Source organism: Oncorhynchus keta, chromosome 27, assembly GCF_023373465.1.
Source record: "Oncorhynchus keta strain PuntledgeMale-10-30-2019 chromosome 27, Oket_V2, whole genome shotgun sequence".
NCBI lineage: Eukaryota > Metazoa > Chordata > Actinopteri > Salmoniformes > Salmonidae > Oncorhynchus > Oncorhynchus keta.
The window spans coordinates 30,760,607-30,888,569 of NC_068447.1; the positions used below are offsets into that span (position 1 = coordinate 30,760,607).

At 42.4% G+C, this 127,963-nt stretch overlaps 3 protein-coding genes and 1 long non-coding RNA gene across 8 annotated transcripts; 3 read left to right on the forward strand and 1 right to left on the reverse strand.

Annotated features, from left to right (window-relative positions):
• Positions 1-14,990: 14,990 nt before the first annotated feature.
• Positions 14,991-19,075, forward strand: LOC118359795 (uncharacterized). Its single transcript, XR_004820751.2, has 2 exons — positions 14,991-15,282; positions 16,697-19,075. It is a non-coding gene; the product is annotated as an uncharacterized LOC118359795 (long non-coding RNA).
• Positions 19,076-22,779: 3,704 nt separating this feature from the next.
• On the forward strand, positions 22,780-106,457 carry LOC118359796 (E3 ubiquitin-protein ligase MIB2-like). 5 transcript variants are annotated; one of them, XM_035738540.2, is made up of 19 exons: positions 22,780-22,913; positions 44,871-45,260; positions 53,100-53,271; positions 64,356-64,462; positions 66,489-66,683; positions 72,354-72,496; positions 72,858-72,965; positions 73,660-73,764; positions 74,978-75,140; positions 76,104-76,237; positions 76,317-76,465; positions 77,204-77,360; positions 81,785-81,939; positions 93,848-93,974; positions 96,930-97,205; positions 98,407-98,585; positions 98,810-99,003; positions 101,829-101,894; positions 102,079-106,457. In XM_035738540.2, the coding sequence occupies exons 2-19, from the start codon at positions 45,038-45,040 to the stop codon at positions 102,318-102,320; spliced, it is 2,895 nt and encodes a 964-aa protein (XP_035594433.1). In that variant the 5' UTR covers positions 22,780-22,913; positions 44,871-45,037; the 3' UTR covers positions 102,321-106,457. The 5 variants fall into 5 exon arrangements, with proteins under 5 accessions (XP_035594433.1, XP_035594434.1, XP_035594430.1 ...); XM_035738541.2 differs by lacking the exon at positions 22,780-22,913 and adding an exon at positions 28,167-28,883; XM_035738537.2 differs by lacking the exon at positions 22,780-22,913 and adding an exon at positions 29,675-29,833.
• A 6,817-nt stretch (positions 106,458-113,274) lies between these two features.
• LOC118359797 (ubiA prenyltransferase domain-containing protein 1-like) lies at positions 113,275-115,835 on the reverse strand. The gene is made up of 3 exons (XM_035738542.2): positions 115,615-115,835; positions 114,513-115,113; positions 113,275-114,397 (listed from the first exon to the last, which is right to left on the reverse strand). Exons 2-3 carry the CDS (start codon positions 115,069-115,071, stop codon positions 113,910-113,912), a joined length of 1,047 nt encoding a protein of 348 aa, XP_035594435.1. The 5' UTR covers positions 115,072-115,113; positions 115,615-115,835; the 3' UTR covers positions 113,275-113,909.
• An 898-nt stretch (positions 115,836-116,733) lies between these two features.
• On the forward strand, positions 116,734-126,309 carry LOC118359799 (matrix metalloproteinase-23-like). Its single transcript, XM_035738559.2, has 9 exons — positions 116,734-116,800; positions 116,950-117,110; positions 122,399-122,538; positions 122,746-122,885; positions 123,337-123,504; positions 123,966-124,130; positions 124,506-124,616; positions 125,595-125,721; positions 125,811-126,309. Exons 1-9 carry the CDS (start codon positions 116,782-116,784, stop codon positions 125,983-125,985), a joined length of 1,206 nt encoding a protein of 401 aa, XP_035594452.1. The 5' UTR covers positions 116,734-116,781; the 3' UTR covers positions 125,986-126,309.
• Positions 126,310-127,963: the final 1,654 nt, after the last annotated feature.

Genomic DNA, 127,963 nt, shown 5'->3' on the forward strand with positions numbered 1-127,963 from the left:
AAAAGTGTTTGAGTAGGTTGCATAGATTTCATGACTAAAAGCTCAACAGACGAAAACGTTGTTTTTTTGGAAATTGAAATTTGCTATCGTAAATGTTAGCAACACCTCCGCCTTTGCGGGATGAGAAGGGGATATGGTCACTAGTGTAACCAGGAGGTGAGGCTTCATTTAACACAGTAAATTCATCAGGCTTAAGCCATGTTTCAGTGAGGTCAATTACATCAAGATTATGATTAGTGATTAGTTCATTGACTATAACTGCCTTGGAAGTGAGGGATCTAACATTAAGTAGCCCTATTTTGAGATGTGAGGTATCACAATCTCTTTCAATAATGACAGGAATGGGGGAGGTCTTTATTCCAGTGAGATTGCTAAGGCGAGCACCACCATGTTTAGTTTTGCCCAACCTAGGTCGAGGCACAGACACGTTCTCAATGGTGATAGCTGAGCTGACTACACTTACTGTGCTAGTGGCAGACCCCACTAAGCTGGCAGCCTTGCTAACAGCCTGCTGCCTGGCCTGCACCCTCTCTCATTGCGGAGCTATGGAAGGGAGCTAATACTCCCTTCACAGAACAGCACAAACTGGCTCTAACAAGAATAGAAAGAGGAGTGGGAGGCTCCAGTGGCCAACTGAGCAAGATGACAAGTACATTAGAGTGTCTAGTTTGAGAAACAGATGCCTCATAAGTCCTCAACTGGCAACTTTATTAAATAGTACCCACAAAACACCAGTCTCAACGTCAACAGTGAAGAGGCGACTCCGGGATGCTGTCCTTCTAGGCTACAGATACTCACCTAGTCTAAAGAAGGCCAGTTGTATTGCTTCCTTAATCAGCACATCAGTTTTCAGCTGTGCTAATGTAACGGATGTGAAACGGCTAGCTTAGTTAGTGGTGTGCGCTAAATAGCGTTTCAATCGGTTACGTCACTTGCTCTGAGACCTTGAAGTAGTAGTTCCCCTTGCTCTGCAAGGGCCGCGGCCTTTGTGGAGCGATGGGTAACGATGCTTCGGGGGTGACTGTTGTCGTTGTGTGCAGAAGGTCCCTGGTTTGCGCCCAGGTATGGGTGAGGGGACGGTTTAAAATTATACTGTTACACTAACATAATTGCAAAAGGGTTTTCTAATGATCAATTAGACTTTTAAAATGATCAACTTGAATTAGCTATTGCCATTGGAACACAGGAGTGAGGGTTGCTGATAATGGGCCTCTACACCTAAGTAGATATTCCATTAAAAAAATATTTAAAAAATATGCCGTTTTTAGCAACAAAAGTAATTTATAACATTAACAAAGTCTACACTGTATTTCTGATCAATTTGATGTTATTTTAATGGAAAAAAATGTTTGCTTTTCTTTCAAAAACAAAGACATTTAAGTGACCCCAAACTTTTGAACAGTAGTATATATACTATGAAATATAGCAATCTCTCTCTTGCTTCTACATAATTTTGGAAGAAATTAATTTGTTCAAAACTACTGTCTTTCTCTCTCTTTGAGGCAACTCCTCCCCACATTTCATGCGCAGCACTGCAGTGCTAGCTAGCTGTAGCTGATGCGTTCAGTACTAGATTAATTCTCTGATCCTTTGATTGGGTGGACAACATGCCAGTTCATGCTGCAAGAGCTCTGATAGGTTGGAGGACATCCTCCGAAAGTTGTCATAATTAAGGCTGTTGCGGTGACTGTAGCCTGTTACAGGTTTAGATTTTTCCATTTATGTTTTGAGGTTGGACTTTAGCATGTATAGCTCATTAGTGAGTAGGGCTCACCGATTGGTGTCACGTCATTAGTCAGTATGTGTTACACCTGTGCTGGTTGCTGTCTTGTTAGTGGGAAGGTGTTTTACCTGTGCTGGCTCAGGTGTATTTAAGAGTGGCTTTCCCAGTGCTCAAGTTGTCTTGAGAGATGTGGAGGGTCAACACCTTTATATGAGTTCTATAAAAAAATCCTTTATTTGATTTTGCTCTACCTTTTTGGTTTGCTTCCTGTCTTTTAGTTTGGTGTGGGTGTTTCTTTTGTTTTCCTCTTTGGCAAATTTAGTGGCTACTCATGATTGCTGTATTTAGGATCCAGTTGTTGTTGCTCGTCAACTTTCAGTGGACACCCCCATGAGTGTATTTCAGAACCCCACCTGTTTTGTTTTGGTTGTTGGTCAGTGACTCTTTGTTAGTTCCCCCTTCTATTTGAGAGACATTTGGAGGGGGGGTGCTGGAGAATGGTACACTGAGTCATGACCGCAGTAAATTCTACATGACAGTTGAGTCATGGTAATCTCCTTTTACGCACTCTGGTAATGCATTATAAGTAGCCTGCCCAACTCTAACGATCATCGGGTCGCTAATGGCCTGGGACTCCGTGCTCTATTTTCCTCTAACATCAATGCAAAGCATTCGAAAATCACAAACACTTACCAAAACAGTATGTGCTTTTAAAACTTATCTCATTGTGATTGATCAATTTGAAGAAAGAAGTTCAACAATATAGGTTGAAACTGAATGGAAAATATGGTTGTTGTGGATGTTGTTTCAATGCCTAACACAACAGAATATCTCACCATCGTGAGTTTCCATATCCATCCCTCTCTCCTTCATTCCTTTCTCCAGCGCGCAGAGTGGCTGTCAACTGTTTAATTAAATAGGCTATGTTTCGTTGTGAAAACATGTTAATATCGATGTTCCCGAACAGATTTAAATTGGTTTCCCAAATTAAGCACTTGGGTAGCTATAAGGAACAGAGTTGGAGTGCCCATTGCATACAGATTTTGGGCGGAATATCACCTGTGGCACAGCGAAATTACCGCGTTACTACAGACCTTGGTTCGATCCCGGGCTGTATCACAACCAGCCGTGATCGGGAGTCCCATAGGGCAGCGCACAATTGGCCTAGTGTCGTTCGGGTTAGGGCAGGGTTTGACCGGGGTAGGCTTTGTAAGAACTTGTTCTTAACTGACTAAATAAAGGTTAAAAAAAAAAAAAAAAATACGAGCGGAAAAGTGAGCTCCATTCGCTATTCCAGCGCAAAGGGATGACATGTCTTTTTGTCTTTCACCTGTTCTTGCCCATTTGATGATGGGCCATTCTTAATCGAAACTTATTTCACATATTAGTAAAAACAAGATTAAATTGAGAATAGTCTGACCGGTGGAAATATGATCACTTGATGAGAGAACTCATTGTTCAGCCTGAGGCAAGGAAAAGAGCGCAATTTTGTGTTGTTGGGATTTTCTCAAATCAAGAACCTGTTGTCGCATCATGCAGCCCATATATCTTGTGATTTCTAAGACATTCTAAGGTTTGTATCATTCACAAGTAAAATGGCCAAATAACTCTAAATCTAGCATATATGACCTGTTTCAACGTAGCCACTTCACATGCGCGCACCCTCGCTCGGGAATGGGAAAAATATCCATTATAATTTATTAAGCTAAATTAAAATATATTATTCTTATGATAACGTCATAAAATAATGACACGGGACCTATAAGCATATCTTGTGTACAAGTCTACAGCCTATAATTATTATTATTATTTTTTTAAAGTCTACAGCCTATGGCATGATGCATAGCCAGATAACATACAGTAGGCCAAGTCATATTCTGTTAATCTGAAATACATTTTAATTTTCTTCTTAATAATGTTCCTTTAGACAAGTGATGGCATATATTCAATTGATTTATTATAGTTCTTTAAATGTAGATGTTCCAAAGGCGTGCATCAGAGGCGTGTATGCTGCTTGTATGAGTGGAGCCTGTAGATGCTAAACATGTTTATGTTAATTAGTCTTAGTCATAGTTACTGTGAAAGTTTATTGAAGGGGGTGAGAAGCATGAGCTTCCTAGGTTTTGTATTGAAGTCGATGTACCCAAAAGAGAACAGAAAATAGCTGTCCTCCAACTACACCATGGTGCTACGCTACAGAATGCTGCTGAGGCACCTTCATTGCAAAAGTGTTTTAATCAATTATTTGGTGACTTGTGAATATATTTAGTATAGTTTTATCTATACTGAACACAAATAAATGCAACTTGCAACAATTGAAAAGATTTTACTGAGTTACGGTTCATATATTAAACAGTCAACTGAAATAAATAAATTAAGCCCTAATCTATAGATCTACAGATACCTTTAAAAAAAGAGGATCAGAAAACCAGTCAGTATCTGGAGGGAACACTATTTCCTTCATGCAGTGCGACACATCTCTTTCGCATAGAGTTGATGAGGCTGTTGATTGTGGCCTGTGGAATGTTTTCCCATCTTCGATGGCTGTGCGAAGTTGCTGGATATTGGCGGGAACTAGAACAGATCCTTGCGGCATGGGGCCGTGCATTATCATGCTGAAACATGATGTGATGGCGGTGGATAAATGGCACAACAACGGGCCTCAGGATCTCGTCAAGGTATCTCTGCGCATTCAAATTGACATCGATAAAATGTAATTGTGTTCGTTGTCTGTAGTTTATGCATGCCCATACCATAACCCCACGTACACCACCGGGCACTCTGTTCACAATGTTGGCATCAGCAAACAGCTCGCACACACAACGCCATACAAGTGGTCTGCGGTTGTGAGGCGGTTGTACGTACTGCCACGTCTGGTTGGATGTACTGCACATTTTAGAGTGGCCTTTTATTGTCCCCTTGCCTGTGTAATGATCATGCTTTTTAATCAGCTTCTTGATATGCCACACCTATCAGGTGGATGGATTATCTTGGCAAAGGATAAATGTTCACTAACATTTGTGGAATATTTCATTTCAGCTCATGAAAAATGGGACCAACACTTTACATGTTGCATTTATATTTTTGTTCAGTATAAAAGGATAACTTTAATGTTTCACTTTTTTCCTTCTGAAATTCACTGAGGAGGATAGTCTTCCCCTTCCTCCTTTGGGGAGCCCAGCAGAAATCCTGACTGATACTTTCAAACACTTATTTTTTGGCATTTGGAAAGTATTCAGACCCCTTCACTTTTTCATCAGACAAGATAATCTTGTTTCTCATGGTCTGAGTCCTTTAGGTGTGTTTTGGCAAACTGCAAGCGGGCTGTCATGTGCCTTTTACTGAGGAGTGGCCACTGTTCCATTAAGGCCTGGTTGGTGGAGTGCTGCAGAGATGGTTGTCCTTTTGGAAGATTCTGTCAGAGTGACCATAGGGTTCTTGGTCACCTCCCTAACCAAGGCCCTTCTCCCCGATTACTCCGTTTGTCCAGGCAGCCAAACTTTTTCCGTTTAAGAATGATGGAGGCCACTGTGTTCTTGGGGACCTTCAATGCTGGAAACATTTTTGATACCCTTCCCCAGATCTGTGCCTCGACTAAATCCTGTCTTGGAGCTCTACAGCCAATTCCTTCAACCTCATTGATTGGTTTTGACAGTGCTCTGACATGCAATGTCAACTGTGGGACCTTAATGTATATGGACAGGTGTGTGCCTCTCCAAATCATGTCCAATCAATTTAATTTACCGCAGGTGGACTCCAATCAAGTTGTAGAAACATCTCAAGGATGATCAATGGAAACAGGATGCACCTGAGCTCAATTTCAAGTCTCATAGCAAAGAGTCTGAATACTTATATAAATAAGGTATTTCATTTTTTTATTTCAATAAATTAGCAACATTTTCCTAAACTGTTTTTGCTTTATCATTATGGGGTATTGTGTGTAGATTGATGAACATTTTTTTATTTAATCCATTTCAGAATAAGGCTGTAACATAAAATGTGGAAAAATTAATGAGGTCTGAATACTTTCCGAATGCACTGTATCATGATCCGGCTCATAGCCTGTAACAAAAAGGGAGACAATATAGAGGTCAAGGAATAACAAAAATAAATGTATTAACTAAAGTAAATTATAAACAAGTAACAATGGGGGGGGGGGCGGTAATCAGTAGTGTAAGTGAGTGGTTGCGTGTATAGATGTTATGAGGGGTGTTGAGAGGTGCCAAACAAAACAGCCCACAACCAAAATCCAACCCTTTGTCTGCGTGGAGAGTCTTTCCAATGAATGGGGGAAAGGTGTATTTATCACCAGGACACCACCGAGTCCAGATGTGTCGCATTTAGCTGATGACCCTCCGGGCTCCGCCCAATGACATCCTATTATGGAAAACAAGAACAAAGAGATTGAATTCGGGAGACAGGGTATGTCACAACTGTATATATAGATTTTACACAAACCTGTTTTCTATTTCTTTGCCATCAAATCTTCATATCTAGCTTCATGCAACATTATTTAGGTATGCTCTTGCCTTGGATGGTGTGTGATAGCAAGTAACACCAGCAACATTAATTATTTGTGGTCAACTGCATATTGAAAATGGAGTTTACAGGATTCAGTGTAGTAGTAACTTTGAGCCCAGGGACATATACCTTTTTTTGCAATCAAATGTACAGATGAAAGGTGGCCTGTAGATTTAAGGCTTTTTGTCTTTGGTCATTCAAAGGAAGCAGCTGCCGACTGCACAGAGCCTGGGCCTATTCATGTGGTGGTGGGGCGCAGGCACTTTAAAGGAAGAGAGGGGTGTGTGTGTGTGTGTGTGTGTGTGTGTGTGTGTATACTTGCGTGTATATACGTGGTTGCGTGTGTGTGCGGCAGATTCAGGAGTTTCAAAATCAGACAATTCTAAGGATTGGAAGGAATGTAATTTAATGTATCATACACCACAGCCAGAATATTGAGTCTCGTGCTGTGGCTAAAATAACCACGTATTTTACAATGACATCATACATCCCCTCATGGTTCAAGAATAGTTTGAATCCAAATGTTTGAAAAACAACCAAGGATAGGCCCATAGAATATGAAAAGCCCTTTCCATTGTTGAGATGAAAATGTGTCCCAGTCTTCTGCGTGTCCCAGTCTTCTGTATCGTGCTGCCTGCAGCTTGAACCTTCATGCCAAGCACAACAGTTGACATTTGCATCCGAGGCAAATCTGTCTCTGTCCACAGAGAAAGTCTGGTATGCTTCCTGTGCAATTATGGGTGTGGAACTGTGGATAGTGTATAGGGCTTCACATATAGGCCGACAGAGGAAGGACTAAAACAGACATACAATTATCTGAAAACATGATACAATGAGCATAATGTATATTTAATCTTTTGAGTAGTAATTAATGTTGACTGTAAATGAGGTTGGACAGTACTATAATAAAATGGTTTGGAGGGTGTATAACCCACAATCTATGATATACTTATCAATAAATACATCGATCAGATGATGATTTCGTGCACAGATACATTTTCAACTCTTTCTTGTAGAATAGGTTAGTATTAGTCTCGCAAGCCAAGAGATCCATGTTTGGTTAGTACTAAATAGTTATGTTTACTTCAATGTCGAATAGATCCAAAAGTAATATATGCCTAGCTAACTTTCCAGCCTTCAAAGACTACACTTACATTTTCCTATGCAAATAGCTTTGCATTAGTTCAGCAGATGCTGTGCTGGGTTAGGAGACAAGGGTGCTCTGTACCACCCTGTCCCTGCCCCAGTAAAACCAAACCAAGATGCAAAGCAACCTTCCACATGGCCCTTAGTCAACACTCACCCCCCATTAGGGCTCAAACATAGGATATCAACAGATAACGACAAACTCTAGGTCAGTTTCTGTGCCATGGGTCTTGCACTAACTAAGCACATGGGTCTTGCACTGACACCAGGGTTGGGAAATGATTACAGGAATTTCACCCTGGCTCTGCCACGGCATATAGTCGTTACTATATTCACAACATTACATTTTTATCATAAAAATCACAATGATCCAAACCACAAGCTAGAACTCTCACATTTTCATTTCACTGGTAGAATCTGGAAGTTTCGACTCCCTGTGTATTCGTCTGCACAGTGAACCACAAGGTCCGGCATTCATAGCGAATGCTGATACTGCCCACTCGGTAGAGGGGACGTGTAACGGCTTTCCTCTTCCTCTTCTGAGGAGGAGTAGCAAGGATTGGACCAATACGCAGCGTGGTAAGTGTTCATCTTGTTTTTTTTTAAAGAACACTGAACAAAACATTAAACGACAACGTGACAAAACAAAACCGAAACAGTTCCGTGTGGAAACAAACATTGACACGGAAAATAAACACCCACGAAACACAAGTGGGAAAAGGCTACCTAAGTATGATTCTCAATCAGAGACAACTAACGACACCTGCCTCTGATTGAGAACCATACCAGGCCAAACGCAAAAACACAATGTGACAGGATGTGCTCACAAACTTGAATGATGGCATTGTTTACTTCAAACGACCACCACATAGGTGCGCATACCTGCCAATGCCTCGCGCAGAGGTGAAATGTGTGATAAAGAATGGAAAATAGTGAAATTAAAGAATGGAAAAAAATGAGCAAAAGTTGTGGTAGATTCGGGTGAAGGAGGTCGAGGTGTCAAGAATCAGGGCTGCGCAGCGGATCTCCTATGTAGAGGCGGTGAAGAAAGTCGAAGGGGCATGAGGCAACAGTGTTGAAAATAATGGCAGTGGATGCATTGCAACCAGTTGCTAGTGTTTTAAGTCAATGAGTGATCTGGATGCTGTAACGCTTGTCGTCTGGGGAAGGAGAGGAGGACCAAGGTGCAGCATGGTAAGTGTTCATATTATTTCATGAAATATGCAACACTAGACAAAACAACAAACACGACAAACAAACAGTCCTGAAATGTGAAACAAAAACACTAAACAGGAAACAACCACCCACAAAACACAATGGAAAACAGGCTACCTAAATATGGTTCTCAATCAGGGACAACGATTGACAGCTGCCTCTGATTGAGAACCATACCAGGCCAAACACAGAAATAGAAGATCATAGACAAACTAACATAGACAACCCACCCAACTCATGCCTTGACCATACTAAAATAAAAGACAATACAAAGGAACTAAGGTCAGAACGTGACACATGCACTCATTGTGAAGGTGGATTTTGTGGCATTTATTGCCGTTTATTGCCACAGTGATTAATTGTCTTGTCCCATGTTAGTTAGTCTGTAAATAGTGTGTTTTTTGTTTTTTTCATATATATTTTAATCTCACTTTCCATCTACAAACCAAACATACTTTCCTGCAACCCGCCTCACCCAATGTGGTACAGATCTGCTATTTTTTCATACCTTATAACTGGAACCTCCATCAGAAGCTAGCCAGCAAACTAGATATTAGCTACTAGTCATTGTTTGCCCCTGCTAGCGGTCTTCACCTTTTAGCTTACCAATTGGCCTGGACCCTTTATTGTCGACACGGAACTCCGCCGATCCATCCCGACTGGTCTGCCAACGTAATCATCCGATGTGGTTTCAACAGGCTTTCCATTGCGATGTCGCCAAAGAACCATCTGCTAGCCCCGGCCCGCTAGCTTTCTGAACGCTGTGTCTCCCATTCGCCTAGCGTAGTAGCGACTACCGAACGGCTCCCTGACTCACCTATTGCTGCTCATTGGACCCTATGATCACTCGGTTACACAGCTGATGCCTGCTGGTCTGTTCATTAACACTGTACCACATTTTGTTTATCTGTCGATCCCAGCCTCGAACTCAGGTCCTGTGTGTACCTAACTGACCCTCTATGCCCATTCATCGCCATTTACACGTTGTTGTCTTAGCTCTCCTGACCAACACCCATGATTGCTTTATGCCTATCTCTAATGTCAAGATGCCTTGTCTACTGCTGTTTCGGTTAGTTATTATTGTTTTATTTCATTGTAGAGCCCCCAGTCCCGATCAACATTCCTTAGATAGCTCTTTTGTCCCACCCCCCATGCATGCGGAGAACTCACTCACTCACTTAACTGGTGCCTCCAGAGACGCAACCTCTTTCATCGTCACTCAATGCATAGGTTTACCTCCACTGTACCCACATCCAACCCTTGTCTGTACATTATGCCCTGAATCTATTCTACCACGCCCAGAAATCTGCTCCTTTTATTATCTGTTCCCAACGCACTCGAAGACCAGTTCTTATAGCCTTTAGCCGTACCCTTCCTACTCCTCTTCTGTTCCTCTGGTGATGTAGATGTTAACCCCGGCCCTATAGCCCCCAGTCCTACACCTATTCCCCAGGCGCTCTCATTTGTTGACTTCTGTAACCGTAAAAGCCTTGGTTTCATGCATGTTAACATCAGAAGCCTCCTCCCTAAGTTTGTTTTATTCACTGCTTTAGCACACTCCGCCAACCTTGATGTCCTAGCCTTGTCTGAATCCTGGCTTAGGAAGGCCGCCAAAAATTCAGAAATGTCCATCCCCAACTACATAATTTTCCATCAAGATAGAACTGCCAAAGGGGGCGGAGTTAGCCTGCAGAGTTCTGTCTTACAATCCAGGTCTTACTACCTCAAACAGTTTGAGGTTCTACTTTTAAAAATCCACCTTTCCAAAAATAAATCTCACTGTCAAACGCTCCTTAAAATACTTCAGCGGGCATACCTGGCCCGGTATCCTGGAAGGATATTGACCTCATCCCGTCAGTAGAGGATGCCTGGTTGTTCTTTAAAAGTATTTTCCTCACCATCTTAAATAAGCATGACCCATTCAAAAAATGTAGAACTAAGAACATATATAGCCTCTGGTTCACTGCCCTTGACCAGCACAAAACATCCTGTAGCATACTGCATTAGCATCGAATAGCCCCGAGATATGCAACTTTTCAGGGAAGTCAGGAACCAATATTTATTTTTTTTATTTTAATTTTATTTATTTTTTTATTTATTTTTTTTCCTTTATTTAACCAGGCAAGTCAGTTAAGAACATATTCTTATTTTCAATGACGGCCTGGGAACAGTGGGTTAACTGCCTGTTCAGGGGCAGAACGACCTTGTCAGCTCGGGGGTTTGAACTCGCAACCTTCCGGTTACTAGTCCAACGCTCTAACCACTAGGCTACGCTGCCGCCCCAATATACACAGTCAGTTAGGAAAGTAAAGACTAGCTTTTTCAAACAGAAATTTGCATCCTGTAGCACTAATTCCAAAACGTTTTGGGACACTAAAGTCCATGGAGAATAAGATCACCTCCTCCCAGCAGCCCACTGCACTGAGGCTAGGAAACACTGTCACCACCGATAAATCTACGATAATCGAGAATTTCATTAAGAATTTTTCCACGGCCGGCCATGCTATCCACCTGGCTACCCCTACCCCTACCAACAGCTCTGCAACCCCCGCGGCAACCTGCCCAAGCCCCCCCCGCTTCTCCTTCACCCAAATGCAGAAAGCTGATGTTCTGAAAGAGCTGCAAAATCTGGACCCCTGCAAATCAGTTGGGCTAGACAATGTGGATCCCCTTTCTAAAATTATTCGCTGCAATTGTTGCAACCCCTATTACTAGCTTGTTCAACCTTTCTTTCGTATCGTTTGAGATCCCTAAAGATTAGAAAGCTGCCACGGTCATCCCCCACTTCAAAGGGGGAGACACTCTACACCCAAACTGTTACAGACCTATATCCATCCTTCCCTGCCTTTCTAAAGTCTTCGAAAGCCAAGTTAACAAACAGATCACCGACCATTTCGAATCCCACCGTACCATCTCTGCTATGCAATCTGGTTTCCGAGCTGGTCCTGGGTGCACCTCAGCCACGCTCAAGGTCCTAAACGATATCATAACCGCCATCGATAAAAGACTGTGCTGCCGTCTTCTTTGACCTGGCCAAGGCTTTCGACTCTGTCAATCACCTCATTCTTATCGGCAGACTCCATAGCCTTGGTTTCTCAAATGACTGCCTCGCCTGGTTCACCAACTACTTCTCAGATAGAGTTCAGAGTGTCAAATCGGAGGGCCTGTTGTCCGGACCTCTGGCAGTCTCTATGGGGGTGCCACAGGGTTCAATTCTCGACTCAATTCTCTACTCTTTTCTCTGTATAAATTTACATTTTTACATTTAAGTCATTTAGCAGACGCTCTTATCCAGAGCGACTTACAAATTGGTGCATTCACCTTATGACATCCAGTGGAACAGCCACTTTACAATAGTGCATCTAAATCTTTTAAGGGGGGGTGAGAAGGATTACTTTATCCTATCCTAGATATTCCTTAAAGAGGTGGGGTTTCAGGTGTCTCCGGAAGGTGGTGATTGACTCCGCTGTCCTGGCGTCGTGAGGGAGTGTGTTCCACCATTGGGGAGCCAGAGCAGCGAACAGTTTTGACTGGGCTGAGCGGGAACTGTACTTCCTCAGTGGTAGGGAGGCGAGCAGGCCAGAGGTGGATGAACGCAGTGCCCTTGTTTGGGTGTAGGGCCTGATCAGAGCCTGGAGGTACTGAGGTGCCGTTCCCCTCACAGCTCCGTAGGCAAGCACCATGGTCTTGTAGCGGATGCGAGCTTCAACTGGAAGCCAGTGGAGAGAGCGGAGGAGCGGGGTGACGTGAGAGAACTTGGGAAGGTTGAACACCAGACGGGCTGCGGCGTTCTGGATGAGTTGTAGGGGTTTAATGGCACAGGCAGGGAGCCCAGCCAACAGCGAGTTGCAGTAATCCAGACGGGAGATGACAAGTGCCTGGATTAGGACCTGCGCCGCTTCCTGTGTGAGGCAGGGTCGTACTCTGCGGATGTTGTAGAGCATGAACCTACAGGAACGGGCCACCGCCTTGATGTTAGTTGAGAACGACAGGGTGTTGTCCAGGATCACGCCAAGGTTCTTAGCGCTCTGGGAGGAGGACACAATGGAGTTGTCAACCGTGATGGCGAGATCATGGAACGGGCAGTCCTTCCCCGGGAGGAAGAGCAGCTCCGTCTTGCCGAGGTTCAGCTTGAGGTGGTGATCCGTCATCCACACTGATATGTCTGCCAGACATGCAGAGATGCGATTCGCCACCTGGTCATCAGAAGGGGGAAAGGAGAAGATTAATTGTGTGTCGTCTGCATAGCAATGATAGGAGAGACCATGTGAGGTTATGACAGAGCCAAGTGACTTGGTGTATAGCGAGAATAGGAGAGGGCCTAGAACAGAGCCCTGGGGGACACCAGTGGTGAGAGCGCGTGGTGAGGAGACAGATTCTCGCCACGCCACCTGGTAGGAGCGACCTGTCAGGTAGGACGCAATCCAAGCGTGGGCCGCGCCGGAGATGCCCAACTCGGAGAGGGTGGAGAGGAGGATCTGATGGTTCACAGTATCGAAGGCAGCCGATAGGTCTAGAAGGATGAGAGCAGAGGAGAGAGAGTTAAATCAATGATGTCGCTCTTGCTGCTGGTGATTCTCTGATCCACCTCTACGCAGATGACACCATTCTGTATAGATCTGGCCCTTCTTTGGACACTGTGTTAACAAACCTCCAACCGAGCTTCAATGCCATACCGAGCTTCAATGCCATGCTCTTAAATGCTTGTAAAACTAAACGCATGCTCTTCAACCGATCGCTGCCTGCACCCGCACGCCCGACTAGCATCACTACTCTGGAGGGTTCCGACTTAGAATATGTGGAAAACTACAAATACCTTGGTGTCTGGTTAGACTGTAAACTCTCCTTCCAGACTCACATTAAGTATCTCCAATCCAAAATTAAATCTAGAATCGGCTTCCTATATCGCAAGCCTCCTTCACTCATGCTGCCAAACATACCCTCGTAAAACTGACTATCCTACCGATCCTTGACTTAGGCAGTTATTTACAAAATAGTCTCCAACACTCTACTCAGCAAATTGGATGTAGTCTATCACAGTGCCATCCGTTTTGTCACTAAAGCTCCATATACTATACCCACCACTGCAACCTGTATGCTCTTGTTGGCTGGCCCTTGCTCCATATCCATCGCCAAACCCACTGGCTCCAGGTCATCTATACGTATTTTCTAGGTAAAGCCCCGCCTTATCTCAGCTCACTGGTCACCATAGCAACACCACCCGTAGCACGCTCTCCAGCAGGTATATATCACTGGTCATCCCCAAAGCCAAAGCCAAAAAAATAAATAAATAAATAAAAAATTTTAAAAAAAAATTTTTAAAAAAAAAAAAAAAAAAAAAAAAAAATAAATAAAAAAAATCGCTGAAGATGGAGACCCATATCTCCCTCTAAATTGAAGCATTGGCTGTCAGAGCAGCTTAGCGATCACTGTACCTGTACACAGCCAATCTTTAAAATAGCACACCCAACTACCTCATTCCCATATTGTTATTTATCTTCTTGCTCTTTTGCACCCCAGTATCTCTACTTGCACATTATCATCTGCACATCTATCACTCCAGTGTTAATTGCTAAATTGTAATTATTTCGCCACTATGACCTATTTATTGCCTTTCCTCCCTAATCTTCTACATTTTCACACACTGTAGATATATTTTTCTATTGTGTTATTGACTGTACGTTTGTTTATCCCATGTGTAACTCTGTTGTTGTTTTTGTCACAATGCTTTGCTTTATCTTGGCCTTGTCGCAGTTGTAAATGAGAACTTGTTCTCAACTAGCCTACCTGGTTAAATAAAGGTGAACTAATAATAATAATTTGTTTTACACTTTTTTGGTTACTGCAAGATTCTTCTACTTTGAAGAATCTCATATCAAATATATTTTTATTTGTTTAACACATTTTTGGTTACTACATGATTCCATATGTGTTATTTCATAGTTTTGATGTCTTTTATTGTATTATTATACAATATGTAAAAATAAAAACATATCACATATCCTGTATGGTTGAATAGACAGTGATAACCTCATTGTCCCAAAACAGAACAAATAAAAATAAAATAAAAGCTGCGGCCAATACGTTTTGGGGCTCCAAGACAGAAACACTACAATGACCTTTGTCGCTAGGAAATGTCCCACCCTCACAGGAGGATACTGAGCCGGGGTTGGGACCTGATTAGAATGAGGGTTTTACAGAAAAGCAGATTGATTTTGTTTGGTTCATTTATTTTTTGGGTAGTTAGTATGATATTTTATTTTTACCCAAATGGTACATTTTCTGGTTATCATTATCCACCCGCATTGTAGGTGGCAGAATGCACATTTAATTGTTGCGAACGCCATTATACCATAGAAGAAGATTAACCACACAGTAATCTCAATTTCTCTAAACAAAATATATATATATTTTTAAATGTTTGTTTTTCATCATGTCCATGTGGTGTTATGTGGCTGGCTGTGCTAATTAGATTCTGCAAGTAGTTACTGTTATCAATAATGATGTGACCAACGATTATCAGATGGGTTTTCAGGCTGAACTGATTGATGGGTGATGTATTTCGACGACAGTTGAGAAGTGATGCGATTACCATCGATATACTTTCCTTCACAACAAAATGGAAGATTCTCAATTAGAAGTAACCTAACGTTAGCTAGCCTAGTTGGACTAGCTGGGTAAGTTAGCTAGCTAACGTTACAGTCCTATTGAACTCTGGAAGTCATCAGCTAACGTTAAATCATATCGCTAAGTTATATTTTGGTATACACTGTCAATCAATTACGCGTATGGCTGACATGGTAATCACTGCTAGACTGGTAGCTAGCTAAATTACCTTCAGCAGGGTGAACATGTTTGTTCGTTCTGATGCTAGCTGATGTTACTCTTATTTGGTATTGTTATTTGGTAGCGACCCATTCACCCTTGTGCGGTAAACACTATGTTATTAAAAATAGAATTGTCGATATAGCTAACTCACGCTTTGTTTGCGTGTTGGTATTAATGATGTGTTTAAACCGTCTAGTTGGCTAACAATCGTGGTGCCAATTTAGTGTCGCCAATATAGTTAGCTAACAGCAAACGGACAATATTGAAATGTCCATGTTAGGTATGCTTAGCCTGAGGACCATAGAGTACCTTCCAGACCATAGTCTACCCCTCCTTTCCTTTGACCTTTATTATTTTGGTAAAACTGTTATCTGGAGTCATTCCACAGTGTCCTGCTGTTAAAATACCCCAAAGCAGGGGCATTTTGGGTACACAAGCACGAGGGAGTGACACAACAGTAATGACACAACCACTTCTTCTCTCTGCAGAAAATACAATACAAAGACATGTCTACAAAGGGCTACTATTGACAATAATGATTTGTCAAAGTCAATGGGGCTGGGGGATGTTTACAGACAGTACTTTGAGATGAGGAAGGGGTTTTTGGTTGTGCTTACAATACTACCTGAGAAAGTGTTTTAGATATACTTAAGTATCAAAAGTTAAAGTATAAATCATTTCAAATTCCTTATATTAAGCAAACCAGACGGCACAATTTTTATTTATGGTTAGCCAGGGGCATGCTCCAACACTCAGACAATGTTTACAAATGAAGCATGTGTTTGAGTCTGCCAGTTCAGAGGCAGTAGGGATGACCAGGGATGTTCTCTTGATGTGTGTGAATTGGACCATTTTCCAGTTCTGCTAAGCATTTGAAATGTAACATACTTTTGGGTGTGAGGGAAATTTTGGAGTAAAAAGTACATTACTTTCTTTAGAAATGTAGTGGAGTAAAAGCCGTCAAATCTAAATAGTAAAGTACAGATACCCCCCCAAAGCAAGAGCGATTGGGGTACCATTTCTCCTCAATCTCCCATACACAACAATTCATACTGTGTTGAATACTGCCTTTCAAAGACTTTTCACACTTCCTTGAGCCTGCCCCAGCACATTCACTTTCCTCTCAAAAGCAGCTCCCAATGTTCCCTAAACAATATGCTAGCCGGTCCCATTCGGTTGATACCTTTACCACCAAAGGCCGTGTTGCCCTACATCCCTTCCACAGAGTGTGAAATGCTAACACCACAACCATGTCTTTTCCAGGAGATGTGCAGTACCAGGAAATATTCTTCAAGAGGACCAAACAGTTGGTGGTTAAGAAGCCCTACACCACTTTCGGCAGAGCCTTATCCAGCTGGCCATTCACCGCAGACAGGACAAGCCCATCGCCATAGCACAAAGAGTCTCCGCTTCCCCAGTGCACCATGCCAAACACAATTGCCAGTGTACCGAAGCCAGATAAAGGACTATGGCTGCATTTACACAGGCAGCCCAATTCTGATATTTTTTCACTAATGGGTCTTTTGGTCAATCAGATCAGCTCTGAAAAAGATCTGTTGTGAAAAAAATAGCAGAATTGGGCTGTGTGTGTAAACGCAGACAGTGTGATTCAGCATAAGATCATGTAGAACACACAGGAGGATACTGAGGGGAGGATGGCTCATAATAATGGCCAGGACGGAGCAAAGGGAATAGTATCAAACACATTGAAACTGTTTGATGTATTTGATATCGTTCCACTCTAGCCATCACCACGAGCCCGTCATCCTCAATTTGGTGTCTCCAACCCTGTTTCTGGAGAACTACCCTCCTGTAGGTTTATGCTCCTACCCTAGTTGTAACTAACCTAGTTCCTTTTTTTAAAAACAGCTAATTATTAGACTCAGGTGTGCTAGGTTAGGGTTGGAGTGAACCTACAGGATGGTAGCTCTCCAGGAACAGGGTTGGAGAGCCCTAATTTAGAACCACCATCAAATAAATAGATATTTTCTATTAGTCTTTCAAATTTGTCTGCCCTTATGAATTCACAGACATTTATATTAATACTGTACAGGGCTCTGTAGCATCAAACAGATGCTAGACATTCAGATATCCTCTGTAGACTACAGATGGGACTTATTCACCATAGTAACCTCCTTAACCAAGCGTCAGGGACTGACTGGGCCAACCCAACAGCAGGTCCCTCACAATGAGGGGTGGGCTTCAGCTTGGCACACAATTCCAAAACCACATGAGTGGGCTTGGGTTATATGGAGATTAGCATAAGTACATAAATGTACTGGTTGTGCATCCCACCTAAACTTATCTGTAATTACTGTATTGGGCTGTAGTTCTGCTCTTGTTGTTAGTGTATTTTTTTAAAAATAATATGCATTTTTGGTGTCCTGTTGTGCATATAAAATATGCTATAAATTAATGATGCCAAAGCTGTGCAAATATTTGGAACTCATTGTACAAGATGAGATGTTATATTTTACATAATTTATTTTTTTTAAATTAAAAAATGCATAATATGTGCAGTAGAGTGGGAAAGCATGGATGAGAATAAAGACTCAGTTGTGGCACCCTTTGGGTGGGTCATAGTGCAAAAACATTTTAGGGACCATGGCCACAAGCAACACATACTCCCTCTGTTGGACTCCTATGATAAAGCACTTGCATCACTCAGTTACTGTTGCTGAAAAAACATTGTTTGAACATCATTGCATTGTTCGTAAAAACATTAAACGACTAATTCACTGTTGCTGAAAAAACATTGTTTGAACATCATTGCATTGTTCGTAATAACATTGAAAACGACTAATTCTCTCTCAGTTGTAACTGAGTACCTGTATATTAACTATAGACAGACCAAATCAACAAAGTGGTAATGAATAGTATAGTGATCTGGATGCACCTTTTTTAAATAAACAGATTTGGTGTAACATGACAAGGGAATGGAATGGACTACAACTTCTATCGAGTCATTTGTTGACAAAAAAACGAATGCTTTTTAAATATCCAGTACACATGGTCTGTTTTTCCACATGGTCCGCCATTTCCACTTTAACCTCAACTAGCCTGGACAGCCGCTCTTCGCAACTTGATGTTTTATTTTGTTTAGTTGTGAGGACGACGCTTCAATGGCACTTTTGTTTTGAAGAGAAAGGTCAAGCGAAAGGTTGATGCAGCGTTTAGCTAGCTACCTACCGAGGTTGACCAGCTAGGTGGCTTGCTTAGTTGCTGCCTCAATCTTCTGTTAATCACACCGACAGGGTCATTGAGTTTTGTTTGGTACACCAGAAGTATACTGAACAAAAATAAAAACGCAACAATTTCAAAGATTTTACTGAGTTACAGATTATAAAGAAAGCAGTCAATTTAAATAAATAAATTGGGCCTTAATCTATGGCTTTCACATGACTCGGCAGGGGTGCAGCCATGAATGGTCCTTGGAGGGCACACATCCAGTAAAATGTTGGATTACATAATGAATAGTGCTGAACAATTGGTGCTTTTTGTGGTAGTTTATGTTCAATTATTAAAATAATCACCGTTTTCAATTTCGATAATTTTGTAGACAGTAAATGCACTATGCATTATGTGGGTTGAATGCTATAACAAAATAAAACAAAAGTAGTGACTGCCCATTACTGCTTATCACTTATGAATCATAATTTATTCACATTATTTGTTTTATTTGATACATTTATTTTTTCATGTCTGACAAATTCACTATTTGAGTAGTTCTTCAAAGTAAAAAAAAAAAAACATGCTTTTTATATGACTGATGAATGCCAAAGTATCAAACACTTAGATCATGTATTTTCAGGTAGTGATACCAGTGGTGTAAAGTACTTAAGTAAAAAGTAGTTTTGGGGGGGGGGTATTTGTGCTTTACTTTACTATTTATATTTTTGACAGCATTTACTCCACTACATTCCCACAGTGCCTTGCAAAGGTATTCACCCCTTTGGCGTTGTTCCTATTTTGTTGCATTACAACCTGTAATTTAAATGTATTTTTATTTGGATTTTGTGTAATGGACATACACAAAATATACCAAACTGGTGAAATTAAATAAAACAAATGTCTTATTTCAAAAAATTAGAAAAAGAGAAGTGGTGCGTGCATATTTATTCACCCCCTGTGCTATGAAGCCCCTAAATAAGATCTGGTGCGACCAATTACCTTCAGAAGTCACATAATTAGTTAAATAAAGTCCACCTGTGTGCAATCTAAGAGTCACATGATCTGTCACATGATCTCAGTATACCTGTTCTGAAAGGCCCCAGAGTCTGCAACACCACTAAGCAAGGAGGACCACCAAGCAAGGAGGACCACCAAGCAAGCAGCACCATGAAGACCAAGGAGCTCTCAAAACAGGTCAGGGACAAAGTTGTGGAGAGGTACAGATCAGGGTTGAGTTATAAAAACATATCTGAAATGTTGAACATCCCACTGAGCACCATTAAATCCATTATTAACGAATGGAAAGGATATGGCACCACAACAAACCTGCCAAGAGAGGGCCGCCCAGCAAAACTCACGGACCAGGCAAGGAGGGCATTAATCAGAGAGGCAACAAAGAGACCAAAGATAACCCTGAAGGAGCTGCAAAGCTCCATAGCTGAGATTGGAGTATCTGTCCATAGGACCACTTTAAGCTGTACACTTTACAGAAGAGTGGCCAGAAAAAAAGCCATTGCTTAAAGAAAAAAACAAGCAAAAACATTTAGTGTTCTCCAAAAGGCATGTGGGAGACTCCCCAAACATATGAAAGAAGGTACTTTGGTCAAATGAGACTAAAATTTAGTTTTTTGGCCATCAGGGATAACACTGTCTGGGGGAAATCCAACACCTCTCATCACCCCGAGACTACCATCCCTGTGGGGATGTTTTTCATCGGCAGGGACTGGGAAACTGGTTAGAATTGAAGGAATGATGGATGGCGCTAAATATAGTGAGATTCTTGAGGGAAAGCTATTTACATCTTCCAGAGATTTGAGACTGGGACGGAGGTTCACCTTCCAGCAGGACAATGACCCTAAGCATAATGCTAAAGCAACACGTGAGTGGTTTAAGGGGAAACGTTTTAAAAGTTTTGGAATGGCCTCGTCAAAGTCCAGACCTCAATAAAATTTAAAATCTGTGGTATGATTGCTGAACACAAGTGGAACCCATCCAACTTGAAGGAGCTGGAGCAGTTTTGCCTTGAAGAATGGGCAAAAATCCAAGTGGCTAGATGTGCCCAGCTTATAGAGCCATACCCCAAGAGACTTGCAGCTGTAATTGCTGCAGAAGGTGCCTCTAAAATGTATTGACTTTGGGGGGGTGTATATAGTTATGCACGCTCAAGTTCTGTTTTTTTGTCATATCTTGTTTGTTCCACAATGAAAAATATTTAGCATCTTCAAAGTGGTAGGCATGTTGTTTAAATAAACAAATCCCCTCAAAAATCTATTTTAATTCCAGGTTGTAAGGCAACAAAATAGGAAAAATACCAAGGGGGTTAATACTTTTGCAAGCCACTGTAAATAAAATGTACTTTTTACTCCATACATTTTCCCTGACACCCAAAAGTACTCGTTACATTTCGAATGCTTAGCAGGACAGGAAAATGGTCCAATTCACACGTTGAGAACATCCCTGGTCATCCCTACTGCCTCTTATCTGGCAGACTCACTAAACACAAATGCTTCATTTGTAAATTATGTCTGAGTGTTTGAGTGCCCCTGGCTATCCGTAAATAACTATAAACTAGAAAATTGTGTCGTCTGGTTTGCTTAATATAAGGAATGTAAAATTATACTTTTACTTTTGATACTTAAGTATATTTTAGCAATTACATTTACTTTAGATACTTAAGTATTTAAAATCGAATACTTTGACTTTTACTAAAGTAGTATTTTATTGAGTGACTCACTTTTACTTGAGTAATTTTCTACCTAGGTATTTTTACTTTTACTCAAGTATGACAATGATGTACTTTTTCCACCACTGAGTGATACCATGCAAAGCAACTTTTCTGTCTCTCAAACTTTCTCTTTTCTCTGTTTGCTCCACACAGACCCGACAGTAAGTGAGCACGCAAAGGATTACGGTCATTGTAGTGGATTAACACATTCTGTGCTAAACTATGTAGAATATTGGTTTGTTTGAAACTTCAACTCCCTACTACATCGCACGGTTTGGGATTGATCTGATGTATCTTTACAGAAACTGAGCATCAAGCTCACAGAAGAAAAAAAAAACCTACGAAATGGAATTCAAATCATTTCACCAATGTAGGTCAATTAGTTATTAAAAAAAAAAAAACTTTTCGGTTAATCATTCAGCACTAATGTTGAAAAAATTTGACTGCAGAATGTATTACCCAGCCTTGAATCAATGATGCTGTCGGTCTGATCAAACAGTCAATCTGCTAGTTAAGTTACGTTACTGGATAGGTGACAAACTATGTCCTCTGAGCAGGCTATTGTTATTTAATGTTTACAGGAAACATAAATAAATTCAACACATGAATATAGATACATTTTATGCGAGGGGTTAGCCACCCAGCTATTTCTGTGCATGAGAAAACAAGAAGTGACGCACTGTATTTCCTCCACAATTCATTGTATGGGCACAGATAGAACAATGAGCCAGATGTTTCACCGGATGTGTAAATCTGAAGCATCCTGTTGGCTTTTTCACCCACCACCAAATATGGTGATGAGAGGAAGCCCAGTGGCTGGCGGTGGGAGAAGATGGAGAACAAATATAGAAAACCCGTTGTCAAATGACAATTTAAAATATGTTGTTTTCCACTGAGACAGCTTTTAAACAAATTAAAACAGAACTGAAAAGGAGAAGAACAATCTAAACGGAACGTGTCCATATTTAGTCCTTTGAATATTTAAATACATATATTTTAAAAGAAAAAACAATCATAAATGCAACAAAACAAGAGAATGCAAACACATTTATGTATCTCTTCAAAGCGAAAAATATGATTTTGGCCGATGTTCTGCTTATTTTCCCATCTATTAAACATTTGATCTCAGTACAGTTTTCTGTTCCCCAAACTAGACTCTGTTACGGAGAGTGGACTAAGTTTAGTAGACTTTACCCTTTGTCAAAGTTTTTAAAGTTGCTTGTTTAGAAGGAGTTCAAGGGCAAATTGAGTTAATGCACACGCCCACTTCAGAGTTCCCTAACCGAAATATGCAAATAGATGCTAGAACATGCCAATGGGATCACGCTAGCTAGTGCCTGGCTCGGCCCACCTCCTTGCTTGTTCTACCCATTATGGTTAATTTGCCCCCATTGGAAACGACAGGCTGTGGTCTATCTTGGGTTAGTTATAAGAAATCTTTGGTATGGGCGTGTGGCTGACTGGCTAGGTTGCAACTTGCTAGTTAGCCAATCAACTTCCGTCCTGAGCACAGCAGACGTTAACCATGACCATAGACACCCATATGGAGTTACACGTTAACACCGATTAAATATTTGAAGTCGGGTAAGGAAAGCACGACAAAACATTTTTTTTGAACTAGTAGCTTAGCTAAAATGTTAGCTAAACGTTTTTAGAGTTAGCTAGCTAAATGTGTGCTAGCTAGCTAACGTTAGTTTATCAGGACTACCAGCTGTACCAATGAATGTAGCTAACGTAATGCATATCAGGGGTGTAAATGATCCGTTAAGGCGATTCTGTTGCAAAACGTTTCGTCTGTTCGTAAACGCTTTGCAACAGAAACCGTTTACTCCAAACGGAAAACGTTTCTATTGGATAAATGCAGGTATGTCCCTCCCCGTTTCGTTCAGGTTGGTTCTGTTTGGATCTTAAACGGTAAACGTTTTCACGACGTAATCAATAAACCTCAGTCCATGCATGGCAGCTGTTGTCGCCTCATGTCATTATGGCCATTGAAAAGGATAGAATTCCGGACATTTTAAGCAGCTTTGTGGATTGCACTTTAATGTATATCCACTTACTTTCACACATTTAAAACCCACGTGGGTCTAACGTTAAACCTATACCTCCTGAAATTCAGGAGTAGCCAAAGTGTTTACATTGTGTGTCAGTGAAGTAGTTTATGTTCATTTGGTGACACATTAATTACATTTTTGTAGGCTGATTGGCTAAACTAGCAACATTAGACCTGCCGCCAAAGAATAGCCTCACAGCCTCAATATGGTTGTATTGCATAAATGAAGTCAGCTACATAATAAGTAGGCCTATGCCTTTAGTTAGCCCAAAGCTTTGGACAAGTAACCAAAAGGTTGCAAGATCGAATCCCCAAGCTGACAAGGTAAAAATCTGTCGTTCTTCCCTGAACAAGGCAGTTAACCCACTGTTCCTAGGCCGCCATTGAAAATAAGAATTTGTTCTTAACTGACTTGCCTAGTTAAATAAAGTTTTTTTTAAAATTAGCTTGGCTAATGTTTTGGGACAATGAGGTTATCAGTCTATCCTACCATACAGGATATGTGATAATTTGCTCTGTATTACTAAAAAAATAATCATATTTGCCCCTACGCTTGAGCTATGCCTCATGGGTTTGTTTGAGTGTTCCTTCTAGCCTAGTATACATTTAAACTGTTTTTTCATTTATTGACATTGATCAGACATCTCTGATTGTTGAAAAATCACAGGCATTATGCCTATCCAGTTTATGTGTATTGCCAAGATGCTGCTGCTGAAAGTTGTCTGAAACTTGGAAGTGCAGAATATGACTTGTGTGTGGGTCTTTCTATAAACTAGGGTACCAGTGAGGATTTCCTACACTGGACAACTTGTTACAGCTGCTGATAAGTCATTTATAATAAGATTTTTTTTCTCATGTCATTACATTACATTAAGATTTCAGGGGGAAACATAGCTATATTCAATCAAATTCACCAGTTGATTTAAAACCTGTTTAACCCTTTCTCATGGTTGGTGTCTTGACGGATTTGTCCAAAATCGTGTGACATAAAACATTACTTTTCTGTCCTAGCATTTATGACAGTGTAAGTTGTCGTTATAGCATATATTAAGCATTAATCAGTTAAATTAGACACTGAACTTTAACACTGTAAGAATCCTGGCTCTAGAGGTTGGACAGTTTTTTTGTATAGAGATCTCAGAAATCTCAGAAATTAAGTGTAACTACATTTCGTGTCTCCTTATGTGATGGGGTGAAAACAGTTTACGGGCACGCAAATCCCCCAAATTTTACATTACCAGTTAAAGGTTTGGACACACCTACTCATTTAATGGTTTCTTTATTTTGACTATTTTCTACATTGTATAATAGTAGTGAAGACATCAAAACTATGAAATAACACATGGAATCATGTACAGTTGAAGTTGGAAGTTTACACACAGCTTAGCCAAATGCATTTAAACTCAGTTTTTCACAATTCCTGAGGGAAGTTAAAATAAAGTGGTGATCCTAAGAAAGTTAAATGTTAAATGTCAGAATAATAGATTTCAGTTTTATTTCTTTCATCACATTCCCAGTGGGTCAGAAGTTTACATACACTCAATTAGTATTTGGTAGCATTGCCTTTCAATTGTTTAACTTGGGTCAAATGTTTCGGGTAGCTTTTCACAAGCTCCCACAATAGGTTGGGTGAATTTTGGACCATTCCTCCTGACAGAGCTGGTGTAACTGAGTCAGGTTTGTAGGCCTCCTTGCTCTCACACGCTTTTTCACTTCTGCCCACAAATTTTCTATAGAATTGAGGTCGGCTGCCATCACCATGGTTCACGGTTGGAATGGTGTTTTTCAGCTTGCAAGCCTCCCCCTTTTTCCTCCAAATATAACATTGGTCATTATGGCCAAACAGTTATATTTTTGTTTCATCAGACCAGAGAACATTTCTCCAAAAACTACGATCTTTGGCAAACCGTAGTCTGTTTTTTTTTTATGACGGTTTTGGAGCAGCGGCTTCTTCCTTGCTGAGCGGCCTTTCAGGTTATGTAAATATAGGACTCGTTTTACTGTGGATATAGACACTTTTGTACCCGTTACCTCCAGCATCTTCACAAGGTCTTTTTCTGTTGTTCTGGAATTGATTTGCACTTTTCGCACCAAAGTACGTTCATCTCTAGGAGACAGAACGCGTCTCCTTCCTGAGTGGTATGACGGCTGCCTGTTCCCATGGGGTTTGTACTTGCGTACTATTGTTCGTACAAGCGTTTGGAAATTGCTCCCAAGGATGAACCAGAATTGTGGAGGTCTGCAATTGTTTTTCTGAGGTCTTGGCTGATTTCTTTTGATTTTCCCATGATGTTAAGCAAAGAGGCACTGAGTTTGAAGGTAGGCCTTGAAATACATCCATAGGTACACCTCCAATTGACTCAAATGATATCAATTAGCCTATCAGAAGCTTCTAAAGCCATGACAATATTTTCTGGAATTTTCCAAGCTGTTTAAAGGCACAGTCAACTTAGTGCATGTAAACTTCTTACCCACTGGAATTGTTATACAGTGAATTATAAGTGAAATAATACATCTGTAAGCAATTATTGGAAAAATGACTTGTCATGTACAAAGTAGATGTCCTAACCGACTTGCCGAAACTATAGTTTGTTGACAGGAAATTTGTGGAGTGGTTGAAAACCAAGTTAATGACTCCAACCTAAGTGTATGTAAACTTACGACTTCACACACACGCATACATACAGTGGGGAGAACAAGTATTTGATAAAGTTGACCAAATATTAAGTTCTGCTTTTCTGATGTATCAAATACTTATGTCATGCAATAAAATGCAAATTAATTACTTAAAAATCATACAAATGTGATATTCTGGATTTTTGTTTTTAGATTCTATGATAAAAATTACAGACCTCTACATGCTTTGTAAGTAGGAAAACCTGCAAAATCAGCAGTGTATCAAATACTTGTTCTCCCCACTGTACATACATACATACATACAGTGCCTTCAGAAACTATTCATACCCCTTTGACTTATTCCACATTTTGATGTTACAGCCTGAATTCAAAATGGATGAAAACATTCTCTCACCAATCTCCACACAATACCCCATAATGACAAAGTGAAAACAGGTTTTTAGAAATGTTTGCAAAATGTATTCCAAATGAAATATATCTCGTTTACATAAGTATTAACACCATTGAGTCAATACTTTGTAGAATCACCTTTGGCAGCTATTGCAGCTGTGAGTCTTTCTGGGTAAGTCTAAGAGTTTTACACATCTGGATTGGGCAACATTTTGCCCATTATTCTTGAAAAAATTATTCAATTCTGTCCAAATGATCCCTTATTGATGTCACTTGTTAAATCCACTTCAATCAGTGTAGATTAAGGGGAGGGAACCGGTTAAAGAAGGATTTTTAAGCCTGGCAACAATTTAGACATGGATTGTGTATATGTGCCATTCAGAGGGTGACTGGGCAAGACAAAAGATCTCAGTGCCTTTGATTGGGGTATGGTAGTAGGTGGCAGGCGCACTGTTTGAGTGTGCCAAGAACTGTAACATTGCTGGGTTTTTCACACTCAGTAGTTTCCCGTGTGTATCAAGAATAGTCCACCACCAAAAGGACATCCAGCCAACTTGAAAAAATCTGCGGGAAGCATTGGCGTCAACATGGGCCAGCATCCCTGTTAAACACTTTCAACACCTTATAGAGTTGAGGCTGTTCTGAGGGAAAAGGTATGTTTTGATCTTTTTTTTTCTGTGTGAAAAACACAACTCTGCATTAACGAGACCCCTGGGGTGTGTCCGTTTGAAGGGACCAGTATTGAGAGCTTTCCGGCTAGTAACAGTGACTAAGGTTCAGGGCACTGGGCGGAGGCCGGCTAGTGGTGACTATTTAACACTCTGATGGCCGGGAGATAAACAGCTTCAATCAGTCTCTCGGTCCCAGCTTTGAAGCACCTTTATTGTCTCCTTCTTCTAGATGGTAGCGGGGTGACAGGGGTCCTTGATTATTTTCTTTGCCTTCATGTGACACAGGGGACTGTTTAAGTTCTGGAGGGCAGGCAGTGTGCCCTTATGCATTCGGCTGACCGCACCACCCTCTTTAGAGCCCTGCGATTTGCGGAAGGTGCAATCGCCATACCAAGCGGTGATACAGCCAGACAGGATACTCTCAATGGTGCATCTGTAGAAGTTTGTGATGGTCTTAGGGGCCAAGCCAAATTTCTACAGTCTCCTGAATTTGAAGAGGCACTGTTGCGCCTTCTTCACCACACTGTCTGTGTGAAGGGACCATTTCAGGTCGTCAGTGATGTGCACGCTGAGGAACTTGAAGCTTTTGACCCTCTCCACTCTGGCCCCGTCGATCTCAATCTGCTGTGTGGCGCACCACAACCCCCTGCTCCTCCTTTTCATTGGCTAGTTGGCAGTAGGAATGTCAGCTGCATATTAGGTAGCTTGTTCATGAGCTAGTGACTGTTAGTAGAATGGCTGGCTGCAAAATGCACTGCTCTGTCCGGTCCATGCCCTCCACAGCTGTGCCCATTACTGTATTACTGTGCTGTTCAAGGCTGTGAGAACACACACTACCCCCATTTCTCTTCCACTTCCCTTGCTATACCTCAACACACGCACACACACAAACAGACTCAGGTCTACTCACAGTCCGTGATTGGAAATTGGAACCAATGCCAGGTGCTCATTCTTCAAGTCCCCATCCATCCTGCCCCTTTCCTAACACAGAAAAGCACAGCCTTTCTCCAAACACTCTGCCCCTCCCTTCCCCCAGCTCTCGCTGCCCCTCCCCCTCATCTCGGTTCTCCGGCTGTCTGTTCACTGGCAGCAGAAAGAGAGAGAGAGGTGTCCCTGGGTATGGAAAGGAAGCTGTGCAGTGCAGTGTGTAAAATACGCACACAGGCATAGTGTGTTGGTGAGGGAGACGACGCATACCCGTGTGTGTCACCGGTGTTCGACAGTAACAACGGATTTAGCAGCTGAAGAGAATCCCGTCCGCCTGTGTGAGAGTGGGTGTGTACGTGTGCATGCATGCACGCCAACCCGAATGGCCTGCCTGGGCAGCCAATTTCCTCACTGCCCTCCTCCTCTGATAATCTCTGCTGACACTGCACACAAAGGACTAAACGCTGGCCGCATCCTCCAGAAAGACCCTCTTCACTCTGCTTATCTGTCTGTCTCGTTCCGATTACCCACAACCAGGCTGGCTACAGGGAGGATGCTGCTGCCGTAACGCTGTATGCCTGCTTCTACATCACCTCTTGTTACTGGGCTGCTACCTCCTTCCTTCACCTTCTCCTCTGCTGGTCCATTCTGCTGGTCCAGTCCCCCTCCACCACAGCACAGCGCTCTAGACCCAGGATCCTCCCCCCTCTCAATCTCTCACTGGAGGTGTTCCTAGGTTGCTGGTAGAACCGCTGCATGCTCTCTTTCTCCTCACCATCTTGCGCTGATCTGAGGAGGCTGTCGCCGCTGCCTCCTCTCCTCCTCCCCTGTTTTTTTGTCTCTCGCTGACTGTGCCGCACGCGTCTATTCCAACAGGTAAACCTGCGAACCGAGCCACAAATGTGTAGCCGTGACACAATATTTCACAAAATTGGCGCTAGTTTCAATGAGAATGATATTTGGAAATTCAGACAGTAATGTTGTGCCTTATCACACTTCTGGTAATGCAGTGCATGTGTTGCTTTTAATGTTGCTATAGCTATTTAATTGTTTCGGTTTGAAGGATCACTAAAATTAGCAGTGTCTTTTGAAAACATGGCTGTATCCTGGAAACGTTTGTATTTTTTTAAAACTTTGAAATGGAGCATGGTGACCATCTTATTAGATTTATTTTCTTTATTGATAAATCGGACAGGACTGTCTTTTTCAGTAGGGCACAAGGAATGGTGGACAAGTGAAATATTTTAATATTATATATTACTAATAATACTATTTTATTGTTTGAGATTGAGGTGGCAAATCTCAGAAAACTGTTTAGAAATTATGAGTTAGACTAATTTCTCACGTGAAAGGTATGCTATTTGATCATACATGTGCCCAGCTATGAGAATCATTTTACACATGTAATTTAATTACCTCAAAATGTGAATTGATCTAAGGGCCTACTCTAAATATTCAAAGCTATCATCAGTAGGCCTACTTCTGTAAGTCATCAGTGATATGAATGCAGTTAGTGATACAGGACTACCATGGCGCTATTGCTACAACCCTTTGACAGACTTTCTTTACCTTGTTTTTTTGTCACAGATAGAGAGTCCAGCATGTTCCGTTCCAAAAACAAAGAGCAAACTTCACCCCAAAGCAAATACTGTAGGATAGAAATGGCTTGAACATGTATATTCCTCTGATAACAGGATGACTGGTCCATAGTGCTAAGACAGTCACATTGACAAGGCAATGACACAGCACAAAGCTGCTCATGGTGTCCTGCGACTCTGGAATAGAGCTCTTTGAGATGTTCAGGAGTGGGATGAAGATCATGGGGAGTGAGTTTACTTCTCTTTTTACAAACCAGTGGATATACGGACTCAATGTTGCATTATTTGGAGCTTTGATATAATACAGAAATATAATACAGAAATATAATACTAGTAGGGTTGGGTACTGTTCAGGCTTCTGTTCAGATATTGTGTTTATGACTGTTATGTGGTTTGTGATAATTGTTCAGAGGCTCTGGGATGCAAAAATTGCTTCTTTCTCAGTCACAGGGTGTCCAGTGAGAGTACATTGAGTTTTTGCCACATTCTTGCAATTTTCAATATGACTTAGGCCTAATTACACACCAAATTATACAAAAATAAATATATATATATGACGAACACTGCTTTACTCCAGTTGGAATATACTGATACAATGTAAACAGTCAATAATTACCTTGTACAGCAAGTTACATCAAATCAAAACTAGGGAAGTCACGAGCCAGAAATGGAAAACTGCAAATTAAGTTGGTCCAGTGTTTTAGCCAGGGTGAGCTACGTGATGCAATCTTGCCAGATGGTTTGTTTATCCAGTATCAATATTAATTTTCAGAAAACCCTGCATCACCAGATGTTTCTGACATGCGTCAGTTCCATCAAGATTCCACCAAGTACCCAGCCTAATTCTAGCAATACACACAGCCTATATGGGGCGGCAGGGTAGCCTAGTGGTTAGAGCGTTGAACTAGTAACCGAAAGGATGTAAGTTCGAATCCCCGAGCTGACAAGGTACAAATCTGTCGTTCTACCCCTGAACAGGTAGTTAACCCACTGTTCCTAGGCCGTCATTGAAAATAAGATTTGTTCTTAACTGACTTGCCTAGTTAAATAAAGGTAAAATAAAAATATACTTCAAAATGTGTGTATGTCTAGCCCTAGCATAGGCCTATATGATTAAATAAATTATTATCCAGATAAGATGTAGATGGGCATCAGATGTTAGTGTGATAGAATATGATAACATGGCCATGTGGGCACTTAATGTGAAGCATTTTATCACACTGTTGAAATTTAGTCAAGTCAATCAAATGTTCACAGTAAGGTATTGGTCAGATATAGCATTTTTTCCCCGATATTTGTTATAGACGGGCAAAGAATCAGAAAAATGTAATTTAGGCTTGGGTAACTTTGAATATTTCGCTATTGATAAATCTGAGTCAACTTGCATTCAGCCCATGCACCTTGCCTCATATATAATGCTTAGAATTGTGGGGAAGGGCCACTCTTTGAAATTAGTGATTTTCATTAGTAATGTTTATGATTAATCCACCTATACAGGGTTGGAGACTTGGGTACGCTATGTGTCTTGTGCACTGTTATCAGAAAATGCCCTTTAATTTAAACTCTTATTATGCACCTAGAGAGTATTACCTTGGCGGTATGCTATTTCGGTCTCTGTCCGAGTGTGTGTGTACGTGTGTGTCTGTGTGTGTTGGTGACGTCAGCTTCACAAGGCCAACATCCCGGAGTCGCCTCTTCACGTTTGATGTAGAGACTGGTGTTTTGCGGGTACTATTTAATGAAGCTGCCAGTTGAGGACTTGTGAGACGTCTGTTTCTCAAACTAGACACTAATGTACTTGTCCTCTTGCTCAGTTATGCACCGGGGCCTCTCACTCCTCCTTCTATTCTGGTTATACACAGTTTGAGTTGTTCTGTGAAGGGAGTAGTACACAGCGTTGTACGAGATCTTCAATTTTATTGGCAATTTCTCACATGGAATAGCCTTCATTTCTCAGAACAAGAATAGACTGACGAGTTTCAGAAGAAAGTTATTTGTTTCTGGCCATTTTGAGCCTGTAATCGAACCCACAAATGATGATGCTACAGATACTCAACTAGTCTAAAGAAGGACAGTTTTATTGCTTCTTTAATCAGAACAACAGTTTTCAGCTGTGCTAACATAATTGAAAAGGGTTTTCTAATGACCAATTAGCCTTTTAAAGTGATAAACTTGGATTAGCTAACACAACATGCCATTGGAACACAGGAGTGATGGTTGCTGATAATGGGCCTCTGTAGCCTATGTAGATATCCCATAAAAGAAATCTGCCATTTCCAGCTACATTAGTCATTTACAACATTAACAATGTCTACACTATATTTCTGATCAATTTGATGTTATTTTAATGGTAAAAAAAAAAGTGCTTTTCTTTCAAAAACAAGGACATTTCTATGTGACCCCAAATTTTGAACGGTAGTGTATATTTCTCATTACACCACCTTTTCTGAATATTTGTTTTTGTCAAAATTACTTGTGTATAGCCTACATATTATTATTATTATTATTATTATTATTATTATTATATTTGGATAAAGCACAAAAGACACACTTTCAGATTAAGTCAAAATTACTAAAGTATACATTTTATGTTTCCTAATGTGTCCTAAATATTGGTGCATTATGGTAATGATTGGCAGGTTTCTGAAATGAGAATTTATGTTTTGGTAGTTTGCCATTGAAAAACTGTACTGAGCTCTATTAGGGATTCATTAACCCAGTACATCATCAAACTGTGTCATTTGTTAATGCCAAATGACTAGCATAATTCTAAAATCACTGATTTTAATGCAATTGACTAAAATACCTTATTTTAGAATAAGTACTGTAATTACTTGCATGTACTTTCAAAAGTTTGGAAACACCTACTCATTCAAGGGTTTTTCTTTAGTTGTACTATTTTCTACTTTTTAGAATAATAATAAGACATCAAACTATGAAATAACACATATGGAATCACATGGTAACCAAAACAACTGTTAAAACCTCTCTGGGATATGTGGGACGCTAGCGTCCCACCTGGCCAGAAGCCAGTGAAAATGCAGAGCGCCAAATTCAAATGAATTACTATAAAAATCAAACTTTCAAATCAAATCACACATGTAAGATACCAAATTAAAGCTACACTTGTGAATCCAGCCAACATGTCAGATTTCAAAAAGGCTTTTCGGCAAAAGCAAACGATGCTATTATCTGAGGGTAGCACCACCGTAAACAAAGAGAGAAAAGCATATTTCAACCCTGCAGGCGCGACACAAAATGCAGAAATAAAAATATAATTCATGCCTTACCTTTGACGAGCTTATTTATGTCCCATAAACATCACAAATGGTCCTTTTGTTAGATTAATTCCGTCTATATATCCAAAATGTCAATTTATTTGGCGAGTTTGATCCAGAAAAACACCGGTTCCAACTTGCGCAACGTGACTACAAAATATCTCAAAAGTTACCTGTAAACTTTGCCAAAACATTTCAAACTACTTTTGTAATGCAACTTTAGGCATTTTTAACGTAAATAATCAATCAAATTGAAGACGGGATGATCTCTGTTCAATACAAGAAGAAAACAAACTGTAGCTAGCTTTCTGGTCACGCGCCTCTATCTAACAGTACACTTGAAGTGACCCTCGTTCTGAACAGTGCTACTTCATTACACAAAGGAAAAACCTCAACCAATTTATAAAGACTGACATCCAGAGGAAGCGGTAGGAACTGCAAGAAGGTCCCTTAAAAATCTGGATTCCCAATGAATACCGATTGAAAAGAGAGTGACCTCAAAAAAAAATCAATGGTTTGTCCTCTGGGTTTCGCCTGCTAAATAAGTTGTTATACTCACAGACATGATTCAAACAGTTTAGAAACTTCAGAGTGTTTTCTATCCAAATCTACTAATAATATGCATATCTTATCTTCAGGGGGTGAGTAGCAGGCAGTTGAATTTGGGCATGCATTTCTTCCGGACCCCCCCTGTCACCAAGAAGTTAAACAATCGATTTTCGATTCTTCAAAGTAGCCGCCCTTTGCCTTGCTGATAGTTTTGCCTACTCTTGGCATTCTCTCAAACAGCTTCACCTAGAATGCTTTTCCAACAGTCTTGAAGGAGTTCGCACATATGCTGAGAACTTGTTGGCTGCTTTACCTTCACTCTGTGGTCCAACTCATCCCAAACAATCTCAATTGGGTTGAGGTCGGGTGATGGTGGAGGCCAGGTCATCTAATGCAGCACACCATCACTCTCCTTCTTGGTCAAATAGCCCTAGCACAGCCTGGAGGTGTGTTGGGTCATTATCCTGTTGAAAAACAAATGATAGTCCCACTAAGTGCAAACCAGATGGGAAGGCGTAAATAATTTACTCTCCGACAGTGTCACCAGCAAAGCACCCCCACACAATCACACCACCTCCTCCATACTTCACAATGGGAATCACACATGTGGAGATCAGGATGATCACCTACTCTGCGTCTCACAAAGACACAGCGGTTGGAACCATCTCAAATTTGGACTCAGCAGACCAAAGGACAGATTTCCACCGGTCTAAGCAAGTCTCTTCTCATTGGTGTCCTTTAGTAGTGGTTTCTTTGCAGCAATTCGACCATGAAGGCCTGATTCACACACTCCCCTCTGAACAGTTGATGTTGAGATGTGTCTGTTACTTGAACTCTGAAGCATTTATTTGGGCTGCCATTTCTGAGGCTGGTAACTCTAAATGAACTTGTCCTCTGCAGCAGAGGTAACTCTGAGTCTTCCTTTCCTGTGGCGGTCCTCATGTGAGCCATTTTCATCATAGCGCTTGATGGTTTTTGCAACTCAAATCAAAGTTTGTTTGTCACGTGCACCTAATACAACAGGTGTAGTAGACCTTACAGTGAAATGCTTACTTACAGGCTCTAACCAATGGTGAAGTGTGTGTGTAGTAGGTAAGTAAAGAATTAAAACAGTAAAAATACATTTGAAAAAAAGAGTAACAAGGCTATACACAGACACCTGTTAGTCGGGCTTATTGAGGTAGTATGTACATGTAGGTATCGTTAAAGTGACTATGCATATATGATGAACAGAGAGTAGCAGAAGCGTAAAAAGAGGGGTTGGCAGGTGGTGGGACACAATGCAGATAGCCCGGTTAGCCAATATGCGGGAGCACTGGTTGGTCGGGCCAATTTAGGTAGTATGTACATGAATATATAGTTAAAGTGACTATGCATATAAGATAAACAGAGAGTAGCAGCAGTGTAAAAGAGGGATTGGGGGGGGCACACAATGCAAATAGTCCGGGTAACCATTTGGAGTTTTATGGCTTGGGGGTGAAAACTGTTCAGAAGCCTTTTTTGTCCTAGACTTGGCACTCCTGTACCGCTTGCCATGCGGTAGTAGAGAGAACAGTGTGTGGCTGGGGTCTTTTGACAATTTTTAGGGCCTTCCTCTGACACCGCCTGGTGTAGAGGTCCTGGATGGCAGGCAGCTTTGCCCCAGTGCGTACGGCCCAGTACATCACTATCTGAAGTGCCTTGTGGTCGGAGGCCGAGCAATTGCCGTGCCAGGCAGTGATTCAACCGGTCAGGATGCTCTCGATGTTGCAGCTGTAGAACCTATTGAGGATCTCAGGACCCAGGCCAAATCTTTTTAGTTTCCTGAAGGGGAATAGGCTTTGTCGTGCCCTCTTCACGACTGTCTTGGTGTGTTTGGACCAATCCAGTTTGTTGTTGATGTGGACACCAAGGAATTTGAAGCTCTCAACCTGCTTCACTACTGCCCCGTTGATGAGAATGGGGACGTGCATCTCCTTAGTCTTGGTTACGTTGAGGGATAGGTTGTTATTCTGGCACTACCCGGCCAGGTCTCTGACCTCCTCCCTATAGGCTGTCTCGTCGCTGTCTCGTCGTTGTCGTACAACTGCACTTGAAGAAATGTTCAAAGTTCTTCAAATTTTCCGGTTTGACTGACCTTCATGTCTTAGTAATGATGGACTGTCGTTTCTCGTTGCTTATTTGAGCTGTTCTTGTCATAATATGGACTTGGTCTTTTATCAAATAGCCCCATCTTCTCTATACCACCCCTACCATGTCACAACACAATTGATCGTCTCAAACGCATTATGAATGAAAGAAATTACACAAATTAACTTTTGACAAGACACACCTGTTAATTCAAATCCATTACAGGTGACTACCTCATGAAGCTGGTTGAGAGAATGCCAAGATTGTGCAAAGCAAAGGATGGCTACTTTGAAGAATCTCAAATATAAATATTTATATTTGTTTAACACTTTTTTTGGTTACTACTACATGTTATTTAATCGTTTTGATGTCTTCACTATTATTTTACAATGTAGAAAATGGTAAAAATAAAGAAAAACCCTTGAATGAGTAGGTGTGTCCAAACTTTTGACTGGTACTGTATGTGGGGTATGGACCAAAAACAGGTACACATGTCAAAATTAAGGATATCCTCCTTTTAGTGCTAAACTCCAGATTGTGGCTTTAAGTAAATTTAAAATGGGGTTTATACACCCATATTTCCTGACAATCCCTACTTAATCAATAACTGATGTTTCACAAAAAATATGTATAAGTAGTGGTCCTAGTAAATCATTCAAATTACCTAGTTCTGGCAGATCCTGGCTGACTGGTGGCTCCGGCAGATCCTGGCTGACTGGCAGCTCTGGCGGATCCTGGCTGAATGGCGGATCCTGGCTGAATGGCGGATCTAACGGATCCTGGCAGCTCTGGCGGCTCCTGGTTGACTGGCGGCGCTGGCGGCTCCTGGCTGACTGGTGGCACTGGCTGACTGGCGGCTCCTTGCAGACTGGCGGCACTGGCGGCTCCTTGCAGACTGGCGGCACTGGCGGCTCCTTGCAGACTGGCGGCACTGGCGGCTCCTTGCAGACTGGCGGCACTGGCGGCTCCTTGCAGACTGGCGGCACTGGCGGCTCCTTGCAGACTGGCGGCACTGGCGGCTCCTTGCAGACTGGCGGCACTGGCGGCTCCTTGCAGACTGGCGGCTCCTTGCAGACTGGCGGCTCCTTGCAGACTGGCGGCACTGGTGGCTCCTTACAGACTGGCGCTGGGCAGACGGGCGGCTCAGGCGGCGCTGGGCAGACTGGCGACTCTGATGGCGCTGGGCAGACTGGTAGCTCAGGCGGCGCTGGGCAGACTGGCGACTCTGATGGCGCTGTGCAGACGGGAAACTCCGGCAACGCTGGAGAGGAAAGCTCTGGCAGCGCTGGACTGATGAGCTCTGGCGCCTCTGGAAGGAGGGGCGGGAGCTCTGGCAGCGCCGGACAGGCGGGAGACTCCGGCTGCGCTGGAGAGGAGGAAGGCTCTGGCAGCGCTGGACTGAGGAGCTCTGGCGCTTCTGGAATGAGGGGCGGGAGCTCTGGCAGCGCCGGACAGGCGAAGCGCACTATGGGCCTGGAGCGTGGTGCTGGGCCGAGGACACGTACAGGAAGCCTGGTGCGGGGAGCTGCCACCAGAGGGCTGGTGCGTGGAGGTGGTACTGGATAGACCGGACCGTGCAGGCGCACTGGAGCTCTTGAGCACCGAGCCTGCCCAACCTTACCCGGTTGAATGCTCCCGGTCACCCTGCCCGCACTGGGCTATGCAGGCGAACTGGGGACACCGTGCGCAAGGCTGGTGCCATGTAAGCCGGCCCAAGGAGACGCACTGGAGACCAGATGCGTAGAGCCGGCTTCATGACACTTGGCTTGATGCTTACTCTAGCCCGGCCGATACGAGGAGCTGGTATGTACCGCACCGGGCTATGCACCCGCACTGGAGACACTGTGCGCTCCACAGCATAACACGGTGCCTGCCCGGTAAGCACAGGAAGTTGGCGCAGGTCTCCTACCTGGCGTTGCCATACTCCCTGTGTGCCCCCCACCAAGAAATTTTGGGGTCTGACTCTCGGGCTTCCTTGCCAACCGTGTTCCCTCGTATCGCCGGCTCCTCTCTCCGGCTGCCTCTGCTCTCCTAAGTGCCTCCACCTGTTCCCATGGGAGGCGATCTCTTCCAGCCAGTATTTCCTCCCAAGTGTAACAACCCTTGCCGTCCAAAACGTCTTCCCATGTCCATTCCTCCTTTCGCTGCTCCTGCTGCCGCTGCCTGTCACCACGCCGCTTGGTCCTGTTGTGGTGGGTGATTCTGTAACGGTTTTCTTGAGTAGAAGGAGAGGCGGACCGTGGTTATTATTCAAAACGCAGCGTGGTTATTATTCAAGGTTCTTTAATAAAGAAACTATACATGAATAGACTAACAAAACAAGAAATGTGAAAAACCAAAACAGCCCTATCTGGTGCAAACACAGAGACAGGAACCCACAAAACCCAACACAAAACAGGCTACCTAAATATGGTTCCCAATCAGAGACAATGACTAACACCTGCCTCTGATTGAGAACCATATCAGGCCAAACATAGAAATAGACAAACCAGACACACAACATAGAATACCCACCCAGCTCACGTCCTGACCAACACTAAAACAAGGAAAACACACAAGAACGATGGTCAGAACATGACAAAACTACAGCAACATATTTTGTTTTATTCAAATAATTTAGATTTTTCTAAAGTAACATTTTATAAGTGACCCAAGATTTTAAACTGGGCGCATTTCGGTAATGACAATTTTGGGGTGAAATGTACAAAATTCTAGGGAAATGTTGATTTAAAAAAAACTAAGCATCTTAGTCTTCAGAATGATAGTTGATTGTGGCAGATGCATCATGGTTTTCTAACGATTTGTTACTGCCATGGATAAAACTGGTTTGGCCCACAAAATAATATGGACCTCTGCTGTGTTGGTGATGTTGGGTTTTGGCTTGCTTGCGCTCTTGCTTGCTTACAGTAATTATAGGAGGATACAATTTGGTGGCTGAGAATCCTTTTGAATAACCTGGTTGTCCTTTATGGCTGCCCTACTCCTTTTTCATGTTGATTTATTGATTAGGTTCTAAACGTGGTCCACCTAGAAGTCTGCTGTACACCTTTGTGGGAAGATCCGTTTAGCATGCCACAAATGTAACCCATTGATTGTGAATATCGATTCCCAGTTTTTCTTTGGTCCGATGTCAGCCAACTAGCCACTGTATCCTACTGGGTTGAGCTAAGCTCCCACTGTGGAACAGTGTTCTTCTAAAGCCAGGATAAGGGCTCGTTGTGTAGGTAGTCACCCCCAGATTCATCCATGCTGGGAGTGTACTTGGCACAGTCATTCCTAGTCCAATTTGAATTCTGATTAGATATCAGTATGCTCTGGCAGGATGGTGAAATCCCTGCCTGATCAAGAGGCACAAGCATGGAGGGAGATTGGTAGGCAAATGTCTCCTTTCCCTAATCTCCATAGATCTCTCCATCCAAAGGGTGCATCTCAGTCATTTCAATTATCCCAACCTTTTCTGTTCCAGGGACCAACAAATCACTGTCAATCTCTTTAGGACAACCAGTCAAATTTATCAGTGAATATACTGTAACAGATTAAAGGTTTTAATATTGTTATAAACAATTTGCATTGTGAAAAGTAAATGTAAAATTGCTTATAATTCCATTAGCCTAATACTCCCATGTCTCAACTGTGAGGCCTATTCTTTTTGGAAGAAACATATGTTAAAAACATTCGGACCACCTGCAGTAGAAAACAACTGGCCTAGACAATCTCTTTATCCTAGTTTATTTTCCTGAATCAAGGGTGATCTGAAACAACTGCTAGGATTTCTAATTTATTGTTTTCACCTCACCGGTAGATCAGAGCAAATGGAGAAGAGGAGCCAAGGATAGGAAGCTACTTTAGACTATCGATACTCACCCGGAGGCTCCCCTTAAACACAGTGTCAGATGACTGGCAAGAGCTATTAATCCAGTGAAGGCAGGCTAAACTGTGATTTTAGGGCTGGAGAAAGAGAGTATGAGCAGCCTGCTTGTTCTCTCTCTGATTCCCCCCCACTCTGTATGTTTTCACGCTTAAGCAGATACCTTTAACACACAAATGACACAGTAATCTCTGTAAACATACAAATATAATCTCAAAAGTAGTATAATAATTTTGTTCGGCCTATTGCTGCTGGATTAAGATGGATTTAGGCCGACACTAAACCAAGTATCTGAATACTTATCATGGGATTAAGACTAAATTAGGCACCAACAGAAAATGCACTTGGTCTACATTGTCAGTTGTATCAACCAGGGTGAATAAATGTTGTTTGTAAGCATAAAGCTTCATAGGTAGTGTTGTATGCATGGGTTGATAATAGTTGCAGGTTCTGTCTGTTATTGGAAGCTGTGAGTGTTAAATAGTCTTTCCAGTGAGAAGTGACAATTAAAGGGAGAGCTGTAAAAAGTTCAGAACTTCTGTAGATTAGGCTACATGCTTGGTTTTAACAAGGGAAAATGTCAAATTTGAGTATGTTTCACTTTGCGATCCATTTGTGACAGGTTTTTATTGGATTCGTCTCTGCTTTTTTCTTGTCCTCACACAAATGCACAAACAAAATTCTGTAGGCCGTTACGTAAAGGCTGCAAGCCCACAGTAGGCAGCCCAGGCAGGCAGATGAGGAGGATGCAGAGAGACAGGCTGATCTAGTGTGCTCCACATCTATAGGCGGCTGGACTGCCTGCCTCTATCTATGCAGTAGCTCCCCCTCGATTCCCCTGTGTATGGTAGACACAGACCGAAGCTGCATCCAGGAATGCCATCACCAACATGATCAACGTAAATCAACCAAAGCCAAGCATTTGTTGGCTGAGGGACAACCGAGGTAGGCCTCCCCTACTTCAACAACGGTAGGGTCATTGTCCGTGGTTAACTCAGCAGTTTAAAAAAGGTGACTGTGCTTTTTAGCCTCTTATTGTGGCTGTGTAGACAGACAGTGTTTCAACAACCGGTCAACTGAGACATTCCTCCTAGTGGTTAAGAGCATTGAGCCAGTAACCAAAAGGTCACTGGTTTGAATCTCCAAGCCGGCAAGGTGGAAAAAGGTCCTTTAGCAAGGCAGTTAACCCCCAACAACAACTGCTCCCCAAGTGCTGATGACGTCGATTAAGGCAGCCCCCCGGACCTCTCTAATTCAGAGGGGTTGAGTTAAAAGCGGAAGACACATTTTGGTTGAATCCATTCCGTTATGAATGGATTCAACTGACTACACTCACACACACACACACACACTCACACACACTCAAATTTGACATTTTCCCTTGTTAAAACCAAGCATGTAGCCTAATCTACAGAAGTTCTGAACTTTTTACAGCTCTCCCTTTAATTGTCACTACACATGACCAAAAGTATGTGGACGTGCTCGTCGAACATCTCTTTCCAAAATCATGGGCATTAATATAGACTTGATCCTCCCTTTGCTGCTATAACAGCCTCCACTCTTCTGGGAAGCCTTTCCACTAGATGTTGGAACATTGCTGTGGGGATTTGCTTCCATTCAGCCACAAGACCATTAGTGAGGTCGGGCACTGATGTTGTGCAATTAGGCCTGTCTCTCAGTCGGTGTTCCAATTCATCCCAAAGATGTTCGAAGGGTTTAAGGTCAGGGCTCTGTGCAGCCCAGTAGAGTTCTTCCACACCAATCTCAATTGATTTCTGTATGGACCTCACTTTGTGCACGGGGGCATTGTCAGGCGGAAAGGGCCTTGCCCAAATTGTTGCCACAAAGTTGGAAGCACAAAATCGTCTAGAATGTCATTGCATTCTGTAGTGTTAAGATTCCCCTTCACTGGAACTAAGGGGCCTAGCCCGAACAATGAAAAACACCCCCAGACCACTATTCCTCCTCCACCAAACTTTACAGTTGGCACTATGCATTCGGGTAGGTAGTGTTCCCCTGGCATCCGCCAAACCCAGATTCATCCATCGGACTGCCAGATGGTAAACCGTGATTCATCACTCCAGAGAACACGTTTCCACTGCTCCGGAGTCCAATGGCGGTGAGCTTTACACCACTCCAGCTGACACTTGGCATTGCGTGTGGTGATCTTAGGCTTGTATGCGCCTGCTCGGCCATGGAAACACATTTCATAAAGCTCCCGACGAACAGTTCTTGTGCTGACGTTGCTTCCAGAGGCAGTTTGGAACTCGGTAGTGAGTGTTGCAACTGAGGACAGGCGTTTTTTACGCGCTTCAGCACTCTGTGGTCCCCTACTGTGAGCTTGTGTGGCGTACCACTTCGTGGATGATCTGTTGTTGCTCCTTGATGTTGCCACTTCACAATAACAGCACTTACAGTTAACTGGGGAAGCTCTAGCAGGGCAGAAATTTGATGAACTGACTTGTTGGAAAGGTGGCATTCTATGACGGTGCCACTTTGAAAGTCACTGAGCTCTTCAGTAAGCTCTTATGTAGATTGCATGGCTGTGTACTCTATTTTATACACCTATCAGCAAATTCACAAATTTGAAGGGGTGTCCACGTTATTTTGTGTATATATAGTTTAGATATCCCCTTTCCCTATGCTAAAGTAGGCCATATATGCAGCCTGACTGGCTGGCTGTCTGACTGGTGGGCTGTCTGATTGGCATACCTCTCTTATTTGTGAAAGTTCCTGCCATTCTGCCAACGCAGTCCTCCACATGAATAAGCACTTCCTTCCTGCGTTTGTTGGGTTTCAAGTGGCTGCTGGGCACTAATGCTACATGCCATAGTGTCATGATGAGGGCATGACTGTGTGGCAGACTGTGGCTGCTGTGTCATGTCAGGGGTACAGAGGAAAGCAGTGAGCGTGTTAGGGGAGTCTAATGTCCAGCTGCTCCTCTATGAGTCAGCCCATGTCACACAGCATGGGGCTCAGTGAATGTTGAGAAAGGGACAGGATAAAATCACAGGGCTTCAGTACATGGGTTATAATGAGACAAAAGGCTTGCTGCTGCAGTGTCACTGACAGTATCTCTGGGAGTGGTGTAAAGCTCTCTGATTATTGAGACCATAGAGATCCTGGCTATGTAATAAACTGTCAAAGTCCCAGAATGTGGTGACAATAGCATCCGTATTAGTCAGGGAGAAATCCAAACCAATTTAATTGGAATGAATGGCAGAAGAGGCATAATCCGGATTTTATTTACACAGGAAAATGGAAGTAAGGCATGTGATCTATCAGAAAATGTGTAATAGAATTATTGTTACCCAATAATATTGTCATATAATTATAAATATGGGTTATATGGGTTTTAAACAAATGTTCTGTGATATATACAGTGGCAATAAAAAGTATGTAAACCCTTTGGAATTACCTGGATTTCTACATAAATTTGTCATAAAATTTGATCTGATCTTCGCCTTTGATCTGATCTTCATTTTAGTGGGGGAGCAATATGTGTTGGACTGTAGAGTGAAGGAAAAGCAGCCAACAAGTGCTCAGCATATGTGGAAACTCCCTCAAGACTGTTGGAAAAGCATTCCAGGTGAAGCTGGTTGAGAGAATGCCAAGAGTGTGCAAAGCTGTCTACTTTGAAGAATCTCATATCAAATACATTTTGATTTGTTTAACACATTTTTGGTTCTACATGATTCCATATGTGTTATTTCATAGTTTATATGTCTTCACTACTATTATACAATGTAGAAAATAGTCACACACACAAAAAAAAAACTTGAATGACTCGGTGTGCCCAAACCTTTGACTGGTACTGTGTATATATAGCCTCTAAAATATATGTATAAAGACATTTCAACATTTTTGTTTTCTTGAAAAGCTATTATATGATACAATATCAGTACTTGTTGCATTTACAACTTGTCAAAGTCCAATCAACTGATTTCAGCCAATAAATGGCTGTGGATTGACTGCATTGTTTGAATGGAGTGTTAGCATATTGGCAGTTAATTAGAAAAAATGATGGAATCATGACTCTAAAACTGTCTGGCTAGCTAGCTAACAGAGTGCAGATTAAAGGTGCGTTTCGTAAATTCACTCGGCCATCTACTCCAATTTCAGAGCGCTCTCATCTGAGTGTGCCAGAGCACAGAATAACTGATGAATTTACGAACGTTCAACACCTGTTGAATATGGCCAGTGTCGGTAAACGTCAGCAAAAAAACATAATTAAATTGTTGCCCGCAGCACAGTTACAGTGACCAATGCTCTGGATAACATGAAAACAGCCTAACCAGCTCTGCAAGGGCGAGTAAAATGGTCAGTGAGTTGTTTTTTCATTTGTGTCTGGAAGTAGCTAGCCAACGTTAACCAGTTAGCTAAGGTGCTGGACTGCCGTTGTGAGGTCAGAATGCTTGGATCAACCTTACTCCTCCGAGAGCGTCCAGTGTGCGCTCTGAATGTTCCGAGAACGAAACGCTCTGAATTTAAAAACAGACAATCTAACAATGCTCTGAATTTACGAATACCCAGAGCGCACTCTGAGAGCACTCTGGCACTCCAAAATGAATTTATTAACACAACCATATTCTTAATGAATTATTTTTCACTATCTTATCAATAGAAATAGAATGGAATTCAAGTCAATGATGGCATAATGGATGGCCTCCTGAGTGGCGCAGGGATCTGAGGCACTGCATCAGTACAAACCCGGGAGACCCATGAGGTGGCGCACAATTGGCCCAGAGTCGTCCGGGTTAGGGGAGGGTTTGGCCGGCTGAGATGTCCTTGTCCCATTGCGCTTTAGCGACTTCTTGTGGCGGGCACGGTAGCAGTGCGGGGTTTTTCAGAGGACGCATGGCTCTCGACCTTCGCCTCTCACGAGTCCGTACGGGAGTTGCAGCGATGGGACAAGATTGTAACTACCAATTGGATATCATGAAATTGGGGAGAAAAAGGGGTGAAAACTACCATTCGACATTACCATGGAAATTATTGCATCACAATACCAGGCAGCCATTGCAAGTGTACCCATGAGTTTACCAGTCAAATTGCCAGGGTTAGAGGTTCCAAGCCCATTATATTTCTGTGATCTTATCACAGCACTGGCAAACCATGGTTTACCAATTCCCTGACAAACATGGCTGACATTTATCCCATCATAAGACGGTCCATGTCCATTCTAGTGTTCTATTTCCTAATTCTATGATTGAGACCATTGTTTTAGGGCTTAGGCTGACTTATTTTTAAAAAATGGTCAAGATCATGAAATTGTTTACAAATGAAGAAGTGCCGGTGAATGGCCAATCTGAGCTAGCCTATTTACAGAAAAAGATGCTTGGCTGCAATAACTATTTGTCACAAAATGAAAACTCATGCCGGTTTTCATTCACATCTCTGCTCGTAGACAGCGGCCCAATTGATTAGACATATTTTTCTTTCTCTCTCCTTCTCCCGTCAGTCACCCCTGATCTGGTCCCGGAGCCCCTGGTGCTACCTGTGGTGCCCTCCCTGCCCTCTGTGCTGGTCCGTCCTGCCCTTCACAGGCCCCGGAGGCGCAACAACAGCAGCAGCAGAAGGGACCCTACCAGGCCGCGGCCCTTGGGCCCGGCTGGCCCGAGAGGCAGCATGGAGGTGGGCATGCGCGTGGTGCGTGGTCTGGACTGGAAGTGGGGAAACCAGGATGACAGTGAGGGTCACTTGGGCACAGTGGTGGAGATCGGGCGTCAAGGCAGCACCACCACACCCGATAAGACGGTGGTGGTACAGTGGGACAGCGGCACGCGCACCAACTACCGCACAGGATACCAAGGCTCCCACGACCTGCTGCTCTACGACAATGCCCAGATCGGTGAGCATAGCACCCCACCTCAGCTGTTTACACACATATAGACTATGTACTTACAGTGAATTCATAAAGTATTCAGACCCCTTCACATTTTGTTACATTACAGCCTTACTCTAAAAATGATTAAATTGTTTACCTCATCCATCTACACACAATATCCCATATTGACAAAGTGAACATGTGTTTTTAGAAATTTTTGCAAATGTATTAAAAATAAAAAAACAAATATGTATTCAGATGCTTTGCTATGAGAATCGAAATTGAGCTCAGGTGCATCCTGTTTCCATTGATCATCCTTGATTGGAGTCCACCTGTGGTAAATTCAATTGATTGGACATGATTTGGAAAGGCACATAGCTGTCTATATAAGTTCCCACAGTTGACAGTGAATGTCAGAGCAAAAACCAAGCTATGAAGTCAAAGAAATTGTCTGTAGAGCTCCGAGACAGGATTGTGTCGAGGTACAGATCTGGGGAAGGGTACCAAAAACAGACTGGCCTCCATTCTTAAATGGGAGAAGTTTGGAACCACCAAAACTCTTTCTAGAGCTGGCCGCCCGGCCAATTTGAGCAATCGGTGGAGAAGGACGTTGGTCATGGAGGTATGCCAATCAGGAGTTTGCCAAAAGGCACCTAAAGGGCTCTGACCATGAGAAACAAGATTCTCTGGTCTGATGAAACCAACATTGAACTCGTTGGCCTGAATGCCAAGCGTCATGTCTGGAGGAAACCTGGCACCATCCCTACGGTGAAGCATGGTGGTGGCAGCATTGTGCTGTGGGGATGGTTTTCAGCGGCAGGAACTGGGAGACTAGTCAGGATTGAGGGAAAGATTAGCTAAGAAAAGTACAGAGAGATCATTGATGAAAGCCTTCTCCAGAGCGCTCAGGACCTCAGACTGGGGCGAAGCTTCACCTTTCAACAGGACAACGACCCTAAGCAAACAGCCAAGACAATGCAGGTGTGGCTTTGGGACAAGTCTCTGAATGTCTTTGAGGGGCCCAGCCAGAGCCTAGACTTGAACCCGATGGAACACCTGAAAATAGCTGTGCAGTAGCACTCCCCATCCAACCTGACAGAGCTTGAGAGGATCTGCAGAAAAAATTGGGAGAAACTCCCCAAATACAGGTGTGCCAAGCTTGTAGCGTTATACCCAAGAAAACTTGAGGCTGTAATCGCTGCCAAAGGTGCTTCAACAAACTACTGAGTAAAGGGCCTGAATACTTATGTAAATTTGATATTTCTGTTTTTTTAATATATTTTTTATACATTTGCAGAAATGTCTAAAAACATGTTTTTGCTTTGTCATTATGGGGTATTGTGTGAAGATTGATGAGGGGGGGAAATGGTTGAATACATTTTAGAATAAGGCTGTAACATCGCAAAATGTGGGAAAAGTCAAGGGGTCTGAATGCTTTCTGAATGCGGTGGATATACTGTGCAGTGCCTTCAGAAAGTATTCCCACCCCTTGACTTTTTCCTCATTTTGCTGTGTTACAGCCTTATTCTAAAATGTATTCAACCATTTTCCCCCCTCATCAATCTTCACACAATACCCCGTGGAATTATGTTTTGTGAAATTTTTACAAATTAATAAAAAATGAAAAGCTGGAATGTCTTGCGTCAATAATTATTCAACCTCTTTGTTATGGCAAGCTTAAATAAGTTCAGGAGTAAAAATGTGCTTAACAAGTCACATAATAAGTTGCATGGACTCACAAAGAAGGGCATCTACTGGTAGATGGGTAAAAATACACTGAGCAAAAATATATACGCAACTTGCAAGAATTTCAAAGACTGTACGGAGTTAATGTTCATATAAGGAAATCTGTCAATTAAAATAAATTCATTATGGATTTCACATGACTGGGAATACAGATGCATCCATTGGTCACAGAACCTTTTTTTAAAGGTTGGCATGGATAAAAAAAAAACAGTCCGTTTCTGGTCTGACCACCATTTGCCTCATGCAGCGCGACATCTCCTTTGCATAGAGTTGATCTATTGATTATGGCCTGTGGAATGTTGTCCCACTCCTCTTCAATGGTTGTGCGAATTTGCTGGATATTGGTGTGAACTGGAACATGCTGTCTTACACATTGATCCAGAGCATCCCAAACATGCTCAATGGGTGACATGTCTGGTGAGTATGCAGGCCATGGAAAAACTGGGACATTTTCACCTTCCAGAAATTGTGTACAGATCCTTGCTCCATGGGACCGTCCATTATCATGCTGAAATATAAGGTGATGGAAGCAGATGAATAGCACGACACTGGGCCACAGGATCTCGTCAAGGTATCCCTGTGCACTCAAATTGCCATTGATAAAATGCAATTTTGTTCATTGTCCGTAGCTTATGCATGTCCATATCATAAACCCACCGCCACCATGGGGCACTTTGTTCACAGCATTGACGTCAGCAAACCACTCACCCACACGATGCCATACACGCCATCTGCCCGGTACAGTTGAACCTAGGATTCATCCATGAAGAGCACACTTCTCCAGCGTGCCAGTGTCCATCGAAGGTGAGCATTTGCTCACTGAAGTCAGTGAAACTGCAGTCAGGTCAAGACCCTGGTGAGGCGATGAGCATGCAGATGAACTTTCCTGAGAGGTTTTTTGACAGTTTGTGCAGAAATTCTTAGATTGTGCAAACCCACAGTTTCATCAGCTGTCCAGGTGGCTGGTCTCAGACAATCCCGCAGGTGAAGAAGCCGGATGTGGAGGTCCTGGGCTGGCGTGATTACACGTGGTCTGCGGTTCTGAGGCCGGTTGGACGTACTGACAAATTCTCCAAAACCTGTGTAATGATCATGCTGTTTAATCAGCTTCTTGATATGCTACACCTGTCCAGTGGCTGGATTATCTTGGCAAAGGAGAAATGCTTACTAACGGGTATAAACACATTTGTGTACAATATTTGAGAGAAATACGCTTTTTGTGTGTATGGAACATTTCTGGAATATTTTTTTTCAGCTCATGAAACATGGGACCAACACCTTTACATGTTGCTTTGGCTTTTTTTATGGTGGTTTTGGAGCAGTTCCTTGGTTTTGGAGCAGTGGCTTCCGGCCTTTAATTTTGTCGATATAGGACTTGTTTTACTGTGGATATAGATACTTTTGTGTTCCTCCAGCATTCTTCACAAGGTCCTTTGCTGTTGTTCTGCGATTGATTTGCACATTTCGCACCAAAATACGTTAATCTCTAGGAGACAGAACGCGTCTCCTTCCTGAGCGGTATGACGGCTCGGTGGTCCCATGGTGTTTATACTTGCGTACTACTGTTTGTACAGTTGAACGTGGTACCTTCAGGCGTTTGGAAATTGTTCCCAAGAATGAACCAGACTTGTGGAGGTCTGCAATTTTTGTTCTGAGGTCTTGGCTGATTTATTTTGATTTTCCCATGATGTCAAGAAAATAAGCACTGAATTTGAAGGTAGGTCTTGAAATACATCCACAGGTTTCCTCCAATTGACTCAAATTATGTCAATTAGCCTATCAGAAGCTTCTTAAAGCCATGACATAATTTTCTGGAATTTTCCAAGCTGTTTAAAGGCACAGTCAACTTAGTGTATGTACACTTTTGACCCACTGGAATTGATACAGTGAATGATAATTGAAATAATCTGTCTGTAAACAATTGTTGGAAAAATTACTTGTGTCGTGCACAAAGTAGATGTCCTAACCAACTTGCCAAAACTATAGTTTGTTTACAAGAAATTTGTGGAGTGGTTGAAAAACACGTTTTAATGACTCCAGTGTATGTAAACTTCCGACTTCAACTGTGTGTGTATAAATATTTGCTGCGAAGAGACCGATATCGCTTTTGGTCGCAGGTTCAGGAATGGCTTAAGAATTGCTGTAACGCTCAATGAGTGAATAGGTGTGGAGTCAGGCGCAGAGAGCAAAGGATGTGGGAAAAAACACACTTTAATGTCCAAAAATAAAAGGAAAAAAATAGTATACCCAAACAGGCGTAACTATAAAAACAATATAGTACCCTTAGGTCAAATACCAGGACAGCGAGAAAACCCAACAAACAATAACACCTCTCACAAATACAGAAAAAACAAGCCCGCACAAACAGAAGCGGGCTGAACGAACTTAAATAACCCCACCCTAACAACCAAACAATGAACAGGTGAAACCAATTAGACAAAACCAAACGAACACGGAAAGGATCGGTGGCAGCTAGTAGACCGGCGACGACGACCGCCGAGCGCCACCCGAACAAGAAGGGGAGCCACCTTCGGTAATATTCGTGACAATTGCAACATTTACCTGGAGCTAACTCTGTAAATCGCACTGCTGGGTGATTTGAAAAGTTTATAGTCAATCGATCAATAATATAATACTTTTAGAAAGAAGAAAATCTTTCATTTACAATCTGTAGAAACTATGAGAATAGAAAGGTTCAGAACTTGTGTGAATTTCGCGTCTTGGAAAAGTTTGGTTTAGGTACCGTGTTTGTAAATTTGATAAAATCACTCTACAAATCTCCTAAAGCTAGGATTGCTACCAATGGGATTACTTCCTCCTCTTTCCCTCTTTATAGGGGGAACAGACAAGGTTGCCCAATTAGCCCCCACCTCTTTGCCCTCGCCATCGAACCGTTGGCTGAGGCTATTAGAACGTGCCCTGACATACATGGCTTTGAGGTAGGCCCCCATACCCATAAATTATCACTCTTTGCGGACGACCTTATCTTATTCCTAACAAACCCAGAACACTCCCTCTCTCATTTGCAGATCCTACAACAGTCTTTCTCTGGATATAAGGTCAATCTTGATAAAAGCGAAATCTTACCGTTGTCTGTCTTTGACCATCATACCATCAAGCACAAGTTTCCTTTTAGATGGTCGCCTATGGGCTTCACATATTTGGGCATAATGGTGGATGGTAATCTGAACAACATCTATAAACTCAATCTGGCCAGTTTGTTGCAAAAGGTGGAGGTTTACCTTTGTAAATGGATGGACTTACCTCTCACTCTACTGGGTAGAATCAATGTAATTAAAATGAATGTCCTGCCCAGGTTTCTATATCTGTTTCAATCTCTCCCTATCCCTGTTCCCGCAGCATTTTTTTCCTCTCTCGACAAGCTGACCAGACGGTTTATCTGGCACGGCAAAACCCCTAGGGTTGGCCTGGATAAACTGACCCTTGATTACAGTCAAGGGGGCTTAAACCTCCCCAATTTTAGAATGTACTAATGGGCTGCACAGTCTAGGTTTCTGGCTCAGAGGTTTGACAATGGTCCCTCTCCCTCATGGTTGAACATTGAAAAGCTTGAGGTAAATGATGACACTGGGGCAGATTTGTTTTACAAATGGGACAGAAAATCTATAAAAACCATCACAGACAACCCTTTAATCATACATTCTGTCCTGGCATGGTGCAAACTGCATGAGATGTTCGGACGAGGGGGATTCCTTTCCCCTAAAACCCCTTTATGGAACAATAGATTGATCCCTATGTTTTTCCAGAATAGTAACTTTAGACCATGGTCTGATAAGGGGATCACTCTTCTGGAACATTGTTACGAGGAGGGAGTTCTTATGTCTTTTGATCAGCTGAAACAGAAATACCACTTGCCTAACAGGGACTTCTTTAGCTACCTACAACTACGAAACTTTATTAGGGTGACTCTCAAGGGACAATGGAATCTACCTAAGATGTCACCTATTGAACAACTCTGCCACGCAGACCAACCACTGTTCAAGACCATTTCCGGTGTTTACAATGCTCTTATGTCAGGACTAACACTGCCTGGGCTAGATAAACCCTGACTTAGATGGGAGAGAGATCTGGGTATTGATCTTGATGAGGATCTATGGAGTGACCTGTGCAGGGATGGGGTTACATCCACATTGAACTCCAGATACAGACTGATCCAGTTTAATTTCCTCCATCAGTTCTATATCACCCCATCTAGACTGCACAGGTTCAACCCAGATATCTCCTCGCTATGTTTTAGATGTGGCTCAGATGAAGGAACATTCCTCCATGCCACTTGGCAGTGTTCAAAACTACACGGTTTCTGGCAGGGGGTATGCGATACCATATCCTCAATTCACGGGGTTGCATTCCCTTTAGACCCGGAGGTCTGTCTACTGGGTAACTTTACTAACACCAATCTTAGGCAAAGCCATACTATAAAGCTAACAGAAATATTGCTAGCGATTGCCAAGAAATGTATTGTCTTGAAATGGAAATTGGATTCCTCCCTGCCAGTTGCAATGTGGCTTTCGGAAGTTAATAGTTGTATCCCTTTGGAGAAAATCACTTACTGCTTGAGGAATAAGTTAAAAGACATTTTACAGAATTTGGCAACCTTTTATTGACTATATGACTATATGGAGAATCTCCCCCCACATCTCATTGATTGAATCTATATATAATCCTAACATAATGTTTCACACGTAATGTATATTATGTAGCCTACGGCAGGTGATCCAATGTCTCGTTATTTTTTTATTTATTTTAAAAACAATTATTTTTATTTTTTATGTTTTATTATTGTATGTTTGTTTATATAACTATAATTATAATTTATCTTTGTTACGTTCGTCTGTTACTGTCACTTTGTCCTATCGTTGTCTAATATCTTTTCACTTTTGTTTTGAATGTTCAAAAATTGGAATGCAAAAATTAAATATTTAAAAAAAAAATGTTTTTAAGAACTTGTGTGAAACATCATAGCAGATTAGAAAAATATATTGCAAATGGAAATCAAAACTGGATGGTGTTAAGAGATAGATGGGAAGTGTTGAGTGGAGCTGAAGGGGGAGACTAAAAACAACAAGATAACTAATGTAAAATAAACTGGTCCGTAAAATGTTTATAGGTTCAGAACTTTTGTGAAACAGCACAGTTAAAAATATATTGCAAATAGAAATCAAATCTGGATGGTCTTCAGAGATAGATGGGAGGGGTTGAGGGTAGCTGACAGAGGGGATCCAAATGAAACAAAAAGTGAACTGTTGTCAAATACATTGTGTCCGTAAAATGTATATAGTATGACTAAGCTGGAAGTAGAAGCCTAAGTGTTGTTGTCCATTGGTTTACTCCAATTAGGGGAGGGGTGGTAGGAATAGGGGAACACACATAAAAACAGAAAACAGGATGCACCTGAGCTCAATTTGGAGTATCATAGAAAATGTCTGAATACTTACGTAAATAGGGTATTTCTGTTTTTTTATGAATGTGCAAAAATGTCTAAACCTGTTTCTCTTTGTCATTATGGGGTATTGTATGTAGATTGATGAATGAAAAAAAAAACAAATGTAATAATTTTTAGAATAAGGCTGTAACGTAACAAAATGTGGAAAAAGGGAAGGGGTCTGAATTCTTTCCAAATGCACGGTATCTAATGTATTGTTTGTATATCATTTGTTATTTTTAGGTATTGGTCTCATCTTTGTGACTCAAGCAAGGTTCCTCAAGCTCATGTTTACTCAGCATCGCAGAGCAAAGGGCATCTCTCTCCATCTCCGTTTCTCTCGACTCAAGCAGGAGACAGGCAATACAGCCCGGTTTTAGAATCGGCTGTATTAGAATTGAATGCCAAGTGCTAATGCAGGATTCATCTGCATTTTCCCCATTAAAACAGAATTGTTCTGCCTCAGAAGTCAATAATGCTTCAATTAATGTAGCGAAAGCAAAGAGGAGAAGGAGAGTGAGAAGGGGGAGGAAGATTTGCATCTCTCGTCATCTCTGTCATCAGTTTACTCTTCTCATTTGCTGTAATGTGAACTAATTCTGGACTGGCTTGTCTTAACCTCCTTCAACCTCGCTCTGACTTTCTCGCTCTCTCTCCCCTTTTCTCTGTCGCAGGTGTGCGCCACTCCAACATCATCTGTGACAGCTGCAAGAAGCATGGCATCATGGGGATGCGCTGGAAGTGCAAGGTGTGCTTTGACTACGACTTGTGCACGCAGTGCTACATGAACAACAAACACGACCTGGGCCACGCATTTGAGCGCTATGAGACAGCCCATTCCCAACCGTGAGTACCATACCCCCCCCAAACTCTCCATTCCTTCAAAACCCTGTCTCCAAATTCACTTGGGTGGATTTCTGTTCAAATTCGCTTCAAAATACAGTGTGTGATTTGCAGAATTTGATTACAATTTGTTTTACTTTTCAAATAATAACTTGTGCCAGATTAACTTGAGAGGAACCGTTCTAATTGTCCCTGTGTCCCTGACTCCCCTAAGTTGATTCCCATTATCTCCTCTGCCTGCCTTCTGTAATTAAGTGATCATGCCAGAGAATTGCCAATCTTTGGAGGATATATTGGCATAGCTGTTGTTAGGCCCGAGACGATGTCGAGGGCCGGAAGACCATGCCAATATATCCTCCAAACAATGGCTTCGAGGGCATTATCACTTTTATACAAGTACGTTAATTATCCCCTCCTCTCTCCTCATCCAGTCTTCTGTATCAGTTCACAGTAAAGCTCCCAGCCCCTACAGGCACTGTCTGAATGTCAGCTGGGTGGACAGTTCCCTTTATAGTATTGGGTGAATCTCATGGCACACTGAATTTAAAATGGGGCACAGAATTCTTCTACTAGTCCACCAGTGAAGAGCCAGCTCAAACTTCTGTATTCCTTTGTGTGCTCGCTGGTGAATGTGTTTCTGGGCTTTTTGAAGCTTGAGACTGAATTTCTCAAGAATTCTCCATTCATGTAGTATAATACACTTAGTATTACACAGACACGGGCTGATCATCTGGCCAGGAGCTAAAACTCAAAATGGGAGAACAACACTTAAGCAAATATGTTCAGTGATGCCATGCAGAATACTTTTGGCCAATAGTACAGTAATTCCTTATGTGGAACCGATTCCCTCTTATCTGTGATCGGCACACATTTCATCACATAATTAGTTCCCTCAAATGAGTGAAGCCTTTTAGAGATCATAGACATTGTGAAAGACGTTAGGTGAAGATAGAGGTACTGTGTCAGAGAACAAGCTTACCAACCCTTCAATGGCTGTATGCCCCTGCTGCTTAGGTTTAGGGCTATTCAATTAAAACTGGTTGTCCTGTTCTTAGGGTTAGAGTAGCCTGAACTAAGCCTGTAAGAATTAGTATTCATCTTGAAATTCAAACAAACCCCATAAGCAGTTTAGATAGTAGGACCCCCGGTTTACATTTTTCTCTCATAACGAGAGAATAGATCAAATGTATTTGACACTGTTGGCCAGCTCTCATATTCTGTACCAGGGTTCAGTACTGCAACTAAAACAGTCGCATTTGCAACTGTTTGACTTGGCAGTGCAACACACATTTTTATTTGGTCGCAAGGGTGCCAGCAAACATTTTTTTTACCTGGTCATGTTCGTTTTAGGATCACAATTTGCTCTCTTTATCATGTTTTATTCAAACAGTTATGTGCAATTGACCAAAGATTAACCCAACTGTATGAAGCATCAGAGATCGACTTACAGGGGAGGTCGATCATCCCCATCAGTGGGCCACTTGGGCCAGTGAAAGAAATATTGCAATAATGCTATTTTTAACCTAGGCTATATAATTGAGCAACTCAATGAAGAACTACAGCAGTAGGAAAGATGTTCCAAGTTATGAGGCAAGAATGGGTGTGCAAACCAGGTATTTAAAAAGTTAAGTCTTGGTTGAATATTTGCGATGTACAATTCAGTCATCATGGAATGGCGTACCTTCAAAATCATACATTTCCTCTTGGCTATTTGGTCTTTTGAAAAGTCTTTGAAGTTATGGTAGCTGATTTAGAAGTTCTACTGCTCCAATATAATTATTCCATGATTTCATTTCTGATCCGTTTTAATGAGAGATGAAGGCACTTTCATTTACTTCCCGCCATTTCAATTGAAGGGTGTTTTTTCTGTAGACTATTACAACAAATATACAATCTTGGTCCTTGAAAAATACAATTAAGTGTTTGGAAATGTCCTTGAATTTGACCCTGTAAAGGCTACTTGCTCAGCCTGTAAATGAAAGTTAATATATTCTTAAAACAATGAAAGCATAATTTGCTTTCCTGTCAGCTCTTGACCTGGGCCAGTATTTTTTTCAATCGAGCCAGTAGCTTTCAGTTGGCACTGGCCCGGTGTGACACTGGCAAATTTACCTGAATGTCGAGCCCTGATGTGTGCAGTGCTCATAGGGCCTATATAGCTACCACTTTGTGTAGCTGTTAGCGATGCTAATGATAACAGTTTTCAGGCAGATTGAAAGGCAACTACAAAGTAGAATATGTCTACCAGGCATAATAATAATAATTTGCGTCAATCCAGTGACCATTTTCTTTTGAAAATTCCCACACAAGTGTGCTACAGAAACACTGCTGGCCAAACACAACTGTCTGGCTGGTGCACACCTGAATTAAATGGTAACTACAAAACAACAGAATATGGTTTAAGCATTGTTATGGACTTTGAACATCCCATTTTGAGAACGAAAACCTGCAAAAACTGGGGGAAATATATATAAATACAGTACAACAGTGGTTCCCAACCAGGGGTACTAGGACTTCTGGGCGTACTCAACCTATCCACAGGGGGTACTTGGGAAGACTCATGAGACCATAGGCCTACTGGTGAAATGCACATGAGGGGGTACTTCTGGGGGCAGAGCAAAATTCAGTTGGTGGTACAATAACCAAACAATTTTGGAAACTACTGCAGTACAATACAGTCTGACAGAGACTCCTTCCCCCTCTCACTTTGACTCCCACCTCAGTTTCTCTACGGTATTGATTAAACATTGGGCATGTATGCTGTTTGGCTCAGCAACCTTCATTAGAAGAGTCCTTCATTAGAAGAGAGCCCTTCAGACAGTCCTCAGGATGGATGGCTCTGCTGTTCCTGGAGACTTCAGGCCAAGAACAGTGGCCAGTGCTTTCTTAGTGGAAGGCAGGGATTCATCCCACTCACTTGATCGAGTAAAGATAACATTTTGTAGTTTCAGTGACGGGATGCTTGCCATTTACTAATTTCTCCTATTGTGGTAAATGTGATTTGATTAAGGTTGTTTGGTTTTTAAAATGTTCAAGGTTGTTTGATTTCAACTTGAATGTAATTACTTTGCGTTATCACATAAAGAGATGGGCTAAGTCTGGAGTGAAAAAGTTATAAGGTCGGATTTATACTTAACTACTTTGTTTCAAATAAAGAGTTAAGTCTGGACTTGAGGGCCTGAAAGCTGTCCAGAGAGTAAACACAAGGCCAAATGTTTTATTTCTGACCACTATAAGATCTAATCATCTTATTGGTCTTGTTATTTGCAGGTTGTTTACAAACTACTCAACCCCAGAGTAGGACTTACGCTAGCTACCTGACGAGACTGCAAATCTCTACCTTTTTAAAATATATATCCTTTACTTATTACAAGTAAGAAGATTGATACATATGGTGGGTGTGGTGATGGGATAGTAGTAAACACACAGACCACCACGCTGCCACTTTGTGGTGAGGGAAATAAAAGCCTATTATTTAGTTAGTTCACTATTGATGAAATTACTCCCACACACACACACATTAACTTCGCTATATCAACAAACAGTACAGCCAGGTAAAGGCAAATGCAGGATTAGATATCTCAGTAGTTGAGTCCTGTGCATGAATGATAATGTTTTTTTTTACCCAAAATGTCTGATGGTCAACACATGTTTAGTATGTGTGGTCCATGCAGGGAATTGTTTGAATATGAAGTGGTTCTTTGGAGGGATCTCTGTCACCCCAATACTAACACGTTATGAACCTCAGAGACATCTTTCTGAGACATCTTTAAGTAATGGAGTATTTGGTCTTAAGTGGAATGAAAGAATGTGACTCAGCTGAAGTCAGTTGGCCTGCAGTGATGTGATGGACCCTTTAGACATCTCTGGCCTTGGCTAGAGAGGACATACAGTAAGTAACGTGATGAATGGAGGGCAGACGTGACGAGGAAAACCACTGAGTGAACAGACGGGCTCTTACGCAACCCTCATCCCGACAGAACATTCATGAAGATGAATCTACTAATGTTTTCCCGCCATTACCACTGAGGATTTGGAGAAACTAATCTCACGTGGACAGTTTTACTTCTTGGTAACTGAGATTAGGAGAAATGGATGATACAAAGAGCCATTGATGGTCTTTCTCAGTTCTGTTTAGGCCTCGCTACTTAGCCTAATTTTGTAGTCACACAGCTCATGTGGTAGAGCAGACGTCTTTAGAGAAACCCACTGAATCGTAATTAGTTTATTTGAACTATGAATCCCATTGGGGTTGTTTTGAATTCGCTAGATTGGTGTCAAGCAGGAGGCTGAGTCGGTTTCAGTTCTCTTTTGACCAAAAATGCCAAATGCATGAAATATAGCCAGTCATTTATATTTCTACAGCTCGTCATACCAACACTCATCCATACTACATTAGATTATGCCATTAGCGTTTTAGACATACTTACACACACAACATTCCATCTTTACCGTACAAGATGACAAAACATTGCACTCGTCCGTTGCAATAAGCGTATAAGGTTTCATTATGAATCCAACAGTTTTTGATCAGCTTGGTCTCATAGTAAATCTGGGACACTCAAGTTAGTTTGATATGTCACGTTTGGTATGGTTATAAAAGACAGACGGTTAATGAAGGCAAAAACAAAAGGAGGGTGGTTGGTCGGGGTGTATGTATAACGCGAACGTATAGCAACAATTTTAGCTAACCCTTCCCCTAACTTTAACCCTTTAACCTAACTCCTAACCCCTAGCTAACGTTAGCCAGCTAGTTGTGGCTAAAGTTAGCTATGTAGATAGGTTGCTAACGTTAACCACATAAAATTGGAATTCGTAACATATCATACGTTTTGCAAATTCGTAACATATTGTAAATTGTGCAAGTTTGTAATGCAGTGCATTCAGAAAGTAATCAGACCCCTTCACTTTTTCCACATTTTGTTAAGCTACAGCCTTATTCTAGGAGATACAGGAGTAGATCAAAGTAGGGAAATGGTGAATAAATTAGTCAATGTTTATATCCAACCATTTGATCACAATTCTGGTTTAGATGTAGTTTTGATGTCATTCGTTACACACAGTGAAGATAAATTCAACAGAACATTGACTGTTGCTGCTCCAAGACCCAGCCTCTAAAGCAAAGGGGAAAAACATCATATGAAAGTCATACCCGCAAACCCTCGTTCTTCTTCATGCTTGTTGTGCATGGGGCAAAACACAACAGAGCCCCTCTGTACAGAGCCTTCAGAAAGTATTCACACCCTTGACCTTTTCCACATTTGGTTGTGTTACAGCCTGAATTTAAAATGGATTAAATTTAGATTTTTTGTCACTGGCCTACACATAATACCCCATAATGTCAAAGTGGAATTATGTTTGAAATTGTTTTTACAAATTAATTAAAAGCTGAAATGTCTTGAGTCAGTAAGTATTCAACCTCTTTGTTATGGCAAGGCTAAATAAGTTCAGGAGTAAAAGTATGCTTAACAAGTCACATAATAAGCTGCATGGACTCACTCTGTGTGCAATAAGTGTTTAACATGATTTTTTAATGACTACCTCATCTCTGTACCTCACACATACATCTGTAAGGTCCCTCAGTCGAGCAGTGAATTTCAAACACTGATTCAACCACAAAGACCAGTGAGTATACAGTGAATGTTCCTGAGTGGCCTAACAGTTTTGACTGAAATCTACTTGAACATCTATAGCAAGACCTGAAAATGGTTGTCTAGCAATGATCAACAACCAATTTGACAGAGCTTGAAGAATTTTGAAAAGATAAATGGGCAAATGTTGTGCAATCCAGGTGTGGAAAACTTTTAGAGATTTAACCAGAAAGACTCACAGCTATAATCGCTGCCAAAGGTGATTCTACAAAGTATTGACTCAGGGGTGTGAATACTTAGGTAAATTAGATATTTCTGTATTTAATTTTATATAAATTTGCCAAGATTTCTAAAAATATGTTTTCCCTCTTTCATTATGGAGTAATTATGGAGTTAATCAAGTAAAGTCTAATTGTATTTGTCACATGCGCCGAATACAACAGGTGTAGTAGACCTTACAGTGAAATGCTTACTTACAAGCCCTTAACCAACAATACAGTTTTAAGAATATACACAAAAAAGTAAGAGATAAGAATAACAAATAATTAAAGAGCAGCCGTAAATAACAATAGCGGGGCTATATACAGGGGGTACCCATACAGAGTCAATGTGCGGGGAGCATTGTTGTCGAGGTAATATGTACATGTAGGTAGAATCCATTTTGAATTCAGGCTGAAACACATTCAAATATGGAATAAGTCAAGGGGTATGAATACTTTCTGGAGTGAGTGAGTCCTCTGTGATGTCATCCAAAGCGCTACAGTCTGTCTCGCGTCTCATAAGACCTGGTCCGTCTTGCAGGCATTCAATCTGTCCCAAATTGATATTGGGGGAGCCGAGAAGTTGGCTGGCTTCCATGATGAGAGAGGCCCTGCTTTATTTTGCTGATCATTTGTGATGGAGGGATTGGATCTGGGCTCAGCAGCACAACTAATGGGATTCATTTAATGTCAGAGACAGAGAGAGTAGCCGAGCAGGTGGCTCAGCTGAGGGCTTAAAGCAGAGAGAGAGCCACTGTTAGGCACACACAACGCCATGGGGTCAGGGGGTTCTTATTGAGTAGTACAGGACCTGCAGTGCCAGAGTTTTGCTGTATTGTAATTAACCCACTTATTAATGGGATTAGCATGTTAGCTAAATGTAATGTAAATTCTAATCAAGCAAGGGAGAAAGGACTTTCAATTTCTTCAAACAATCAACCTTTAATACCGATTAATTATTGCAATAATGGAGCTGGTCAACGACCACCCGTAGGTGATCAGTGAGAGCCCAATAATACAGAAAACGCAAGAGGTTTATATAGAAACCCCAAAAACTGCTTAGTCATGGTTGGTTCCACCCCTCCCCAGCAGATCGGGGCATCACAAGCTACTGTGGTTTCTTCTTTGTATTATGCCTTGTGACCAAGTTACTCAGAAACAAAGATGATTGGAAACAATACAGGTCTATTCAGTTCCTCAAGTTTATCTCTATCCCATGTCCTTAACTACACGCCCAGACCAGCTGCGGTGAGTGAACGTGGAAGAGAGGAACCATCCCTGAGGCGGGGGAAGTGGTGAAACTATCTTGTAGTTTCACCCCTCCATATGTGCACAGCAATATGCCTTCTTTATTCCTTTAAGCAGAAAGCTCTTTAAGATCACTAAGCTCCTATACTAAGCTCCTATTTTGAAGCTACAGATAATTATATAGGTACATCTAGATCCTGCAAATACATGTTTTTTTCTCTCACAAGTCTCACCTTCCTCCTCATTGAAGTGTGTTATGTCATTAATAGTGGCTGAGTGTGAATACAGATTTGGGGAAGTGAGGTGCCAGTGGATGTGTTGTGATTTTCCTTAATACAGGATGTGCATTACCATGTGTGTGTCTGTGATCATCTGGATAGAGGCTGGGTCATCTGGATACTCTCTAATAATTTAGTCACATGTGTTTTGTCACGTGCGTGTGTATAATAACCAAGTGTTCACAATGACATTTGGTCACCGTTGTTCATGGTAAGTGGTGTGTTTCGCCTTGACGTGTGTGTGTAGGTTATGGTGTGTTTTGACGGTGACCTGTGCAGCATATGGTTGTCCATATGTTTACTGAGGGGGGGGTGGAAACGCAACAACAACTTCGCGGTTGGCTAATCGTCTCTCTCACACACACACACGCACGCACGCACGCACGCACGCACGCACGCACAGGCCCTGTCAAGTAGGCTCAGTTTAATCCTTATCCTGCATATCTGGCAATTCAGCACCTCTCTACCTCCTACTGGTCATGTTTCAGCTCACCACATCCTCTCTCAGTCTCTATCTCACATCCTCTATCTCAGAGAGACCATTGGTCAGGCAGGATGAGACGTCCAGGTCCTTTTAAAGAGCTGCTCGCTCTCTCTCTCAAAGTATGAGTGTTTAACAGCGACAACACCAACAACAGTAATATGTCAAAACAGTTGCTGTCTTCACTAATGCAATCTGTACCATTCATGCATCATTATATTTACTCTTTACTAGATCTGTTTTGGATAGTTCTGCCCCCACCCTTTACATATTTTGCCCAATGGTATCTCGACCCATAAATTCCTTAAAGTGGTGTTTTTAATCTGGCTAAAAGCTATTGTTGAAAGCAGCCCATTAACAACCTCCACCCTAATCTACCAAATGAGGAAATCCTGCTGTATAAACCAGCATTGTTTTATTCAGGTCTTATCCCCACTGCATCATCATCTTTGCATGGAATTCTCTGAAAATCATGTTGCGTACCAACCCTTTCCCCGCCTGTGGCCGTACACAGTAAACACAGTGTCTACAGCAAAGGCCTACAGTTGAAGTCAGAAGTTTACATACAGTTTAGCCAAATACATTTAAACTCAGTGTTTCACAATTCCTGAGATTTAATCCTCGTAAACATTCCCTGTCTTAGGTCAATTAGGATCACCACTTTATTTTAAGAATGTGAAACGTCAGAATAATAGTAGAGTGATTTACTCCAATACCTTGACTTTGTAGTCCTTAAGCCATTTTGCCACAACTTTGGAAGTATGCTTGGGGTCATTGTCCATTTGGAAGACCCATTTGCAACCAAGCTTTAACTTCCTGACTGATGTCTTGAGATGTTGCTTCAATATATCCACATAATTTCCCTCCCTCATCTATTTTGTGAAGTGCACCAGTCCCTCCTGCATCCTGCAACAAAGCACCCCCACAACATGATGCTTCCACCCCTGTGCTTCACGGTTGGGATGGTGTTCTTCGACTTGCAAGCCTCCCCCTTCTTCCTCCAAACATAACGATGATCATTATGGCCAAACAGTTCTATTTTTGTTTCATCAGACCAGAGGACATTTGTCCAGAAAGTACAATCTTTGTCCCCATGTGGGGGTGCAAACTAGTCTGGCATTTTTATGGCGGTTTTGGAGCAGTGGCTTCTTCCTTGCTGAGCGGCCTTTCAGGTTATGCCGATATAGGACTGTGGATATAGATACTTTTGTACTTGTTTCCTCCAGCATCTTCACAAGGTCCTATGCTGTTGTTCTGGAATTGATTTGCACTTTTTGCACCAAAGTACGTTCATCTATAGGAGACAGAATGCGTCTTCTTCCTGAGCTGTATGACAGCTACGTGGTCCCATGTTGTTTATACTTGCGTACTATTGTTTGTACAGATGAACGTGGTACCTTCAGGCGTTTGGAAATTGCTCCCAAGGATGAACCAGACTTGTGGAAGTCTACAATTGTTTTTCTGAGGTCTTTGCTGATTTCTTTTGATTTTCCCATGATGTCAAGTAAAGAGACACTGAGTTTGAAGGTAGACCTTGAAATACATCCACAGGTACACCTCCAATTGACTCAAATTATGTCAATTAGCCTATCAGAGGTGTCTAAAGCGATCATTTTCTGGAATTTTCCAAGCTGTTTAAAGGCACAGTCAACTTAGTGTATGTAAACTTCTGACCCACTGGAATTGTGAATATAAGTGAAATAATCTGTCTGTAAACAATTGTTAGAAAAATGACTTGTGTCATGCACAAAGTAGATTGCCAAAACTATAGTTTGTTAACAAGAAATTTGTGGAGTGGTTGAAAAATGAGTTTTAATGACTCCAACCTAAGTGTATGTAAACTTCAGACTTCAACTGTATATATGCACACTTGTATGCTCACAGGACCATTTGGCACAGAAAGCTTAATAAGGGCCATATGTTATCTCTGTGGTGACGCGGATGTATTTTTGTAACACGCACTCTCTTAGCTGTGCTGTCTGACATAGTACTTCCTGATTGCGCTGCTGTCTAGGGATTAGTCCTCAAATCTCTGATTTTAGACACATGCCACCTCACCTCCCCATTGTCCATGGCCACACAGCCCACACCAGGATTTACTGTCAGTCTACAGTAAGCCTCCAAGAAGCAAAGGTGCCACCGGCTTCTTCTTCTAAGGCCAACGTGCATCACAATCTGACCTGATTAGTTCAGAAGATAACCAGGGCTAGCTTCGTTTTTCCCACACGTTTGCGTTGATGGACACCACTCGCAGCCGAAGGGAGAGTGACGCGTAGGTGTAGCAAAGCCTCTCTTCATCCCAGAGGAAGACCACCCACGGGAGGATTGTTTTACTTTGATTATAGTGGATTGAGAGAAATTCAAGTCAAGTTTCCAGTCTTTCCCCAAGCTGCATGGCAGAATGAATCCTCAATGCTGACCTCGTGGAGAAATAATGGGAATAGGCTATTAATTTGCCCCTTTGAGATCTGACCAAATCTTTACCATAAGGTACGGCTCCTCATAGACCCCTCCCTCCTTCTGATGAATTTGATATAACTGCCTGCTTGAACCTGTCAAACAGGTCTGGGTTTTTGGCAGCCATATTCTGCTCAGTATTGTGGTTGTGATGACATTGAAGTCCCCTGTTGAGTAATTTAAGGGTTTTGCAGCATGTTTCGCTCAGCCCTCAGCTATGCTGAACGACCCATCAAAAACAAAGACCTCTCCTTAATTTGGATGAGCAATCGAGCACATGTATGTCATCTCCCCTTGGCAAGCATCCACCACAGAATAGACTCCCCTTTGTCTCCCCACTACCCTTACTGATTCAAGTGTCTTCTGAGTGTGTCTCAGTAACATAGCCCCAACATTGTTGTATCTTATAACCCTCTCTGATTTTCAGGCTAGTGTCTGTGACATAGCGTGTCTCTAAGCCAGAGAGCTGTTACATCTGGGCTGTTTGCTTGTGCCACTTAGTTGGACTATAATGTAGGCCAGACGGTTGGCTTACTTATTCGAGATAGCTATACGTTTTAAAGGGTTTTAGCTTGGGTTTTTCTGGTGGCCGATAAGAGAAGCATTTCGAACAAGCTTCTGTCAGTCAGTGGTTATGTTTATGAAACTGCACAATGTCATTTGGACAGAACATTCTCGATACACTCCATGATGTTGTATCACAAGTCATAATGCTATCTTCTTGCCATAGTGTTTCATTGAGAATGTGGTTTGTACTTTTTGCCTTTCACAGAGTGTGCTTGGCCCCGAGGCAGAATCTCCCACGGATCATCCTCAAAGGAATCTTTCAAGGGGTGAAAGTGGTACGCGGACCTGACTGGGACTGGGGAAACCAAGACGGTGAGAGAGTGAGCGGAGCAATCCATCCATACCGACCAGGGCCTGGCAATGTTGTTGTTGTTTCAACTGTTTCACCATGACCTCTTAACCTCATTCCATTATACTCTAATGTTCTCTAATTACCCTGCAAAGTGACGGTTTGAACTGGTGTCTTTGTGCTTCAAGATTCTTTCCCAACCCAAAAGTATCTCATCGAGTCTGTTTAACAGATATTTCTTAACGATCAGGTTTATTTTTCCTTTCGTACCGTTTCCCCTCTAGTGTAGTGGAATATACCAAGAAGTCACATGAATTCTAATTATAGAATGTGCTGCAACTCCGGGGAGGAAAAAATTGTCTTTGTGGTTAAGTTAATTTTGGGACATGGCTACTGTGCTGTTGGGTTTCTGTGGGTTCGCATAACATTTCGAATCAAGAGTCAAGAGAATTTGCCTCTCAATGGCAAATTATTATGAAAGAAACAGATTTTCCATACAAGTACTAAATTAACTCTTTGCAGGATCTCCATCTGTGGAAAGTTTGATAATTGTTCCTTTCAATTTCAAAACCCTTCCATATCATTGCCTCTAGGGCTGGAGAAATCTGTCATTAGCTCTTTGTATTACCTCATGTGGGGTCAGAACCGGGAATGGCATTGGGTCCTCTCTGTGTTAAAGCACTGGCCAATGAGTCAAAATGTCCTATGGTGTCTTCGAAAGTGAACCCCTGGGGTCTAAGTCAGTCATCATCAGTCTTTAAGCAGCATGCGGTAAGTGCATAGGGACATTCTGGCTATGCTTAGAAGAGAGGCTGTCCCTTACCTGAGTCCTGTCCTGAACTGAGGTTACCTGGCAGGCTGTGTAATCCTTGATGTAACTGTTAACCTGTATAAACTAGGCTATACAATGTCAGGTTCTCTATGTTTGTGGTGGAAACTGAATGAGGTATTTGATGACATTTGACCTTGAAGCAAGTCATTATGTAATAAAGTAGATGCGTATCGTCGTGGTTGTAAATCAATGTATTGTATCTTGTGTCCGGTACAGTAGTTGAGAATGTGAGGGGTGCTAGCCACAGCCTCTAAGTGTGCTTTGTTTTGTGTTCTTCTTTGTTTGATCTCGTACTTCTAACCAGAGTCAAAGGGATGATTGGAGAAACCTTGTTTAGATGATCCATTTAGATTGGTCCTTGAAAACTTTTCAGCATCCAGAGCACAGATTGGAGTCATGATCCTACTTGTTGTTTCTTACTTTCAGTATGTGATGTTGAATTAGCCAAGTATATAATTGACAAGATTCCTGTACCGGAGTATGGTCTTTGTGCTGCAATAAGGTTGAATATGTGGATGTGAAACAGTGATGGGCACCATCTCCTGTTTTAACATTGGGTGTGTTTGTAAATTCACCCTGGCTATTTACTCCGATTTCAGAGCACTCTCGTCAGTGAGCGCAGAATAACTGATTAATTTATGAACGCGCAACACCCATTGAATATGACCGGTGTCAGTAAATGTCAGCAAAAAATATAACTAAATTGTTGCCTTCAGCACAGTTACAGTCACCAACACTCTAGATAACAAAAACAGCCTAACCAGCTCTGCTAGGACCAGTAAAATGGTCAGAGTGAGGTGTTCTCTCATTTATGTCTGGAAGTAGCTAGCAAGCTAGCCAACTTTAGCTCGGATCAACCCTACTCCTCTGCCAGAGTGTCCAGTGTGCGCTTTGAATGCTCAGAGAGCGAAACACTCTGAATTTACTAACGTACAGTCTGACAACGCTCTGAATTTACTAACACCCAAAGTGCACTCTGATCGCAGTCTGGCAATCCAAAATGCATTTACGAACATACCTATTGTGTCTTTGAAGGGGTAATGTTCTGCCTGTGCACAGAATCAAACTACACAAAATATAATTGTTTCCATTGTGCTTGATATATTCATACAAACTATCTTCTCATTATTCCTAATTTTCCCCCAATAAGCCTATTTTACTTGCTCTCTTCGGTTTTTCTCTGCTCTCATACTCCTACACCGTGTGTGCGTGTGCAGGAGGAGAGGGTAAGGTTGGAAAGGTGGTGGACATCCGTGGCTGGGACACAGAGTCTGGTCGCAGTGTGGCCAGTGTCACCTGGTCCAATGGCACCACCAACGTCTACCGATTGGGTCACAAGGGCAAGGTAGACCTCAAATACGTGTCGGACATCCAGGGAGGCTTCTACTACAAAGACCACCTACCAAAGCTTGGTATGAACCAAGGGGGATAGATTTTAAGTTTCTTGTCTGTTGTTAAGGAAGCATGCTTGTTTTCATTATTCATCAAATTGTATACACTACCGATCAAAAGTTTTAGAACACCTACTCATTCAAGGGTTTTTACTTTCTTTTTTACACATTTTCTACATGTAGAGAAATTGTGAAGACATCAAAACTGTGAAATAACACATGGAATCATGTAGTAACCAAAAAAGTGTTAAACAAATCAAAATGTATTTTATATTTGAGATTCTTTAAATAGCCACCCTTTGTCTTGATGACAGCTTTGTACACTCTTTGCATTTTCTCAACCAGCTTCATGAGGTAGTCACCTGGAATGCATTTCAATTAACAGGTGTGCCTTCTTAAAAGTACATTTTAAAAATGTCTTTCCTTAACCTCTAGCGACGAGCAATCCCGTATCCGGGAGCGTAATCATAGCCTCAAGTGCATTACCATAACGCAACGTTTCCTATTCATGAAAATCACAAATGAAATGAAATAAATATATTCAAACACAAGCTTAGCCTTTTGTTAACAACACTGTCATCTCAGATTTTCTAAATATTATTTTCAACCAAAGCTACACAAGCATTTGTGTAAGAGTATTGATAGCCTAGCATAGCATTAAGCCTAGCATTAAGCCAAGCATTCAGCAATCAAAATTAACACAAAAACAAGAAAACCATTCAAATAAAATAATTTACCTTTGAAGAATTTCGGATGATTTCAATGACGAGACTCTCAGTTAGATAGCAAATGTTCATTTTTTCCAAAAAGATTATTTGTGTTGGCGAAATAGCTCCGTTTTGTTCATCACGTTTGGCTAAGAAAAAGACAAAAAAAAAGACAAATTCAGTCACTACAACGCCAAACTTTTTTCCAAATTAGCTCCATAATATCGACAGAAACATGGCAAACGTTGTTTAGAATCAATCCTCAAGGTGTTTTTCACATATCTATTCGATAATATATCAGTCGTGACAGTTGGTTTCTCATCAGAAGCAAACGGAAAAATACTGCAGCTGGAGATTACGCAATAATTGCAACGGAGGACACCAAGCGACCACCTGGTAGATGTAGTCTCTTATGGTCAATCTTCCAATGATATGCCTACAAATATGTCACAATGCTGTTGACACCTTGGGGAAGCGACAGAAAGCCTAAGCTCATTCGTGGCCCATTCACAGCCATATAAGGAGTCATTGGCATGAGGCGGTTTCAAAAAATGCAGATTTTTATCTGGGTTTCGCCTGTAACATCAGTTCTGTGGCACTCACAGACAATATCTTTGCAGTTTTGGAAACGTCAGAGTGTTTTCTTTCCAAAGTTGTCAATTATATGCATAGTCGAGCATCTTTTCGTGACAAAATATCTTGTTTAAAACGGGAACGTTTTTCATCCAAAAATTAAAATAGCGCACCCTATATTGAAGAAGTTAATGTGTTGGAGACAATCAGATGATCTGTTGTGACAAGGTAGGGGGGTTATACAGAAGATAGCCCTATCTGGTAAAAGTCCAAGTCCATATTATGGCAAGAACAGCTCAAATAAGCAAAGAGAAATTACAGTCCATCATTGCTTTTAAGACATGAAGGTCAGTCAATACGGAACATTTCTAGAACTTTGAACATTTATTCAAGTGCAGTCGCAAAAATCATCAAGCGCTATGATGAAACTGGCCCTCATCAGGACCGCCACAGGGATGGAAGACCCAGAGTTACCTCTGCTGCAGAGGATATGATACGTTCATTAGAGTTACCAGCCTCAGAAATTGGAGCCCAAATAAATGCGTCAGAGAGTTCAAGAAACAGACACATCTCAACATCAACTGTTCAGAGAAGACTGGGTGAATCAGGCAATCATAGTCGAAATGCTGTAAAGAAACTACTACTAAAGGACACCAATAAGAAAAAAAATACTTGCTTGGGCCAAGAAACACAAGATTTTTGATTCCAACCGCCATGTCTTTGTGAGATGCGGTGTGGGTGAACGGATGATCTCCTCATGTGTATTTCCCAATGTAAAGCATGGAGGAGGAGGTGTTATAGTGTGGGGGTGCTTTGCTGGTGACACTGTCTGTGATTTATTTAGAATTCAAGGCACACTTAACCAGCATAGCTACCACAGCATTCTGCAGCGATACGCCATCCCATCTGGTTTGGGCTTAGTGGGATTATCATTTGTTTTTCAACAGGACAATGACCCAACAACGGGGCGGCAGGGTAGCCTAGTGGTTAGAGTGTTGGACTAGTAACCGAAAGGTTGCAAGTTCAAACCCCCGAGCTGACAAGGTACAAATATGTCGTTCTGCCCCTGAACAGGCAGTTAACCCACTGTTCCTAGGCCGTCATTGAAAATAAGAATTTGTTCTGAACTGACTTGCCTAGTTAAATAAAGGTAAAATAAAAAAATAAAAACCCCAAGCTGTGTAAGGGCTATTTTTACCAAGAAGGAGAGTGATGGCGTGCTGCATCAGATGACCTGGCCTCCACAATCCAGACCTCAACCAAATTGAGATGGTTGGGATGAGTCGGACTGCAGAGTGAAGGAAAAGTAGCCAACAAGTGCTCAGCATATGTCAAATCAAATCAAATTTTATTTGTCACATACACATGGTTAGCAGATGTTAATGCGAGTGTAGCGAAATGCTTGTGCTTCTAGTTCCGACAATGCAGTGATAACCAACAAGTAATCTAACTAACAATTCCAAAACTACTGTCTTATACACAGTGTAAGGGGATAAGGAATATGTACATAAGGATATATGAATGAGTGATGGTACAGAGCAGCATACAGTAGATGGTATCGAGTACAGTATATACATATGAGATGAGTATGTAGACAAAGTAAACAAAGTGGCATAGTTAAAGTGGCTAGTGATACATGTATTACATAAGGATGCAGTCGATGATGTAGAGTACAGTATATACATATGCATATGAGATGAATAATGTAGGGTAAGTAACATTATATAAGGTAGCATTGTTTAAAGTGGCTAGTGATATATTTACATCATTTCCCATCAATTCCCATTATTAAAGTGGCTGGAGTTGGGTCAGTGTCAATGACAGTGTGTTGGCAGCAGCCACTCAATGTTAGTGGTGGCTGTTTAACAGTCTGATGGCCTTGAGATATAAGCTGTTTTTCAGTCTCTCGGTCCCAGCTTTGATGCACCTGTACTGACCTCGCCTTCTGGATGATAGCGGGGTGAACAGGCAGTGGTTCGGGTGGTTGATGTCCTTGATGATCTTTATGGCCTTCCTGTAACATCGGGTGGTGTAGGTGTCCTGGAGGGCAGGTAGTTTGCCCCCGGTGATGCGTTGTGCAGACCTCACTACCCTCTGGAGAGACTTACGGTTGAGGGCGGAGCAGTTGCCGTACCAGGCGGTGATACAGCCCGCCAGGATGCTCTCGATTGTGCATCTGTAGAAGTTTGTGAGTGCTTTTGGTGACAAGCCAAATTTCTTCAGCCTCCTGAGGTTGAAGAGGCGCTGCTGCGCCTTCCTCACGACGCTGTCAGTGTGAGTGGACCAATTCAGTTTGTCTGTGATGTGTATGCCGAGGAACTTAAAACTTGCTACCCTCTCCACTACTGTTCCATCGATGTGGATAGGGGGGTGTTCCCTCTGCTGTTTCCTGAAGTCCACAATCATCTCCTTAGTTTTGTTGATGTTGAGTGTGAGGTTATTTTCCTGACACCACACTCCGAGGGCCCTCACCTCCTCCCTGTAGGCCGTCTCGTCGTTGTTGGTAATCAAGCCTACCACTGTTGTGTCGTCCGCAAACTTGATGATTGAGTTGGAGGCGTGCGTGGCCACGCAGTCGTGGGTGAACAGGGAGTACAGGAGAGGGCTCAGAACGCACCCTTGTGGGGCCCCGTGTTGAGGATCAGCGGGGAGGAGATGTTGTTGCCTACCCTCACCACCTGGGGCGGCCCGTCAGGAAGTCCAGTACCCAGTTGCACAGGGCGGGGTCGAGACCCAGGGTCTCGAGCTTGATGACGAGCTTGGAGGGTACTATGGTGTTGAATGCCGAGCTGTAGTCGATGAACAGCATTCTCACATAGGTATTCCTCTTGTCCAGGTGGGTTAGGGCAGTGTGCAGTGTGGTTGAGATTGCATCGTCTGTGGACCTATTTGGGCGGTAAGCAAATTGGAGTGGGTCTAGGGTGTCAGGTAGGGTGGAGGTGATATGGTCCTTGACTAGTCTCTCAAAGCACTTCATGATGACGGAAGTGAGTGCTACGGGGCAGTAGTCGTTTAGCTCAGTTACCTTAGCTTTCTTGGGAACAGGAACAATGGTGGCCCTCTTGAAGCATGTGGGATCAGCAGACTGGTATAGGGATTGATTGAATATGTCCGTAAACACACCGGCCAGCTGGTCTGCGCATGCTCTGAGGGCGCGGCTGGGGATGCCGTCTGGGCCTGCAGCCTTGCGAGGGTTAACACGTTTAAATGTCTTACTCACCTCGGCTGCAGTGAAGGAGAGACCGCATGTTTTCGTTGCAGGCCGTGTCAGTGGCACTGTATTGTCCTCAAAGCGGGCAAAAAGTTATTTCGTCTGCCTGGGAGCAAGACATCCTGGTCCGTGACTGGGCTGGGTTTCTTCTTGTAGTCCGTGATTGACTGTAGACCCTGCCACATGCCTCTTGTGTCTGAGCCATTGAATTGAGATTCCACTTTGTCTCTGTACTGACGCTTAGCTTGTTTAATAGCCTTGCGGAGGGAATAGCTGCATTGTTTATATTCGGACATGTTACCAGACACCTTGCCCTGATTAAAAGCAGTGGTTCGCGCTTTCAGTTTCACGCGAATGCTGCCATCAATCCACGGTTTCTGGTTTGGGAATGTTTTTATCGTTGCTATGGGAACGACATCTTCGACGCACGTTCTAATGAACTCGCACACCGAATCAGCGTATTCGTCAATATTTTCATCTGACGCAATACGAAACATGTCCCAGTCCACGTGATGGAAGCAGTCTTGGAGTGTAGAGTCAGCTTGGTCTGACCAGCGTTGGACAGACCTCAGCGTGGGAGCCTCTTGTTTTAGCTTCTGCCTGTAGGCAGGGATCAGCAAAATGGAGTCGTGGTCAGCTTTTCCGAAAGGGGGGCGGGGCAGGGCCTTATATGCGTCGCGGAAGTTAGAGTAACAATGATCCAAGGTTTTACCACCCCTGGTTGCGCAATCGATATGCTGATAAAATTTAGGGAGTCTTGTTTTCAGATTAGCTTTGTTAAAATCCCCAGCTACAATGAATGCAGCCTCCGGATAAATGGTTTAAATGGTGGGAACTCCTTCAAGACTGTTGGAAAAGCATTCCAGGTGAAGCTGATTGAGAGAATGCCGAAAGTGTGCAAAGCTGTCATCAAGGAGAAGAGTAGCTATTTGAAGAATCTAAAATATATTTTGATTTGTTTAACACTTTTTTGGTTACTACATGATTCCATGTGTGTTATTTCATAGTTTTGATGTCTTTACTGTTATTCTACAATGTAGAAAATAGTAAAAATAGTTTTAAAAAATAAAGAAAAACACTTGAATGTGTAGGTGTTCTAAAACCTTTGACTGGAAGTGTATGTATCTTACAGATCAATATGAAAGCACTGCAGTAGAGTATGTTGTCACGTGTTTTTATCTATGGTTTGTGTGTACACAGGTGAGCACGCAGAACTGCAGAGGCAGGAGAGTGCAGAAGGCCACACCTTCAACCAGGGGGACAAGGTGAAGTGTCTCCTGGAAGTAGACATCCTCAGACAGATGCAAGAGGGCCACGGAGGATGGAACCCCAAAATGGCAGAGGTACTAAACTAAACTCCCTCCAAGTCAATTGGTGGAATTTCTCTGACATAATCTTATCAAAAGAGTCTTACCTCATTCCAAGCTTTCTCCAGTCGTAGAACTACTTTGAAGTGTATGCCATGTTGTCACTGCATGTGCTATGTTAGGCAAGTACTGGTTCAAATTCTGAGTACCGTATCCCCATTTTGAACCTTTGAACCCAGGTTTATGTAACGTTGCTGGCGTGAATGGTCTCTGGTGTGCAATAGAACAAAATCAACAAGCACGTATTACTTTCAAATCAATGGAGCCAGCGAAATGACAATGCCAAGGCCGGCCACAATCGGCAACTGCAAATCAAATCTGATTTGTGTGTTTACAGTACATCTGCAAAATCGGGACGGTACACAGAATCACTGACCGGGGAGATGTCAGAGTCCAGTACAGCAACAACATCCGCTGGACTTTCCACCCAGGTGCCCTGACCAAGGTACTCTAGCTCTACCAGTGAGAAATGAATACAGGCTCACAGCATGGTCTTATACTGTAGGTTAGCATTAGCTAGCGATGTGATGCTAATCAAATCAAATTGTATTGGTCACATACACATATTTAGCAGATGTTATAATGGGTATAGCGAAATGCTTGTGTTTCTAGCTCCAACAGTGCAGTAGTATCTAACAATTTACAACAATAGACACAAATCTAAAAGTAAAAGTATTAATTAAGAAGTATAAAAATATTAGGATGAGCAATGTTGGAGTGGCATTGACTAAAATAAAATAATATAATACATTATGTACATATGAAATTAGTAAATCAGTATGTAAACATTATTAAAGAGACTAGTGTTCCATTATTAAAGTGGCCAGTGATTCCATATCTAAGGCGCAGGGTTGAGTAACCGGGTGGTAGCCAGCTAGTGATGTCTATTTAACAGTCTGATGGCCTTGAGATAGAAGCTGTCTTTCAGTCTGTCGGTCCCAGCTTTTATGCACCTGTACTGATCTCACCTTCTGGATGGCAGCGGGGTGAACAGGCCGTGGCTCGGGTGGTTGATGTCCTTGATGATCTTTTTGGCCTTCCTCTGACATCGGGTGCTGTAGGTGTCCTGGATGCTGACAGATTAGCATTAGCATCACATCGCTAACAATTTGCTGTCTTCTTCCCCTTTCTTGCGGTAGGTCAACACGTTTGGTGTGGGCGAGCTGGTGCGAGTACTGGAAGACATAGACTGTGTAAAGAGGCTTCAGGCTGGCCACGGAGAATGGACAGACAGCATGACACCAGTACGTTGACATAGGCTGAGGCTAACTATCTGTAGGCTAACGCTAACTTCCGGTAGCCTAACTGAGTGGGGAGAGGGAAACTGAAAACTAGCTGTTATTGGCAGAGAGGTTTCAAACTCTCTTTCTTATTAAGGCATCAATATGCTTCAGTTAAAGTACCTAGCCAAACTCAGCTAGCCAACCTCATAACTTGAAAAAAGCGGCAATAGTTACTGTTTGTCCATTTTGAGATGCCATAGCCAGTATACACTTCCTCAAAATAGTCAGAATTAATCTAAGATAACTCAAGAAATCTTATAAATGTTGACGTTTTTGCAGAAGAGATCTTAGTCAATCTTAGCAATTTTACATCTAAGATGTTTGGTGCAGTATTTCTTTATGAAGAAATGTGCATGAAAATGAATCACATCTTGTTGAATGACAACAAAGACTTTATTGAAGAGTCTTTACTGTTGACTTGGGGCATAGACTTCTACTTCGAACTTGGGCTTGCCTCCAGAAAAAATTGTCATTACCCTCACCGAAGTCCAAAACGTCACAAAATGTCGTCATAATATATGCACAAACTCTACCTAACTGTTTCGACTGGGAAGCATGCAGATGCCTTTAGTCTATTAACTAATTTACCGCCTGGTGTATCTCATCATCCCACCAAAACAGGCTAACATTTCAGCCGGTCTTTTCAAACAGCTCTTACACTAAAAGGGCATTATCATTTTCACAATTTCACAGTATTTTTCCAATCTCATAGTGTGGAAATATATAGTACAAAACACAGCAAAAGCTAGTTTTTCACTTCACTGGGCCTTTAAGGCTTCTGCGAAAACAAAGCATCTTGATCATTTACCTATAAATAAAAGCCCTGAGAATTTCCCTGGGTGGCATGGGTAACTGAAAAGAGTGTATTTGAGATGGCAAGATGAATCATGGTTGGATGGAGGTTCTTTGAAACGCTCCTTCTCCTCTCATTCGTGGCCAGTGATTAGTGTTTATACCTAATGTACCTAAAATCTTGTCATATCAATGGTCGTGATAGAAAGGCGACAAAGTGAGGAAAGTGTAATAGGTAAGCAGGCCTATGGATTCTTTCCCATCTGGTGTCCTAACACTGTCAATACCACTGTCTTTTCACTCTCCTCCCTCTCTTTCCTCTGCCCTCCCACCCTTCTACCTCCTCCTGTTTTTTACACCCCCTCCTTTCTCCTCCGATCAGGCCCTGGGGCAGATGGGCAAGGTGCTGAAGGTGTACGCAGATGGGGACCTGCGAGTGGCCTTCGGCGGCCAGACGTGGACCTTTAACCCGGCGTGCCTCTCCGCCCAAACCATGGAGGTGGATGCCAACCTCATGACTGCTGAAAACCCCAATGAATCCGGAAGTAAGGACTACTTAGACCTTGCAAAAAGGAGGAAGGGGGCCTCTTATCCAACAGTCTTCCAGCGACCTCTGCTTTTTGTCCTTCCTTATTCCCCCTCTCCACCCCTCTCTCTTCTTCCAGCACTCTTGCTGCAAGCCATGCATGCACTACTGGCCAAGGACTGTGACAGTGGCTGTCTATTGCATAGACAGCCAATCATAACGCTGTTTCTCCTGGTCACTGTCTCCGCATGCATGGCCAACGGGTTTCATTTGCATGTCTCTGAAATGTCTGGTTTCTCTCTCCGTATCATTTCCATGCATGTAATAAATAAGAATTTGTTCTTAACTGACTTTCCTAGTTAAATAAAGTTCAAATAAAACATTTAAATAAAACAAATGTTGGAGGGAAGCTCCACAGGCCTCATCAGCATATGTGCCTCTACTGCTCCTCATGTGTGTATATGAATGTGTGCTTCTTCTACCAGTCTTGAGTGCCCTGACTCAATCCCCCCTCTTTCTATGTCTGTCATATTCATAATGATGGCACAGAGTGGGGACGAGAGGCTCATAATGCTGGGTTAGGGTGCACGAGGACATTTTGACTCATTCCAATGATTGTACTTTGACTTGACTTTACAAACCGTCTTGGTAACGCTGTGTGTATGTATGTGCTCTCTGGGTTTAGAGGGGCCTGGAGGGCAACGCAGCACAAACTGTTTCCCACGCTCTCGAATCCATCACTAACATGTCACACATTCTCTTTTTTCTCCTTCCCTTGTTCTTTATTCCTCTACATTGTCTTTTTTCACTCTCCCGCTCCCCCCTTTTTCGTTGGCCTCTATTCCCGATCTTCTCTCTCTCCTTTCTTTCTTTCTTTCTTTCTTTCTTTCTTTCTTTCTTTCTTTCTTTCTTTCTTTCTTTCTTTATTTCTTTCTTTATTTCTTTCTTTCTTTCTTTCTTTCTTTCTCCCTCTCATCTCCAGACACAGTCATTTCAGTCCTGGAAAAGCTGCTGTCTCAGTCTACAGAGCAGGACAACCCCAGCCGGCTGGTCATCGAGGCGGCGCATGGCAGTGCCAGCAAAGTCAGAGAGCTCGTGCAGAAATACCCTGACAAGGTGTGCTCACTCCCCACCTCAGACTGTGTGTGTGTGTGTTACATTTCTTAATGTGATTGTGTGTGTTACATCTCTCCAGGTGGATATAAAGAACCAGGGCAAGACGGCGCTGCAGGTGGCAGCCCACCAGGGCCACATGGAGGTGGTCCTGGCTCTGCTGCAGGCCAACAGCTCCATCAAGGTGAAGGATGAGGACGGAGACACCGCCCTGCACTACACAGCCTTTGGGTGAGAGGAGCACACACAGACCCACGGGACATCTGAAGGTGGCCGTCTAAATCCTGTATTCACATTGTGAGCAAACAAGTTATGGGGAGGGGTTATCTGGATTTAATTGGATTTGGGCTTGTCCATTTCTCCAGCTGGGGTGCATTGGGTTCAGTGAAATCACTCCACACACACACACAGAAACAGACACAGACAGGCATTACCTTTGTCCCTAATCCTCCACACGACAGAACAGGGATTAGATAGGCAGTTTTAGATTCCATCTATGAGAAAATGAGCCATCGATGGGATTTACAAGTATCCCTTGGGTCTCTCGGTGGTTACATGGCATGTAAACAAGGATCAGCTTTGGGATGGATCTGTTATGAGCCTTGTGCTGTGGGTTTGTTATTCAGGCCTGCGTGTTTTAGTGGTTTGTTCTCCATTTTCAATTCAGTCCAATCCAGTGAGGCTTCATTGGTGTGGAAGTCATTGGTAAATATTGCCAAAGCTGAAATTCATTTATCAGAATGAGTAAATAAATACAAAACACAACAATTATATGAAAATGCATCGAGTAATGCATATTGAAATGAATATGCTAACTAGATATTATTATGCTTAGGCCTAAGTGTGTGTGTGTGTGTGTGTGTGTGTGTGTGTGTGTGTGTGTGTGTGTGTGTGTGTGTGTGTGTGTGTGTGTGTGTGTGTGTGTGTGTGTGTGTGTGTGTGTGTGTGTGTGTGTGTGTGTGTGTGCAGGAACCAGGCGGAGATTGCGCGGCTGCTGCTGAGCAAAGGGGCCAATGTGAACTTACTGAACAACTCCATGTGCACGGCACTGCACATAGCCGTCAACAAGGGCTTTACCGACGTGGTGCGCGTGCTGTCAGAACACTTGGCCGACATCAACGTACAGGTCAGTACCGACTAATAAGATTTACATTACCTGTGCCTTAAATGGCATCCTTTTCCCTATATAATTCACTACTTTTGTTCATGCTTTCACCTGTCAGGCTCACTGCCCATACATATAAAACACACACGTTCACGCACAAACACACTCTCACAAGTCTCTCGAAAACAGCATCCTTTTTATCTTCTGCTTTGGAGCTTTTTAACAAACACGTTATATACACTGTAAAGTCCATGGAGAATAAGAACACCTCCTCCCAGCTGCCCACTGCACTGAAGATAGGAAACACTGTCACCACTGATAAATCCACCATAATTGAGAATTTCAATAAGCATTTTTCTACGGCTGGCCATGCTTTCCACCTGGCTACTCCTACCCCGGTCAACAGCACTGCACCCCCAACAGCAACTCGCCCAAGCCTTCCCCATTTCTCCTTCTCCCAAATCCATTCAGCTGATGTTCTGAAAAATCTGGACCCCTACAAATCAGCCGGGCTAGACAATCTGGACCCTTTCTTTCTAAAATAATCTGCCGAAATTGTTGCCACCCCTATTACTATCCTGTTCAAACTCTCTTTCGTGTCGTCTGAGATTCCCAAAGATTGGAAAGCAGCTGCGGTCATCCCCCTCTTCAAAGGGGGGGACACTCTTGACCCAAACTGCTACAGACCTATATCTATCCTACCATGCCTTTCTAAGGTCTTCGAAAGCCAAGTCAGAAAACAGATTACCGACCATTTCGAATCTCACCATACCTTCTCTGCTATGCAATCTGGTTTCAGAGCTGGTCATGGGTGCACCTCAGCCACGCTCAAGGTCCTAAACGATATCTTAACCGCCATCGATAAGAAACATTACTGTGCAGCCGTATTCATTGATCTGGCCAAGGCTTTCGACTCTGTCAACCACCACATCCTCATCGGCAGACTCGACAGCCTTGGTTTCTCAAATGATTGCCTCGCCTGGTTCACCAACTACTTCTCAAACAGAGTTCAGTGTGTCAAATCAGAGGGTCTGCTGTCCGGACCTCTGGCAGTCTTTATGGGGGTGCCACAGGGTTCAATTCTTGGACCGACTCTCTTCTCTGTATACATCAATGAGGTCGCTCTTGCTGCTGGTGAGTCCCTGATCCACCTCTACGCAGACGACACCATTCTGTATACTTCTGGCCCTTCTTTGGACACTGTGTTAACAACCCTCCAGGCAAGCTTCAATGCCATACAACTCTCCTTCCGTGGCCTCCAATTGCTCTTAAATACAAGTAAAACTAAATGCATGCTCTTCAACCGATCGCTACCTGCACCTACCCGCCTGTCCAACATCACTACTCTGGACGGCTCTGACTTAGAATACGTGGACAACTACAAATACTTAGGTGTCTGGTTAGACTGTAAACTCTCCTTCCAGACCCATATCAAACATCTCCAATCCAAAGTTAAATCTAGAATTGGCTTCCTATTTCGCAACAAAGCATCCTTCACTCATGCTGCCAAACATACCCTTGTAAAACTGACCATCCTACCAATCCTCGACTTTGGCGATGTCATTTACAAAATAGCCTCCAATACCCTACTCAACAAATTGGATGCAGTCTATCACAGTGCAATCCGTTTTGTCACCAAAGCCCCATATACTACCCACCATTGCGACCTGTACGCTCTCGTTGGCTAGCCCTCGCTTCATACTCGTCGCCAAACCCACTGGCTCCATGTCATCTACAAGACCCTGCTAGGTAAAGTCCCCCTTATCTCAGCTCGCTGGTCACCATAGCATCTCCCACCTGTAGCACACGCTCCAGCAGGTATATCTCTCTAGTCACCCCCAAAACCAATTCTTTCTTTGGCCGCCTCTCCTTCCAGTTCTCTGCTGCCAATGACTGGAACGAACTACAAAAATCTCTGAAACTGGAGACACTTATCTCCCTCACTAGCTTTAAGCACCAACTGTCAGAGCATCTTACAGATTACTGCAACTGTACATAGCCCACCTATAATTTAGCCCAAACAACTACCTCTTTCCCAACTGTATTTAATTTATTTATTTATTTATTTTGCTCCTTTGCACCCCATTATTTTTATTTCTACTTTGCACATTCTTCCATTGCAAAACTACCATTCCAGTGTTTTACTTGCTATATTGTATTTACTTTGCCACCATGGCCTTTTTTGCCTTTACCTCCCTTCTCACCTAATTTGCTCACATTGTATATAGACTTGTTTATATTGTATTATTGACTGTATGTTTGTTTTACTCCATGTGTAACTCTGTGTCGTTGTATCTGTCGAACTGCTTTGCTTTATCTTGGCCAGGTCGCAATTGTAAATGAGAACTTGTTCTCAACTTGCCTACCTGGTTAAATAAAGGTGAAATAAATAAATAAAATAAATATACACTACTGTTCAAAAGTTTGGGGTCCCTTAGAAATGTCCTTGTTTTTTAAAGAAAAGTACATTTTTTGTCCATTTGAAATAACATCAAATTGATCAGAAATATAGTGTAGACATTGTTAATGTTGTAAATGACTATTGTAGCTGGAAACGGCAGATTTTTAATGGGGAATATCTACATAGGCGTACAGAGACCCATTATCAGCAACCATCACTCCTGTATTCACGTTGCGTTAGCTAATCCAAGTTTATCACTTTCAAAGGCTAATTGATCATTAGAAAACCCTTCTGCAATTATGTTAGCACAGCTGAAAACTGTTGTTCTGACAATCTAATGTACTTGTCCTCTTGCTCAGTTGTGCACCGGGGCCTCCCATTCATCTTTCTATTCTGGTTGAGCCAGTTTGCGCTGTTCTGTGAAGGGAGGAGGACACAGCGTTGTACGAGATCCTCAGTTTGTTTTTCAATTTCTTTAATTTCTCAGAACAAGAATATACTGACGAGTTTCAGAAGAAAGTTCTTTGTTTCTGGCCATGTTGAGCCTGTAATTGAACCCACAATTGCTGATGCTCCAGATACTCAACTAGTCTAAAGAAGGCCAGTTTTATTGCTTCTTTTAACAGCAACAGTTTTCAGCTCTGCTAACATAATTGCAAAAGGGTTTTCTAATGATCAATTAGTTGTAGAAACATCAAGGATGATCAATTGAAACAGGATGCACCAATTGAGCTCAATTTCGAGTCTCATAGCAAAGGGTCTGAATTCTTATGTAAATAAAGTATCTGTTTTTATTTTTTATACATTTGCAAAAAATTCTAAAAACCTGTTGTCGCTTTGTCATTATGAGGTATTTTGTGTAGATTGATGAGAATTATTATGTTAATACATTATAGAATAAGGATGTAATTTAACAAAAAGTGGAAAATGTCAAGGGTCTGAATACTTTCTGAATTATGTGCTGCTTTTAGTGTCTTTGTCATTTGTTGTGTATTTATTGTTGGTATATCTATTGGCCGGTACAATTACATTTTCCCTTTGTGTGATTAATAAAGTACTATGTTATCTAAAATGGACACACACATTCACCCCCACCCAGCCTGATACATTTTTCTATAAGGGCTGTGTGATTTTTCTGCTCACTTGGGTCTAGTTGTTGAGCTCATTAAAGCCATTTAGATGTCTCTCCAGCTCTCTGTCTGGGCTTTACTCAAATGGCCACACCTCAAAACAGCTCCTTATGCCTCACAACAAGTCTCTGGTTTTGGGTACGGCTCGGGATATTTCATTTTTCCGCTTGTGCAGTGTGCATGCTCAGGTGGAGTGGAATGGCTGCCTGGAGTTGTGTGTGTTATGTCTTGCTCCGGGAGTAGGATACTGGGTGATGTCGGCGTAAATGTGCAACATGTTTGAGGTGTTGACAGCTGCATTGGCTATTCTCGTGGAGCAGTGGTGACGTACTCTCTCTTTCCATCACCATTGTAATCTACTGGGAAGCCAGAATGTTCCCAACTGGAGATTTAAACGATGATGGAGAATCCTCCTGGTTTATCGACCCCAACACTCGCCATTGTACAGAACGAGTTCCCGACTGCGCCTCTCAAAAGGACAATTTGAAGTGCGCCAATTAAGATTTTAATTTAGATTACAACTTGCACATAGGCTCTAGTTCTTTTAACCGAATAAGCCAGAAATAGTTTTTTTCAGCTCAGATTTACTCGAGGCATACAACGCAGTGTATGCATAGCCTAGTGTATTTAGCCTAGTGTATTTATTTGTTATATATATATTTTTTTATCAATTTGGGTTCACAGTGCTGACTGAACTGAGGTCCCTGTACCGAATGGTTTTGTACGAATATGTGTACCTTTACGGCCATATCTCACTTCCCTCCAGGACTGCTATTAGGACAAGATGCTGTACAGATTTAGGATCAGCTCTCCCTGCCCAAGTTATAACCCTCTCCTTTAGGGGCAACCATCCTCTAAACTAACCTCATATAATTTATTATAGGGCTAACTACTTTCTCCTCCTATCCCACCAGGACTCGTATGGAGACACACCACTGCACGACGCCATCGCCAAAGACTTCCGGAACATCATTGAGATCCTGGCGGTGGTGCCCAACATCGACTTCACCCAGCAGAACAACCGCGGCTTCAACCTGCTGCACCACGCAGCCCTCAAAGGCAACAAGCTGTGAGTACCACACTGCTGCTGTACACTACACATTACCTCATACACACTACACACACCACGCCACCCTTAAAGGCAACTAGCTGTAAGTACTAGACACTACACACACATACTACTAGACTATACACTACACACACATACTACTAGACTATACACTACAAACACATACTAGCTACAGCTCACTACAACCCTCATACTCTTCACACACACACAAACTAGGACTGGGCGATATGGCCAAAGTATTTTTTTTAAAGTTGAACGGTATTTGACGGTATTTTTAGTTTTTGAATAATACAAGTTCTACATTTCCTTTATGAGTAGTGAGTAATCCGAGGAAGGCAACACATACATTCTAAGTGATATCAATAAGTCTCTCCATTCCGATTGTTTTATACTATTCAATTTTTTATTTTTTTTAACCTCTATTTAACCAGGTAGGCTAGTTGAGAACAAGTTCTCATTTGCAACTGCGACCTGGCCAAGATAAAGCATAGCAGTGTGAACAGACAACACAGAGTTACACATGGAGTAAACAATTAACAAGTCAATAACACAGTAGAAAAAAAGGGGAGTCTATATACAATGTGTGCAAAAGGCATGAGGAGGTAGGCAAATAATTACAATATTGCAGATTAACACTGGAGTGATAAATGATCAGATGATCATGTACAGGTAGAGATATTGGTGTGCAAAAGAGCAGAAAAGTAAATAAATAAAAACTGTGGGGATGAGGTAGGTGAAAATGGGTGGGCTATTTACCAATAGGTTATATACAGCTGCAGCGATCAGTTAGCTGCTCAGATAGCTGATGTTTGAAGTTGGTGAGGGAGATAAAAGTCTCCAACTTCAGCGATTTTTGCAATTCGTTCCAGTCACAGGCAGCAGAGTACCGAAAGGCGGCCGAATGAGGTGTTGGCTTTAGGGATGATCAGTGAGATACACCTGCTGGAGCGCGTGCTACGGATGGGTGTTGCCATCGTGACCAGTGAACTGAGATAAGGCGGAGCTTTACCTAGCATGGCCTTGTAGATGACCTGGAGCCAGTGGGTCTGGCGACGAATATGTAGCGAGGGCCAGCCGACTAGAGCATACAAGTCGCAGTGGTGGGTAGTATAAGGTGCTTTAGTGACAAAACGGATGGCACTGTGATAAACTGCATCCAGTTTGCTGAGTAGAGTGTTGGAAGCGATTTTGTAGATGACATTACCGAAGTCGAGGATCGGTAGCATAGTCAGTTTTACTAGGGTAAGCTTGGCAGCGTGAGTGAAGGAGGCTTTGTTGCGGAATAGAAAGCTGACTCTTGATTTGATTTTCGATTGGATATGTTTGATATGGGTCTGGAAGGAGAGTTTGCAGTCTAGCCAGACACCTAGGTACTTATAGGTGTCCACATATTCAAGGTCGGAACCATCCAGTGTGGTGATGCTAGTCGGGCATGCGGGTGCAGGCAGCGATCGGTTGAAAAGCATGCATTTGGTTTTACTAGCGTTCAAGAGCAGTTGGAGGCCACGGAAGGAGTGTTGTATGGCATTGAAGCTCGTTTGGAGGTTAGATAGCACAGTGTCCAATGACGGGCCGAAAGTATATAGAATGGTGTCGTCTGCGTAGAGGTGGATCAGGGAATCGCCCGCAGCAAGACCAACATCATTGATATATACAGAGAAAAGAGTCGGCCCGAGAATTGAACCCTGTGGCACCCCCATAGAGACTGCCAGAGGACCGGACAGCATGCCCTCCGATTTGACACACTGAACTCTGTCTGCAAAGTAATTGGTGAACCAGGCAAGGCAGTCATCCGAAAAACCGAGGCTACTGAGTCTGCCGATAAGAATCTGGTGATTGACAGAGTCGAAAGCCTTGGCAAGGTCGATGAAGACGGCTGCACAGTACTGTCTTTTATCGATGGCGGTTATGATGTCGTTTAGTACCTTGAGTGTGGCTGAGGTGCACCCGTGACCAGCTCAGAAACCAGATTGCATAGCGGAGAAGGTACGGTGGGATTCGAGATGGTCAGTGACCTGTTTGTTGACTTGGCTTTCGAAGACCTTAGATAGGCAGGGCAGAATGGATATAGGTCTGTAACAGTTTGGGTCCAGGGTGTCTCCCCCTTTGAAGAGGGGGATGACTGCAGCAGCTTTCCAATCCTTGGGGATCTCAGACGATATGAAGGAGAGGTTGAACAGGCTGGTAATAGGGGTTGCGACAATGGCGGCGGATAGTTTCAGAAATAGAGGGTCCAGATTGTCAAGCCCAGCTGATTTATACGGGTCCAGGTTTTGCAGCTCTTTCAGAACATCTGTTATCTGGATTTGGGTAAAGGAGAACCTGGAGAGGCTTGGGCGAGGAGCTGCGGGGGGGCCGGAGCTGTTGGCCGAGGTAGGAGTAGCCAGGCGGAAGGCATGGCCAGCCGTTGAGAAATGCTTGTTGAAGTTTTCGATAATCATGGATTTGTCGGTGGTGACCGTGTTCCCTAGCCTCAGTGCAATGGGAAGCTGGGAGGAGGTGCTCTTGTTCTCCATGGACTTCAGTGTCCCAGAACTTTTTGGAGTTGGCGCTACAGGATGCAAACTTCTGCCTGAAGAAGCTGGCCTTAGCTTTCCTGACTGACTGCGTGTATTGGTTCCTGACTTCCCTGAACAGTTGCATATCGTGGGGACTGTTCGATGCTATTGCAGTCCGCCACAGGATGTTTTTGTGCTGGTCGAGGGCAGTCAGGTCTGGAGTGAACCAAGGGCTGTATCTGTTCTTAGTTCTGCATTTTTTGAACGGAGCATGCTTATCTAAAATGGTGAGGAAGTTACTCTTAAAGAATGACCAGGCATCCTCAACTGACGGGATGAGGTCAATGTCCTTCCAGGATACCCGGGCCAGGTCGATTAGAAAGGCCTGCTCACAGAAGTGTTTTAGGGAGCGTTTGACAGTGATGAGGGTGGTCGTTTGACTGCGGCACCGTAGCGGATACAGGCAATGAGGCAGTGGTCGCTGAGATCCTGGTTGAAGACAGCAGAGGTGTATTTGGAGGGCCAGTTGGTCAGGATGACGTCTATGAGGGTGCCCTTGCTTACAGAGTTAGGGTTGTACCTGGTGGGTTCCTTGATGATTTGTGTGAGATTGAGGGCATCTAGCTTAGATTGTAGGACTGCCGGGGTGTTAAGCAAATCCCAGTTTAGGTCACCTAACAGAACAAACTCTGAAGCTAGATGGGGGGCAATCAATTCACAAATGGTGTCCAGGGCACAGCTGGGAGCTGAGGGGGGTCGGTAGCAGGCGGCAACAGTGAGAGACTTATTTCTGGAGAGAGTAATTTTCAGAATTAGTAGTTCGAACTGTTTGGGTATGGACCTGGAAAGTATGACATTACTTTGCAGGCTATCTCTGCAGTAGACTGCAACTCCTCCCCCTTTGGCAGTTCTATCTTGACGGAAGATGTTATAGTTGGGTATGGAAATCTCTGAATTTTTGGTGGCCTTCCTGAGCCAGGATTCAGACACGGCAAGGACATCAGGGTTAGCAGAGTGTGCTAAAGCAGTGAGTAAAACAAACTTAGGGAGGAGGCTTCTGATGTTGACATGCATGAAACCAAGGCTTTTTTGATCACAGAAGTCAACAAATGAGGGTGCCTGGGGACATGCAGGGCCTGGGTTTACCTCCACATCACCCGCGGAACAGAGAAGGAGTAGTATGAGGGTGCGGCTAAAGGCTATCAAAACTGGTCGCCTAGAGCGTTGGGGACAGAGAATAAGAGGAGCAGGTTTCTGGGCATGGTAGAATATATTCAGGGCATAATGCGCAGACAGGGGTATGGTGGGGTGCGGGTACGGCGGAAGTAAGCCCAGGCACTGGGTGATGATGAGAGAGGTTTTATCTCTGGACATGCTGGTTGTCATGGGTGAGGTCACCGCATATGTGGGAGGTGGGACAAAGGAGGTATCAGGGGTATGAGGAGTGGGACTAGGGGCTCCATTGTGAACTAAAACAATGATAACTAACCTGAGCAACAGTATACGAGGCATATTGACATTTGAGAGAGACATACAGCGAGGCATACAGTAATCACAGGTGTTGAATTGGGAAAGCTAGCTAAAACAGTGGGTGAGACAACAGCTAATCAGCTAGCATAACAACAGCAGGTAAAATGGCATTGACTAGGCAACGGGGCCGACAGATAAAACAAACAAGCAGAATGGAGTACCGTGATTAATGGACAGTCCAGCGTGCATCAGCTATGTAGCCAAGTGATCAGAGTCCAGGGGCAGCGGTGGATGGGGCAGGGGGGCTGGACTGGCGAGTGTTATCCAGGTTTTAAAAAACTAACAATGACTAAATAGCTTGTAGCTGGTTAGCTTCTGGAGGTTCTTGAGTGTGTTCTAAAAATAAAAAATAATAGCGATTCCGTATCACATTGGGTGAGGCAGGTTTCCGGAAGGTATAAACACATTTTAAAAATCGGGAAGAGATAGAAAGTACATATGTGCCACTGCGATGCAGACGGTTAGCAGGCCTGTGCTAACAAGCTAACAGATTAGCAGGCCGGGGTAAACAAGGTAGTAGTTAGCGGACCTGGGCTAAACAAGCTAGCTGTTAGCATGCCGAATTAGCAAGCAAGGAGATAGCGAGGGCTAGAGAGTTAGCCTTTGGAGGACGTCGTGATGGGGTGAGTCTGTTTATTCCTCTTCGTGCAGTGACATCGATAGACCGGTCGTGGATCCGGGTATAGAAGCCCAGGAGTATGCTAGGAACACAGGAGCTCTGGCCGGGCTAGCTTCAAGCTACGTGGGTGGAAACGCTAGCCAGGAGTAATCAACCAGGGTTGCGGTTTAGCTCGATAGCTAGTTGTGAAGATCCAGCTGAAAAAAATGTTCCGTTTGCGGAGGGAATCCGGGGATAAAAAATAAATAGGTCCGTTATGCTCTGGTTAGAGTCGCGTTGTTCGAACTGGCGAGAGCTTTCCGAGCTAAAGGTTAGCTGATGACCGGTTAGCTGAAGACCGCTAGCATAGCTGGTGGTTAGCTGGCTAGCTTCAGTTGAGGGGTTCTGGTTCCGAAGTAAATATAAATACTTTAGGAAAAGTAGCTACATTGGGTGAGGCAGATTGCAGGAGAGTATTTGGAAGCTTAGGTTTAGCTAAATGTTTTTAAAGATATGCGAAGAAAAATATCTAAAACGAAAAAGAGACAATATTTACAGATATTTACAGAGAGACGATACCACAGGATACCACAGGACGACTTACTGCTACGCCATCTTGGATTCAACTTCAACCAAAACAAATTTCACCACTTTTATCATTTCTGCATTTCCTGCATGCACTCAATTGCAGTGGTCGAAAAAGTACCCAATTGTCATACTTGAGTAAAAGTAAAGATGGTGTTAATTAAAAATGATTCAAGTAAAAGGGAAAGTCACCCAGTAAAATACTACTTTAGTAAAAGTCTAAAAGTATTTGGTTTTAAATATACTTGTGTATCAAAAATAAATGTAATTAAGTATCAAAAGTAAAAGTGTAAATAATTTCAAATTCCTTATATTAAGCTAACCATTTTTTTTATTTTTTTTTTATGTATGTATAGCCAGGGGCACACTCCAACACTCAGACATAATTTACAAACGAAGCATTTGTGTTTATGAGTCCTCCAGATCAGAGGCAGTAGATGACCAGGGATGTTCTCTTGACAAGTGCGTGAATTGGACCATTTTCCTGTCCTGCTAAGCATTCAAAAAGTACTTTTAGGTATCAGGTAAAATGTATGGAGTAAAAAGTACAGTATCTTATTTAGGATTGTAGTGAAGTAAAAGTAAAAGCTGTCAAATTAAAAAAAAAAATAGTAATGTAAAGATAGCAAAAAAATTACTTAAGAAGTACTTGAAAGCATTTTTACTTAAGTACTCTACACCACTGCTCAATTGAGATCATTTACACACTGCCACCTAGGGCTGCACAATATGGGCAAATAATGTAGGATTTATCTTTAACCAAATGTTGCAATTGCGATTTGACTTGCGAATTAGAGCAAAAATAGAAAGACTTCTAACAAATTAAAATCCCAGGGAGGAGTTTTTGTGACAGGGTAGGAACTAAATTGCTGATTGGGGCGGCAGCGTAGCCTAGTGGTTAGAGCGTTGGACTAGGAACCGGAAGGTTGCGAGTTCAAACCCCCGAGCTGACAAGGTACAAATCTGTCGTTCTGCCCCTGAACAGGCAGTTAACCCGCTGTTCCCAGGCCGTCATTGAAAATAAGAATGTATTCTTAACTGACTTGCCTGGTTAAATAAAGGTTAAAAAAAAAAAAAAAATTAACAAAAATAAGTGTTTCTTAGGGGACCCTATAAACTTTGGCTACATTGCAATTTTCTCTTAGCTAACATATTCTTGCTTTGCATAGTCCTCTTTGATTTAGAAGATACTGTTGCACAAACAACATGCTGATTTAGGTCTACACCATCACTGGTATTATCAGGCTGTATTAGCTAGCTACGTTTGCTCTTACTCAGTACATTTATTTGCTAGGTAGCTAGCTATTAGCATTAGCGGCTAACAATTAGCGTCTCACAAAATTTAGGGCAACTTGCTAAGGAAAGAAAAAATAGCTGTTTGCTGATTTAAGAAACACAAACGAATAGTGTAATATTAGAACGCTAGTGGATTTATATTAAGAAGCAAAGTGAAAACAGCATTATTGTCAATAACATTGTTGCATGTGCTGCATTGACCATGCAGACTGAACACAAGTGTCTCGTGGTAGAGGACCAACAAATGCGCTCCTTGAGTGACAGGGGCGGGGCTAGGTCTGTGTGGAAAGTGGCACGGAAAGAAAGGGCAGAGAGTGAACTAAACATTAAAATACCGGTATAGAAGGTAAAGTAAAAACCCAAACTGGTCCCTGCATCAATACCAGTATATCATAAAATACCGTATACAGTCCAGCCCTAACACACACCAGGCTGAGATGGGAAGCTCCCACACAGCTTCTGTTCCCATGAGCCTCAGCACTGAGAACAGCCAGGCTCTCCTGTCTCTCGCCCTCCTTCCCTTCCCACCAGCACTATTAACACTGAGAGAGAAGACACTCAAGACATCCCACACACATTCATGGCTAGGCTACATTCTTTGTCCATACAGTTTGTGATGATGAACTGGTAGTTTGTGTTCAAACAATCAGGGTAGTGGTGTTGCATTGAATAAGTACATACCAGATACAGACAGAAGGCGCAGATCTCACTTCAGAAACAAAAAACCCTAGTGTTGGCAAAGAGTCCACAATGACTTTGATCTGATTTCAGTTTAGTTACCAAAGCCAGGGTGAAATACATTTGTTTCGGCAATGACTAGAATACCCAGCCCAACAGTGTTTAAAGTTGTAACATTGCTTTCAGTTTTGTTCTTCGTCAGGCCTTTAAACCCCAGAGTCTAGTGAAAGCTTGAGCTGGCGCACACCACCCAAAAGTTAGTAAAGGTACTGACAAACAGTGAAAACTGTAGGCTATAAAAAATTAAGAGTTGCACACTCTATACAAGCTCCCAGTAATTTATTGGGTAAACCACCAACGTATGGGCATCACTGTGCCTTATTCAGGGTGATAGGACTGAAATACAGGACAGAACAAATGCTTATAGACCCAACAAGTGATTGAAGTACATCAGAACGCAACTGTTAGACATTCTATTGGCATCAGAACAGTCTGTTAGTCATGGCGTAACCAGTGGTTCCCAACTCCAGTCCTCAAGTACCCCCAACAGTACACATTTCTATTGTAGCCCCAGACAAGCACACCTGATTCAAGTTGTCAACTATTCATCAGGCCCTCAATGAGTTCAATCAGGTGAGTTTGTCTGGGGCTACAACAAAAATGTGTGCTGTTGGGGGTACTGGAGGACTGGAGTTGGGTCTAGAGTAACTGGCTTTGCTTAACCCAACACCATATAGCAAGACACTTGTGTTACTGTAAAAGGGATAATTCATCCAAATTACAAATTGGTTTCCTTACCCTGTAAGCAGTCTATGGACAAGGTTTGGCAGCAAACATGTCCAAGGAATCCAAAAGTTTCTACAGTTGATTGTGAAGCTCAACAAAGTCACATATAGATGAATTGAACCTGAAGCACGAAAAAGTATATTATCAGTATGGGATTTGTGCCACAAGCCAGGACCCTCCTCCCCAAATCAAATCAAATGTTATTGGTCACATACACATATTTAGCAGATGTTATTGCCACTAGTAGTTATAGCCCAGATTCTCTCATCACATTGGCCCAGCTCACTCCCACAGCTCTGGGGGGACTAAATAACTACACCCCCGTGCCTGAATTCCACAGTAAACACACACACATCTGCCCTATCCTGCTTGTATATCTATTCCATAAATGTACACACAGTGGGGAGAACAAGTATTTGATACGCTGCCGAATTTGCAGGTTTTCCTACTTACAAAGCATGTAGAGTTCTGTAATATTTATCATAGGTACACTTCAACTGTGAGAGACGGAATCTAAAAATCTAGAAAATCACATTGTATGATTTTTAAGTCATTCATTTGCCTCTACATGCTTTGTAAGTAGGAAAACCTGCAAAATCGGCAGTGTATCAAATACTTGTCCTCCCCACTGTACATGTATTACAGCAGTGGTATTACATTTACATTACATTTAAGTCATTTAGCAGACGCTCTTATCCAAACTTTTTGTAGGTATGTATGCATGCATGCTGAGGTATAGTGGAGAACAACGGAATAAAAAAAAGTGTATTTATTGTTAAAAGTAGAACCAACTCGTTTCAGCTTTTGGCCTTTAGGGTTTTTTGCTGAAAGATGCCCAAGTGTCTGTGTTTCTTTCATTGTTTAGTTATTTGAGTTTCTTTTACCCCAAAGTAGCAACCTTAAAGTGGTTTTGAGTTTAGTCATAATTATCAAATTTTTCTCTTGCTCCTCTCAAATGTGCATTTGTTTATTTGGTTGAAGGTATTTATTTAGTTTATCTGAGGAAATGGAGAAAGAACCTAGTTCTAAAAGGATCCTCGGAAGGCAGAGGAATACTGGAGCTCCCCAGACACAGGCAGCCAGAGGAGTACTGGAGCTCCCTAGACACAGGCAGCCAGAGGAGTACTGGAGCTCCCTAGACACAGGCAGCCAGAGGAGTACTGGAGCTCCCCATACACAGGCAGCCAGAGGAGTACTGGAGCTCCCCAGACACAGGCAGCCAGAGGAGTACTGGAGCTCCCCAGACACAGGCAGCCAGAGGAGTACTGGAGCTCCCCAGACACAGGCAGCCAGAGGAGTACTGGAGCTCCCCAGACACAGGCAGCCAGAGGAGTACTGGAGCTCCCTAGACACTCTCTTTCCCTCTTTCTCACTCGCCGCTGTCTCTTCTCACCCTCCCTCCCTCTCTCCAATCTTCCTCAATCTCTCTCTTCATCTCTCTATCTGGTGACCTGGGCTCTCAGTGCTCCTTCCCGAGTCCCCAGCCAGGCTCCCAGCCAAAGGCCAGTCCGTCTGTCTGTACTTACCCCAGCTAGGCCTTATCCCTCACACACAGTCCAACCACAGCAACATTAAACATCTGAGATGACTTCCTCTGTCCCTCTGCGTCACATAGTTACTCAGCAAATGAACACACATTTCTTTCCACCTCCTCAAATCAATGTCACTTAGGAGCGATGTTTATTTCCCCAATGAGTCCACGATTAATACCAAACGATGATAACCCAAAAATACATTTGCTCTCTAGTGTAGTCATTATCATAGCATTGGAATGCCCTCAAGTCGTGCTGTTTGAGCTCATGTTAAGACAGTAATGCCTCGTAGATATGGGAATATTCATGAATGTGCAGGGGTTATTATGGAAATGATGCAGAAATCGAAACCGAGGGGAGGCGAGGTAAGATGCGATGGAGTGATTGGGCAAAAATCCAATCAGAAACACTTTCCAAGTGCTGCAAGGGGAGGGGGCGGGACTATGAGCTTGCGAAGTGGGGAGGGGTAGGGGGGATCTGAGAGATGCGGTTTTGATGGAGGAGCGAGGGAGGCAGCCGTGACAACCTCTCTATCCACCCTCCATTTTGCCTACCCTCCTCCCTATGTGATCCGTACTGCAGGTACAAATGACCTGGATGTCCCCCCCACCAGTAGTACAGTATGTGGTGAGCTGCTTCTAACAAGGCTGGCTGACCACGCCCATCTGCTGGTTGTTTCCTAGGGATTGGGGGGGGGGATGATCTATACAGTTACATATCGCAACATTATTTTGGACGATATTATATTGATTTGTAAAAATAAATAAAAATTTCAATGCTGTACCTGCGCCAAAACTCTGGTATTTTTCATTGTATATCTTGTTCCCCATCTTTTTATAAAATAGTGAGCCATCATGTTTTCAGCACTTTTATTTCCATGACTGATCAAACTTTTATCATGCTCTCTTATCTCTATGCAGCAGACATAGTGAGAAATATGTATGGAACATCAAATCGCAATGGAATCTCAGTATCAAATCACAATAAATGTAGAGTCATGAGAATCACATTACATATCGTGTCGGCACCTAAGTATCTTGAGAATCGCAATACATATCGTATCGGCACCTAAGCATCATGATAATATCTTTTCGTGAGGTCCCTGGCAATTCCCAGGCCTTTTGTTTCGTCCCAGCCAGCTCTGCTGGTCGTATACAGTAATGCGTCTGAAATAGATGAGCATGTGTTAATGAGGGCGGCAATTAGCAGCACTGTGTTGCTATCATAAATAATGCTGCATTAAACCCCCTTATTGCAGCAGAAATAATTTGACTATGCATCCTCTGACCGTGCTTTTACTGTACACTACTGTAATTACTTAAACTAAACGGTTACCCAGTCGAGTCGACACTCAAATGTCTAATTTGCTGTTTAGTAGTGGTCATTTACATTTTTATTGAAGAATATAATATATAGATGCCTCATGACATTTCAAATTATTTAACAGTAACTTGGAGATGCAAACGCTTCATGTTGACATTAGATTATTAAAAATGAGATGCAAGTTAAAAACAACTAACTAATGGGAAGGAGCCTGCCTGTCTGCAGTGGCCCGAGAACTGAATAATACTGTACAGGCCAGGGCTAAGGGACTGGGGCACTGACTAACTAAGGTCTGTTGAGTTCAATTTCACACGCCATAAAGCAGCCGGCGCAGAGGATGGACACGGACAGCCCTGCTTTACAGCCAGCCAGCCCCTCGACGGACTGCAATATCAAAACCCAGTGCTTGAATAACAAAGCAGGATTATTCAATACACCCGTCCTATTCTTCCTCAAAGCCCCAGCTCAGTCTTTCCACCACCACCTCTCACTTTGCACACTATGGAGATTGGCGAAAGTCTGTGGAAGTAGTTATAGAAAACATTTTGTGGCATGAATATGTGGTGTGAATTAGAGTGAATTATGATGAGTGCTTGAGGAAGATTTATCTGAGTGTGGGAATGGTGGAGGAAGTGACTGATGGTAGAGTGAGATGTATGACGGGGGAGGAGGAGGGTGTTAGGAATGAGCAACGGCAATCCTTTAATGCAAGTTCAGCCGAGAGCTGGAGGTCAATGCTTTTCAGAGCTGCTGCTCCTTAGTAAAACGCTTAGCACTGCCTAATGGAAATCCCTGACCAATGTTGGGGCTCGCTGGCTGTGTCGTTTCCTTTCCTTCTTATGACGGCTTAGTTCTAACTCCTGAAGCAGCTGTCTGTGCCACCATCCAAATGCCCCTTAAGCTACCGATGTGACACATTGACCTACGTCACAACACAGTCTGATTCCAGGGTTTCCGTGTGTGTGTGTGTGTGTGATTATAATCCATAAAGCACTCTTCTGTCCCCAAGGCACGAAACATGTACATTATATGAGTAGTGCACTATATATCCCATCTGAACTCAAGGCCATTTGTTTCCACAGGGCCACGGAGAAGATCTTGGCTCGGGCGCGTCAGCTGGTGGACGTCAAGAAGGAGGACGGCTTCTCAGCTCTGCACCTGGCCGCCCTCAACAACCACCGAGACGTGGCCGAGATCCTTGTAAAAGAAGTAAGGAACGGGGCTAAAAAGGGGTTTCACCCAGCCTGTATATCTCTGTGTCTTTCTGTCTCCCCTTCGCTCTCTGCTCCCCAGAGTTATGAAGGAGACCTCCTCCTGGTGGCTGTTAACAGATATTACATTTTCGGTTGTGGAGCAGCTCGAAGAGTTGTTGTTTCCATGCAACACTTTCAACGACTTGTTGGCCTAAAATGAACTTTCCAAGAAACTTTCCTTAATTCTGCATTGACAGCATCCTTTGAAACTGGGACAGAAATGCCACACTAAACATTACAAGTACTAGAACAATTGTGCTGTTGGAAAAAATCCCTCCTTGCAAACCAAACAGCCAATAATATAGGCCTACACATAGGCTAGGCCTACTGTCAATTAAAGTCGCATAAACGTTACTTCAAGTTAAACTTTGACAATATTATAAATATTTGTTTAAGTGCTCCCGCAGCAGATACAGTACCTTTCGAAAGTATTCGGCCCCCTTGAACTTTGCGACCTTTTGCCACATTTCAGGCTTCAAACATAAAGATATAAAACTTTATTTTTTTGTGAAGAATCAACAACAATCATGAAGTGGAACGACATTTATTGAATATTTCAAACTTTTTTAACAAATCAAAAACTAAAAAACTGGGCGTGCAAAATTATTCAGCCCCCTTAAGTTAATACTTTGTAGCGCCACCTTTTGCTGCGATTACAGCTGTAAGTCGCTTGGGGTATGTCTCTATCAGTTTGCACATCGAGAGACTGAAATTTTTTCCCATTCCTCCTTGCAAAACAGCTCGAGCTCAGTGAGGTTGGATGGAGAGCATTTGTGAACAGCAGTTTTCAGTTCTTTCCACAGATTCTCGATTGGATTCAGGTCTGGACTTTGACTTGGCCATTCTAACACCTGGATATGTTTATTTTTTAACCATTCCATTGTAGATTTTGCTTTATGTTTTGGATCATTGTCTTGTTGGAAGACAAATCTCCGTCCCAGTCTCAGGTCTTTTGCAGACTCCATCAGGTTTTTCCAGAATGGTCCTGTATTTGGCTCCATCCATCTTCCCATCAATTTGAACCATCTTCCCTGTCCCTGCTGAAGAAAAGCACGCCCAAACCATGATGCTGCCACCACCATGTTTGACAGTGGGGATGGTGTGTTCAGGGTGATGAGCTGTGTTGCTTTTACGCCAAACATAACGTTTGCATTGTTGCCAAAAAGTTCAATTTTGGTTTCATCTGACCAGAGCACCTTCTTCCACATGTTTGGTGTGTCTCCCAGGTGGCTTGTGGCAAACTTTAAACAACACTTTTTATGGATATCTTTAAGAAATGGCTTTCTTCTTGCCACTCTTCCATAAAGGCCAGATTTGTGCAATATACGACTGATTGTTGTCCTATGGACAGAGTCTCCCACCTCTGCTGTAGATCTCTGCAGTTCATCCAGAGTGATCATAGGCCTCTTGGCTGCATCTCTGATCAGTCTTCTCCTTGTATGAGCTGAAAGTTTAGAGGGACGGCCAGGTCTTGGTAGATTTGCAGTGGTCTGATACTCCTTCCATTTCAATATTATCGCTTGCACAATGCACCTTGGGATGGTTAAAGCTTGAGAAATCTTTTTGTATCCAAATCCGGCTTTAAACTTCATCACAACAGTATCTCGTACCTGCCTGGTGTGTTCCTTGTTCTTCATGATGCTCTCTGCACTTTTAACGGACCTCTGAGACTATCACAGTGCAGGTGCATTTATACGGAGACTTGATTACACACAGGTGGATTGTATTTATCATCATTAGTCATTTAGGTCAACATTGGATCATTCAGAGATCCTCACTGAACTTCTGGAGAGAGTTTGCTGCACTGAAAGTAAAGGGGCTGAATCATTTTGCACGCCCAATTTTTCAGTTTTTGATTTGTTAAAAAAGTTTGAAATATCCAATAAATGTCGTTCCACTTCATGATTGTGTCCCACTTGTTGTTGATTCTTCACAAAAAAATACAGTTTTATATCTTTATGTTTGAAGCCTGAAATGTGGCAAAAGGTCACAAAGTTCAAGGGGGCCGAATACTTTCGCAAGGCACTGTAAATGAATGATGAGTCTGTATTTTCAATAGCTTAAAAATTTGGCATTTATATAAAAGTCAACAACAATCAGATAAAACAAATTAATATTTAGCTTATAATATTCTTTATAACACTTAAATGAACATTGGGCTAAAAACGAATAGGCCCATTAACCTTAGGCTATGCATTTTGCCTATCGAACTGTAAAAATCCTAGATAGACAATCAGATAAAACAAAATTATTATTTGGAACTTTCTTTGTAACGAATGAACATTGGCTTATCCCAAAAAAAACAAATAGGCCAATTAGGATATGCCTTTTTCCTATCTAACTGTACAAATCTTAAAATAAGAACTACAAGTAACAAAATAAGTAAAGTAGCCTAAACAAAATAATATATTTTAGCCTATCCTATAGGCTATGTCTTTCAAATAAGATGCATCTGGATTTAAATATAGGCTACATTAAATAAAAAAGTGCTATGAGGAACCATTAGGTCTAGTTGTTTTTACCATGTCTTAGGCCTAAAGACCTAAATGTTTCTGACAAGAAACAGAAGCATTTGAACCTTTTTCTGCCCCAGAAAAGCGAAATCAGCCGTTTGTCCTTAATGTTGTATTCTTCCAGTCAATTGACCCCTCCGTGCACAATCTTAGTACAGTACAGCATAATAGGAACAAAACAGCACAGGAAAATACTTAGATACCAGGCAGTCACAGGACAGTGACATAAAAAGCAAACACTTACAATCTAACATTTGTACCGTAGCCTTCCAAAATTGTTTACATGACAGCAATACCTAAAGATGATCACAAAGTTATATTAAATCAACGTGTACCTTTACGCTTCAAAACGACCACACCAACTAACTTCCCCTGGCCTCTCACCCACCCTCTCTCAGGGCCGCTGCGACATCAACATCCGCAACAACCGCAACCAGACGCCGTTGCAGCTGGCGGTGACGCAGGGCCACGGGGACTTGGTGCAGCTGCTGGTGGCCGAGGGCGCCGATGTCAACGTGGAGGACGAGGACGGGGACACGGCCATGCATGTGGCCCTCAGCCGCCCGCAGCTGGCCAATGCCAAGCTCACCCCGGCCACCTCCAGCACCACAACCACCACACAGGAGAGAGGAGAGGGGGGCCCGGGCTCATCATCGTCCTCGCTCTACTGTCAGGTAGGACTGTGAGGAGAGGTGTGATCCTTCTTGATTAGTCAGGAATTCCTGCATTTCTAACATTGTCCTCCATTCATATACATTTGAAACTGACCTATCCCCTAGCCAAAATCCTGCTTTTCCTAGAATGGTGAACACAGCGATCAGACTAGTTCCAACAGGCTAGTTTTTCTATGTTGTCCTGATCACATCCTTAACCGAGCTGCCTGGTCCCAAATGGGCTTTAGCCAAACTCCTCTGATTTTTGTTCACAATGGTAGCCAATGGAGTTGGCTGAAGCATGTAAATATGGAGCCCAAGCCAGGAGAAGGACGGTGTGAGAGATACTCTCCCCCAGCTTCATATAGGCACAATCACTCCTCACCTCTATAAAAAAAAATGGTTCCTTCTATTAGCTAGGTAGGTTATTGGGAATGAATTATCTTTTACAATATGGACAAGGTAACAACAGGGCCTTGTATGACGACACCCCAGGTAGGTGCAACAGATTGTTGGTGGAAGGAATTAGTTACCCCCCAATAACTGCACAATTACAACATAAAGCACTGTTATTTTGAGAAGAGCTTTATGTAAATGCAAATCATCAGCATTGTGTTCTAGCTGCCACTGGCGAAGGGCATCCTCTCATATCGGCACGACCCCAAACACTGCAGCGCTCAAACAATGCTGGCCAACCGCCAAGCCTTTTTTGGGGCTTGGTGGATGGATGGGGTAAACAAACACAAACTGGCCATCTCAAGGTGGCCAGTCTTAGTACCCTGTATTCACATTGTCAGCAAAGGAGGGGGGGGGGGGGTTCTGGATTTGTCCAGCTGGGGTGCATTGGGTTTAGTGACAACACACCCTTGCGGTACTCTAGTCTGTGTATGAGGACCAGACATGCCCTTTGAATTTAGTAAACAGGTGTGCAGCTTGCATCTCTGACATGCCACTGATTACTATAATTAATAGAAGATTATTGATGAAGTTATACTAATGATCAGTTACTAGCTTTAGTGTAATCTTATGTCCCCAGTAATTACACTCTTGTTGTGGTTGTTGTACACTGTACTGTCTGTCTCTCTCTCTGCTATATCTTATGTGTGCGGCTTTCAAGCTCACTTATGTGATTCCTTTAATTTACCAGATTAAAGGTTCATCAGAACTCAATTCTCTTTCTTCTTCCCCTCCTTCTCCCTCCCTCTTCATGTCTCCTGTGTAGCTGAGCAGCTCGGGGTTGATGGGTAACACAGATCTGAGCGTGGGCGCGGCCATCGCCTGTTTCCTGGCACAGGAGGGCGCAGACATCAACTATGCGAACCACAAGGGCAAGAGCCCCCTGGACTTGGTGGCGGATACAGCCGTGCTGCAGCTCATCAAGAGCTTCTCCGAGAAGTACCGGTACATACAGCAGCTAGTGACTATTATTACAACACCTCTCACACTCCTCAATCCGATGGCTCAGCCTGGAGATTAATGCCCCAATCAGACATAAATGGGCTTTAAAATAAGTGATAAAGAAAAGAGCAGAACAAATAACTAACCAAAAGAAAGAAGATAGGATTTGTCCTCTAATCATACAGTATGTATACCAAATCAGTCTTCCATCCATCCGTTCCTTTTAGGTTGCAGCGGCTGCAGGCCATCACGTGTGGCACGTCACTGAGCAGCACCAGCCTACGGCGGGTCCACACAACGCCCAACACCATGACCAACCTGGCCATGCCCGCCCTGCCAGGGCCCAGCGAGTGCCTCATCTGCTCCGAGCTGGCCCTGCTCGTCCTCTTCTGCCCCTGCCAGCACATTGTTGCCTGCGAAGGTAGATGGATAGTGTACAGAGCTCGACATTAAGGCTTGTCCGGGGCGGCAGGGTAGCCTAATGGTTAGAGCGTTGGACTAGTAACCGGAAGGTTGCAAGTTCAAACCCCCGAGTTGACAAGGTACAAATCTGTCGTTCTGCCCCTGACCAGGCAGTTAACCAGGCAGTTAACCCAATTCTTGAAAATAAGAATTTGTTCTTAACTGACTTGCCGAGATTAAATAAAGGTAAAATAAAAAAATAAAAAATAGTCAGACAACCAGAATATAGATTTCAGTTGTCTAAATGGACAAGTAAAAAATTACAATATCAAACAATTAGTCCAATCAGAATTGGATAAGGCAGCGGAGATGCTGCAGTGCACAGCAGGGCGTACATGGTTGACATTCTCAGTAAATTGCCTATATCCAACACTGTGTCTTATTGTTGTAGGATCCCAAATGTTCTATTTTCTCTCCATTTGACATGAATATGACTTGGCCTATTAAGTCACTCTTTCAGTTTAATGCATGCTAGATCTGTCCTGCCCTGCAATTTCATGATCAAAGAATGAATTAGTCATTTCAGAAAGTTTTACATTGTTTAAGGTGAGGCCTAAGGTAATAATGAGATCATTTAAGGTAATAATGAGATCCTTTTAGGATTTTTAATGAATTTATTTGCAAATGATGTTGGAAAATAAGTATTTGGTCACCTACAAACAAGCTAGATTTCTGGCTCTCACAGACCTGTAACATCTTCTTTAAGAGGCTCCTCTGTCCTCCACTCGTTACATGTATTAATGGCACCTGTTTGAACTTGTTATCAGTATAAAAGACACCTGTCCACAACCTCAAACAGTCACACTTCAAACTCCACTATGGCCAAGACCAAAGAGCTGTCAAAGGACACCCGAAACAAAATTGTAGACCTGCACCAGGCTGGGAAGACTGAATCTGCAATAGGTAAGCAGCTTGGTTTGAAGAAATCAACTGTGGGAGCAATTATTAGGAAATTGAAGACATACAAGACCACTGATAATCTCCCTCGATCTGGGGCTCCACGCAAGATCTCACCCATGGGGTCAAAATGATCACAAGAAAAAAGACGGTGAGCAAAAATCCCAGAACCACACGGGGGGACCTAGTGAATGACCTGCAGAGAGCTGGGACCAAAGTAACAAAGCCTACCATCAGTAACACACTACGCCGCCAGGGACTCAAATCCTGCAGTGCCAGACGTGTCCCCCTACTTAAAGCCAGTACATGTCCAGGCCCGTCTGAAGTTTGCTAGAGAGCATTTGGATGATCCAGAAGAAGATTGGGAGAATGTCATATGGTCAGATGAAACCAAAATAGAACGTTTTGGTAAAAACTCAACTCGTCGTGTTTGGAGGACAAAGAATGCTGAGTTGCATCCAAAGAACACCGTACCTACTGTGAAGCATGGGGGTGGAAACATCATGCTTTGGGGCTGTTTTTCTGCAAAGGGACCAGGACGACTAATCCGTGTAAAGGAAAGAATGAATGGGGCCATGTATCGTGGGATTTTGAGTGAAAACCTCCTTCCATCAGCAAGGGCATTGAAGATGAAACGTGGCTGGGTCTTTCAGCATGACAATGATCCCAAACACACCGCCTGGGCAACGAAGGAGTGGCTTCGTAAGAAGCATTTCAAGGTCCTGGAGTGGCCTAGCCAGTCTCCAGATCTCAACCCCATAGAAAATCTTTGGAGGGAGTTGAAAATCTGTGTTTCCCAGCAACAGCCCCAAAACATCACTGCTCTAGAGGAGATCTGCATGGAGGAATGGGCCAAAATACCAGCAAAAGTGTGTGAAAACCTTGTGAAGACTTACAGAAAATGTTTGACCCCTGTCATTGCCAACAAAGAGTATATAACAAAGTATTGAGATAAACTTTATTGACAAATACTTATTTTCCACCAAAATTCATTAAAAATCCTACAATGAGATTTTCTGGATTTTTTTTCTCATTTTGTCTGTCATAGTTGAAGTGTACCTATGATGAAAATTACAGGCCTCTCATCTTTTTAAGTGGGAGAACTTGCACAATCGGTGGCTGACTAAATATTTTTTTGCCCCACTGTATATTTGATCAATGTCACGATTGCGCTTGTCCCTCCCGTAGCATGCCAGCCAAATGTGTAGCGTTCTTCTTTCTTTTTATCTATTTTTTTTGTAGATTATTTTGGATGGTAGCTAGGGGACAATAATGTTGTCTAATTGCAGTGGTGTCAAACTCATTCCATGGAAGGCCATGTGTCTGCTAGTTTTATCTTTCAATTAAGACCTAGACAACCAGGTGAGGGGAGTTCCTTACTAATCAGTGACTTTTATTCAATCAATTAATTACAAGGGAGAAGCAAAAACCCGCAGACACTCTGACCTCCATGGAACAACTTTGACATGTGGTCTATGGGCAAGCGTAGACATTATTTCAGATTCCTCCGATGTACTTCACTCATTTTCAGTCACCATTTTGGCCGATGGTGTTAGGGTCCTTTTTTATTTGTTGGGACAAGTGACTTCAGCTTTCGGACAAGTAAAAATATCAGTCCTACTTGTCAGAAGGGTAAGTGGCAAAAAAAATGTATGTCAAGCCCTGGTGTGAGTGGCGTGTGGGGTGGCATCTGGAGCATTCAGGATAGTCCTGGACTAAAATGCATCCATTGAAAGGGCTTTTAGTCCAGGACTAGGTTTAGTCTGTGTCCGGGGAAACTGGCCTTTGATGTTCCCACAATTGTACTCGGTACCTTATTTTAGGATTGAGGTCTTGATGTTTGGGATCTGAGGTAACTCCTTGTGCTTCTCCCTAATCTCTCCACAGAGTGTGCTCATCGAATGAAGAAATGCATCAAATGCCAGGTCACGATCACAAAGAAAATTAGACAAGGTAATGATACCACAGATGAGTAGAAGGCCTGTCTTGTTTTCAGATTTTTATTGATGCGTGTCGGTGAGGAGCATTGGTAGAAATTGATAAATAGAAGTTGTCCGGGTCATACTAATAATAGTACAGATCACAATACTGTGTGATGTTGAAGTGAATGATGTGTATCACCTTCCTCTCCCTCCAGACCAGACAGAGGTGGACTGCAGCCCGGGCTCGGAGAACTCCGAGCAGCACAACCTGCTGGAGCAGCTGCAGTCACGCTACCGCCAGATGGAGGAGCGCATCACCTGCCCCATCTGCATCGACAACCATATCAAGCTGGTTTTCCAGTGCGGCCACGCCTCCTGCATCGACTGCAGTGCCGCCCTCAAGACCTGCCCCATCTGCAGGCAGACCATCCGGGAGCGCATCCAGCTCTTTGTCTGAACCAGGCCCTCCTCCTTTCTTCTTCTCTTCCCCTCCCCCTGTGGCCCAGTCAGTCTGCTCCTCAGTCCTTTGGGATTAGCCACTCGATCGTCCATCCTGGCTCAGCTGCTGTGCTTTGTTGTGTTCCATTGCGTGACGTTGCACCCAGGGTTCCCAGCAGTGTCAATGAGCTGGATGTGGTCGTACTGATTTTTTTGTTTTGTTGTTGCCTGTTTCTTCATTTCTTCAAATCCAGTCATGGCCCCTGAAATGCTCGGCAATGCTTTGTCCGTGGCTCCCAGTGTGTAGCAGCCGCAGCGGGTTGCGTCAGGAGGAGGCAGTAGTGCTGCAAGCTCCATTCCCATTGGTCCACAAGGAGGACATCCCTACGAACTAGGGAGGAAGTCCCTCTGAATAGTCCATCACCTGTGCTGCTCTAATAGGATGTCTGTTACTCCCTGTTAGATTGCATCCCACCCTGTTCCCCCTGTTTGCCTGTCTTGCCTACCCTGTTTACAAGGCTGCAGAGAACTGGCTGATGTCTCCCTGTTTTGAATCCGGTGTATTATGTTTGCTCTCCTTCGTATGAAGCTCTTTGTTATCAGTGTTAGTCTCCTGAGGGTGATGGTATAACTAAAGGCTCCTCTGTATAGCCCCTCACGCTTGCCGTACGTACACAAGGGGAAAATACACACTTTATATATGCATGAGTATATGCATATTCTAAGCTGAAGACTGTGTTGTGGGTTTGGTTAGATGTGTGGTTTTAAGAGTACCAGTAATTAGTACTGAGTTATTTATGTCTAAAGGTGTTTCTATTTAGCTAAAGTCATATTATTTTTGGTGTTTGCTCAGTAAAAAAATGATTTCTGCTGAAATTTCACCCAAGCCTATGTCCTTCTCTACTCAGGGTCCTGATTCATTGAAACACTTCTAGTATCAAAGGTTACGGAATGTTTTTTTTGTCAACCCTTTTTACGTTGGAGCCATCTGACAATTTGGTGTGTCTTCATTAAGGGACTTGTAGTTGAGATCTGGTAACACAACAGCTAGAGCTTTTATAGCAGAATAGACCTGTGGATAAGTTCACTTCGGTCCAACATACCTTTCCTGCTTTAGGTATGAAATTGTTTAAATTACACCATTGTAGAGAGGGGTTTGCGTGCTGCTTCAAAGGAAAGACTTTGTCAGATGACAAAGTGCAACTAATTTTCATTATACCATCACCCAGATACCCATTGGCTTTGTTCTTTATAGATATGTATCGAAAGCATAATCGAAGCCTGTGTCTGTTGTTCATCTGAACCTGAGCATCTGTTATACTCCTCAGTGTGTAGTGTTGTACTACACAGCCCACAGACCTGCTTGCTAGCATCATCACACTCAGCCTCAGACAGGGCTCAGCCCATTTGGTGGTGCAGAGATGTTTGTCATTATGTTTAGGTCAACTTTGGACTCTTTTTGGACAGAATGACTTGACTTCTGGAGGCCTTTGTGTCCTCTAAATAGAGGAAGAACACTGATACTGTACACGATGATGAATCAATCCTCCAATACAGAACAGGAACGATTATTGATCAAGCGAGGTGTGTGAACTTCTACCAAAGCTGAGCCAGAAAATAATGAGCATGTATTTGCTTTTTCTTTATTTCGTCACTATGTGGAATTTTGGCAGCCTTTGGACTGTTTTCTTGTCATGTATCTTTTTTCTCTCAAACAGATGTCTGTCTCACATCATAGTCATCCTACCTGGAAGAAACCCTCCCCAATCTGTGTTTGGCAAAGCATTTTGGATTGTACTTTATCGTTAATCATCCTTTGTAATGTTTGGTTTGTTTTCCGAAGGGCTTATGCATTAAAAGAAATTGATATATTTTAATCTTCTATTTAATTTTTCTATTGTAAACTTCCAGTGACAGGGGTTTTGTAACATTAGATCCCAACTTTGGGAGAGCCAATTAAGATGTATATTTGAATGTCAGAAAAATGTAACCTGTAACCTCTGCCTTGTAAAGCTGCATGGGAGAGAGGAAAGTAAGGTTTACTCAGAAGTACAGTGCCTTGCGAAAGTATTCGGCCCCCTTGAACTTTGCGACCTTTTGCCACATTTCAGGCTTCAAACATAAAGATATAAAACTGTATTTTTTTGTGAAGAATCAACAACAAGTGGGACACAATCATGAAGTGGAACGACATTATTTGGATATTTCAAACTTTTTTAACAATACAAAAACTGAAAAATTGGGCGTGCAAAATTATTCAGCCCCCTTAAGTTAATACTTTGTAGCGCCACCTTTTGCTGCGATTACAGCTGTAAGTCGCTTGGGGTATGTCTCTATCAGTTTTGCACATCGAGAGACTGAAATTCTTTCCCATTCCTCCTTGCAAAACAGCTCGAGCTCAGTGAGGTTGGATGGAGAGCATTTGTGAACAGCAGTTTTCAGTTCTTTCCACAGATTCTCGATTGGATTCAGGTCTGGACTTTGACTTGGCCATTCTAACACCTGGATATGTTTATTTTTTAACCATTCCATTGTAGATTTTGCTTTATGTTTTGGATCATTGTCTTGTTGGAAGACAAATCTCCGTCCCAGTCTCAGGTCTTTTGCAGACTCCATCAGGTTTTTCCAGAATGGTCCTGTATTTGGCTCCATCCATCTTCCCATCAATTTGAACCATCTTCCCTGTCCCTGCTGAAGAAAAGCACGCCCAAACCATGATGCTGCCACCACCATGTTTGACAGTGGGGATGGTGTGTTCAGGGTGATGCGCTGTGTTGCTTTTACACCAAACATAACGTTTTGCATTGTTGCCAAAAAGTTCAATTTTGGTTTCATCTGACCAGAGCACCTTCTTCCACATGTTTGATGTGTCTCCCAGGTGGCTTGTGGCAAACTTTAAACAACACTTTTTATGGATATCTTTAAGAAATGGCTTTCTTCTTGCCACTCTTCCATAAAGGCCAGATTTGTGCAATATACGACTGATTGTTGTCCTATGGACAGAGTCTCCCACCTCAGCTGTAGATCTGTGATCATGGGCCTCTTGGCTGCATCTCTGATCAGTCTTCTCCTTGTATGAGCTGAAAGTTTAGAGGGACGGCCAGGTCTTGGTAGATTTGCAGTGGTCTGATACTCCTTCCATTTCAATATTATCGGATGTATTATCGGATGTTAAAACTTGGGAAATCTTTTTGTATCCAAATCCGGCTTTAAACTTCTTCACAACAGTATCTCGGACTTGCCTGGTGTGTTCCTTGTTCTTCATGATGCTCTCTGCGCTTTTAACGGACCTCTGAGACTATCACAGTGCAGGTGCATTTATACAGAGACTTGATTACACATAGGTGGATTGTATTTATCATCATTAGTCATTTAAGTCAACATTGGATCATTCAGAGATGCTCACTGAACTTCTGGAGAGAGTTTGCTGCACTGAAAGTAAAGGGGCTGAATAATTTTGCACGCCCAATTTTTCAGTTTTTGAATTGTTAAAAAAGTTTGAAATATCCAATAAATGTTGTTCCACTTCATGATTGTGTCCCACTTGTTGTTGATTCTTCACAAAAAAATACAGTTTTATATCTTTATGTTTGAAGCCTGAAATGTGGCAAAAGGTCGCAAAGTTCAAGGGGGCCGAATACTTTCGCAAGGCACTGTACTACTAAAATTGCACCAGTGCCAAATCTTCAAAAGGATGTGCGTGGCTCTGGTAAAAGGTGGTGCACTACATAGGGAATAGGATGTCATTTGAGACGGCGCTTCTGATTAACAACTGATATTAAAGAATTCTGATCCAAAGTATATCAATCAAAAAAAATGTGGAGCCCAAACATTTTTTTTTTAGTCATGAGTATAGCGAGCATTTCTGATTGAATGAATTAGATAATCAAATATTGTCATCTGGGGTCATGTGAGTAGTCTCTGTGCACAGGTAAAGGTAATAATACTTTAGAAGAGCCAGGAGGTTTTGAAATATACCACTAGAGGTTTGCTATGAGAAGTACATCATATTTAAGCAACAAATGTTACTATTGGTGTGTGTACAGTACAGCACTTGGAGTTCTGTTGGCCTTACTGTCCATTCTTATGTTAATGTTTTTTTTCAGTTGTATTCTGTACAAAAATATTTTGCAATAAATATGGAACTGTTTTATAAGGATTGTGTGCTGTGCTTAATCAGTCACTGTCTCCTCCCAACATGTAATTGGCATGTCAACCATCTAACTTGAAATATGTTTATCCAACTCAAATAGTTTAATCATGTATTGTTACTCAAATTTAGTTTACTCACAATAAGTGTAAATTGGGGTAATTAGAGTTGTGTAAAGGTATTATTTTGAGTTAAACTGATTGATTGACCTGATGGTTTATCATACTTTAATATTTTGAAATGTTATGTGCTGGAGCTCGGATCCACCTGGCTCTCCCTTGGGCCCAAGGTGCAGGAGCCGCGCTCCGGGTCACTCCTGCTCAATTAAACAATGGTTTGTGACTGACGTTTCATGCTCGTTGAATGACAACATTTAAAGTGTTTCTCTTGAACACAGTAGTAGTGTGTTCAGCTAAATGCTGCTGTGTGCCAGTTGTTAGGCCTAATTGTCTACACTGCCACCTGGTGAGGTTAGCATAGGGCTAACATGTGCCAGGTTATCTGATGGGACCAGCTACAATGTAGCGTTCTATCATGTGAGTAAATCAACAATTTTAATTGGCTGATGTGTATTTTGAGACTGAGGTCCAGGTTAAATTGGCACTTTTTCTCATTTTCAAATCCACAAGCGGCTCCTGGCATTATACCTAAAGCGGACATTGCCATTGGCTGAACGGAAATCCCTTGTAGCCTTGTTTACAAGTTTGAACGCTGGAATGTGAGATGTAATCTACACAATTAAACTGATATAATCCTCAATTTAATGATTTTCAATTTGAGCGTCATTATTTCTATATAGCCTAGACTTTCTAAACTTTCGGAACTTTTGTGAGTTGGAGGGGTGTAGATTTCTGACAATGATCACAAGAGCAGCTGCTCACAGATTTGACCACTCTGACACCGCCAAAACATCAGCTATGTGGGTGTCAGCTGTTGCTGGTTATTGCTCGATCAAATTGAATTTAGGCCTTCCTTATCACCTCTGTAAGTCATTGAGGAAGAATAATTGAGAAGGATCCCTGGAATTCTGCCCAAATGAGTTTTCCTCATTCAGGCCAGGATTAAATTCACATAGTGTCTTTTCAAAAAACATTTTTGTTCATGTGGTGAAGATCAGATAATTATGACTACATTAACACAGACAGCCTAATCTTTTTTTCCATTAATTGGTCTTTTGTCTAATCAGATCAAATCCTTTGCCACTAATTGGACAATCGATCACAATTGAGCTGCCTGTTTAAACAGCCTACAATATTAAACACTTTATGCATTTCTGAGCCACTCCAAGACTTGATACCTACTAATGGTTTAGTTACTATAGAAAGAAACAAAAGTAGGGTTAAAGAGGGTGGGTGGGCGTAATCGGCGATCTTCTAGCAATCTAAAGGTTGCATGTTCGAGGAGAGTCGGGGACAACTTTAGCTAACCCTTATTCTAAGCTTAGGTCAATTCACCTAATTGGCTACGTAAATTCACCTAACTTTGTGATTTTAGTTCTAACCTTTTCCTATAATCCTAACTTTTGTTGTTAGTTCCCCTAACCACCAATGTAAATTCTCCTTGTAATTCTTTGTTGTTAAAGCACAACAAGGAACCTGGTCTCGTCTTCCAAGATGTATGGTAAGTCAAATTTATTGAAATCAAATAAAATATATTTATATAGCCCTTCGTACATCAGCTGATATCTCAAAGTGCTGTACAGAAACCCAGCCTAAAACCCCAAACAGCAGGCAATGCAGGTGTAGAAGCACGTTGGCTAGGAAAAACTCCCTAGAAAGGCCAAAACCTAGGAAGAAACCTAGAGAGGAACCAGGCTACGAGGGGTGGCCAGTCCTCTTCTGGCTGTGCCGGGTGGATATGATAACAGAACATGGCCAACATGTTCAAATGTTCATAAATGACCAGCATGGTCAAATAATAATAATCACAGTAGTTGTCAAGGGTGCAACAAGTCAGCACCTCAGGAGAAAATGTCAGTTGGCTTTTCATAGCTAATCATTGAGAGTATCTCTACCGCTTCTGCTGTCTCTAGAGAGTTGAAAACAGCAAGTCTGGGACAGGTAGCAGGTCCGGTGAACAGGTCAGGGTTCTATAGCCACAAAGTTACCTCATCCAATTTGTATGCTATTTTACGTCCAGGTAAGATGTATGATATTGTACGACCTCTATTCCATTCATAATGTAACCTAATATTTCATACTAAATGGAGTGTCACAGATTTACATACAAAATAAGACAAAATGCCCTGAGACCACGTTAGTGTAAACGCAGCCTATCTGTTTAAGCTTAAGCTTATATATGTCGACACATGGTAATGTCTCCACATTGAGCCATTGGTCCCTACCTATATGTATGAAAATTATTTGAGAGGCAGTGTTTCAAAATGATAATTTTTATTTGATATTTAAGACAAATATTGATGTATTGAGTCAATGGTGTCACCTGTCAACAAGGGTGGAATTTAACTACGCCACTTTGTTTACATACTCATCTCATATGTATATACTGCACTCAATACCATCTACTGTATCTTGCCTATGCCGTTCTGTACCATCACTCATTCATATATCTTTATGTACATATTCTTTATCCCCTTACACTTGTGTCTATAAGGTAGTAGTTTTGGAATTGTTAGCTAGATTACTTGTTGGTTATTACTGCATTGTCGGAACTAGAAGCACAAGCATTTCGCTACACTCGCACTAACATCTGCTAACCATGTGTATGTGACAAATAAAATTTGATTTGGAAAGAGTACTGAAATATCATACTCAAGTAGAAGTACTGCTCCTTTTAATCAAGAAGTATAATTACTTTAAAAAGTAGAAGAAAAGCTACTCAATAACAGTAACAAGAGCCATTGTAATTTGTTACTTTAGACCTCTGCTTATTGATAATTACAGAGAGCGGTGTAATGAAATGACGGGACACCATTATCCAACGGTAGAGTTGGATAATGGTGTAATAAGCAACGGTAGAAATGCAGACAAAACATTGTGCGAGCGCCTCACTATTCCCAATTCAGCAAACTGGATGCAGTTTATCACAGTGCCATCCGTTTTGTCACTAAAGCACCTTATACCACCCACCACTGCGACTTGTATGCTCTAGTCGGCTGGCCCTCGCTACATATTCGTCGCCAGACCCACTGGCTCCAGGTCATCTACAAGTCCATGCTAGGTAAAGCTCCGCCTTATCTCAGTTCACTGGTCACGATGGCAACACCCATCCGTAGCACGCGCTCCAGCAGGTTTATCTCACTGATCTTCCCTAAAGCCAACACCTCATTTGGCCGCCTTTCGTTACAGTACTCTGCTGCCTGTGACTGGAACGAATTGCAAAAATCACTGAAGTTGGAGACTTTTATCTCCCTCACCAACTTCAAACATCTGCTATCTGAGCAGCTAACCGATCGCTGCAGCTGTACATAGTCTATTGGTAAATAGCCCACCCATTTTCACCTACCTCATCCCCATACTGTTTTTATTTATTTACTTTTCTGCTCTTTTGCACACCAATATCTCTACCTGCACATGACCATCTGAACATTTATCACTCCAGTGTTAATCTGCAAAATTGTAATTATTCGCCGACCTCCTCATGCCTTTTGCACACAATGTATATAGACTCCCCCTTTTTTCTACTGTGTTATTGACTTGTTAATTGTTTACTCCATGTGTAACTCTGTGTTGTCTGTTCACACTGCTATGCTTTATCTTGGCCAGGTCGCAGTTGCAAATGAGAACTTGTTCTCAACTAGTCTACCTGGTTAAAAAAAGGTGAAATAAAAAAGAAATAAAAAATGTATCTCACTCTGCTGCAGAGCGCACTGATGAGGCTAGACAGCCTGTTCTTAGCAAGGCCTGTATCATAAACCATCCCTGTCCTTAGCCGAACATAACAACCTCATGCCCTCTTCATCAGGAACACATATGGTACAAACACACAAATTGACTTGCATATGACAAACTGCTCATGAGTGGATGATGACAGAGACACATGAGAGCAGGGGCTTAACTCAGGTGGTGGAAGCATTTTGAGCAGTGCAGATAGAAATGTAATGAAATAGAGGAGACATGATGATTCTCTTATCATGGAGTTTAGATCTTTTTTCTTTCAAGGAGAGTATAATTATTTTATTGAGATGGACTAGATATTCCCAAACAGGCCCCAGCCTAACCAGAACAATAATTGTCTCAGGGATGAAAGAAAAGATGGAGGAAAGAGCATTTGGTCCAGTGTGGCTCAGTTTATAAGAGTTTGTCGCTAGCAATTTTTTAAAACCTTTATTTTACTAGGCAAGTCAGTTAAGAACAAATTCTTATTTTCAATGACGGCCTGCTGAGTGGCATATGTATCTGCTGAGTGGCATATTTATGTATTTGTAAAGTTGTTATTCATTATTAAATACAACTTCAGTTGTAAAACATTGAAATGGTGGATGGCTATTATGCACCTGGTGGGGTGAGGCTGAAGCATTAGAACTGCAAAAGGTTGTCTGTGGTTTGGTTGAACAAATAACTTTTTTTCTCCCTTTGTACCTTTTATTCAGATAGGCGATGAGTAGAGGGGGTTCTATACTAAATGGTAGTTCTATACTAAAGTTCTATGCTAAATGGTAGGGTGTGGCGATAAATAGCCTTTTAAAGAGGCAATCTGCAGTTGAAACAATAACAAAGCTCATCCCCACCCCAGTTTAGGTCAAAGGTTGAGGGATGGGGTTGGAGAAATGTAACCACTCTCAAATTAATAGACAGAGCTATGGATGCAAGGCTGACCATCCACATTTTCAACATTAGTTTTACCCATGTAGTGAGGCTATACACAGTGTACAAAACATTAAGAACACCTTCCTAATATCAAGAAGCACGGGAAACAGTTGAACGTGAAAAAAACAGCAACGTTGCAGTTCTTGACACAAACCGGTGCGCCTGGCACCTACTACCATACCCCGTTCAAAGGCACTTAAATATTATTTCTTTCCCATTCACCCTATGAATGGCACACACACAATTAATGTCTCAATTGTCTCAAGGCTTTAAAATCCTTCTTTAACCTGTCCCATCCCCTTCATTTACACTGATTCATGTGGATTTAACAAGTGTCATAACTTTCACCTCGTCAGTCTGTCATGGAAAGAGCTGGTGTTCATGTTTTGTACACTCAGTGTATGGTGTTGGTTTACATTTACTTTATTTACAAACATTGGTTTATGTTGGCTTCTGATGGGGTACAACAATTGAACTAAGCTCATGAGGCATTTCTAAGTTATATTCTTCAAGAATCAATGGGTACAATATTATTAGTTTGAAAACATTTATGTAGCAACTACAGATTGCTCTTTTAAGTTATACCGGTATGGCTTTTTACAACACCGTCTATAAAGGCATTTCTACATTTAGTAAGTTAACATGATGCATATTCTTACCATCAGACTGAGTAGTTTGGCTGACAAGTCCAATGGTCATGTCCCAGTCCTGTTCCATATAAAACACAAGTTATTTACAATTGGATACAAGTCAATCAATCAAATGTATTTATAAAACCCTTTTTACATCAGCAGATGTCACAAAGTGTTATACAGAAACCCTGCCTAAAACCCCTAACAACAAGCAATGCAGATGTAGAAGCACAGCGGCTAGGAAAATCTCCCTAGAAAGGCAGGAACCTAGGAAGAATCCTAGAGAGGAACCAGGCTCTGATGGCTGGCCAGTCTTCTTCTGGCTGTGCCGAGTGGAGATGATAAGAGTACATGGCCATTAAGGACAGATTGTTCTTCAAGATGTTGAAAAAATAAATAGATGACCAGCAGGGTCAAATAATAATTACAGTGGTTTTAGAGAGTGCAACAGGTCAGTACCTCAGGAGGAAATGTCACTTGGCTTTTCATAGCCGAGCATTCAGATGTCGAGACAGCAGGTGCAGCAGAGTCGAAAACAGCAGGTCCGGGACAAGGTAGCACGTCCGGCGAACAGGTCAGGGTTCCATAGCCGCAGGCAGAACAGTTGAAACTGGAGCAGGAGCACAACCAGGTGGACTGGGGACTGCCAGGAGTCATCGGGCCAGGTAGTCCTGAGGCATGATCCTAGGGCTCAGGTCCTCCGGGACGAGAGGGAGAATTAGATGCAGCATACTTAAAATTCACACAGGATACCAGATAAGACAGGAGAATTACACCAGATATAACAGACTAACCCTAGCCCCCTGGCACATAGACTATTGCAGTATAACTGTGGCCCCATCTGACAATACCCCCACCCACTTTGCCAAAGCACAGTCCCCACACCACTAGAGGGATATCAACAGACCACCAACTTACTACACTAAGACAAGGCTGAGTATAGCCCATGAAGATCTCCAACACATAAGCCCGAGGGGGAGCAAAACCTCCTGGCTTCCAGAGGATTAATACTGTGGGCTTGCATATCAAATGATAAGCACTGGCTCCAATTGGTGAATTTAGGTCTTATTCAAACCTGAAGTTTGGAGCTCAACAAAGCTGTGGCAGAGTATGGGCACCCATTTACAATGCATATTTCAAAACCCTTTAAAAAAATGTAAAACTATAGTCTTCTCTGAAATAGTCTAAAAGGATTTCAATATCAAATTCTGACAGCAAGAACCTGAAGTAAATAAATAAAAACATTTTTTGCAGTCTATTTTTTTTTTTAAATGTCATTATGTGAGGAACAAGAAAAAGACAATAGATGTCATTTCTTAATGAATCCATAACTTCCCAAAACATACATTTAATAGTAAAATCCTAAAAGATCACTAACTGGTCCGATGCAAATTAGGCTGAGATTTGGACCATTTGGGGGCACCATGTACATTAATTCATATTTGTTTATAGACTGGATCGATTAATGGTTGCACTCCTCTGTCTAACAAAGTAAAATGGAAATTCCAAATCATGACTGCAAAACCTGATAATTACAAGGCTACCATCTCATACCCCCCCAAATAAAAACATTGCAATTCATAATTTTAACCCCAAACCCTGACTAATAAATCAGGCTATTGTCCTAACCAAAAAAAACACATTTAATTTCAATTTACAGAGATTAAATGGTTTAGATTTTGTTTATTGACATTTTGAAGAATTGCATCACCAGTCTGAGGGCCCGCTGCAACCCATGGCAACCGTTTCCTCAATGTCTGTCCTCATTTTGAGGCATCAGGACTTGAAATGTCCTCTGTACTGTAGTCTTATACCAAATGAGTCTGAGCACCTCAGACTTCAGTCGATACACAGAACTATGCAATATACTGGACCAGTTATGCATCTGGTTATATCTGTCAGTATTAAAGAAGAGTAACTAAACTGTTTCTCTGGACATATAAATTAGACAATACATTAAAGCCTTTGAACTCAAGTAAATAATTACAAATACAAAGATGTACATAAACTAGTCTGCATTTCAACAACAAAAAGCTATAAAAGAAGCTACAATTCATTCACAGTAGCGGTAAACTGCCTTGAGGTGCCAGAATGATCCCAAAGACATAGAAAAGTCCCATCAGGAGGTTGAGCTTGGCTGTCTTTTGGGGGATCTTGGAATAGCACTGGCTGCGGAACTGCCTCTCTAGGGGGAAGGCCATGGGCAACGTGAGCAGGGGCAGGGCCATGCTGATGGTGTAGTGGGTGGCCAGGATGCAGAAAAGCACATAAGGGACAAACAGCAGGAGGTTGAAGAGGATGTAGGACAATGTGGGCCCAATGAGAATGGCCAGAGTGACGATGCCCGCCTGTTTGTCAGAGTCCATGTCTCTGGTATTGTTGCTGTGGAGGATAGCCTCTGTGTTGAGGGCCAGTGGGACGGCGTAGACCAGAGGCAGGACAGACAGGTAACCCACCTGCACAGCATGGGCAAACATGACCGCCAGGGGGCCAAACGTGATCAGGATCACCACGTCCCCCAGTGCCACATACTTAAGACCAATGCCTGGAAACAGGACAAGGAAGGTATCGTAAGAATCTGGATATTAGTGTGTGTACTTGTAAATAAAGCGAGGGAAATAATGTCAGTACAATTTGAAACAGGTTAATGCCAAGCTCACCTCCCGTGTACAGAAAAGAGCTGGAGAGCCCTCCAAAATAAATAAGGGCCAGATGCTCCATCCTCAACGTGGAGAGAAAGTAGAGCAGGGTGGCACACAAGCAGCCCAGAGAGTAGAGCAGCGCTCCGAACATGACCACGTCCTGCGGCGCCAGGATCTCATCCACCAGAGTCCTATCGTCGCTCTTCTTGTGGTCAATCCCTTTGGAGAAGTCATAGTAAGTGTTAACCAGATTCCCTGCCCCGTGCACCACCAGCACTGCCACGGCACACACCATGAGGATGACCAAGTCCACAGAGCCCTCCAGCTTGTAGGCCAGGGCACTGCCCAGAGCCACCGGTGTGAGGGAGGCGCTGAAACTCCACGGCCGCAGGGCCAGCACATAAGCAGCACACTTGTACTTCATGTCACGTCTGACTCTGGCCCTCCCCGAGCTTTGCTGGTCGGCAGAGTGATTCTGCAGAGTGTCATTCAAACCGGTGTGCCTTGTCTCACTATGTCCATTCAATCCAGCCAAAACAATTGTCTCTGTACTGCTTGGTTTCTGCCCCACAGCCATACCTCTGCCAGGGTCCACAAAACAAAGAAACAGAAGGTAAACCTGTAACAGAATTACAGAGGTCACACATAGAATGTCATTTATGTACAATGAACATCTCATTTAATGAAAAGTGCATCAGAATACAGGCTCTTTAAGTTATTGAACACCAGTATGGAGTAGTTTTTGTATGATCCGCCATAATTGAAGGGTTGCAAGAGCGTGAGACCAGAATGTTTTGCTGTTGTTGAGCAGGATTAACGCGTGCTACTACATGCTAAAAGGTAGGTAGCAAACGAGTCTGTTTATTTCCAGTAGTTCCCGAGTAGCTAGATATATGCTAGTAGGATCACCTGAATTTCAATGCACCATGTTGTGAATTGTACAACACACCTGTTGGATGGTCACATTGCTTGCTCCCTACAACCTCGCAAAATTGGCATTTAAAGCATTGCGCTGCTGGATAGTCAACTACATAGATTAAAGGATTAAAGCTAACTATCCAGTGTGCTATTAGCAAGCCAAAAACCAGGGCCAAATTAAATGTCCGAAACCAGACTTTACCTGTTTTATGTATCCGTTATCTGATAAACTATTTCACGCCATGTAACAACATATTTATGTGACCGCTACCTAACCACAGGGCTGACCCTACTCCATTGGTAAACTTGCTACGTGTCGATTTCGAGAATATTTCACTGGCTGATCACAGTTAACCCTGACGGACGACATTTCGTCCAACCCTATTGAGTGAGTGCAGACGTAAATAGGCGCCGTTAGAAACACACTTCAATGTGATCTGCGTTCCGGGTGTTGTAGATGACATGTGCAAGAAGAAGCCTTTCCTCAATAAGAACATTCAAATAAAATAAGAAAAACATCTTGAAAAATGTGGGATTTAAAATATCGCTTATTTTTACACTCGCACCAACGGATGTATTATAAATACTAAGGCAGGCCAGGAAGTTATTGATTCTCTGGTGGTGGTTCAGTGCGATCTCTCACTATCCCACCCAGATTCGTAAACGGGGGAAAACGTTCAACTAAATTCAGACCATCATCGTAGGGCAAATACCATACTCTCTTAAAAAACACTTGTGAAGCAATTTGTTTTCCAATCATTTTTGAACGTTGCTGAATACGAATGCAGCCCAGACTCAAATTGCTTGATTTGGGCCTTCACAAACGCACGAGTTTTACACAGATCTGTAGAATATATGCCTATCAGCATAGGCCTACTGACATACATTTTCACAATTCATTTGATGTAGGTAATTTACTCAAATTAAAATATAATTTGAGAAATATTTGTTGCTTGCATCAGGCAATAGCCTGTCACAGATATACCCGTTTCCTATGCAATTAGAGCAAAAAAATATATCATTTTCAATTAAGAGTCAGAAAATATTTAAATAAGGTTCAATAAAAATGAAAGTCAACCTATTGCCCTATGCGTATTCCTCAGCTAAAATGAGAGACCCACACATAGGTATTTGAACAGGCCTACATTTTTTAAAATCCATGATCAAATCTCTGTTATGAACTTCTAGATTAATAAGCATGGGAAAATAATAGTTAAATCAAAATGTAAGATTATCGACTACGTGCAACTGGTATCCTTTCCATTTAAACTTGTCAAACTCTGACCTCCATTTAAAGTAATGTGAAACCATTTGGCAGACTGCGGAATAGCGCTGCGGCCGAAGGTTGTATAGAAAGCTGCAACGTTTGATGCAGCCTGGAGCTGGCGGTGGGTGACCAAGGATTCCAGCCTTAACACCGTTATCCTCCGTTATCCTCAATTTAAAATTAATTTGTCAAATAAAATGATGCATTGGATGGCCATTGATATCCATGTGGATAGATGGTGGTGAAATTGACTAGTCTGTCTTTGTTTAGGGATTTTTTTTATGGAAGGTGATATCGCAACGATGGTGTGTCAGACGTTCAGAAGTTTACAAAGAGGCGACTTCAGTGCTCTTCTGCTGGCTGTGGCGGTGCTTGGGATTCTGTTTGAAGGGATGCAAGAAACCACGGCGTTTCCCACCTGGAGAATAGAGGTATGGTGTGAGAATTCAACTTTCTAACTTGATACCTCCTTTAATTGCGCTTCTGAATACTTCATTCAGTTTCTATACTGAACAGGTTATGCTGGAATAAATTATGATCAAGATGTTGGATGATTAAACCCGTTTAGGGCAACAATATTTTCATTTTATTTTGACTAGTTTTTTTCAGTGTCTACCAAGACACCTGATTGGTGACAAATGAGCAAATAATAAATAAATACAATTTAATTGTAATATAAATCACATTTTTGGTTCAACTTCATCAGACAGAAATTCCTTCATATAATCAGTAATTATACATATAATTTATAATGTAGCCTATTCATATTATATAATTGGAGCAATTCTTAGTTTTGCCCTGATTTTTGTCCCAGTTGAGGAAAAACCGACTATTCTTATTGCATTGTAGCCACAATAAAACTGTTTTGATCTGGCTGGATGAAGTCTTAACCCTCACTTATACCAAGTTAGCTATTCTAAAAGTATCTTATATTGTTCATTAATTCACACTAAGTCAAATGCTCAGAATTCTCAGAATCCTTGATTATTAAACCAGGGGCAAACAGTTTGGGAATCTTCAAAGGAGAGCACAGTAAGAGGAGCTTAGCATGTTGGTTGAGCACTGAATGATCAGGTTCTAAATGTTATCTCTAGTGCATTTGTTTTGGAACATTTTCAGTTGTTTTCCATAGGAAGAAATGGTGTAGCAAATGGTACAGCTTAGAACAACATGTAGCTTCAAGAAATCATGGACTGTTCTCACATTGCTCCAATTTAAGTGGAATGCTTGCTTCAACTTCAAGGCTATGTCCTCTTCTTTTGTAGTGCATGTTTCCTTGACTCTGTTATCAGTGTGGCAGGAAGACTTCAGTCTTCTGCAGGGCTCCTCTGGTGTTCGTCTGGGTGTCTAGGCCTCAGCTCTTGGCATAGCCCTTGTTTCCCTGAGGATTGAGGAACATTAAAAAAGGAATGCATATGTAGCACATGGAGATGTGTGAAACTTACTCCTCAGCCTGAAGTGTCCCCACTTGTGCTAGCGAATAGCTTTTTCCGACTGGTAAGACACTTCAGGAGGGCGGTCACGTGTGCTAGCATGGCAGAGGCCCCAAGTTAGCGCCAGGTATGGGCTGAATCAGCAGCGTGGCAAGCAGCGTGACGTCCTTTACATATAGTATCTACATTATTTCTCTGAGAATTTAAAAAAGACATTTCATATAGATATTTTAATAGTATAAATTCATGTTTTTAGAAATAGCCATTTTTGGGGGTTGTATTTCCACTGTATTTGTATGTAAATGTTGAACTTGGTCAGGTCATGTTGGTCCAATCCCTTATTGTTGATGATAAGGACTGTGGAGTAGATCTGTGGATAGGCTAAATTAGCTTATTCACTTGTCATAAAAGTCCCCGATAATGAAGTCAACTAAAGTTATTGGATCGCCCGGGTTAGGGAGGGCTTGGTCGGTAGGGGTGTCCTTGTCTCATCACGCACCAGCGACTCCTGTGGCGGGCTGGGCGCAGTGTGCGCTAGCCAAGGTGGCCAGGTGCACGGTGTTTCCTCCGGCGCATTGGTGCGGCTGGCTTCCGGGTTGGATGCGCACTGTGTTAAGAAGCAGTGCGGCTTGGTTGGGTTGTGTATCGGAGGACGCATGACTTTCAACCTTCGTCTCTCCCGAGCCCGTACAGGAGTTGTAGCGATGAGACAAGATAGTAGCTACTACAACAATTAGATACCACGAAATTGGGGAGAAAAAGGGGTAAAATTCAAAAGAAGAAAAAAAAAGAAATGTCCTTATTTTTTAAAAGAAAAGCACATTTTTTTGTCCATTAAAATGACATCAAATTGATGTGTAGACATTGTTAATGTTAATGTTGTGAATGACTATTGTAGCTGGAAACGGCAGATTTTTTATGGAATATCTACAAAGACTACAGAGGCCCATTATCAGCAACCATCACTCCTGTGTTCCAATGGCACGTTGTGTTAGCTAATCCAAGTTTATAATTTTAAAAAGCCAATTGATGATTAGAAAACCCTTTTGCAATTATTGTTAGCACAGCTGAAAACTGTTGTTCTGATTAAAGAAGCAATAAAGCGGTCCTTCTTTAGACTAGTTGAGTATCTGGAGCATCAGCATTTGTGGGTTCGATTACAGGCTCAAAATGGCCAGAAACAAAGACCTTTCTTCTGAAACTCGTCAGTCTATTCTTGTTCTGAGAAATGAACGCTATTCCAATGCGAGAAATTGCCAAGAAACTGAAGATCTCGTACAACGCTGTGTACTACTCCCTTCACAGAACCGTGCAAATGGACTCTAACCAGAATAGAAAGAGGAGTGGGAGGCCCCGGTGCACAACTGAGCAAGAGGACAAGTACATTAGAGTGTCTAGTTGAGAAACAGACACGTCACAAGTCCTCAACTGGCAGATTCATTAAATAGTACCTGCAAAACACAAGTCTCAACGTCAACAGTGAAGAGGCGACTACAGGATGTTGGCCTTCTAGACAGAGTTGCAAAGAAAAAGCCATATCAGAGACTGGCCAATAAAAATAAAATATTAAAATTGTCAAAATAACACAGACACTGGACAGAGGAACTCTTTCTAGAAAGCCAGCATCCCGGAGTCGCCTCTTTACTGTTGATGTTGAGACTGGTGTTTAGACTGGCGAGTTGGATTAGCTAATACAACATGCCATTGGGACACAGGAGTGATGGTTGCTGGTAACGGGCCTCTGTACGCCTATGTAGATATTCCATAAAAAATCTGCCGTTTCCAGCTACAATAGTCAATTACAACCTTAATGTCTACACTGTATTTCTGATCAATTTTATGTTATTTTTCAAAAACAAGGACATTTCTAAGTGACCCCAAACTTTTGAACAGTAGTGTATACTGTAACTGTACATTTGACATTCTATTAGTATTATATAAAAACAAAGTCACAACATATTTCTAAACACTCTTAAACAGTAAGCACCTATAGCTGGCCTTTCACAGCTGTAAAACAAGAATAGAATCCTTGTGTTATTATTTGGAGAGTCTCATTTGCCCCTCCCCAAAGGGACATCAGACATATTGTACCTGCAAAATGTATCATACTTAAAGTTTGGAAAGCAGTTTTACTGCTGACCACTCACTTCCTTTTCTACAAAATGGAATGCCCTTGCATGAAAATGTAACATGTAACATTCACATGCAAGGCATTGGGATAATAGCTCTAGAAACTGCAGAATCACAATAGAGTTGAGTCCTCAGCTGGTCTCGTCAAACCAGAACCCTTGCAGCATGGAACTGTTGATTGTTTAGATTTTGAACATTATAACTATAAATGCTGTATAAATTAACGCCATGAATCACAACTGTCAGTTCAACTAACAGTGTAAGTAGATTACAGTACAACGTTCATTCTGTGCTGCTCTCAGCCTGCTACTTGAAGTGTGTCAGAGGGTTGGGTGCTGTGGCAGTAAAAAGGCAAATGACGTTGAATAAATGTGTTATGCATTTTTTAATGAATGATACTGCAGACACATGAATAAAGGTGTAATGACTAGTATCATAAAGGTTTTATTCATGCTTTATGTATACCCCCTTCAAGTAAAGTGTTACTATGTTTTACTTATCGGGGATCTCCACTGTTTTTGTCCAGTTTCTCAAGTTCCTTCCATGAATACTTCTGTTATTCCATCTCATGTTGTTAGCAATATTCTCCCGGTCCTTGGTTCTGTGGTCTGGTTCAGACACTGGATCAAGTCAGTCATATCTTAATAATCTGTCAGTCAGCCACGAAGACAGGAACACTAAGAGTGATAAAATACTAAGCACTAGCTATGTGTAGTTCATAAACACAAAGGCAAACACTAGGTTAATTACCTACTGAACAAAAATCTAAACGCAACATGCAACAATTTCAATTATTTTACTTAGTTACAGTTCAAATAAGGAAATCAGTCAATAAGCAATAAATGAATTTGGTCCTAATCTATGGAGTTTACATGACTGGGAATACAGATATGCATCTGTTGGTCACAGATACCTTTTTAAAAAAGTAGGGGTGTGGATCAGAAAACCAGTCTGGTGTGACCACCATTTGCCTCAAGCAGCGAGACATATCTCCTTCACATAGAGTTGATCAGGCTGTTGATTGTGGCCTGTTGTCCCACTCTTCTTCAATGACTGTGCAAAGTTTCTGGATATTGGTGGAAACTGGAAAACATTGTCGTACAAGTTGATCTGGAAAACGCTGTTGTACATGTCGATCAAGAGCATCCCAAACATGCTCAATGAGTGACATATCTGGTGAGTATGCAGACCATGGAAATGTTCAACCTCCAGGAATTGTTTACAGACCCTTGTGACATGGGGCCATGCATTATCATGCTGAAACATGAGGTGATGGCGGCGGATGAATGGCACGACAATGGGCCTCAGGATCTTGTCACGGTATCTTTGTGCATTCAAATTGACATAGATAAAATGCAATAGTATTTGTTGCCTGTAGCTTATGCCTGCCCATACCATAATAATATAATAACTCCGCTGCCGCCATGGGGTACTCAGTTCACAATGTTGACACCAACAAACTTCTCACCCACACGGCACCATACACGTAGTCTGTGTTTGAGGCCAGTTGGACTTTCTGCCAAATTCTCTAAAACGATGTTGGAGGAAGAGAAATTAACATACATTTTTCTGGCAACATGTGTGGCATTGTGTTGTGTGACAAAACTTCACACTTTAGAGTGGGCTTTTATTGTCCCATGCACAAGGTGCACCTGTGTAATGATCGTGCTGTTTAATCAGCTTCTTGATATGCCACACCTGTCAAGTGGATGGATTATCTTGGCAAAGAAGAAATGCTCACTAACAGGGATGTAAACAAATTTGTGTACAACATTTTAGAGAAATAAGCTTTTTGTGTGTATGTAACATTTCTAGGATCTTTTATTTCAGCTCATGAAACATGGGACTAATAATTTACATGTTGCGTTTATATTTTTGTTCAGTATAATAAAACATTTAAAAAGGCTCACTTAAGGTCAACCCAGTGAACACCGAATGTATCTGTAATGTTTCCTAAAGGTTATTCTTTGAAAAATAACTTTCACACAAAGTTTTGGAAACCAACATTTGTTTGCTGGGAATCCAGATTCTGATCATAAATATAAATTACATCTGGATGTTGATGTGACATGTCCAGTAGGTTGAAACTCCTCTCCTCGCTCCTAACTGGTAGCGCCAAATCTCTGGTGGTTAATCTACAATTTCTTTTGTCCAAGGAAGAAGTTCACACCTCTGGTGTGTTAATGATTGGGATTCGCAAAGATGCCCGCACGCAGGTTCTCCACCTCTCCAGGAACAAGCGCTACACCCTCACCCCTGAGAAACTCAAATGGGACAAGTTCAAGCTCACTTACAAGTTTGGAGATTATTTTATTCCACCCTCCTTTCTTACCAAACATTTACTGTCTAAAAACAAAAGTAAATGCTGTTTGAATTGACTTCAGACATATTTACAAGGGACAGCTGTCTTAGAGCTTTATGATAGCTCCAATTGCTTTTACTGATTTCTGCTGTTGTAATATGCCAAGTGGTTTCCCCAGATAATGGCATTGTGTCTGTGCAGGCTGCTCTCTTTCCCAAGGAACCTGATGAATGCCAGTGACACGCGCCGTGGCATTGCCAAAGCCTTCACTATGTGGAGTGATGTCTCGCCCTTCAGCTTTAGAGAGGTGCCCGCTGACCAGGAGGCAGACATCAAGATAGGTATATGTTGTTGTGCCCCCACCTAAAGTATATCAGGCATGATGACTGGCATATAATATAGTAGGACTATACAGTGACATGTGTTTGAAATGCCCTAAGCATTTGAAATGAACAAATCTCCCTCTACTGTCTAGTTATCTATGTTCAGCATGATTCATGGCTCTATTTGTATGATAAAGAGTCCTGTACACCTTCCAAGCATGTGTAATAATTTTTAAATGATCTAAATCATCAGAGTGGGAGTATCAGAGTGGGAGTACCATGATCTGGGAGTCTTGTTCCAGCATAAATACTTGATGCAAGTGTGAAAAATGACAGTCATCCTCAGTGGGTTAAGAAGTTTGAAATCCATCATCTTCTAGACTCTATTGTATGTAGAATGAGATAGAGGCTGGAGAGGTCCCCCTCTTGGTTGCGCTGTCTGAGGCACAGCTCTGTCTCTTTTTGGCAGGCTTCTACCCCATCAACCACACAGACTGTCTGCAGTCCTACTTGCACCACTGTTTCGACGGCATCACCGGCGAACTGGCACATGCTTTCTTCCCTCCGACGGGCGAGATCCACTTTGATGACCATGAGTATTGGATTCTGGGAAACATGCGCTTCAGCTGGAAAAAAGGCAGGCACCTTGGTTGATCTCTTTCCTGATTTTTGTAAGCTGCTGTTGTGCCCTCAGCACCAAAGCTACTTGCTGGATGTCCAGTAGAATTAGTCAAATGCACAGGGTTGTAAAGTGAAAATCATGGACACTGTAGTTGGTAATTATGTCTTGAAGCTGGAATAGTCCACAGTGTAATACTGTGCCAAATTGTGTTATGGTTGGAAGATACTGTGTATTTAGAAGCGTAGTTTGAGTTTGCCGTTGTTAGATTAACTGTGTCTCAGTAGCTGTCTGCTTCATCGACACTGATCTGAAAAGACAGGTATAGGTGAAAGCCATATGTTGTTATGCCACTTTGAACTAGCTTTCATGTGAATAGTTCAGTGGATGAGGGAAAGGACTTTAGCTACTTTCAACTATTGAGATGCACCCCAATTACTAAGACAGAATTAACTGTTTTGTGTTGTTGGTTTGTGCAGGGGTGTGGCTGACAGACTTGGTCCATGTAGCGGCTCACGAGATTGGCCACGTCCTGGGCCTCATGCACTCCCTGAACCCCAAGGCCATCATGCACCTGAACGCAACTCTAACGGGGCGCAAGCTCATCACACAGGACGAGGTGTGGGGCCTGCACCGACTCTATGGTAAAGCCAAGCATCCACAAGCAAAGTGCCCTGTAAAACAGACAATAAACCGTGTCATATTGTTGTGTAGCACAAAACGATCAGCGGTAGCATATTTTTCAAATTAAATAAATCTTCATTTAAAATAATGGTCTCACTTTAAACAACCAATTCATACAGACTTTGACTATTCATGATTTCTTCCTAAGCACTATATAGATGCTTCACAAATAATTGATTTACTACCTGCTGCAAGTAAACGTGGCCTAAATGAGTATTGTTGAACCTTTAATAAAGTGTGAGAGTCATTATAAATGTGAAGTCAGATTGTCATCCCAAATTCCTTTCTGTAGACTGAAATTAGCACTCTCATCCCTCTTTCCTCCTCCCCTGTAGGATGTTTGGATAGATTATTTATCTGTCCAGCCTGGGCACGGAAAGGCTATTGCGACAGCAAGCGCAAGCTCATGCAGAAGCACTGCCCCTCGAGCTGTGATTTCTGTTACGGTAAGAGCAGCACTGCAAAGGAAAAAAAGATCACTCCCAATCTACTGGTGCAAGGAATAGCATCTGTACCATTTGCCAATGCATTGTAACGCAGCCAACAAAGTCCAGCCATGCAGAACCATGATGAGGGTTTGCAGCCCTTCGGATTTAAAGTCAGATTAGATACTTGCCACTGGATGAGACTCATTCAGAAATAATTACCTCTGGATGGATTTTGGTCTGCTTTATAGCAAGCGAGCAGAGCGTCTCGACAGCTTAAATCCCCATAACCTCCGCAACCAGTCTCATCAGGGCCGAGGCCTCCGGTTGCACAACAGGATATGACTCCTCCTCGCCATGGCAGCCATAGATTGTGGGTTTGTCTGTTTTATATGCGTAACAAGGGAGAATGTGGAGAGGAGAAAGGATACCATTCCTGGCTCCTAATCTGTTCCTCATTGTTGATTGGGAGACGTTGTACGGCTGTGGAAAATTCCAGTATGACTCCAAACCACTGGAATTTCAGACTGTGGCTTGAGTGTTAGACGTGGAAGGTCAATTTGGGATTTCTGAGGCCCAAACTAGTGGCTGCCTTTTAAACAGACTTCCAACTGATCATGAGGCACAACATAGTGTTTACACTCATCAAATGGCCGTAGCACTTGGGTAAATTAACTAGATAGAGAATGTCCTTAAACATCTACAATGGAGTTGCCATGAAGTTTTTTGATGCACATGTAGGCAGATAGCTTTTATGCTTAGTTTGAGTGTCTTGGGGGATAATTTTAAGTATGATCCAGATCAGATTAAACAATAACTAAGAAGACATTTTCTGGGCGCTTCTTCGTTTACTTTTTGGAGTAAACATTTCATGAAAAGACATTGACATCCTTTTGTGAAATGAAAGCCATACCACACCGAGTCATGTCTGGTTAAGACGAAGACTATACAGAAGTGGATACCCCAGCCTTTAACCTTGTGTTCCCTAACTTTCTTCAGAGTTCCCCTTCCCCACTGTGGCCCCCACCCCCACCCCCCAACGGACCAAACACAAGCTGGTGGCTGAGGGGAAGAAGCTCACCTTCCGATGTGGGAAGAAAATTGCAGCAAAGGCAGGCAAAGTATAGTGAGTGTCTTATTTATCCCAATATCACTTCAAATAAATCATATACCAACAATGGACTGAATTTAAATGTATTTTTACTGTTTCTGTAGCTGGTACAAGGATGGAGAGATTCTGGAGTACTCCCACCCTGGCTACATCTCTCTAAAAGACGACCACATCAGTATCGTGGCCAACGCCATCAACGAGGGCACATACACCTGCATCGTGAGGAAAAAGAACAAGGTCCTCACCAACTACTCCTGGAGGGTACGAGTGCGCTTCTGAGGGTGATGCCCCCATCCGCACATAGAAGCACTGGGTATTAGCACAGAGAACACAACCATAGAACAGTATTACCAGAAGAGGAAAAGCCCTTAGACAACTGCATTTTCACACATTGACTTGAATGGGATGTACGTTCTAGGAATTATATTTCAAAGCACACCTTCACTCAAACATTGCTTGTTCAAAACGGGGACCTCACTCACTTGGGCACATATTTTAATGTATGTACATTGTCTAAACAATACCCTCAAAACAATCATGTTTTAGGTCTGTTTTTTTTGTAATGCATTTTCATATGTGCACAATAAACCCTTTTGTTCTGTGGTAAGTAGTATATAGAATCTAGATGTAAAACTACATTGTGTCCAAGGGAATATTCGATACACTGCTGGCATTGTTTCTGTTATATATTATGTGAACAATATACTTTTCATGGAAGTTAGAGCTCACTGACACAGGGTAGCCTCAAACCTTTCTAAATTTTGTCCAGGAATTTCAAATAAATGTAACTAGCCTGGCTACTTTATGCCATGGGTAATGCATTCTAAAAGCTACTGCATCAATACATGACACCTACAGTATAAACAACATGTTGGTTCCATGTTTCATGAGCTGAAATAAAAGATCACAGAAAAGTTCCATATGCACAAAAAGCTAATTTCTCTTAAATTTTGGGCACACATTTATTTACATCCCTGTTTGAGCATTTCTCCTTTGCTAAAATAATCTATCCACCTAATGGGTGTGGAATATCAAGAAGCTGATTAAACAACATGATCATTAAAACAGATGCACCTTGTGCTGGGGACAATAAAAGGCCACTAAAATGAGCAGTTTTGTCTCACACACACTGCCACAGATGTCTCAAGTTGAGGGAGCGTACAATTGGCATGCTGACTGCAGGAATGTCCACCAGAACTGTTAAATTTCTCGACCATAAGCCGCCTCCAATGTAATTTATTCAAATTTAGTAGTACGTTTAACCGGCCTCACAACCGCAGACCACTTATAACCATGCCAGCGCAGGACCTCCACATCCGGCTTCTTCACCTGGGGATCGTCAGACCAGTCACCCGGACAGCTTATGAAACTGAGGATTTGCACAACTGGAAACTTTCAGCACAAACTGTCAGAAACCGTCTCAGGGAAGCTCATCTGCGTGCTCGTCGTCCTCAACAGGGTCTTAACCTGACTGCAGTTCGGCGCCGTAAGCGACTTCAGTGTGCAAATGCTCACCTTCGATGGCCACTGGCACACTGGAGATGTGTGCTTTTCTCAGATGAATCCCGGTTTCAGATGCAAACAGCATGTACGGCGTTGTGTGGGAGAGCGGTTTGCTGATGTCAACGTTGTAAACAGAGTACCCCATGGTGGCGGTGGGGTTATTGTATGGACAGGCATAAGCTACTTACAACAAAACACAATTACATTAATTAGAATGCACAAATATACCGTGAGGAGATCCTGAGGCCCATTGTTGTGCCATTCATCTGCCGCCATCACCTCATGTTTCAGCATGATAATGGACAGTCCCATGTCGCAAGGATCTGTACACAATTCCTGGAAGCTGAAAATGTCCCAGTTCTTCCATGGCCCGCATACTCACCAGACATGTCACCATATTTGGGATGCTCTGGATCGAAAATGCGCAAACCAAAAACATTGTTTGCAGTCATGTGAACTCTTTCGACCTTTATTTAGATATGAAACACCTACGACATCCAGCTAGTTTAGTTATCCTTTAGGTGGCCACAATGCTTTGCCTACTCATTTGACACAGGTGTAATACTCCACAGAAGGGCTTTAGAGGGGACTTGCAGATAAACTGATTAATGCATGTACATTTCTGCTGATTCTAAGGAGTACCCATACGAGGGAAAGTTTTTCAACTGTTCCAGTCCGAGCAGCCAGCCGTATCCCAAGAATGAGAATGTAAGTTTTATTTTCCTCTAGCTAGAAATCAAATAACTTGATGGTT

Coding starts and splice junctions, on each gene's coding strand:
- LOC118359796 (XM_035738537.2), top strand. CDS start 29,767: ATGGTGTCCTGCGACTCTGGAATAGAGCTCTTTGAGATGTTCAGGAGT. Junction 45,261..53,099: donor CTACGACAATGCCCAGATCG/GTGAGCATAGCA, acceptor TCTCTGTCGCAG/GTGTGCGCCACTCCAACATC. Junction 97,206..98,406: donor CGTCCTCGCTCTACTGTCAG/GTAGGACTGTGA, acceptor TCTCCTGTGTAG/CTGAGCAGCTCGGGGTTGAT.
- LOC118359797 (XM_035738542.2), bottom strand. CDS start 115,071: ATGGCTGTGGGGCAGAAACCAAGCAGTACAGAGACAATTGTTTTGGCT. Junction 114,398..114,512: donor CTCTTTTCTGTACACGGGAG/GTGAGCTTGGCA, acceptor TCCTGTTTCCAG/GCATTGGTCTTAAGTATGTG.
- LOC118359799 (XM_035738559.2), top strand. Junction 122,539..122,745: donor AAGTTCAAGCTCACTTACAA/GTTTGGAGATTA, acceptor GTGTCTGTGCAG/GCTGCTCTCTTTCCCAAGGA. Junction 122,886..123,336: donor GGAGGCAGACATCAAGATAG/GTATATGTTGTT, acceptor TCTTTTTGGCAG/GCTTCTACCCCATCAACCAC.